Source organism: Epinephelus lanceolatus, chromosome 17 (assembly GCF_041903045.1).
Source record: "Epinephelus lanceolatus isolate andai-2023 chromosome 17, ASM4190304v1, whole genome shotgun sequence".
Taxonomy (NCBI): domain Eukaryota; kingdom Metazoa; phylum Chordata; class Actinopteri; order Perciformes; family Serranidae; genus Epinephelus; species Epinephelus lanceolatus.
This window is the reverse complement of record NC_135750.1, coordinates 42,843,072-42,987,250: the sequence shown is the minus strand read 5'-3', so window position 1 is coordinate 42,987,250 and position 144,179 is coordinate 42,843,072. Positions and strand designations below refer to the sequence as shown.

The 144,179-nt window shown below is 41.5% G+C and overlaps 1 protein-coding gene and 2 long non-coding RNA genes across 5 annotated transcripts; 1 reads left to right on the top strand and 2 right to left on the bottom strand.

Annotated features, from left to right (window-relative positions):
• Positions 1-10,478: 10,478 nt before the first annotated feature.
• LOC144458401 (uncharacterized) lies at positions 10,479-17,546 on the bottom strand. The gene is made up of 4 exons (XR_013487893.1): positions 17,362-17,546; positions 16,160-16,294; positions 15,686-15,728; positions 10,479-10,497 (listed from the first exon to the last, which is right to left on the bottom strand). It is a non-coding gene; the product is annotated as an uncharacterized LOC144458401 (long non-coding RNA).
• Positions 17,547-66,192: 48,646 nt separating this feature from the next.
• LOC144458364 (uncharacterized) lies at positions 66,193-77,992 on the top strand. The gene is made up of 2 exons (XR_013487858.1): positions 66,193-77,633; positions 77,717-77,992. It is a non-coding gene; the product is annotated as an uncharacterized LOC144458364 (long non-coding RNA).
• A 9,499-nt stretch (positions 77,993-87,491) lies between these two features.
• polr1c (RNA polymerase I and III subunit C) lies at positions 87,492-136,700 on the bottom strand. 3 transcript variants are annotated; one of them, XM_033613207.2, is made up of 9 exons: positions 136,548-136,700; positions 122,231-122,302; positions 107,225-107,332; positions 97,921-98,053; positions 94,198-94,329; positions 93,842-93,994; positions 91,670-91,819; positions 88,398-88,514; positions 87,492-87,879 (listed from the first exon to the last, which is right to left on the bottom strand). In XM_033613207.2, the coding sequence occupies exons 1-9, from the start codon at positions 136,617-136,619 to the stop codon at positions 87,755-87,757; spliced, it is 1,062 nt and encodes a 353-aa protein (XP_033469098.1). In that variant the 5' UTR covers positions 136,620-136,700; the 3' UTR covers positions 87,492-87,754. The 3 variants fall into 3 exon arrangements, with proteins under 3 accessions (XP_033469098.1, XP_033469099.1, XP_033469100.1); XM_033613208.2 differs by lacking the exon at positions 122,231-122,302 and having other exon boundaries at positions 136,548-136,690; XM_033613209.2 differs by lacking the exon at positions 94,198-94,329 and having other exon boundaries at positions 87,606-87,879.
• Between the last annotated feature and the right edge of the window lie 7,479 nt (positions 136,701-144,179).

Sequence of the window (144,179 nt, the reverse complement as noted above, 5' to 3'; positions counted from 1 at the left end):
CTGCATTTAATTCTCCTGTTTTGTCTTTCTGTCACAGAAGAGGTTTTAATTTTTATGAGGTTGTTATGCACAACTCCTCTTTGTTTAATTTTAGATTTAAATAATTTAAGTGGTCGGGGGACAAACACCGTTTGTATAAAACTATGAAAACTATGGCTGGGTAACTGAACTAGAAGCTCAGAGAGGCGTATAGGACTGCGTCTCCGAGTCCTGGTCTCAACTCTGGGTTGTCAGGGATTTGATGTACTAATAAAGTTTGCCAGGTTCCTAGAAATGAGAGCAGCTCCATCCAAAGTGGGATGAATGCCGTCCATCCAGCTCCATCCAAAGTGGGATGAATGCCGTCTCTCCTAAGACCAGGTTTTCCCCAGAAAGTTTGCCAATTATTAACAAAACCCACATCGTTTGCTGGACACCACCTGACAGCCAGCGATTAAATGATGACATGCGACTAAACATGTCATCACTGGTCAGATTTGGGAGGGGTCCAGAGAAAACTACGGAGTCCGACATCGTTTTTGCATATTCACACACCGAGGCAATATTAATTTTAGTGACCTCCGATTGGCATAACCGGGTGTCATTGCCGCCGACGTGAATAACAATCTTACTGAATCTACGTTTAGCTTTAGCCAGCAGTTTTAAATTTGACTCAATGTCGCCCGCTCTGGCCCCAGGGATACATTTGACTATGGCCGCTGGTGTTGCTAACTTCACGTTCCTCAGAATAGAGCTGCCAATAACCAGAGTTTTATCCTCAGCGGGTGTGTCGCTGAGTGGGGAAAAGCGGTTGGAAACGTGAACAGGCTGGTGGTGAGCCGTGGGCTTCGGCTTGGAGCTGCGCCTCTCACAAACAGTTACCCAGCCTCCCGGCTGAACGGGAGTTGCCGGAGGACAGTTAGCAGAGGCTAAGGCTATGCTATGTGGCTCCGCACCGGCTACAGGGGGCTGGCTAACTACCGCAGCTACTGAATGGTTTTCCATGGTGTGGAGCCGCGCTTCTAATTCACTAAGCCTCGCCTCCAACGCAGCAAATAAGCTACACTTATTACAATTACCACTGTCGCTAAAGGAGGCAGAGGCATAACTGACCATTTGGCACACCGAGCAAGAAAGAGCAGAAGGAGAAGCCATCGCTAACTGTAAAGCTAATGTAGCTACCAAGGCTAGTAACGTGCAAACAACAGCTAAGAGATTAGCGAGAAAGTCGTAGAAAGGAGGAGAGCTATAAGTGCTTAAACAGAACCACTGTGGGTTAAGACTTGAAGTAGATGTTAAAGCAACTGAAGTGAGAAAGCAGGCTAGCAGAATTCACCAGAGCAGTACAGAGATGCTGTCACAGAAACACCGGAAATGACACAACTCGCTTACCGCAATACGTCAGCACGTCAGGTCAGGGAGTGAGTTGTTGACGGTGACAACATCATGGAGAGGAAGTCTGCTATGCATGTTATAACTCCGCATTACTGTGTATTGATGTCCGCAGGGGAGAGAGGGAGGGAGAGAGAGAGAGAGAAAGAGAGAGAGAGATACAAAGATTTCCTGATAATTTTTTGTGTGATAGGTGCTTGTGTGGGAACTGCCAGCCCATGATCTCAGCTGTGGAGAGTATATGCTGCAGGGAGGTGGATGCCTTCTGGGCTCTGGTGGAGAATCTGACCCCCAGACCAGACATAACTATTTTCAAGATGGTGCCTCTAGTGCGGACACCTGTTACAGCAGCTCCTGCTCACCGCCGAGCTTTTTTCTCTATCTTTTTCTTTTTAACTTTCTTACTTTGAGTTTTTGTAAGTTTAGCTAGCTAGCACTTATGTTTTGCTTTGTTATGGAGACGAAGACCGCTCTCTATATAGCGGTCTTTCTCCCTTTTTGCTATGGATACGATCGTGTGCGGGGATCTGGCGCCCAGCCGTGCCTGCATTGTTTACACCCGGGACCAGCTGTTAGCGCTACAACACACCGCGGTGCGGCCCGAGGAGAGGCACGACATTCCCGGCGAGTTTGTGGAGAAGGAGACGGGGATGTCGCGCCGACACCGGAGGCGACGGTACAAACCCATCCTCCCGTCCGTCCTCATGGGGAACGTAAGATCGCTCCCCAACAAGATGGATGAGCTGTCGGCGCTGACTCGCCATCAGAGGGAGTACTGGCAGAGCATCGTGCTGGTGTTTACCGAGACACGGCTGAACGCGGAAGTACCAGACATGATCGCCGCGCTGGACAGATTCCAGCTCATCAGATACAACAGGACAGTGGTAAGAGGAAAGGAGGAGGGCTGGCTGTGTTTGTGAATGATAGATAGTGTAAATCTGGGCACATCACTATCAAGGAACAGCATTGCTGCAGGGACATTGAGCTGCTGGCTGTTGGCATGAGACCATTTTATCTACCCAGGGAGTTTTCTCATGTCATAATGGTAGCAGTGTATGTCCCCCCGTCTGCAAAGGCTGAGTGTGCTTGTGACATTCTCCACTTTGTTACAAGTAGGCTGCAGACACAGCACCCTCAGGCCCTCCTTCTGATCTCTGGGGACTTCAACCACGTCTGTCCATCCACCACCCTGCCCACCTTCACCCAGTATGTTTCCTGCCACACCAGAGACAATAGAACACTAGATTTATTTTATGCCAACACCAAGGAGGCATACCACTCATCCCCCCTGCCCCCCTCTGGGAAAAGCTGATCACAACCTGGTTCATCTTCTGCCTGTCTACAGACCTCTGGTGCAGAGGGAACCAGCAACCACCCGCACTGTGAAGAGGTGGTCTGATGAGGCCGAAGAGGCCCTGAAAGACTGCTTTGAGGCCACTGTGTGGGAGGTACTCAGTGATTCCCATGGGGACAACATTGACAGTATGACATCATGCATTACGGATTATATTAACTTCTATGTGGAAAGCACCATACCCACCGGGACTGTACGCTGCTTCTCCAACACCAAACCCTGGATTACTCGAGATATAAAAGCTCTCCTGAAGGAGAAGCAGAGAGCTTTTAACTCTGGAAATAAGCAGGAGCTGAAGGCCGTGCAGAAGGAGCTATGGAGAAACATCAGGCGGGGAAAAGAAGGATATAAAAAGAAGATGGAGGAACAGCTGCAGCACGTCAGCGGAGTCTGGAGAGGTCTGAAAACCATCTCAGGACACAAACAACCTGACTGCCAGGCCAGAGGCGACCAGAAGTGGGTGAATGATCTGAATCTGTTCTTTAATAGATTTGATCAGTCTGCCCCTCCCCTGGCCCAGACATCACGGCTGCAACCCCCCCCACCTCATCACCTCCACCCCCAAGCACACAGCCCCCCTGCTCCAGCTTGTCCTTCAATACCTGTCAGGTGAGAGATCAGCTGAGGAGGATAAAGACGAGGAAGGCTGTGGGTCCAGACGGCATCAGCTCCAGGCTCCTGAAGTCCTGTGCAGACCAACTGTGCGGGATAGTTGAAACCATCTTCAACCTGAGCCTGAGGCTGGGGAGAGTACCACAGCTGTGGAAGACATCCTGCGTGGTACCTGTGCCCAAGACTCCGCACCCCAAGGATTTCAGCAGCTTCAGACCGGTGGCATTAACATCACACCTCATGAAGACTCTGGAGCGCCTGGCCCTGTCTCGTCTCCGCCCAGCAGTAGGCCCTTCAATGGACCCGCTGCAGTTTGCCTACCAGCCTGGCATTGGGGTGGACGACGCCATCATCTTCCTCCTGCATAGAGCTCTTTCCCACCTGGAGAAGCCCAGAAGCTCTGTGAGAATCATGTTCTTTAATTTCTCCAGCGCTTTCAACACCATACAGCCTGCGCTTCTGAGGGACAAACTGGAGCACATAGGGGTGGCTAATCACCTCACATCCTGGATCCTGGACTACCTCACGGACCGGCAGCAGTATGTCAGGACCCAGAATTGTGTATCGGACTTGGTTGTCTGCAGTACGGGGGCCCCCGCAGGGGACGGTGCTGGCACCGTTCCTCTTCACCCTCTACACTGCAGACTTTTCATACCACACCCCCACCTGTCATCTGCAGAAGTTCTCTGATGACTCTGCCATCGTTGGCCTCATCACAGATGGGAACGACAGGGAGTACAGAGAACTGAACCAGGACTTTGTGGACTGGTGCCTGAGGAACCACCTTCAGATCAACGTGGGTATAACCAAAGAGCTGGTGGTGGATTTCCGCAGGCACAGACTCCTCCCCCCAACACCGGTGAACATCCAGAGAAAGGACATTGAGATGGTGACATCTTAAAAGTACCTCGGTGTTCATCTTAACAATAAACTGGACTGGACTAACCACATAACAGCACTGTACAGGAAAGGCCAAAGCAGACTCTACCTGCTGAGGTGGCTCAGGTCTTTTGGAGTGCAGGGGGCGCTCCTGAAGACCTTCTTTGACACTGTGGTGGCATCAGCCATCTTTTACAGAGTGGTCTGCTGGGGCAGCAGCGTCTCGGCTGCAGATAGGAAGAGACTGGACAAGCTGATCAAGAAGGCCAGCTCTGTCCTGGGATGCTCTCTGGACTCTGTGCAGGTGGTGGGAGAAAGGAGGATGACAGCCAAGCTGTCATCTCTGAGGACTAATGACTCCCATCCTCTGCAGGAGGAGATAAAAGCTCTGGAGAGCTCCTTCAGCGATAGACTGATTCACCCAAAGTGTGTGAAGGAATGCTATCACAGGTCCTTCCTGCCTGCTGCTATCAGGCTTCATAACCAGCACTGCTCACAGTAAACTGCACCATGGACACTTTAGGGACACTATAGACACTTTATGGACACAACTATAAGCATTGCTGTCCCCCATGTCGTTACTTGCACATTCAGTATTCACTTTATTAGTAAATCAAAACCCTGACAACCCAGAGTTGAGACCAGGACTCGGAGACGCAGTCCTATACGCCTCTCTGAGCTTCTAGTTCAGTTACCCAGCCATAGTTTTCATAGTTTTATACAAACGGTGTCTGTCCCCCGACCACCTAAATTATTTAAATCTAAAATTAAACAAAGAGGAGTTGTGCATAACAACCTCATAAAAATTAAAACCTCTTCTGTGACAGAAAGACAAAACAGGAGAATTAAATGCGGACTGTTAAATATCAGGTCTCTATCGTCTAAAGCAGTGTTAGTAAACGAATTAATATCAGATAATCATATTGATTTACTCAGTCTCACAGAAACCTGGCTGTGTCAAGATGAATATGTCAGTCTCAATGAATCCACTCCTCCCAGTCATAATAATACCCACATTCCTCGAGGCAGCGGCCGAGGAGGGGGAGTTGCAGCCATTTTTAACTCTAGTCTGTTAATCAGCCCGAAACCTAAACTAGATTATAATTCATTTGAAAGCCTCGTTCTTAGTCTTTTACATCCGACCTGGAAAACCTCGCAGCCACTTTTATTTGTTATAGTGTACCGTGCTCCTGGCCCGTATTCTGAATTTGTATCTGAATTCTCAGAGTTTTTATCCAGTTTAGTTCTTAAATCAGATAAAGTTATTATTGTAGGCGATTTTAACATTCATGTCGACGTTGATAATGACTCCCTGGCTACCGCGTTTATCTCATTATTAGACTCCATTGGCTTCAGTCAGGGTGTACATGAACCCACCCATTGTTTTAACCATATCCTCGATCTAATTCTGACGTATGGAATTGAAATTGATAACCTAAAAGTCTTTCCACAGAATCCCTCGCTATCGGATCATTATCTGATTACTTTTGATTTCTTTTTACTCGATTACACGCCACTCAGCAACAGTTACTATACTAGATGTTTATCAGATAGTGCTGTCGCAAAATTTAAGGAAAAGATTAGTCCGTCGTTAAATTCAATACCAAGTCCCTTAGTAACAGAGGTTTCCTGTACCGACTTTGATCATTTTGTCGATAGCGCCGTAGGCTCGCTGCGAACAACACTTGGCTCTGTAGCTCCTCTTAAAAAGAAGTTAAAAAAGCAAAGAAAGTTCGCTCCTTGGTATAACTCTCAAACCCGTAAGTTAAAACAAATATCGCGAAAATTTGAAAGGAATTGGCGATTGACCAAACTGGAAGAATCTCGTTTAATCTGGACAGACAGTCTCAAAACTTATAAGAGGGGCCTCCGCAATGCCAGAGCAAACTATTACTCAGCATTAATAGAAGAAAATAAGAACAACCCCAGGTTTCTTTTCAGCACTGTAGCCAGGCTGACTGAGAGTCAAAGCTCTATTGAGCCTTGTATTCCTTTAGCCCTTAGCAGTAATGATTTTATGAGCTTTTTTAATGACAAAATTCTAACTATTAGAGGCAAAATTCATGACCTCCTGTCCTCAGATAGTACCTATCTAACCTCAAACACAGCTGTAAGACCTAATATATATTATATATTTAGATTGCTTCTCCCCAATTTCTCTTCAAGAATTGACAGCAGTGATTTCTTCATCTAAATCATCAACGTGTCTCTTAGACCCCATCCCAACTAGGCTACTTAAGGAGGTCTTTCCTTTAGTTAACACTCATATATTAGATATGATCAATATATCCTTATTAACAGACTATGTACCACAGTCTTTTAAGGTAGCTGTAATTAAACCTCTACTAAAAAAGCCCACCCTGGATCCAGAGGTGTTAGCCAACTATAGACCAATATCTAATCTTCCCTTTATGTCAAAGATCCTTGAGAAAGTAGTCACAGACAAGCTGTGTGATTTTCTCCATGATAATAATTTATTTGAGGAATTTCAGTCAGGATTTAGAGTGCATCATAGCACTGAGACAGCACTAGTTAAAATTACAAATGACCTTCTGATTGCTTCAGACAAAGGACTTGTCTCTGTATTTGTTTTATTAGATCTTAGTGCGGCGTTTGACACAATTGACCATCAAATTCTACTGCAGAGACTGGAACACTTAATTGGCCTAAAAGGTTCTGCACTAAGCTGGTTTAAATCTTATTTATCTGATCGTTTTCAGTTTGTTGACGTTCATACTGAATCATCCTTACATACCAAAGTTTGTTTTGGAGTTCCGCAAGGTTCTGTGCTCGGACCAATCCTATTTACTCTATATATGCTTCCTTTAGGTAACATCATTAGAAATCACTCTATAAATTTCCATTGTTATGCGGATGATACTCAGTTGTATTTATCGATGAAGCCAGAAGAAAGTAATCAATTAACTAAACTCCATAACTGCCTTAAAGACATAAAAACTTGGATGAGCACCAATTTCCTGATGTTAAATTCAGACAAAACTGAAGTTATTGTTCTTGGCCCCAAACAACTCAGACTCTTTATCTGATGACATAGTTTCTCTAGATGGCATTGCTCTGGCCTCTAGCACTACCGTAAGAAACCTCGGAGTAATATTTGATTAAGGTTTGTCTTTTAATTCTCATTTAAAACAAACCTCACGGACTGCATTTTTTCATCTGCGTAATATTGCGAAAATTAGGCCTATCCTGACCTGAAAAGATGCAGAAAAATTGGTCCACGCTTTTGTTACCTCTAGGCTGGATTACTGTAACTCTCTATTATCAGGTAGCTCTAGTAAGTCCTTAAAAACTCTCCAGCTAATTCAGAATGCAGCAGCACGTGTACTAACAGGAACTAAGAAACGAGATCATATTTCTCCTGTTTTAGCTTCTCTGCACTGGCTCCCTGTAAAATCCAGAATTGAATTTAAAATCCTACTGTTAACTTATAAAGCTCTAAATGGTCACCCAGCTAACAAATTTTGGTTCCCTAAACATTCTGGGAACGTTTGTTTTAAGTTGTAGGAATGTTTTTTGAACGTTGCTACACAACGTAATATACTGGTATAAACGGCAAGTTTTCCTGACGTAACCAGAAGGTTATATTGATGTTCCCTGAACGTTCTTGGAAGGTTATTTGAACGTTTAAAGAAGATTACCAGAATGTTCTTCGTAAAACGTTCCCTGCGTGTTAAAACGGCAAGTTTTCCTGACGTAACCAGAAGGTTATATTGATGTTCCCTGAACGTTCTTGGAAGGTTAATTGAACGTTTAAAGAAGGTTACCAGAATGTTCTCCGTAAAACGTTCCCTGCAAGTTAAAACGGCAAGTTTTCCTGACGTAACCAGAAGGTTATATTGATGTTCCCTGAACGTTCTTGGAAGGTTAATTGAGCGTTATAAGAAGGTTACCAGAATGTTCTCCGTAAAACGTTCCCTGCATGTTAAAACGGCAAGTTTTCCTGACGTAACCAGAAGGTTATATTGATGTTCCCTGAACGTTCTTGGAAGGTTATTTGAACGTTTAAAGAAGGTTACCAGAATGTTCTCCGTAAAACGTTCCCTGCATGTTAAAACGGCAAGTTTTCCTGATGTAACCAGAAGATTATATTGATGTTCCCTGAATGTTCTTGGAAGGTTAATTGAACGTTTAAAGAAGGTTACCAGAATGTTCTCCGTAAAACGTTCCCTGCATGTTAAAACGGCAAGTTTTCCTGACGTAAGCAGAAGGTTATATTGATGTTCCCTGAACGTTCTTGGAAGGTTAATTGAGCATTATAAGAAGGTTACCAGAATGTTCTCCGTAAAATGTTCCCTGCATGTTAAAACAGCAAGTTTTCCTGACGTAAGCAGAAGGTTATATTGATGTTCCCTGAACGTTCTTGGAAGGTTAATTGTACGTTTAAAGAAGGTTACCAGAATGTTCTCCGTAAAACATTCCCTGCAAGTTAAAACGGCAAGTTTTCCTGACGTAACCAGAAGGTTATTTTGGTGTTCCCAGAATGTTCTTGGAAGGTTAACTGAGCGTTATAAGAAGGTTACCAAAACGTCTCCCCTCAAACGTTCCTTCCAAGTTAAAACGGCAAGTTTTCCTGATGTAACCAGAAGGTTATTTTGATGTTCCCTGAACGTTCTTGGAAGGTTAATTGAGCGTTACAAGAAGGTTACCAAAACGTCTTACCTCAAACGTTCCTTCCAAGTTAAAACGGCAAGTTTTCCTGACGTAACCAGAAGGTTATTTTGATGTTCCCTAACCATTCTTGGAAGGTTAATTGAACGTTATAAGAAGGTTACCAAAATTTCTCCCCTCAAACGTTCCTTCTAAGTTAAAACCGCAAGTTTTCCTGATGTTACCAGAAGGATATTTTGATGTTGCCTGAATGTTTTGGTAAGGTTAATTTAATGTTTTAAGAAAGTTACCAGAATGTTCTCCCTCGAATGTTCCTTCCAAGTTGAAACAGCAAGTTTTCCTAACATAACCAGAAGGTTATTTTGAAGTTCCCAGAATGTTCTGGGAAAGTAAGTTGAATATTATAGGATGGTTACCAAAATGTTTGAATGTTTTAAACACAATTATAAACAGCAAGTTTTCCTGACGTTCCCAAGGTTAATTGAACATTATAGGAAGGTTACCACAATGTTTTCAGTTTAATGTTCCCTTCATGAAAATTATAAAGCAAATGTGATTCTGTTCCTACTTCTAGGAAATTAAAACACTCAGTGAATGTTCCTAGAATTTTTTTAACAATACCATTTACATCAATACCAATACATTTAAAGTGTCACCATCACATACTCACTGAAAAACCAAAGAGAAAAAAATTCTGTCAACATTGACATTTGTCCGATTTATTGGAAACTATGAGAAAAAAAACGAAGAAAAAAAAAAGGAGAGCAAACAGGAACACTTTCTGCTAAGGAACATACAGAAACTTACAGGAAGTAACATAGATGGAGGAACACTGCAACAGGAACATACAGAAACATACAGGAAGTAACATAGATGGAGGAACACTGCAACAGGAACACACAGAAACATAGAGGAAGTAACATAGATGGAGGAACACAGGCCTAGTCCTGGCTTTCTGCAGTTTGGTCTGCTGCGTCACCCCCCTGTAAAATAGAAAAAAAGTCATGTTAGATAATCTTTTATTGCAACACACGTCACACTATCATACAAACAAACAAAAGTTTCTAAGACTTGGCTTTAAACAGCCAATGCAGGGTCTAAAATTATATTTTTGGCTCACCAGTCAAATGCCTGTGTAATTGCAATAATTCGTGGTGATCATGAAAAACACAGAGAGCTGTCCTTTGGGCGTTTATTTTCTTTGAAATAAATTATCAAGCATTCAGACCCTGGAACCCCAGCTCCCGGGCGAATGAGAGACAAATTGACATACAGAGTGGAAGTACTTATGCCAGAGAAACAGATAACGCCTTTGCGTACACAGAGAGAAACTACTTCACATATGCTGACCTTGTGGGCCAGATAAGGTTTAAGACATGGAGACAGACAGAAAAGGCCCAAACTGCATGCAATATGAAATAGGAATAGACTAAAGCCCTGTTCGGACGGGATTAGTTTTACATAGGGACGAGGGGTAAAGTAATAATTACCAAAGATTTTAGTCCCGTCCGAATGTGCCATGTCAGTAATCATCACCGCACGATGTCAGTAAAGATTACCGCGACTTTTACCTTCTGTAAAAGGGTCCAGGACAATTACCTCAGGTAATACTTATCCTGTGCGAATAGATCAACAGTAAACGTGTGTTAGGGCTGTCAAAAAAAAATCGAAGTTAGAAATATATTCAAATATATTTATTTTTTTATAAGTTTGAACCTAAATTGGATCATTCGAATATCATTAATAATTAATTAATACTATCAATAATGTTGTATATCACGGCAAATCCCGTTCGGGCGGAGATGGTTCGCGCACGAGCCGGGCCAGAGAGGGACGCAGCGGGAGGGAGAGGCGCCGACGGAGGAGTCCGCTGCACCAACACCACCCACTGCGCTGTCATTCAATACCAAGTCCTTCAATAACAGAGGTTTCCCATACCGACTTTAACCTCTCCCGAATTGATCATCTTGTCGATAGCGCCGTAGGCTCACTGCGAACAACACTTGACTCTGTAGCTCCTCTTAAAATGAAGTTAACAAAGCAAAGAAAGTTTGCTCCTTGGTATAACTCTCAAACCCGTAAGTTAAAACAAATATCGCGAAAATTTGAAAGGAACTGGCGATTAACCAAACTGGAAGAATCTTGTTTAATCTGGGCAGACAGTCTCAAAACTTATAAGAGGGGCCTCCACAATGCCAGAGCAAACTATTACTCAGCATTAATAGAAGAAAACAAGAATAACCCCAGGTTTCTTTTCAGCACTGTAGCCAGGCTGACTGAGAGTCACAGCTCTATTGAGCCTTGTATTCCTTTAGCCCTTAGCAGTAATGATTTTATGAGCTTTTTTAATGACAAAATTCTAACTATTAGAGGCAAAATTCATGACCTCCTGTCCTCAGATAGTACCTATCTAACCTCAAACACAGCTGTAAGACCTAATATATATTTAGACTGCTTCTCCCCAATTTCTCTTTAAGAATTGACCGCAGTGATTTCTTCATCTAAATCATCAACGCGTCTCTTAGACCCCATCCCAACTAGGCCACTTAAGGAGGTCTTACCTTTAGTTAACACTCATACATTAGATATGATCAATATATCCTTATTAACAGGCTATGTACCACAGTCTTTTTAGGTAGCTGTAATTAAACCTCTACTAAAAAAGCCCACCCTGGATCCAGAGGTGTTAGCCAACTATAGACCAATATCTAATCTTCCCTTTATGTCAAAGATCCTCAAGAAAGTAGTCGCAGACCAGCTGTGTGATTTTCTCCATGATAATAATTTATTTGAGGAATTTCAGTCAGGATTTAGAGTGCATCATAGCACTGAGACAGCACTAGTTAAAATTACAAATGACCTTCTGATTGCTTCAGACAAAGGACTCGTCTCTGTACTTGTTTTATTAGATCTTAGTGCGGCGTTTGACACAACTGACCATCAAATTCGTTCTCAGTTTGTTGACGTTCATAATGAATCATTTAAGCGTTTAAATTTAAAAACTTTGAAAATTCCTACCAAACCAACCGTATGTGCTACAGTTTTGCAACTTTCACCAAAATGTAGCCCCAATACTTTAGAAACTTTTGTACACTCAAACTCAGTACAAATTATGAAGTTCATTACTGTTTTTTTCAGAAACTGTAAAACGTATTAAACCTATCTCCTCCCACAATATTTGCTCAACTGACACCAAACTTGCTACAGAGCATCTTCACACTGCCCTCCACAAACGATCCACACAGATTTGTTGACTGTAAACAGTATTGTAAACATATACTTGCAAATTCTTGCTAAAAACATTTTCAATGTTCATTTAAAAAAATGACAAAATTTTGGAGTCATGGTAGATGATATATGGAAAATATCAGAATTTTATCTCAAAAACTGAATTTTTTACAGCATTTTGAATTTCACTCTCATGCGAACAACTGGAGTCAATGTAAGAATGGCATTTTTAAACATCAGATTTTCTCTTATGAAGCAAAACACTTATCGTTAAAAACAAATCACCAACATTTCCATGCTGTCAAGATGCAATTTATGTATTATCAGATTTTTGTTTTGATAACAGAATTTATGACATTTTGACAATTTTTGAAATCTGCCTTGACAACTGCTGCCTGGTTGGTGACTACCTGAGTCCATTTTTCAGACCACACACTAGGAGCCACTTCCAGCCAATTAGTTCAATGAGTTACGAGCTGATTCTTGGTGTTAGAGGTTGTGAGTTCAAGCCCCAGCTACGGTAGTCAATTCAAAAATGGTATTTTTAAACATCAGTTTTTCACTTATGGGGCCAATAAATCATTGTTAAAAACAAATTACCAACATCTCCATGCTGTCTAGATGCAATTGTGTATTTTTGTCTTAATAACTGAATTTTTTACAGCCGTTTGAACTTTGCCTTTACACACTAACAGCTGCTGTCTTGCACACAGGTGACTGGCTTAGTCAATTTGTGAAGCTACATGTGACATTTCCACTTGCCAATTAGCTCAGTGAGATAGGGGCTGCTTCTTGGTGTTGAAGATTGTGAGTTCAAGCCTCTGCTCGTTCAACATTTCCATGTGAGAAATCTACCCAAACTTTTCACAAAGGTCCAGTCTCATGCCAGATGTCCTCAACTGGAAACACGCAGGGTTTCTGCAGGTATCAGCAAATCTAATTTAATGCTTTTTAATGCCCTTTTTAATGCCACTTTAAACAAATTTAATGCCCATGTCAAACTGCAGATGGCCCACAAGACGGTTTATTTGCACATTTCAAAAAGAACAAAACCAGCCTGAAGAATGATGTGAAAAACTAACTCTAACCTGAAAAGGCCAGAGGCGGTCACTGTAGCGGCAGGTGTGGTGGTGGTAGCAGCAGCAGCTGCAGTTGTGGTGGCGAAAGCAAAAGTTGCGTTGCTGGTCACGGCAAAGAAATTCAGCACAGTTAACTGCTGCCTGCCTTTAATCACCAACTTGTGACTATCTGACAGCATGTGTGATTTCACTGCATTGACGGGCATTGTGTTTGAAGATCTTTTTGCACACGCTGCAAAACGCCACTCGTGGTTTATCGTCGACAGGCTTTAACCAGGTTCTGAATAGTTCCTCATCCAACCACTTCTGCTGAAACTTGCACAGTGTTCAACATAGCATTTTTTCCCCACTGGCCCCCTGGGCCAGTAGTTCAGAGTTTTACTGGCCCCTTGTATATTCTTACTGGCACAAGTAAAAAAAATAGAGAGAGAGAGAAAAAATGTCTATAAAACTTCATTTCATTTAACTTCATTTCATTTAACTCCATTATACCTCACCGTAGCGCGTGATGGTCTATATACAGCACAGCCTCTGTCCACTTCTTAGATGACCTCACAACAGGTTTACAGAGCTTTAACTTCTGCCTGTATGAGGGAATCAGGTGGACAGTGTTGTGGTCACAGTGGCCCAGTGCAGCACAGGGGATGGGGTGATAGGCTTTGTTAACAGTTGTCTAACAGTAATCTAGAATATTCTTCTCTCAGGTCGCTGTGCGCTGTGCCTCCTGCACGTTGGCCTGCAGTGGGATGTAAACACCGACCAGAATGAATGAAGCAAACTCACGGGGGGAGTAAAAAGGTTTGCAGTTGATGAAAAAAGATTCCAGATCAGGAGAACAGTGCTGCTGGATCACTGTCACGTCATTACACCAGCCGCTGTTAGTGTAAAAACAGATACCTCCACTTTTAGTTTTGCCGGAGAGTTCCGTGTTACGATCCGCTCTAAAGAGTTGGAAGCCTGCCAGCTGCAGCGCAGAGTCCGGTATCGATCCACACAGCCACGTCTCCGTGAAGCACAAAACTGCAGATGTAGAAAGTCTCCGTTTTTCACCATCAGTAGCTGAAGTTCATCCAGTTTACTGGTCAGTGAACGCATGTTGGAGAGAAATATACCTGCATCGCAGCGGTGTCCGCGTTGGCGAAGACGCACAAGCGCACCGGCACATTTCCCCCTCCTCCGGCGTTTCACTGCACGAGCAAAGGTGAGGGCACCTTTGGCCAAAAAGCCCAATAAATCCACTGAAGGCTCCAGAAAAGTGGGATAAAAATCCGCTGGAGTTGTTCCCCTGACAACAAAAGCCTTACAGTGTCACTGGCCCGAGCGGGCCTGTGACCTGTCAATCAACTTGCCCGACATACTATTTTATTGGCCCGGGCCATCGGGCCATGAGTTATGTCAGCTTTCCACTATTGCATTTTTCCGACATTTCGCTAATATTCCCTCCGCTCTTTCGCCACAGCATGAGCATGCTCACAGCACGTTGCATTCCAAGCATCAGGTGTTGTGACTTCGTGCACCGACCGTAAACAATAGCCAATTAAAGGGTTCTACCTGTCAATCATCACATTATACTTCCGATCAAAATTATTACATGTTTATATATAATCAAAATAAATCGTGAATAACAATGTTTTTTTCCATCAAGTGTATTTAATTTTTTAATGCCATCTAAGGCCTTAATTTTCGCAAAATCTATTTAATGACTTTTAATGCTTTTTAATGACCTACGGAAACCCTGAACACAAGACAATAGTCCTGATGGCGGCACTACAGCAAGCCTCTAAATTTCAAATTCATAACAAATCAACCATATGTGTCACAGCTTTGGAACTTTCACTTTCAAATTGCCTAATTTTGCCTAAAATTGCCCGGCCCCAACATTGCTGCGCAGCAGCTATAATTTATTTTGGTACTACAGACACCATTTTGTTTTCATTTGAATTTTAGTAATTTATTTTGGTGCTATTTATGTTGCTACAAAAATGCTATTTTATTTGAATTTTGTATGTCATGCCACTGTGACAGTTGTTTTGCAATAACCTTTTCAGATTTGGAATTTTATTTGTTTAATTTCAGATAGGCTACATTTTGAACATACATGAATATATCCATTAATTATAACCATATCATACCATACCACCATCAAAGGAGTTTAACACTTCAATTTAAGAAATAGAAGAATATAAGAAATAGAAAGAAATACATTTTTTAATTGGGGACCCATTGAATTTCCCAGGGACCCAATCAACATCACTGCTATTTTATTGCTTTTGTTACTGCAATATTTCAGAATCACATTTTTTCATCAGTCTGACACATCGGTCAGTGAGGGGGACAGCCAGCAATTAAAAACATATCTACTTTTGGGCGCAAATACACATAAAATACTTGCACTGTAGAGCCCTAAGAAGTCAATAGGATGGTGTCCGCAAATAGGATGGTGTCTGCAACATTAGAAAATTCTGCAGGAGTGTGCCATGAAAAGAGAGTATTGAGTGACACTTTTTTCTGTCGAAATAGAAAATATACTCACCACAGTGACCTTTCTCTCCAACTCTCCAATAGCCTGAAAGCAACTTAAAGAAAGAAAAAACTCATGTCTCATATTCTTTTTGTTTGTTTTTTAAATCACTGACACATAATGAGCATGATTAAATAGCAAATATTGAGAAAGATAATATTAAATATTAAATATAAAATTACTTACAGACTTACAGATCTTTGAATACAGACACTACATTTTATTAAAGAGGACACTCAACAGCCAGTTAAACTAACACATTAAACGTAAACATTAAGGAGAAAATTGAAGTCTAGTTTCACATTTTTCATTAGTTTTTTAGCTAGGGTGCGGCCATCTTGTCGGTCGACAGTCTTGTTTTGATGCCAAAATTTACATCGTGATCATGAACACAGCAAACACTATAAAAAAATTAAAATTAAAGAGTGTAGAAAAAGCACTGAGCACTGTGTCTGTCATTTATATCTTGCATATTTTGTGACTTACCGGTTTTGCTCTCCTCCATGTGCTCTAATGGCACGGTTGCATCCCCTGTCCCTGGCACCAATCAGCCATTTTGGCACTGCTTTTTCCCCATCTTTCCTTGTTATGTCTTTGGTGAGGTAATTTTTTTTTCAAACTCTCTGTAAGTGACATCCAGAAAGAGCATAAGAGTGAGGCTCGTTATTGTCTAAATTGAGGCACTTTGTCAAGGTGAACTTATCAGGTGATGGATCAGAAATGAAGATCAAGCTACTCAAAGCGGTCTTTGCTATTTTATCATTAAAAGTCAAAGCGGCACAAGATTATATTTAGGAGCGAGTGTTAAGTGTTCCCAATGCAGTTGCTTTATGACACTGATGATCAATGAACAGTGTGCTCAAAACAACACTGATGTTGTGTTGAGAATAAATAAATAGCATTAGAAATGTTCCGTGCACATATTCACTTCTCAGTAATTATTAAATGATCTAAGCCACAATGGTGTCAGTTTGTTATTAACTTGGATTTTTAGATATAGACACAATGGTGTCAGTTTGTTATTAACTTGGATTTTTAGATATAGACAGAAGACGGGGGAAACAATATAGGAAATGAAATGATGATGTTTATGGAATGTTTATTTGGAGATGGGTAAGTTTATGATGTTATTTACACTTCAGACTCCGCCATGTTGGACAGCCAGCGCAGTTGTTTCTGCCGTTGCCATGACAACGCACATCCATGAACCGGTCACCTGTTAACCCGAAACACCGGCCGGTCACGGCTTTTCACATGTCCGAAAACGTCGCAGCATATTTACAAACACGCGTTATTTGGATAAGCTAACCCCATATGGGGAATCTACATGGTTGCTTTCTCGCCTGAAAAAATGTTAAATCTTAATAATGTGACTCAACAGTCCCACTGTGAAAATTGCAGCTGCTTGTGAGTCTGCTAGTCTCCACTTTTTCATTTTCGGTTTTCCGTTTTGGTTTCAAGACGGAAAAACGGACCCATTTGCTTATTTTTCTGATTTTGCTTTGAAACAGAATAATGAAAGATCGAACCATACACGGATTAAACATACAGAGTTGCTCACTAACTGTCACGAAGTTAACGTTCGGTGTTATGACGGCATATCTACGTTGCTAACGCATGCATGGCACTGTGTTATAGTATGTGTTGTTCTATGTCTGTGTACATATAGCATAAGAAATCATACTCACTGTGCCATAAAATGCATTACGAATCGTCATGACGTTAGCCAACATGCGAGCCTCCTAGCGGAAACGGAAACACCGTTCGCGGGTAAACAAGAGTTTAGCCAATCACAGACCCCGCTGGTAGACGTTGGGATTATGGGTAATGTAGTACTTCTTCGTGACTACGTGAAAATTAATTGTTGTCAAACCTATATTTGGAAAAAAAAACCTCTAGATACGAGCGTCGATCATCTGACAGTTGTTCTAACATAATTAGTGAGTCTACATTGGCAAGTTAGGACATTACATGTTAAACTCATTTGAGTCATAGCATGCTAGCTAACGGACGTTTAGCCACCTAGCCAAGAACGTTGCTAAAGGGAAAAAAGTAGTTGAACAAACTTTTAGGTTTACACAGTGCTTTTTTCAGTTCTATAGTGTTGTTTGTTAGTCAGGACTTACCTTCAACACTGTTTGGCCCTACTCAAAACTCCTCTTCAACGGTTGAAATATTTTAGGCGCTGATCCTGAGCGGCAACTCCAGAATGAATGAGTCATCGTCGGTTATCGCGAGATTACTTTCTCTCATTTCCATGACAACCCCCGCCACACACACGCGCACACACACTGTTTATAAAAAAAATGCAATGGCTATTTTAAAGAGTAGATAGGCTATCTACGGCTGTGGTTGAGTTTATTCAGGTTTTTCTTTTTTATTTTTTTTTTACCTCACATTATAGTGGCTTAAATACCAAAACATTTTGATGACACCTTAAGTGTCAATAATACAGCAGTATATAACAATATTATTTTACCTAAAACAATTAAATTTACATGTCATTTCACAATAGGCTATGGCCCAGTTAGGACCCATCTAGTTCCCATATGTGCTGGCCAACTGGGATGCCCATCTCTCGCCCATGTATATTCTTCTGGGATGCCCACATGGGGCCCAACACCAACCCACTTAAAAGCCCACTCTGAGCCCATGCCCAGTTAAAGCCCATGTAACCCAAGTAAATCCCATGTGGGCCCCACTTGGACGTGTTGGCTGGGATGTATTTAATGAAATCACTGAACACTGCAATCTACAAACATACTATATATCCTACACAAGGACCCACTAGAAATCACACAGATGTGATTGCCAAAGAAGGCTATAACATCTGTGTTCCTCCATCACATTAGGAACCATTAGAGACTACTACACCCTGTAGTGACCACTGTATAGTGACCATTAGACTGGTATAGAAACACCTGTAGGAACCATTAGACTCCTGTAGGAATCATTAGTAGGGACCAGTTAAAGTCCTGTGTATTTGTGTTTGTATTTTGGCCGGGTTCGGACCGAGAATTAATGCTTGTCACTTGCATTAATTAGTCACTCCTCTCGCTCATAGACGGTAGAAAAATGTGAATGTAACCACGCCGTACCAGGCTGGCCCGCTGACCCACTGGCCCACCGGGAAAACTCCCGGTACTCCCGGTACCCCTGGACACCGCTCCTCATTCTCAAACATAAATCGCAAATACAAAACAGTCTGTTACACTAGCTTTAGCTTCACGTGTCCTGACAAAAGCCGACACAAGGAGACAGTGAAGTAATTCCCCGTGGCTTAGGCTAGCTTACACAGCTTAGCTAGCTTACACATGAACAATACTAGTTACCCAAATTTCAACCAAACAGGAACATCAAGGGGAACAGTATAGAAATTAATAATATATTAATAACTACAATAATTATTATTATTGTTATTATAACTTGAATTGAACATCAAGGAGAACAGTATAGAAATTAATAATATAATAATAACAACAACAAAATTATTATAACGGGGCGAAGTAGCCGGTTGATAGTGGGAAAACAGCAGTCTGGGTTGGTTTTGCTGGTTGCAAATGAGAGTGGAGTAGTGGTGTGTTTTGGCCTGGGAGAGAGCTTCTTTATAGGACCTCACATCCATAGGCCTCAAGGTTGACAGTGAGGCCATATTTTTTAAAGAACCTCTCCAGTTAGCGCCAGTGGCCTTCAAGGGGTGGAGTTCAGTGGTGAACCAGGGGGCAAGATGGGTATAGAAGACAGTCCTGATTTTGAGGTTGGCAAGAGAGTCAAGCCAGGAGGATAAGGCGGAGTGGCAGTGAGCAGCCAGCCCATCAAAAAGGGTGTTGGAATGAGCAGAGGCCAGGTGGGTTGTTATGAAATTGGTTAGGGCTGGTGTACTCACTGTCTTGATGTTCCTGTATGTGATAGTCCATTTTGTGAGCTGCCAGGGCAGGGAGACAAGAACAGTGAAGAGGATTGCATGGTGGTCAGACAGAGCAAGGTCCAAGCACTGAAGATGGGATGGGATTGTGCCAATGGAGTTCACAAGGTCCAGTGTGTGGCCTTTGGTGTGGGTGCACCCTTTTACATGCTGTGTGATATTGAAGCAGTCCAGTAGGCTAGTGAAAGGAATTCAGTGGCGAACAAGCAGTTGGTATTGTCCACATGACCCCCAATAATCATTATGTCAACATTTTGGGGATGTTATGATAAAGAAAATAATTTTTAAAAAGTCTTGATAGCAGACTGTTGCCATGTAACAGATCATTGCAAACAGTTCTGTGTCCATACGAACAAATGCAATTATTTTCATTCAGAGCAGTAATAAACTTATTTTTAACTCAATAAAATCATATGAAAAATGTAATAAGCAGGATAATACAGTGAGTTGATTATTATTGCAGAAAACCTCTTCAAGGGGGATTTGTATCAGGATACTGATCATCCTGTCAGGATTTTTATCCTCAAGAATGACCACCTCGCTGTGCATTATCCATTACATGGCAACCTGTCCATTGAAGCTAAAACACAAAACACGACCAGAGGGCTGGCAAAAATATTGTCATGCTGCCCCCATCCTCCCTCGTTCATTACAGCTGATGCATTGAGTAGAAGTTACATGTTGCCTGTAACTGTATACTGAATAGGTAACAATTCTCTTTTATTCCTTTTTCAATCAAACTGCTACATAGCCAGCAATGATGATGTGTGTGTGAGGTGGAGGGGCAGAGGAATTAATAGAATAGAATAGAATTTATTGATCCTCGAAGGGAGATTAAATTGCTTTGTAGCTCAACACAACAAACTATGTATTCTGATGGCAGTTTATATGAAATATTTCCAGAATCTCAGTTCTGCAACGTAGCTGGATCAGTCGATCTCTGCCTCATCCCTTCCATTCCACTGGCGCTATGAAGATGGTTTCTAACTTCCATTGTGTGTGCATTGCTTCACCACAGCCTCCAGTGAGTCTAATCTGATTCCTATCACAAAGCCAGCTCTTTTCACCAGTCTGTCAAGCTGTCGTTCATCTTTCTGTTTTATGTTGCCTTCCTAGCAGACGGCAGCATAGAACAGTACACTTGCCACTACAGATTGGTAAAAACATCTGCAGCATATTTCTGCAGATGTCTGGATCTGAGCCTCCATAAGAAAAAGAGCTGCTCTGTCCCTTTCTGTAGAGTGTATCTATGTTAGGGGACAAGTACAACTTGTTGTCCAGGTGAACTCCCAGATATTTGTAGGTTAGCATTACCTCAATGTCCACCCCACGGATGTTCACTGGCTGGTCCAGGAGCTTGGACTTTTGGAAATCCACTATCATTTCCTTTATCTTTGTGGTGTTCAGTTGGAGGCAATTGTAAATATGATTAGTTTTTGGGTGACCCTGCAGTTTATGTCATTTGGAGTTATTCTGTGTATGCCTGACCTCTCTTGGATGCCCATGATGAATTTCTCCTGACAGAGTCAATAAATACGAATCAATCAATCAATTAATGGGGATCTCAGGAGAACATTATAAAATTCACACACACAAATCATTTGTGCAACGTTTTTAGAACTATCCAGAATTCAATCAAATGGGAACCTCAGGGGAACATTATAAAATTACTCTCAAAAATCGTTAGAAGCATCTGGTTATTAGAATGTTTTATGAATGTTACATCAAAAACCAAATATGTGTAGAACTTTCTTAGAACATTGTGGGAAGGTTACCCAAAATGCAACCAAACAAGAACCTTAGGGGAACATTCTAAAAATTACTCCAAAAAACGTTACAGGCATCTGGTTATTAGAACGTTATAGGAATGTTACATTATATGTAGAACTTTCTTAGAACATTGTGGGAAGGTTACCCAAAATGCAACCAAATAGGAACCTTAGGAGAACATTCTAAAAATTACTCCAAAAAACGTTACAGGCATCTGGTTAGTAGAACGTTATAGGAATGTTACATTATATGTAGAACTTTCTTAGAACGTTGTGGGAAGGTTACCCAAAATGCAACCAAACGAGAACCTTAGGGGAACATTCTAAAAATTACTCCAAAAAAACATTACAAGCATCTGGTTACTAGAACGTTCTAGGAATGTTACATCAAAAACCAAATATTTGTAGAACTTTCTTAGAACGTTGTGGGAAGGTTACCCAAAATGCAACCAAACGGGAACCTCAGGGGAACATTCTATAAATTACTCCAAAAAAACGTTACAAGCATCTGATTAGTAGAACGTTATAGGAATGTTACATTATTTGTAGAACTTTCTTAGAACATTGTGGGAAGGTTACCCAAAATGCAACCAAACAGGAACCTTAGGGGAACATTCTAAAAATTACTCCAAAAAAACATTACAAGCATCTTGTTATTATAACGTTTTAGGAATGTTACATTATTTGTAGAACTTTCTTAGAACGTTGTGGAAAGGTTACCCAAAATGTGACCAAACGGGAACCTTGGGGGAATATTCTAAAAATTACTCCAAAAAAATGTTACAAGCATCTGGTTAGTAGAATGTTTTAAGAATGTTACATTAAAAACCAAATATTTGTAGAACTTTCTTAGAACGTTGTGGGAAGGTTACCCAAAATGCAACCAAACGGGAACCTTAGGGGAACATTCTATAAATTACTCCAAAAAAACGTTACAAGCATCTGGTTAGTAGAACGTTTTAAGAATGTTACATTAAAAACCAAATATTTGTAGAACTTTCTTAGAACATTGTGGGAAGATTACCCAAAATGCAACCAAACGGGAACCTCAGGGGAACATTCTATAAATTACTCCAAAAAAACGTTACAAGCATCTGATTATTAGAACGTTATAGGAATGTTACATTATTTGTAGAACTTTCTTAGAACATTGTGGGAAGGTTACCCAAAATGCAACCAAACAGGAACCTTAGGGGAACATTCTACAAATTATTCCAAAAAAACATTACAAGCATCTTGTTATTATAACATTTTAGGAATGTTACATTATTTGTAGAACTTTCTTAGAACGTTGTGGAAAGGTTACCCAAAATGCGACCAAATGGGAACCTTAGGGGAATATTCTAAAAATTACTCCAAAAAAAACGTTACAAGCATCTGATTATTAGAACGTTATAGGAATGTTACATTATTTGTAGAACTTTCTTAGAACATTGTGGGAAGGTTACCCAAAATGCAACCAAACGAGAACCTTAGGGGAACATTCTAAAAATTACTCCAAAAAAACATTACAGGCATCTGGTTATTAGAACATTATAGGAATGTTACATTATATGTAGAACTTTCTTAGAACGTTGTGGGAAGGTTACCCAAAATGCAACCAAACGAGAACCTTAGGGGAACATTCTAAAAATTACTCCAAAAAAACATTACAAGCATCTAGTTACTAGAACGTTCTACGAATGTTACATCAAAAACCAAATATTTGTAGAACTTTCTTAGAACGTTGTGGGAAGGTTACCCAAAATGCAACCAAACGAGAACCTTAGAGGAACATTCTAAAAATTACTCCAAAAAAACGTTACAGGCATCTGGTTATTAGAACGTTATAGGAATGTTACATTATATGTAGAACTTTCTTAGAACATTGTGGGAAGGTTACCCAAAATGCAACCAAACGAGAACCTTAGGGGAACATTCTAAAAATTACTCCAAAAAAACGTTAAAAGCATCTGGTTAGTAGAACGTTTTAAGAATGTTACATTAAAAACCAAATATTTGTAGAACTTTCTTAGAACATTGTGGGAAGGTTACCCAAAATGCAACCAAACAGGAACCTTAGGAGAACATTCTAAAAATTACTCCAAAAAACGTTACAGGCATCTGGTTAGTAGAACGTTATAGGAATGTTACATTATATGTAGAACTTTCTTAGAACGTTGTGGGAAGGTTACCCAAAATGCAACCAAACGAGAACCTTAGGGGAACATTCTAAAAATTACTCCAAAAAAACATTACAAGCATCTGGTTACTAGAACGTTCTACGAATGTTACATCAAAAACCAAATATTTGAAGAACTTTCTTAGAACGTTGTGGGAAGGTTACCCAAAATGCAATCAAACGAGAACCTTAGGGGAACATTCTAAAAATTACTCCAAAAAAACGTTACAGACATCTGGTTATTAGAACGTTATAAGAATGTTACATTATATGTAGAACTTTCTTAGAACGTTGTGGGAAGGTTACCCAAAATGCAACCAAACGAGAACCTTAGGGGAACATTCTAAAAATTACTCCAAAAAAAACGTTACAAGCATCTGGTTAGTAGAACGTTTTAAGAATGTTACATTAAAAACCAAATATTTGTAGAACTTTCTTAGAACATTGTGGGAAGGTTACCCAAAATGCAACCAAACAGGAACCTTAGGAGAACATTCTAAAAGTTACTCCAAAAAACGTTACAGGCATCTGGTTAGTAGAACGTTATAGGAATGTTACATTATATGTAGAACTTTCTTAGAACATTGTGGGAAGGTTACCCAAAATGCAACCAAACGAGAACCTTAGGGGAACATTCTAAAAATTACTCCAAAAAAACATTACAAGCATCTGGTTACTAGAACGTTCTACGAATGTTACATCAAAAACCAAATATTTTTAGAACTTTCTTAGAACGTTGTGGGAAGGTTACCCAAAATGCAATCAAACGAGAACCTTAGGGGAACATTCTAAAAATTACTCCAAAAAAACGTTACAGACATCTGGTTATTAGAACGTTATAAGAATGTTACATTATATGTAGAACTTTCTTAGAACGTTGTGGGAAGGTTACCCAAAATGCAACCAAACGGGAACCTTAGGGGAACATTCTAAAAATTACTCCAAAAAAACGTTACAAGCATCTGGTTAGTAGAACATTTTAAGAATGTTACATTAAAAACCAAATATTTGTAGAACTTTCTTAGAACGTTGTGGGAAGGTTACCCAAAATGCAACCAAACAGGAACCTTAGGGGAACATTCTAAAAATTACTCCAAAAAACGTTACAGGCAACTGGTTATTAGAACGTTATAGGAATGTTACATTATATGTAGAACTTTCTTAGAACGTTGTGGGAAGGTTACCCAAAATGCAACCAAACGAGAACCTTAGGGGAACATTCTAAAAATTACTCCAAAAAAACATTACAAGCATCTGGTTACTAGAACGTTCTACGAATGTTACATCAAAAACCAAATATTTGTAGAACTTTCTTAGAACATTGTGGGAAGGTTACCCAAAATGCAACCAAACGAGAACCTTAGGGGAACATTCTAAAAATTACTCCAAAAAAACGTTACAAGCATCTGGTTATTAGAACGTTATAAGAATGTTACATTATATGTAACTCCAGAGCCTTTGCGCTCCACTGTCTCTCAGATTAACTCATATCACAGCGGTGCCTGGACAGCGTGACGTGTGTGGTTGTGCTGCTGCCGTGGTCCTGCCACATGCCTCCTGCTGCTGCTGCCATCATTAGTCATTAGTCATACTTCTACTGTTATTATACACATATGACTATTGTCACACATGTATACTGCCAGATATTAATACATACTTTCAACATATTGTACCACAGTAGCCAGAACTATAACTATAATATTATTACTTTCAATAATGTTGTTGTAAGTTACTGTTATTACCTGCATCTCTCTCTCTGTCTCTCTCTCTGTCTCATTGTGTCATATGGATTACTGTTAATTTATTATGCTGATCTGTTCTGTACGACATCTATTGCACGTCTGTCCGTCCTGGAAGAGGGATCCCTCCTCAGTTGCTCTTCCTGAGGTTTCTACCGTTTTTTTTCCCCGTTAAAGGGGTTTTTTTGGGGAGTTTTTCCTTATCTGCTGCGAGGGTCATAAGGACAGAGGGATGTCGTATGCTGTAAAGCCCTGTGAGGCAAATTGTGATTTGTGATAATGGGCTTTATAAATAAAATTGATTGAAAATTGATTGATTGACTTGCACTAAATATGTTCACTTTAATCCATTGCTCACTTTTTTTATCCACTGCTCATTATTATTATTGTTATTATTTATTGCTGTTTCTTGTATCTTTTTCAATAAAGGTGTATCTTCTCTTATCTTATCTTATCTTATCTTATCTCTTATAACATGCCTCACACTGCCCATCAACCCTCACGCCGCCCGCTCCCGTCTCGAACACGGAGGCCTCCCTCTCTGCGGATACTACGACATCATGAGAGGGAGGCTCGAGCCTCGGGGGTATGTGCAAGGGCAGGTGGGCTCCACGGAGAGGGAGGCCTCTGTGTTTGAGATGGGAACGGGCGGCGTGAGGCTTGCGGCCTCGCACAACTGCGTTTTTGGTCACAGATGAAGCCGTGAAATTGCGCCTCTTCACCTGTACAAAACGCACCCAGGCACGAAAACTAACTCCACTCCTTTTTCTGTCCGGAAAACGGTGGACTCGATGTCCTGATGAGTTTGTGCAACCTGCACAAACACAATAATTTGGCATAATCACAAATGGTGAAATGCACTGAAAACAACCAAAAAAATACTAACTCACAAGTTTACTACCGCTCAGACTCACTACCACCTACACTGGACAGAGGCAGGGTCAAGGACGCAGAGTTCTTCTCGTGACTTAGTATCAGGCGATGTTGAAAAAGAAAGCATTTTTAGAAGAGGAGTTAAAAAGAGCCACTTTTTCCTCTGAATTTGTGCCCTTATGTCATGTAAACCAGGGGTGGAGCAGTGATTTTAAATGTGGGGCTGTTCCAGGGGTGGCACATGAGCACCACATCCTGCCTGCCTTTGGCTGTTTCCCTCTCCAAAATTAATGCTCCCAGACAGTATTCAGAGGTTCTTCCAACACAGAGTCGGTCATTATGAACTGAGAGTCATTCATTATGAACATGCATATTTATTAAAACAAATTTAATCTGTTATCAATTTTTAATATGAACATATACCAAACTATATCATTGTAGGCTACCTGAGAACTGAGACAAGACATCCACACATAAACATCTGCAACAATCAATCACAACCCCAAAATGACATATGTATGACTTTAGAGTGAACAGTGAATTAGGATTTATCATTCTCACATAAATGGAGCATGGAGTCATAACACAGTAGGTGTCATGTGAACACCTGACTGATTCATTGGATGAACTTGGTGAGGTCTACCTCCGTGTGTGGGTGCATTTACAATCTCTCTTCATCACATAGTTTGAATTAGGCCTACACAGTAAACATATAAGTGGTGTGGCGACGGCTTCAAGCGTCCCGCTCCTGCTCCTCAGACGGAGGCTGATTGTCCCACTGTGGGTGCAGCGGGGCACGCACGCGCACGCCGACGCCGGCAATCGCTCGCCCACGCCGAGCCTATCCGCTGTGTGCGAGGCTCCACAGGTGACACAGATCAGCAGATGAGTAATCACCTGAGCTGGGGAGCGAGGCAACGGACGCTTTATGGAGGACCGGGCAAGGAAAAGGACACTGCCGGTAAGCGTTTGGGAGTGATACCTGCCTCTATGGTTTCAAGACCTGGCAGTGTTTGAGCCTGTTAATTGAATTCTTTGTTCGCTGGGTCACTTGTTTAATTTAGTCATAGACCTTATGTGGCACGTGGCATAAAGTTTGCATCGCTAATTGTAATCTGTGACCCAGGTCCTATTAGCGTGCGTTGTATTAGCCTGCACTGTTAAAATATTACATTTAAAAGGATATATTAAAATAGATTATTAGTTAATTATTTGGTAAGCTGACAGAAATCAGGTACAAGTCTTTGAGTAAAAGTGTAAAATATCAATAAAACTGAACTGTAAAAACTGTTAAAACATGTAAATTAAAACATTTATTTTGGTTAAAAAATAGGAATACAAATAGGACTAATTAGTTAATCTATTTCATTTGAAGCTACTGCTAAAATCCTTTTTTGCTGACATGTGAAAGTTAAAGTAGCAAATGTGTCTATAGTTTTATATGTGCTATTTAGCAGTGCTGTGCTTTTGTGTGCTGTTATAGTGCATCCTAATTTTGGGTGTTTTCTGTGCTCATCATGCAGTAAAAGAAAGTTAAGTGCACTGACCGAGACGAGACCAGGTCTGGACAACAAGGGAATAAAGGAGCCGTATGTTACCCCAAGAAGTGCGCACCAACCAATATGGCTGACGTAAAGGCACTGGAGGAGCTGAGAGCAGAGAGGACAACTCGCCTTTTTTGTCACATTTCTCATTCAACATGCTTCAAAAATATAGAGGACCAATACAGTGGACCATCACTATGGAACAATTTGGAACAACTATGGAACAATTTACCTGTATTAAAATCAATAACTACACTGGCATTGTTCAAAAAACAACTGAAAACTTATCTTTCATTTTGTATGTCCAAAAAAACTAAAAATACAAATAAAATAACATCAGCCCTTAAAAACAATTATGGGTGAAAATGTCAAACTATTAACACAGAATTTAGTTGACAAGAATTGCCCACATTACCTAACCAAAAAGCCCAAAAGTGTTTTTCCTGCTTTCTCTGCGGGACACAAATTCTCTGGCAATTGCCTTCCTGTCCATTATGTCCAGTTTTTCTTTATGAATATGACACATGGCCACACTGTTCAGCCGTGTTTGTGTCATGGTGCTCCGGAGCCATGTCTTCAGCCTCCGTAGCCCACTGAACCCTCTCTCTGCCTCAGCTGACGACACTGGCACAACAATAAGCAGTCTGATGAGTGTCTCAACTTGATCAATGAGGCCACGGACCTCTGAACACATCCTCTGAAGGATACCAACAACATCACTTCTGGACTGGAAGTTGTACTTTGCTCTGAACATAGCAAGCTGTACCTTCAGGCTCTCTGCATTGAGCTCTGGATACTTTTGCACAGCATCATTTATCTCTCCAGTTAAGAGGACTTGCTCCAATTTCTTTATCATTTTCATCCCATCCTGCTCAAATCGTTCTCTGATCTGAACATCCACCACATCAAGAACTTTGTAGTACTCTGCTCGATAGTACTCAGTGGGAGATGAATGCACATGTGCAGGAACAGACCCAGTATAGCGCTGAGGTGGCTTATGGTGATGTGGGGCTGCAATTGGTGTTAGACTGAGTCTCTCACACATTCGTGATGCATTCCTGTGAACTGTTTGGAAACACTCTGGGGTTCTTTTTTTTATAAAGGTTTCTTTCACACAGGCAACAGCAGAAAGCATGCCATCTATAGTCTGTGTTCTGCGCTGGAGAGAAACATTGAGAGTCTCCAACTCTTCTGTTATCTCTAAGGCAAGCAAAAGGCCAAGAACAACATTTCCCTGCTGAAATTTTTCATATAAGCCCTGGGCCCTGTCTGCTGCATCTGAACAACCTGTTGCCATCTCACTCAAAGAATGCAATACATGCTCATACTGGCTCAGCACAGCATGTATGGCTCTTGTCCGAACTGTCCATCGTGTGGGACAAAGAGGTCTTATAGCCTGCTGTGGCCCCTCCTCCATTTTTGCGATGCCCTGGAAGATATCCTTAAGCTTGCCTGACTGGCCAAAAAAAACTCCCAACTCATGAACCCATTCCATGGAGTTACGAATCACAGCTGAGGCAGTACAGGCTTGCTGGGTGATGAGGTTCACACAATGTGCACCACAGTGCACATATGGAGCAAGTGATTGCTCTCTCTGAATGATGGCCTGTGCTCCTGAGTATTTACCAGCCATATTCGCTGCTCCATCGTATGCTTGGCCTGGTAAACCAGTGATGGACAAGTTGAGGCGCAACAACACGTCCTTCACCACCTTTGCCAGATTTTCTCCAGTGGTCAGTGAAACCTCATACAGGCCAATAAATTCTTCATGCGCAACCAAATCATGGTCAACATACCTCAAACATAATGCCTGTTGTTCTTTTCCAGACTGATCTCTTGTGCCATCCATCATTATGGAGAACTGCAAGGGTGGAACTGATTGAATCTTGTCAGATATCTTCCTGACAATGAAGGTGCTCATCAAGTTGAGGAACTCGTTTTGAATAGTTCCTGATGTGTAAACATCCTTTTTATTTCCCAGCCACCTGGAAAGGCATGGGTCTCCCTCTGCCTCAAATTTGAGTGGTTGATCAAGATTTCCATCGCTTGAATCATGGCCCCTGAGAGCTAAACCCTGTCTTGCCAACAACTGCACACCACCAATTATTTTTAAGAGGCATTCCCTTGCTTCTTCTTGTTTTGATGCAGCCACACTGGCTAGTTGGCACTGAACTGATCTGTTCTCATACAGATAGGTAGTTATTGCTGTCTTGTGGCAATCAGACTTTTCATGTTTACTGAATCTCTCAATGGCCTTTTTCCAGTTTTTGAAGCCTGCTGAAATAAATGCAGGTTCCGCATTCTTTGCCAGTGGTGAAGTATCTGTGTGAAATGCTTTGGAGCAGTAAAAACATAGCACACCTTCTACACGGGGACTAAAATGGAGCCATGGGAATCTGGTGTACCATTGTGTTTGAAATGTAAGAACATGTTTTCCAACAGACTGTTTAATGATATATTTTGTATCTGGTTGATTCGGTTTGGATGCAGAGATGTCCATCACCATTATTTCCTCTTCCTCACCATCTCCCTGTTCTTCTCCTGTGTTCGCAGCATTTCCCTCCTCTACATCTGCTAATGTGTTTTTTCCCTCTCCTTCTCTTCTGTTCTCTCCCTCTCTTTCTCCTCTGTTTTCTCGCTCTCCTTCCCCTCTGTTCTCTCCTTCTTCCTGTCCTCTGTTTTCTCCCTCTCCTTCTCCTCCGTTCTCTCCTTCTGTTTTCTCCCTCTCCTTCTCCTGTTTTCTTGCTCTCCTTCCCCTCTGTTCTCTCCTTCTTCCTGTCCTCTGTTTGCTCCCTCTCCTTCCCCTCTGTTCTCTCCTTCTTCCTCTCCTCTGTTTTCTCCTTCTCCTTCTTCCTGTCCTCTGTTTTCTCCCTCTCCTTCTCCTCCGTTCTCTCCCTCTTTGTCTCCATGCTCTTTTTTGTTCTCATGACTCCTGGACCTCCCTTTCTCTCTAACATCCTACATATAGAACTCAGTGTTAATATTCATGAACATGAAGTGTTGAAATCTCTTATGTAAACTTAGAATAAACCTGATTTTGATGAGGAATTGTTCCATTCTTTTGTTGGTCTTTTATCTGCTTTAGTTTAGTTTTTTACACACCCACTCACATGTCATAAACATTCAAACATATTTCATAACAGGTGGAAATAGGAACATACAGTTATTAAAATACTTCATACTTTTACAAAGTTAAAAATAATTTAGGTTTAAGATGAATGCTGACAGGACTGATTCCCTAGGATCCATTTTTTGACTTCACGGGAAAAAATGTTGAAGTCTGTGCAAAGTTTCAGATTGGTTGGGAGATTGTTCCATGATTTGACAGCTTTAAAAGAAAAAGCAGATTGAGCAAAGGCAGAGCTACGCTTAGGGATGTTACAATTTCCACTTGAGACAGATCTTGAGGCTCTGATATTGTGTTCAGAACGGAGTTTGACAAAACTTTTCATTGGGGGAGGAGCAACATTATGGATTATTTTGTGTACTAAATGGACATCAGAATACAACATTAAATTATCAAAGCTAAGCATTATATATTTGTTAAGTATTTCACAGTGGTGATACTGTCATGATTTTCTGTCTAAGATTTTCAGGGTTTGTTTGTGGAGTGTCCTGATGGGTTTCAAGACAGATGTACTTGCCTGAGACCAACATGACATGTAATAATTATAATAAGACAGAACCATGGCATTGAAATTTACATTACTTTACATTTACATATATTTTATTGCTCTTACTGTTTTAACTAATCTTTCATTGAAGATTTTAATATTTTCTTTGCAATTAAAACAAAATAAAATAAAACATCCTTCATCTAGATTTTTAACAACCAACAACACAGTGTGAAAAAGAGGATCTGCACACTTGGATCAATGCAAGTATCTTGGGCTTTATGCACAGCTCCACTATTTCCTGAACGTAAACCAGCTCCTTTATTTCCTGTCTTACATTATTGGACAAACTGATTAATCCAGGTGTGTCTGACCATTGCTGTGACTAGTACTGAGGTCAGACACACCTGGATTAATCAGTTTGTCCAATAATGTAAGACAGGAAATAAAGGAGCTGCCCTGCGTTCCAATACCCATACTACCATACTATTTAGTATGCCAGAAAAAGAATTAGTGTGTCCCAATACATAGTATGTCAGATGCAGTATGCCAAAAGTACCAGGATGTTCTACTACATCCGGCCATATTTTGCAGTATGCATGTCAGCATGCTTCTTTGGCCATTCTGACCCACAATCCTTTGCACAGCGGAAGTTACGTCACAGTTACTGAGCTGCGTGTACAACTAACGCCCACACTTCCTTTCATACATGGTTTATTTAATTTGAGATACTAATACACTACATATTAGGACTGCAATGATCTGATTATATACTGTCACATATCATACCGTTTTGCAAGAACACAGATACAACATTCAACTTTATTGTGATTATAGTATAATCAATGTTAGGGTTCAACTATGACTACAATATAGAAGATTCTACCAGTATAGGCAGTGGTGTAAGTGTGGTATAAATAATGAATGAATATGACTAAATATGAATACACTATGGGCCAGGTATGAGCAGTATAGACTAGTAAATATATAAATAGTAAAAGTCAAACACATATTAAGTAATGTAGTAAGAATGTGCAAGTACACTACAAATAAAAGTAATGTGACTGTAAGGCTGCTTCATGTGCAGACAGAATATAGTACCAGCAGCTGCATAGCTGTAAATATATTTAACATCAAACATCTGCCAGCAACAGAGAGCTATGTGTGAAGGGGGTTAATAAGCCTACTGGTGACTAGTTCAATAGACAGGTCACTAATAATAGGCTTGGGACTGTTTACGTGAACACGTCAGTTTATTAGAAACAACAACATACATTACGACATAACAGCAACAGAGCTCTCTGGCACCTCCAACGGTATGCACAGCTCTGGCGAGCTTGACGAGAGGAGATTTGCTGCATCTCCGAAGTACAACAACACAAAATATTCAAATGTGGCGCTACGGACGGCGGCGGAAGTGAGCAAGAGGGTCGGAGTTCAGGGAGCGATGTGATGGCGAATGTAGTGTGTCCCAATAGTATGCATACTGCATGCATACTGCATACTACACTACATACTTTTTAAGGGCAGCTGCAGTACATACTAAAAGTATATAGTAGAAGTATGTGATTTGGAACGCAAGGCTGGTTTAAGTTCAGGAAGTAGTGGAGCTGGGCATAAAGGCTAAGCTTTCGGTCTGAGGACCTTCGTCAGGGTAACAGTCTGCACCTGAGAAAAAGAACAGTCTTATGTGGTTAATCAAGGCGATCAGCAACACCTGTGCTGTGCCACTCCCACTTAGATGGGAGATGAAGTTCAAAAGCAGAGTGTGTAGTCCTCTCTGCACAGCAATAGATTTTGAGTACAGAAAATACTCCGCTCCCAACCCTTTATTTAGGGTATGCATAGATTCAATCTTCTATTTGTTATACTGTGTATATATGTATATATTTTTTTTCTCTGTTTTTTCTCTATTGTCTAGTTGTTATCTGCGCATGGTTCTTGTGGAATGTTTTCTGTACTCGAAATCTATTGCTGTGCAGAGAGGACTACAAATTTCCCATACATGTACACAACAAGCTTTATTATCTGCACACATCAGAAAACATGTGTAAGACTAATGACCAGTGTAAGAAAAGCCTCGATTTGCAGAGCTGGCATGAAATCTTAGGACATTGCAATTATGCAGATATAATGAAACTGAAAAATTTCCCATACATGTACACAACAAGCTTTATTATCTGCACACATCAGAAAACATTTGTAAGACTAATGACCAGTGTAAGAAAAGCCTCGATTTGCAGAGCTGGCATGAAATCTTAGGACATTGCAATTATGCAGATATAATGAAACTGAAAAATGTTGTAGATGGAATGGAAATTAAGAATGAAGGTAACAAACCTGTTTCACAGTGTGAAGTATGCACTCAGGGGAAGTTTGTCCAAACTAGGAACAGAGGGCCAGATGTGAGGGCTAAAGCACCTCTGGACATGGTACACACTGACCTAGCTGGTCCTATAGATCCAGTGTCTAAAGATGGTCATAAATATGCGCTTTCTTTCACAGATGATTACTCTAGTGCGGTTTTCGTTTACTTTTTGAAACACAAAAGTGACACTGTACAAGCTACAGAAAAATTCATTGCTGATGTGGCGCCCTATGGCAAAATAAAATGTATGCGATCTGACAATGGCACAGAGTACACATGCAAAGAGTACCAGGCATTAATGTGCAGGATGGGTATTAGGCATGAGACTTCCGCCCCATATTCTCCACACCAAAATGGTACAGCAGAACGCAATTGGAGAACCCTGTTTGAGATGGCCAGATGTATGCTAATAGAGAGCGAGCTGCCAAAGATGCTGTGGACCTATGCTGTCCAGACAGCTGCTGTGGTGAGGAATAGGTGCTTTAATAATCGCACAAAACAGACACCTTACTACATGTTAACGGGCAGGCAGCCAAACATTGCCAGAATGCAGAAATTTGGACAAGTGTGTTACGCTTACAAACAACAAAAAGGAAAGTTGGACTCTAAATGCGAAAGGGGCATCTTCATTGGATATGATAAAAATAGTCCTGCCTACATGGTGTACTATCCCAGCACCAGAAAAGTACAAAAACACAGACTTGTAGAGTTTGTAGTTAAAAAGAAGGAGAAGGTACTGGATGCAGAAGATGATTTTGACATTCAAAATGAGAGAAAATCTGTGACAATCCCACTAGCTAACCCACAAGTGATAGGGAGCCAGGAAGTGTTCACAAACAATGAGGCAGATGTGAAAGACGAGCAAAATGCTCAAACAGTGAAGTCAGAAAATGAAGTAGGTAGACAGGAAAAATACAAACCTGCTGAGAAACGTTATCCTGACAGGGAGAGAAGAAAGCCTGACTATTATGGTGATCATGCATGTGGTTTTGAGGAGGATATTACCAATATTGACTACTGTTACAGACTCCTGTGTAATGTTCCTCAAACATACACAGAAGCAATCACCTCAGTCAATGCGAAACAATGGGTTGATGCTATGGATGAAGAAATGCAGTCACTACAAGACAATGTAACTTTTACCTTGACCACTCTTCCCAAGGGCAAAGATGTAGTGGGGGGTAAATGGGTTTATGCAATGAAAAAGAACACTGATGGATCAGACAAATACAAAGCCCGATACGTAGCCAAAGGGTTTAGCCAAAAGAAAGGTGTAAACTACGATGAGACTTTCTCCCCTACAGCTAATATGACCAGTATCCGGGTATTAGCACAGAAAGCAGCACAAGAGAATCTAGTTGTCCACCAGATGGATGTAAAAACTGCTTATCTTCATGCACCAATCGAGTGTGAAATCTACATTGAACAACCTGAAGGTTACGAAGTTGCATCAAAAGAAGGTGACAAACTAGTGTGCAAACTAGAAAAATCCCTGTACGGTCTAAAACAGTCAGGACGCAACTGGAATAAGATGTTGCATGATTATTTGTGTGAGATGCAGTTCGTACAGAACCCGGCTGACCATTGTGTTTATAGCAAAATTACTGAACAAGAAAAAGTGCACATGATCATATGGGTCGATGATTTGATTATTGCTGCCAATGATGACGATGTCTTACAACGTGTTAAAGAAATGTTGAAATCCAAGTTCAGAATGAAAGACCTAGGTAAACTAACACATTTCCTGGGTATTGACTTTGAACAGTCTGCAGATTGTGTTAAGATGTCACAATGCAAATATGTACAGAAGTTACTGAAGAGATTTGACATGTCAAACTGTAAGGCCAGAGCTACCCCTTGTGAACAGAAACTTGACTACAGCGATGATGCTGAATTAATGGATGATGTGAAGAAATACAGAGAGGCAGTTGGGAGCTTAATATACCTAGCAACCTGTACAAGGCCAGACCTGAGTTTTATAGTGAGTAAACTATCTCAGTACTTCACTAGACTGACTACTGATCAATGGACAACGGTAAAGCATGTGTTGAGATACTTAAAAGGTACTCAAAACAAAGAACTTTGTTTCAAAAAGCACAAAGGTGAAAACATAATCCATGCTTATAGTGATGCCAACTGGGCCGCTGATATTGATCGAAAAAGCACGACAGGTTACTGTATCAGCCTGAACAAAAATGGGCCATTTGTTTCATGGAAAACTAAAAGACAACCTACAGTTGCACTCTCTACTTGTGAGGCTGAGTACATGGCTTTAGCTGCGACCATGCAGGAATGCCTGTACTTAAAACAGCTTCTGAAGTATTTTGATGAACAGGTATACAGGTGTTTAGTCTACGAGGACAACCAGGGCGCTATAGCTCTAGCCAAAAACCCTGTACATAGGCAAAGATGTAAGCATGTGGACATTAAATACCACTTTGTGAGATCGACTTTACAGACTGATGATGTGACAATGGAGTACTGTCCAACTAATGAAATGGTTGCAGACATCCTAACGAAACCAGCTAGTAAGCTGAAGTTAATGAACTTTGAGACCTTTATGTTTGGTGAATGAACCATGAACTATGAACAACTAATGAACTCTGAACTTATGATTATTGTGTGAGCATTGAAAAAAAAAAAAAAAAAAAAAACCTGTGAAGTTTGTGTTGACATGATTTCTGTAAAATGTGAGCAAGTGGGGGTGTTGATGTGCTCTCATTTCATTTTGTTTGTTTAAGATATGTTGTGATTTTTTTGTTCATTTTGGCGTTTCATGTCACGTGACCCTGATTAGGGAACTGCCCACAGGTATGCTGTCTCTAATCAATAAAACAGGTGAGCCCGTGCGTGCGGGTATTCGCTCAGCATTGAACAACTTGATCGTGTGTTATGTGCCACGTTTAACGTTGTGTAGAACTACTCTGTCAACATGTAGCCACGGAAGCCTACCTTGGCATTACATGCCATTACATTGGAGATGAATGGAACATGAAGTCAATCTGCCTTACGACCATACCACTAGAGGAAAGACATTCAGCATCCAACATTGCAGAATGGTTGGAAGAGGTAGTAGCCAGGTTTGAAATTCCCCCAAGCAAAATTATTGCTATTGTGCATGACAATGGTGCCAATATTGTGGCTGCAGCAAAAGTACTTGAGGAGAAGCATGGGTGGTCTTCAGTCCGCTGCGCTGGACACACTTGCAGCTGGTAAAAATTCTTCACTGAAGCACACAAACATTGAAAAAGCAGTTGGGGCTGCAAGATGTCTCGTGGAACACTTCAGAAAAAGTGAGCTAGCCTGCAACAAACTGAGACAAAAACAGCAACAAATGGGAACAACTCAGCACAAGCTTGTTCAGGATGTAAGCACTAGATGGAACAGCACATTTTATATGATTAGCCGACTGCTTGAGCAAAGGTGGCCTGTAACTGCCACGCTGTCCGACTCAACTGTTACACAGAGAGGCAAACGGTACCTTGACTTAAAAGCCAACCAGTGGAACCTACTTGAAGAGCTTTCCAGAGCCCTTAAACCCTTTGAATGTGCCACTGTGTTTATGAGTGGGGAAAAATACATGACAATCTCTGCAGTACCTCCACTTGTGAAGGGGCTAGTGAAGTCCACCCAGACTGTTGTCTTTGAGTGAGGAGCAGTGCAGGCTTTCCAAGTCACTGCTACAGAGCAGCTTCAACAGCGATGGAAGAAGGAGACTACATTCTCTGACACAGCACTGAACACGGTGATCCTCTCCTCCGCCCTGGACCCGAGGTTCAGAAAAGTGAAGTTTCTGACGCCTGAGCAGGTCTTTAAGGTGCAAGCCAAAGTGCAAACAGAGGCATTCGAAGTGAGAAGGGATCATCAGCAGCAGTGTGACAGTGTCCATGAGCAAACCAGTGTCACCTCCACCATTACTGTAGCTGCTCCTGCACCTACAACTCCTCTTTCTTTACTTGACTCACTCCTTGATTCTGAAACCAGCAGTGAAGAAGAGCATAGAGAGGAGGAAGGTGAGGATCCCAATAGCCAAGTGAGGAACGAAGTCCTCACATACTTTGGAGAGAAGCCCCTTCCCATGGAAGAAAATCCATTACATTGGTGGAAGGCTAATGAGAATAGATATCCCATCTTGGCCAGGTTAGCAAAGTCCTACTTATGCATTCCTGGCACCTCAACACGATCTGAGCACCTCTTCTCTGCAGCAGGCAACATCGCTTCCAAGAAAAGAGCCAGCCTTAGCCCAGAGCATGTGGACATGCTAACATTTTTGCATTGCAATGCACAGTTTCTTGTAAGTCAGTGAGAATGAGGATGTTCCTGCAGAACCATTCTTTCATACTCCAATTCTACCTCCATGGCCTGTTGTTAAAGAGCCATTTGGTAAAGCCTGTGAAACACTTGGTTTGTGGTATATGTTTTTCTTTGTTATTGAAACTGTTCTTCAGCTAAATCACCTCACTTTTTTAAACTGAAGACTTGAACAGGTTATTGTTTGAGAACGATTGGAAAGGCCTCCTATGTGAAATTTGTCAAAACATACATGTGTTTTTCTAACTGTTAAACGTTTAGCTACAAACAGAAGTGCACTTTATACATTTTATTATTATTTTTGTTATTTATTTTATAAGGTTTTTATTTAATTCATTTGGCTCCTTTTAAAAGGAAGACTTTAAAAGGTTTTTGTGTTGAGAACAAATGTAAATGTTATGTGCACTTTATCAAAAAACAATTTTTGTAACATTTGCTTTGTTTTATTTGGCAAGTTGTTTGAAAGAACATGGTACAAGAAGACCAGTATGCTGTTTTTTGAATAAAACACTGGAAAGGATAGAAATGTAGTTATTGTCTTTTTATCCAATTAATAATCGATTAATCGAAGTAATAATCAACAGATTAATCAATTATCAAATTAGTTGTTAGTTGCAGCCCTAATTAGCATTGTAAACTGTAGCCCGGCGGGCAGCCTGGCGGCTGTGTTTAGCTATTCCCCTGCCTACTTCAATGATGATGGTACCTGTAATAAATGTAATATATTTGCTGAAATGGAGGCGAGGCTCAGTGACTAGAAGAGCTGGTAGAAGCGCTCCATAGCGGCAAGCTACTCCAGTAGCCGTAGTAGCTCTAGTGCTAACTCTGAGAGCTAACGCTAACATTGCTCTCTTCTCCGTGAGCTGGGAGCCCATCTCACAGAGAAGAGTTGGAACGTTAGCATGGCAGCCAACTAGCGCTAACGCTAACATCCCCACGCTTAAGCAGGCTCCTGGAACGTTAGCATGGCAGCCGACTAGTGCCAACGCTAACGTCCCCACACTAGAGCTCGCTGGAGCCGAGAAGCAGGCTCCTGGAAAGTTAGCATGGCAGCCGACTAGTGCTAATGCTAACGTCCCCACGCTTCTCGGCTCCAACTCACTGAGCCTGGCGGAGAAGCGTAGGAACATTAGCACTAATCAGCTGCCATGCTAACGTTCCAACTCTTCTCCGTGAGACCGTGAGCCCGGCTCCCGGCTCAGTTGGAGTTGGAGCGTTAGCGTGGCAGCCAAGTAGTGCTAACGCTAACAGGAAAGCAGGGAAATAGCTAAACACAGCAGAGACCGAGAGTGAGTGAAAGACATCGCTAAACTAAGTTGGCTGTTTAGGTTTTATTTCCTCTCCCCTGTGGCGAGTGAATCTGCCTGCAGTGAAAGCGGGGGCTAACTGGTGCTTCCTCCTCATGCTGTTGTGCACTGCCTGTAGAGAAAAACAAAGTGTTTCTCTACAGGCAGTGCACAACAGCAAACCTAGCGGTGAAACAATTTCGCTTATTGCCCCTTTAAGGGTTTTTTGGGGGAGTTTTTTCCTTGTTTACTGTGAGGGTCCACAGACAGAGGGATGGTGTATGCTGTAAAGCCTTTTGATGGCAAATTGTGACTTGTGATATTGAACTGAAATTGAACTGAGCTGAATTTAACAAGGTCTGTGGATTATCTTGAGTAGTGTCATAATATCGATAAAGACACTGCTTTTGAGTTTTTTAAAAAAAAATTTCATTGCTTAGAGCACCACAAGCCGAGTGCCATCGAAATTCATTATGTTTGAGAGAAGGCAGACATTTCTATGGTCGATATATCCCACATTTGGCAACTCATACTAACAACCTAAACTGTTTAATAGCACAAGTAACAAGAAAAATATGCACTTCTGATTTTGGGTGGAATTGTCCTTTTAATGACTTGGCTTTATTAATAACTCAGCAACTACAGAAACTGTTCACAACCTGGCAACCCAAAAGTTGGGTTTTTTTGATAGCTTTTGATAACTAATCTATAAAGCATCGGTAAATAATTTCTTAAAATTAATTAAGCCATTGATGACACTTTTCACAGGGTGACTTATTAGAATGTAGCACCATAATGATGGCATCCAGCACTCTGTCAGTGTTACCTGGTCTAATGCAGACATCATGGTGAAAAAGCTGCTTTCTGAGAAGCCTGTAAAAGTGACCTGGGCCCGGATACATAAACAATGTGTATGAGCAGAAACCATGCATACGCCTTTCCCCACACATAAACTGGTATTTATAAAGGAAGAATGTGCGGTGAGAACATGTGCACCTCACACATTCTTCAGAACAGGTGCACACTCGGTTTTAGCTGAGATAGCTGCAGGTGAGATGATAAGGAGCAGATTACATATAAATTGAGAGGCAGAAAACATTGTTTTTAGATTGTTTGCCAATTTCACTGATTGTGTAATTTTTGCAAGCTGCATTGTTCTATAAAATTTCAATCAAAGGCGTGTTTATAAATTGTAAAAAAATTATGAGATGATTATGATTATGATTCATCATTATTTTTATTTGCATTCATCTCCCTATTAGTGATTGTGTAATATTATCCTGTAAACACTTTATAAAGTTGGTTTGAACATGTGTGCTGTGAATGAATCATTGATCAACCTTCTGGAGTTTAATAATAATGATCGGGATTGTACTGCAACAACGGGTTGCAGAAATGTGATGAATTAGTGGTGCGGACTCTACAAATCACCACAGTGCATAATTACAGTCACCCTGGCACCATTGGAGAACCTCGCCGATGCGACACAGTCAGGGGTGTCGTAGTGGGGGAAAAGTAGAAGGGATTTGTTTGCAATTGAATTAGTTCCATAACTAAGTTAGAATTGGCTAAATAAATTGGTTTAAAGACTGAAACTTGTATAGAAAATTGTGGAAGCTCTCCAAGGCTCCTCTCACTCCTTAAAGGTGCAAAATGATTTAATCTGTCCCTGGATTCCTCTCTTAACACAGCTAGAACCGAGTGAGTGACTGTTTATGCTGCTGGGGCACCAACGTACACTGTCGTGTCTTTCCCCAAAAAAGGGAAATCAATGTTCCAAAAAGAAAAGAAGGAAAGGAAATCGAACTGAAAGACTGTTTTCATCCATGAAAATTTCTCAGTCTACCTATAGAAACATAAACATGAGCAAGCAGGCAAGATACAAGGATCCTGAAATCAAAGCAGCTAAATGGAATTCAGCCATCAGTCATTTAATTATTTACACCTATGTTGTAACTACTGTGACATGTCAAAATGACTTCTGTAAAAAAGGCCTATCCAGAGCACCTACAACATGCTCAGTGGGTGACATGTCTGGTGAGTATGCAGGCCATGCAAGAACTGGGACGTTTTTAAGCTCCAGGAATTGTGCACAGACTCCTGCAACATGGGGCCATACATTATCATGCTGCAACATGAGGTTATGGTAGTGGATGAATGGCATTACAATGGGTCTCAGGATCTCGTCACAGTATTACTGCACATTCTAACTGCCATCAGTAAGATGTACCTGATGGCTAGTTGTCTGTAGCTTATGCAAGCCAATGCCATAATCCCACTATGGGCTGAAATATGTGCCAACAGAAACTGAATTTGAATCATTTATATTTGAATTTCTAAACTTGAATAATTGCATTGAAAAACTGAATTTGAATCACATAATTTGAAATTGAATCATTTATATTTGAATTTGAATTTATAAACTTGAATAATTGCATTGAAAAACTGAATTTTAATCACATAATTTGAAATTGTATTGTTTAATTTGAATAATTGCATTGAAAAACTGAATCTCAATAGTATAATTTGAAATTGAATTTATTTCTATATATCTTCACATTCAATTCTCACAATTCAAATTCAGTTCTCAAAATTCAATTTCAATTTACTGTGACAGACATCCGGGTAGTTTAAGGATGAAGGAAGAGCAATCGAGCGCAGATACACAGGACTCCTCTTCAGCCAATCAGCACCTACGTTTTTGAGCACGTAGGAAGAAGTGCTTGCCTTGATCCATAGACCATAGACAATAGGCTCATTCGAGATGAACTGCGCCTCGCCTGAAAAGTAGACGAGAGCAGGCGGCCGCAGCGGGGGGGTGGTGACAAAAAGCTGCAGTGAAGTCGAACAGTTTCCCGACAGTTTCCAGCAGCCATATAGGCTATCTGTTTGTCAGTTTGTTTTCAGTCTCCAGTTGTTTTAATTATACCCCACTGTAATGATAAGTGCTAACAAAGGTGTCACCAGTAGGTGGCAGTATGTCATCAGGAGGCCACATATAAAGTAAAATGTTGTAACAGGAAGTGTTGAAGTTACGTGGGAGTTATCCAGCGGGAGCAGAGAAATAAACAGCTAGCTGAAGCTAGCATAAAGTTCTAAATGATGTTTATTAATGTATAGACAAGAACTTTACATGGTACCAGGACTGGGGTAAAGAAAGAGAAGCAACACAACAAGATGGATGCAGTAAAACCGCCAGGTCCGTTGAAACTGACTGGAAACGTGGATGCAAATTGGAGGACTTTCAAACAGCATTTCCAGCTGTATATTGCGGCAGTCGGAGTGGATCAACGAGCAGAGGAAAGAAAAATAGCCATGCTGCTCACGGTCGCCGGCCCAGAAGCAATAGAAGTCTTCAACACGTTTGTGTTTGCTCAACCTGACGACAAAGGCAAGTTTGACGAAGTCGTGAAGAAATTTGATGAGCACTGCCTGTCAAAGAAAAATGAAACGTACGAGAGGTACGTCTTTCGCTCACGCTTACAGCACCAGGGTGAGTCATTTGATAATTTTCTCACCGACCTTAAGATTAAAGCACAGTCCTGTAATTTTGGCGATCTTAGAGACTCTATGATTAGAGATCAAATAGTTTTTGGGACTAATGAGAAAAAGCTCCGGGAGAAACTATTGAGGGAGACAGACCTCACGTTGGACAGTGCTATAAAAATATGTCACGCCAGTGAGCTTGCACGGCAACAGGTACTGACTTTCAGAGAGCCTGCGCAAGGAGCAGCATATCAAGAAAACGAGGCAGTGAACACCGTGTCGGTGAAAGCAAAACAACGAAAAAAAAGTAGAAACAACGACAATCGGAACAAAACTAGTGATAAAGAGATGTTCAACTGCAAGAGATGCGGTGAGAAACACGGACCTAGACAATGTCCTGCCTATGGAAAAATGTGTGCAAAATGTAAGGGACACAATCATTATGCCAAAATGTGTCTCTCAAAGAAGAAGGGACAGGGTGTGCACACAGTGCAGGAAGACACAGATGACAGTGATGATTTGAGTGAAACATTTTTCATAAAGATGGTGTCACACGATGAAGATGTTAACACACCGTCATCAAGAGCAGATGATACAGGCCAGGCTGTTAATTCAGTAACAGGAGATAAATGGACTGCTCCACTGTTAGTTAATGGGACTATTGTAACATTTAAGATTGACACAGGGGCCAAAGCTAATTTGATCAGTGAGGAAGATTTCAGGGCACTGACACAGAAGCCTAGAAAATTTACAGAAAAAGTCACACCCCTGAAGGCTTATAATAATCAGCCAATACAAACAAAAGGTGGATGCAGACTGAAGGTGACAGCTAAAGGCAAACAGCATAACCTGTTGTTCACCATTGTGCCTAATGGACATGAGTCACTCTTAGGAGACAGAGCATCTGAGGACCTAGGTCTAGTAAAGAGGATTTATCAGATAAATACAGACAACATGAAAATAGTCAAACAAGACAAAAGACTGGAACACCAACAGTGCCAGGGAACCACAGACATCGTGGAAAAGTTTCCTTCTGTTTTCAAAGGACATGGGACATTACCTTACACGTACAAAATTCAGCTCAAGGACGATGCCAAGCCTGTAGTGCATGCCCCAAGGAGAGTGCCAGCACCACTCAGAGCTGGCTTGAAAAAAGAGCTGCAAAGGATGACTCAAATGGGTGTCATTGAGAGAGTGGAAGAACCCACAGACTGGGTGAACTCCATCACATGTGTCAAGAAGAAGACTACAGGTGCCATAAGAGTCTGCCTTGATCCCAAAGATCTAAATGAAAACATTAAAAGAGAGCATTATCAGATCCCAAAACGAGAAGAGATAATGAGTGAAATGGCAGGTGCTAAGTTTTTTAGCAAATTAGATGCTTCACTTGGGTTCTGGCAGCTGAGGCTGGACCCAGAAAGCAGCAAATACACCACCTTTAACACGCCATTTGGACGTTACTGTTTCCTGAGGCTCCCATTTGGCATCAAATCAGCACCAGAGATCTTCCACAGAGCAATGGAGTCCATAATAGAGGGTCTGGAAGGCACCAGAGTCTATATAGATGACTTGGTTGTTTGGGGAACAACACAACAGCAACATGACGAGAGACTGGAGAAACTCTTACAGAGAATAAAAAAAAGTGGACTAAAACTAAACAGGGACAAGTGTCTCTTCAGTGTCACAGAGATGACCTTCTTGGGAGAAAAGGTCACAAGTGAAGGGGTGGAACCTGACCAGTCAAAAGTGCAAGCCATATTGGACATGCCTGACAAAAAGGGTGTCTTGCGAGCCATGGGAATGATCAACTTCCTGGGCAAGTTCATCCCTAATCTTTCTGCCAAGACAGCATGCCTCAGAGAGTTGCTACAGCACAACACAGTGTTTGAGTGGACAGCACGACATGAGAAAGAGTGGACAAAATTAAAGGAAACTGTAACCACTGAGCCAGTCCTCACATTCTTTGATCCATCAAAACCAACAAAAATCTCCACTGATGCCTCGAAAGATGGCTTGGGAGCCGTACTGCTCCAGATGCATGAAGATAAATGGCAGCCTGTGGCATATGCGTCTCGATCAATGACAGAGACTGAGCAACGCTATGCTCAAATTGAAAAAGAGACGTTGGGCTTAGTGTTTGGGTGTGGAAAGTTTCACAGTTATGTGTACGGACTGCCAACCTTTACAGCAGAGACTGACCACAAACCGCTTATCTCAATCAGAAAAAAAAACCTCAATGACATGTCACCCAGAATCCAGCGCATGATGATGGTGTTGCAGCGTTATGACTGTGACCTCATTTACACACCAGGAAAACACATTGTACTGGCAGACACTTTGTCACGAGCACCAGCACCAAGCAGTGACGTGCTGGTCAGCCCTGTGTCCGATGATGCTGAAACACACGTAAACATGGTGACTGCTTCTCTGCCAACATCAGATGTCATGCTGCAGCAAATTGTGCAGGAGACGGCAAAAGATCTACTGCTGCAAAAGGTGACCCACCATATCCAAAATGGATGGTCAAGAGGAGACTGCCCAGGGTTCTACCCTGTGCACGCAGATTTGTGTACAGCTAATGGACTGCTGCTGAGACAAAACAGAATTGTCATCCCACAATCCATGCGCCAAGATATGCTTCAGCGCATCCATGAGGGACATCTGGGAGTGGAGAAATGTAAAAGGAGAGCAAGAGAAACGGTTTATTGGCCAGGCATCAACAAAGACATAGAGGAAATGATACAGAAATGTGAAACATGCCTCAAGCTTCACTACAAACAAACAAAGGAGCCAATGCTTGTTGCAGAGCTACCCACTGCACCATGGCAAAAAGTAGGTACTGACTTATTTCATCTGCATGGCAAGGACTATCTTCTGGTGATTGACTATTATTCTAACTACCCAGAAGTTGCACAGCTTTCCAGTACATCAGCACAGTCTGTCATCACACACATGAAAGGGTTTTTCTCCAGACATGGAATTCCACAGTGTGTAGTCAGTGACAACGGTCCACAGTATGACTGTAGTGAATTTCATGAGTTTGCAAAGCAATATGGATTTAAACATGTCACCTCCAGTCCCTTGTATCCACAGGCAAATGGACAGGCGGAAAAGGGGGTCCAGATTGTAAAGAGACTGTTAAAAAAGGCAAGAGAGGGTAAAGCTGACCCTTACTTGGCTTTACTGAGCTACCGGGCTACACCTTTGGAGTGTGGAGCATCCCCTGCTGAGCTGCTCATGTGTCATAAGCTGCGCACCACACTTCCATGCATTCAAACAAACAATGACAACAAAACCAACGACGAGCTGACTGACAAAAGGATGAGACTCAAGCACAGACAAAAGATGAACTAGACAAAACGGCAAGGGATCTGGAACCTCTGCAGGAAAAGGATGCTGTGAGGATTGAAGGCCCTGAGATGTGGGACAGAAAAGCAACAGTCCTCAGTGAAGTAGGACCCAGGTCATTTGTTGTTACAACGGAGAATGGACAAATGTTAAGAAGAAACAGGAGGAGTCTGTTAAAGACTCAGGACATTGAGAGTCAGACAGAGGATACAGGGTCGGAACAAGAGGGTGTTACACCAGCTATGCACCACAGTGAGCCTCCTTCACCTCCCCCAGTGACTGTCACACTCAGAAGGTCTACCAGACAGAGGAAGCCTCCTGAGAGGCTCATAGAACAAGGATGAATTGTTCAACTGATAAACTGTGGAAGAAAGATGTTGATATTGTAGCACTGTTTAAAAAATAAAAAAAAAGAGTTAATACTTGTGCTGAATTTGATATATTGTGAGTTATTGATGTGTTATTGACTGCTGCAGGTGTGTAAAGTGTGAAGAGCTATTTAGTATTGCAGTGTTCGAGGCTCATTTGGTCTGACCAGGGAGATTTATGTAATTTTGAAATACATAGAAAAGCTAGAAGCAAGAATATATTTTATTTTGCACTGTGTTCATATGTTTGGTTACAGAGAAAAGCTTAGTGCTGAGAAGTGTAGTTTGTTGCGCTATTTGTGACATGTGAAGGTTAAGACTGTTGAGATTTACAGAATAACAGTACAGTACTTAAAGAGTCGTGATTGATGTTATTCTCACCTGTTTGGAAGGGGGATGTAATGATAAGTGCTAACAAAGGTGTCACCAGTAGGTGGCAGTATGTCATTAGGAGGCCACATATAAAGTAAAATGTTGTAACAGGAAGTGTTGAAGTTACGTGGGAGTTATCCAGCGGGAGCAGAGGAATAAACAGCTAGCTGAAGCTAGCATAAAGTTCTAAATGATGTTTATTAATGTATAGACAAGAACTTTACACCCACCTCCACCGTGAGGCACTTGAGGTATACTTCAGTTCAGTTCTGTTCAGTACGCATTTTTTACTTTTCACTGTGAAAAGTTGTGGATGGTACCAATAGAACTGTTCCTGCTCCTTCCCCATTTTTGGTCACCCTTCTGTTGGGGTACCTTGCACACAGATCTAGTACTAAAAGGTGGAGCTAGAAACACTGCAGTCTGTTGACTGGTCAACAGTGGAGGGTCACTTTGCACAGGGCTGAGTTGGGGCTGGTTTTGAAGCTATTTCACATATATTAACTACGTACATATATATATATATATATATATATATATATATTAAACTGTAACTATAAAATGAAAGGGTTGCTTTTCTGGCTCTTGCAGCAGCTGTAGACTGAGAAAAAAATTGCTTAATTTACTGGGCCAACTGCTTCTAATGTTACTCAATGCACAAGTTATTGACGTGAATCCATCAGCACAATTTAAATTTCAATACGACAACTTTGACTAGTCCATTAGTTTTAGTTGTCTCTCTTGGATGACATACACTTTTAGTAATGATTAGAACTTAAAGTGTTTAGAAATATATATTCATTTAAAAAAGATTATGTGAACTGCATATATTCTAATCCTCACTTGGGACAGAAAAAAAAAGCATCACAGAGCATTGTTCTCGTGGGCTCCAGCAACACTAAGACCCCTGCGCTTGCTTGAGAAGGACTACATGCACAAAGCCGCTATTTTTAAATCTCCCATCAAGAGAGACTCTCACTGCAATCTTCTGTGGGCGATAAAGGAAATGCAGACTTCCCTCTGTGTCACCGGTGATGAGGAAATACAGTGAGTGCCGGACAGTGCAGTGAGTGAAAACATCCTGGCCCACATCGCAGTGAAAACACTAAACGGACCCAGGGTCTAGGTACCATGTCTGAAGGGTTACTTTTGGTTCCAAAGGTACCATACTGAAAGTGTTTGGTGGAAACGGGGCTAATGTTGGTACCCTATGGTTGGTAGAGTTGGGAACGATTAACTGATACGACCGGATATCCGGTTTGACAAGCGAGAGATACGGCTACGTCGGTAGCAGCCACCTCAGTCGATATGAGTCAGCCATGAATCCTTAGATGAATCGATTGTAGAGTCATGGATTTGGGTATCGCGAGACTAGCAATCGGTTGACTGGCTTTAACAGTTTGCATCTCGAAAACAACGCGAGAGCGGGCCTGGCGGCATGCTCTGTAGCAGGCATTACTGACAATGATAATGGATGTAAACAGTGGCGCCGCCAGCCAGAATCCTGTACGCACTGTGCATACAATTTTTTTTGAAAGTGTGAAAAAAATAAATATTTTAAAGGTTTTTTTTTTTATTGTTTTTGGGGAAGGAATAATAAAGATGCTGGTTTGTAATAGGCTAAACATGCTGAGTCCACTTATTTTTTAAGTCATGCTGGTTTGTAATATGCTAAACATGCTGAGTCCACTTATTTTTTAAGCCAATTAATTGAAGCCTAACATAAAGGCCAATGATTGTCATTTACGTCATCTGTCACTAAGTGATTTTGAATTCTGGCGCTATCCACCTTATTTTCAAACACGGAAGTAAATAGTGATCAACTTCCGTTTTTTTGTGCGTGACTTCCGGTCAGCCGCTTTCCCTCATGCTTTCCCTTACCGGAGCTAACGGTGCAAGCTAATTTTTTTTCAATTTTCAGTTGTTTATGTTAGTCAATCAGTTAGTTAGTTAGTTAGTTAGTCTGTGTATTTTGTATAACGTTAGATAACTGTGCCCACGTTTCCGTTATAACGGAAATTTATTCCCTCTAAACGCGAATAAATCGCATGTCAATCATAAACTATGAAGCAAAAAAGCACAATCTATCCCGAGTGAGACAAACTGCTTGATCCCCGTCTCCAGTGTACCAGCAGAGAACCTGCAGAACCGAATCAGTGAAAAAACACACCGGGCTACACAGCCTCTCTACCTGAGCAGCTGAAGCTGCGGCTCGCACCCTCGACACACAGACACACAGACGGTGCTTCTGCATGCCAGCCAAACGTGTGCGCAACTGTGAGAAATAAATATGTGAGGTTTACGCTGCTTTTCTATCTTTTTTTTCCCTTTTCTTTCTTTATTTCTTTCTGTCAGCGACATACACTCCTAACACAGGACGGGTTGTTTTAATTGACTGAGTAGATCATTAAGCCATAGTGATGCGCGGATCGGCTCTGATAGCACCCGAATCAGCATGTACGCATCAACCATCCAGCCGTTACAACATGATTGAGCTAGCAAAGCAGTTTTGTGTTGCTATGTGTGGTATTTATTCCGTTTTGGGAAATCACGATGTCTAGAAAGCTGCAGCTGACAGGGACAGCTAACGTTAACACTAGCAGCAAAGCTAACATCATGATCGTCATCCGTTAAAAGCCTCCCGTTGTCGGATACGACATTAAACTACTCCAATTAGCTCAATCATGTTGTAACTAAGACATCTGCTGGAGAAAATATTTTTTCACGGGCCACTTTGTGAGTTTAGTGAGTTATTACAGACACGGCTAACGGCTAACAGCTAACAGTTAGCCCAGCTAATCTACGATAACCATGTTATTAATTACACACAGAGAAAATACTAATGTTTGTTCAGTCATTGTGTTTATAGACTTTACAAACATCAGATTAGTCTAAACGGTGATATAGTGACGTGAAAAATGTGATATATACATATATATATATATATATAGCTAGCTAAACTCAGCAAGGTAAACAACAAGGCGATTCCCATTTACACAGTGATAAGAGTACTGGACTGGAAGTGTCGCACAAAAAAACGGAAGCTGGCTGCGTTCTGTTTTGCCTCCGTGTTTCCGTGAAAAATAAGGTGGATATTCTTCTTCTACACTACGTAGCCTACCGCCTATGTGGTGATTACGGTTCGGTCGAAGTGAGAGACAGAGTATGCCTTGTACTACCACGTCTTAAAGCCCAGTACCTTCTCCCTGACAAATTGCCACTTTTGACAGACAATTTATGGATGGAGATAAAGGAGGAGTATGGTGCATTGATGCCCAGTGTTGACACTGCAGACATGGAGCTGAATCTATGGAGGCAGCACAACAGGCCGAAGGATGATACACCTGTCACCAGCGACATTCTCCAAGTTCTGAGACTAACCGCAGCCTTTTATCCCAACGTGCATACTGTCGTGAAGGTTCTAACAATGCCCGTGTCCACTGCCAGTGCTGAGCGTTCATTCAGCTGTTTACGTCGCTTGAAAACATAGCCTACCTCCGGAACACCATGACAGACAAGAGATTGAGTGGACTTGCCCTGATGAACATTTATCATGATATTCCTATCGATTCTGAGGCCATTCTGCGGGAGTTCGACGCGACGGGGAGGCGTAGACTTCATTTCAAATAAGAACATTATTAGCCTATTATTATTATTATTATAAAGTGTGTTTTTGTGTGTTTTTACCATGTGTCTCTGCCTGGTGCGCCGTCACCATAACGTTTTGCTGGGCTGTTTTCATCTGTGTTTCTGTACGCTGTCACCATCCTCTGCTGTAAAGCCTAACTGATCTGATCTTTTTCGTTGAGTAAAAATCTACTTTGAATTATGGAATTGATTAGAATAGTTTCTTGTTGATATTTTTTTTGTTTGGACTTTTAAACATCTGTAGGCTGTGTAATTTCTCTCTCCCTCTGCTTAGCGTAGGGGAGAGCGGGGACTTATGGATCACTTTATCATATTTTCCTCTCTGCACAGAGATGCATTTATTTATAGTAACAGCATTTTATAGTGAGCAGCATACATATGTCTTCTACAAATCCCGACCACGTTTGCAAAGTTTGGATGAAAACAAATGCTGGATCTGTGCATATTATGAAATTGAATCCTGGCGGCGCCACTGGATGTAAAGATGAGGAACAGAAGCTAATGCTGGTTGGATAAACCAGGGAGCAGCCAAGCCGCAGCAGAAACTAAAGGTGAATCCTGCCGGTTGTGGGTTGAACGCGGGGTCACAGACACAGACAGAAATACGTATTCCTGTCAAATACGGCAGCGCATGATAACAGCTTACTGGCCGGCGACCAAGAAGCACGGCTCCAGGTCCAAGAAGTCTTCGTCGGTGTCATGACTGCCCAAAAATACCAGCCAAGCCCTGCCAGCACACAGGTATGTGACGTGTCAGAGGAGAAATGAGCAGTTCACATTTCCACAAACCTCAGCGCACTTTAGGGACTGTTCTTTACTTGTCAGAGGAGGAGGGTAGCTGGTTGATTTTTATTTTATTTATTTATTTAATTTTAATCCCCCCTTATGTTAATCACTTATTGATGCTGTTTTTGAAGTATGAATAAGTTAATAAGTAATTTATTCCACTGAAATATCATTGATGTATTATAGAAAAGTGATTTATCTTTTTATAAATGACAGAGTGTAGCAAACACAGAGAAATAGTCTGACATGCTGTCAGTGATAAGCTGCTAGTCATCACAGTCCATGATATCAACGATTAACAGGAGATGTCAGATTCTGCCCCTACATTGCATGTCATTATTTTAATCTGCTTTATGTTTATATTGTACAGCGTTATAATAAACTTTATTCCAGACTCAAGTCCATATAAGATACATACAAAAACACAGACAATACCATAAAAACAACACAACAAGTAGGTTTAAAACACTTAAATTTTACTTAAAGTTCACTTCACTTAAAGTTTAAAACTTCTTTTTATATTAATCCCATCCAACAAAATGATGTTCATTCAGCAAGTCTTTTTTTGGTCCGTGTCTAAAAATAAATACATTTGACATGTGATTTTGTTGTTGTTGTTGTTTGTCTTTTTATTTTATTTTTGCCAGTGCCATACAGCAACAATGCTTGGGGATGTGGTCTTTTACAAATTTGAAAATACTGTAAGAATGTCACTTTTATAGAATTGGCTTCTTTATTTTATAATGTATGATTAATGTCTACATCAAAAAATGTTAACCATATAATCGTATCGTTCCTACACTGTATCGAATCGTATCGATTCGTTCTGTATTAAAAATATATCGTTTTTGAATCGTATCGTAACCTGTGTATCTAGATACGTATCGAATCGTCTATCACAGAGAGATTCCCAACCTAATGGTTGGCTTCGCAAACTGTTCACCATGGGAAGAAACTACAGCGCCTGGTTCTAAAAACTGCGGCCGCCTCAATCTTGAGATCATTGCTCAGGTGTGCACAATGTCAGAGCAAGTCGAGACCAAGTGCACACAAGCCTAAGCAGCAGTAGTCCAGCAGATATGTGAATGCATCATGCTTTTGATGATAAAAACATGAGCTTTGGCACCCTGTTAGAGCATGCCCTAAGGAAGATTTTTAGCTATAGGGCCATCACATATCTGTCCAATGGCGCCAATGGCGGCCATTTCCAAAATGGCAGCAACCAGTTGTTATTTTACCAGTAGCTTAGGTTCTAGACCACCTAGGATCTTAATTCTGGTGGCTAATCCTATATTTTCAAGGATGAGGAATGCAGTGGTACTATTTACAACATGCCAGAAACTACCTAACTATATGGATTTTTTTATGAGTATATTAAACAAACAAACAAACAAACAAAAAAACAGATTCTTTATTTATCCTGTATTTCTTTGTTGGAGTGGTGTAATTGCTATTTACTAGAATTATCCATTAGAGGGAGCTCTTGTCACTCGTGCCTCATCCAATATTCTCCACAGCAAGACTTGTCTGCACAGATTTGATTGTAGCAATAAAGGTACTGTATATATGCACTTCCACACATATATTTTTTTTCAATACTCAATAATAAACGTGAACATTTTAAATTAAATGTGGTTATTCTACCAACATGTTTATCAATCTTTATTACCAACTGAGCTAGCTAGCTAGCATATTTGGCTAACTTTAGAAAGCTAGCTGGCTAGCAAGCCTTTATGAGGCAGCAGTGAAAATGTTGTATTTTTTGACAAAATAATGGTCAAAACATCGGTAATCTGTTGGCTAAAACCTATTTATATGCTTTCAGCTGAGGGACAACAGCAATACTTTTCAAGGTGGTGAATCACATTCTCGGAACCCCCGATTTTTTGGCATTCCGGTTTAATTTGGGCGGAGGAGGCGAATTTCCGTTTCTGACTTCCGTTTATATACAAGTAAATATGCTGAACCATTGCGATGGATTCAGAGTTTGCGGTGACAGCAATTATGTTCTGCCTCGTTAGTTCACCACACAGACCGTTTAACCTGGCAACAACTGCAGCCGGCTCAAACGTGATTAGTCAATATCACGCAGACTACAAACAGCCTACACCCGGAAACCAGGGCTCTTCCGCTGTTCTTCCGGAGGCAAGATCTCCGGGGTTTGCCTACAGACTCTACATTCACTGAATGTAGAGTCTGTAGCCTACAGTATATAGAGACTAGGTGAATCCTAATGCCAGAAACATCAGATACACAGCGCCTGGCCACAAACTGGAACAAATGTGTTCTGTGTCAGGAAGACACAGATAAGTTGTCCATCTAATTCAGCACATGGCACAGATGGTGCAGGATACAAGACCATGGCTGAGCATGCTACATCTTGTAGCATTCGACAAGATCGGTTACCTGCCAACGACTCCTGCAGACTGCAGTACAACAAAACAAAACGGTAACACTTTACAATAAGGTACACAAAATTAAAGTAGTTACTGAGGAACTAATGAGGAACTAATGAGTAGTTACTGAGGAACTATGGTACACAAAATTAGAGTAATTACTGATGAACTAATGAGGAACGAATGAGGAACTGAAACTGAGGACTGAAACAGTCTTACAGACTGACATACGACTTGCTAACGTATTACGGTAAGCGAGTTGTGTCATTTCCGGTGTTTCTGTGACAGCGTCTCTGTACTGCTCTGGTGGATTCTACTAGCCTGCTTTCTCACTTCAGTTGCTTTAACGTTGCTTTAACGTCTACTTCAAGTGTTAACCCACACTGGTTTTGTTTAAGCACTTATAGCTCTCCTCCTTTCTACGACTTTCTCGCTAATCTCTTAGCTGTTGTTTGCACGTTACTAGCCTTGGTAGCTACATTAGCTTGGCAGTTAGCGATGGCTTCTCCCTCTGCTCTTTCTTGCTCGGTGTGCCAAATATTCAGTTATGCCTCTGCCTCCTTTAGCGGCAATGGTAATTGTAATAAGTGTAGCTTATTTGCTGCGTTGGAGGTGAGGCTTAGTGAATTAGAAGCGCGGCTCCGCACCATGGAAAACCATTCAGTAGCTGCGGTAGTTAGCCAGCCCCCTGTAGCCGGTGCGGAGCCACATAGCATAGCCTTAGCCTCTGCTAATTGTCCTCCAGTAACTCCCGTTCAGCCGGGTGGTTGGGTTACGGTTCGCCAGAAGCACAGCTCCAAGCCGAAGCCCACGGCTCACCACCAGCCTGTTCACGTTTCCAACCGCTTTTCCCCACTCAGCGACACACCCGCTGAGGATAAAACTCTGGTTATTGGCAGCTCTATTCTGAGAAACGTGAAGTTAGCAACACCAGCGGCCATAGTCAAATGTATCCCTGGGGCCAGAGCGGGCGACATTGAAACAAATTTATAACTGCTGGCTAAAGCTAAACGTAGATTCAGTAAGATTGTTATTCATGTTGGCGGCAATGACACCCGGTTACGCCAATTGGAGGTCACTAAAATTAATATTGCCTTGGTGTGTGAATATGCAAAAACGATGTCGGACTCCGTAGTTTTCTCTGGACCCCTCCCAAATCTGACCAGTGATGACATGTTTAGCCGCATGTCATCATTTAATCGCTGGCTGTCCAGGTGGTGTCCAGCAAACGATGTGGGTTTCGTTAATAATTGGCAAACTTTCTGGGGAAAACCTGGTCTTATTAGGAGAGACGGCATTCATCCCACTTTGGATGGAGCTGCTCTCATTTCTAGGAACCTGGCAAACTTTATTAGTAATTTAAATCCCTGACAACCCAGAGTTGAGATCAGGACTCAGAGTCGCAGTCCTATACGCCTCTCTGAGCTTCTAGTTCAGTTACCCAGCCATAGTTTTCATAGTTTTATACAAACAGTGTCTGTCCCCCGACCACCTAAATTATTTAAATCTAAAATTAAACAAAGAGGAGTTGTGCATAACAACCTCATAAAAATTAAAACCTCTTCTGTGACAGAAAGACAAAACAGGAGAATTAAATGCGGACTGTTAAATATCAGGTCTCTATCGCCTAAAGCAGTGTTAGTAAACAAATTAATATCAGATAATCATATTGATTTACTCAGTCTCACTGAAACCTGGCTGTGTCCAGATGAATATGTTAGTCTGAATGAGTCCACTCCTCCCAGTCATAATAATACCCACATTCCTCGAGGCAGCGGCTGAGGAGGGGGAGTTGCAGCCATTTTTAACTCTAGTCTGTTAATCAGCCCTAAACCTAAACTAGATTATAATTCATTTGAAAGCCTCGTTCTTAGTCTTTTACATCCGACCTGGAAAACCTCGCAGCCACTTTTATTTGTTAAAGTGTACCATGCTACTGGCCCGTATTCTGAATTTGTATCTGAATTCTCAGAGTTTTTATCCAGTTTAGTTCTTAAATCAGATAAAGTTATTATTGTAGGCGATTTTAACATTCATGTCAACGTTGATAATGACTCCCTGGCTACCGCGTTGATCTCATTATTAGACTCCGTTGGCTTCACTCAGGGTGTACATGAACCCACTCATTGTTTTAACCATACCCTCGATCTAGTTCTGACGAATGAAATTGAAATTGATAACCTAAAAGTCTTTCCACAGAATCCCTCGCTATCGGATCATTATCTGATTACTTTTGATTTCTTTTTACTTGATTACACGCCACACAGCAACAGTTACTATACTAGATGTTTATCAGATAGTGCTGTCGCAAAATTTAAGGAAAAGATTACTCCGTTGTTAAATTCAATACCAAGTCCCTCAGTAACAGAGGTTTCCTGTACCGACTTTAACCTCTCCTGAATTGATCATTTTGTCGATAGCGCCGTAGGCTCTCTGCGAACAACACTTGACTCTGTAGCTCCTCTTAAAAAGAAGTTAAAAAAGCAAAGAAAGTTCACTCCTTGGTATAACTCTCAAACCCGTAAGTTAAAACAAATATCGGGAAAATTTGAAAGGAATTGGCGATTAACCAAACTGGAAGAATCTCGTTTAATCTGGACAGACAGTCTCAAAATTTATAAGAGGGGCCTCCACAATGCCAGAGCAAACTATTACTCAGCATTAATAGAAGACAATAAGAACAACCCCAGGTTTCTTTTCAGCACTGTAGCCAGGCTGACTGAGAGTCACAGCTCTATTGAGCCTTGTATTCCTTTAGCCCTTAGCAGTAATGATTTTATGAGCTTTTTTAATGACAAAATTCTAATTATTAGAGGCAAAATTCATGACCTCCTGTCCTCAGATAGTACCTATCTAACCTCAAACACAGCTGTAAAACCTAATATATATTTAGATTGCTTCTCCCCAATTTCTCTTCAAGAATTGACTGCAGTGATTTCTTCATCTAAATCATCAACGTGTCTCTTAGACCCCATCCCAACTAGGCTACTTAAGGAGGTCTTTCCTTTAGTTAACACTCATATATTAGATATGATCAATCTATCCTTATTAACAGGCTATGTACCACAGTCTTTTAAGGTAGCTGTAATTAAAACCTCTACTAAAAAAGCCCACCCTGGATCCAGAGGTGTTAGCCAACTATAGACCAATATCTAATCTTCCCTTTATGTCAAAGATCCTTGAGAAAGTAGTCGCAGACCAGCTGTGTGATTTTCTCCATGATAATAATTTATTTGAGGAATTTCAGTCAGGATTTAGAGTGCATCATAGCACTGAGGCAGCACTAGTTAAAATTACAAATGACCTTCTGATTGCTTCAGACAAAGGACTTGTCTCTGTACTTGTTTTATTAGATCTTAGTGTGGCGTTTGACACAATTGACCATCAAATTCTACTGCAGAGACTGGAACACTTAATTTGCCTAAAAGGTTCTGCACTGAGCTGGTTTAAATCTTATTTATCTGATCGTTTTCAGTTTGTTGACGTTCATAATGAATCATCCTTAGGTACCAAAGTTTGTTTTGGAGTTCCGCAAGGTTCTGTGCTGGGACCAATCCTATTTACTCTATATGCTTCCTTTAGGTAACATCATTAGAAATCACTCTGTAAATTTCCATTGTTATGCGGATGATACACAATTGTATTTATCTATGAAGCCAGAAGAAAGTAATCAATTAACTAAACTTCATAATTGCCTTAAAGACATAAAAACCTGGGTGAGCACCAATTTCCTGATGTTAAATTCAGACAAAACTGAAGTTATTGTTCTTGGCCCCAAACAACTCAGAGACTCTCTATCTGATGACATAGTTTCTCTAGATGGCACTGTTCTGGCCACTAGCACTACCGTAAGAAACCTCGGAGTAACATTTGATCAAGATTTGTCTTTTAATTCTCATTTAAAACAAACCTCACAGACTGCATTTTTTCATCTGCGTAATATTGCGAAAATTAGGCCTATCCTGACCCGAAAAGATGCAGAAAAATTGGTCCACACTTTTGTTACCTCAAGGCTGGATTACTGTAACTCTCTATTATCAGGTAGCTCTAGTAAGTCCTTAAAAACTCTCCAGCTAATTCAGAATGCAGCAGCACGTGTACTAACAGGAACTAAGAAACGAGATCATATTTCTCCTGTTTTAGCTTCTCTGCACTGGCTCCCTGTAAAATCCAGAATTGAATTTAAAATCCTACTGTTAACTTATAAAGCTCTAAATGGTCAAGCTTCGTCATATCTTAGAGAGCTCATAGTGCCATATTATCCCACCAGAACACTGCGCTCTGAGAACACAGGGTTACTCGTGGTCCCTAAAGTCTCCAAAAGTAGATCAGGAGCCAGAGCCTTCAGCTATCAGGCTCCTCTCCTGTGGAATCATCTTCCTGTTACGGTCCGGGAGGCAGACACCATCTCCACATTTAAGACTAGACTTAAGACTTTCCTCTTTGATAAGGCTTATAGTTAGGGCTGGCTCAGGCTTGCCCTGTACCAGCCCCTAGTTAGGCTGACTTAGGCCTAGTCTGCCAGAGGACCCCCCTATAATACACCGGGCACCTTCTCTCCTTCTCTCTCTCTTTCTCTCTCTCTCTCTCTCTCGTGTTCTATTACTGCATCTTGCTAACTCGGCCATTCTGGATGTCACTAACTCGGCTTCTTCTCCGGAGCCTTTGTGCTCCACTGTCTCTCAGATTAACTCATATCGCAGCGGTGCCTGGACAGCGTGACGTGTGTGGTTGTGCTGCTGCCGTGGTCCTGCCAGATGCTTCCTGCTGCTGCTGCTGCCATCATTAGTCATTAGTCATACTTCTACTGTTATTATACACATATGACTATTGTCACACATGTATACTGCCAGATATTAATACATACTTTCAACATATTGTACCACAGTAGCCAGAACTATAACTATAATATTATTACTTTCAGTAATGTTGTTGTAAACTACTGTCATTACCTGCATCTCTCTTTCTCTCTCTCTCTCTCTCTCTCTCTGTCTCATTGTGTCATACGGATTACTGTTAATTTATTATGCTGATCTGTTCTGTACGACATCTATTGCATGTCTGTCCGTCCTGGAAGAGGGATCCCTCCTCAGTTGCTCTTCCTGAGGTTTCTACCGTTTTTTTTCCCTGTTAAAGGGTTTTTTTTGGGGGAGTTTTTCCTCATCCGCTGCGAGGGTCATAAGGATAGAGGGATGTCGTATGCTGTAAAGCCCTGTGAGGCAAATTGTGATTTGTGATATTGGGCTTTATAAATAAAATTGATTAAAAATTGAAATTGATTGAACTAATGAGGAACTAATGAGTAGTTACTGAGGAACTACGGTACACAAAATTAGAGTAGTTACTGATGAACTAATGAGGAACGAATGAGTAACTAATGAGGAACTAATGAGGAACTAATGAGTAGTTACTGAGGAACTATGGTACACAAAATTAGAGTAGTTACTGATGAACTAATGAGGAACTAATGAGTAACTAATGAGGAACTAATGAGTAGTTACTGAGGAACTACGGTACACAAAATTAGAGTAGTTACTGATGAACTAATGAGTAACTAATGAGGAACAAATGAGTAACTAATGAGAAACTAATGAGGAACGAAAGAGTAGTTACTGAGGAACTAAGCTACACAAAATAAGAGTAGTTACTGAGGAACGAATGAGGAACGAATCATGAACTAATGAGTAGTTACTGAGGAACTAAGGTACATAAAATTAGAGTCATTACTGAGGAACTAATGAGGAACCAATGATGAACTAACTATTAGTTAATGGTCAGTTCTTCATTAACTCATGATCAAATTTCAGAGGAGTAGTTAATGAGGAACTAACTATTAGTTAATGGTCAGTTCTTCAGTAAGCCCTGATCAAATTTCAGGAGTAGCTACCGAGGAACTAATGAGGAACTAACTATTAGTTAATGGTCAGGTCTTCAGTAAGCCATGATCAAATTTCAGAGGAGTAGTTAATGAGGAACTAACTATTAGTTAATGGTCAGTTCTTCAGTAAGCCCTGATCAAATTTCAGAGTAGTTAATGAGGAACTAACTATTAGTTAATGGTCAGTTCTTCAGTAAGCCCTGATCAAATTTCAGAGGAGTAGCTACTGAGGAACTAATGAGAAACTAACTATTGGTTAATGGTTCTTCATTAACTCATGATCAAATTTCACAGAGGGGTTAATCACGACTTAATAATTAGTGAACTAGTTACTTCATCAGTACAGAATCATTACTCAATAACCCGTCCATTAGTTAACCTTTTTATGTCCTAAAGTAAAGTGACACATAATAAGTAGTCTTTCATTACTTTATCATCATCTTTACAATTAGTTCCTTAACAAATAAAATCACAGACAGCAAGATTCTTGAGAAGAGTTTAATTAATTATTTTCAGACCACATACACATTAATATGATCATCCATGTTATTCTGTACAAGGTGCTGACACACCATACTGACATCAAAGAACTAGCGGCAATGAAAGCCAACTGTTGCATCGTCTACGTCGCCTCACGTCACCCTGTGTCAGTTGCATTTGAACACACCACAAAGACTACACCCAACGCTTGAAACTGTTACTCATTTATTTTGGCACTGCCCCATTGTCAAAAGACTCTGGAGTGATATTTGTAATTTTATTGCGAACAATATTAAAAAATAATTTAAGCTGTTTTGCAGGGATGTGCTGTTTGGACTTTTTGACTTTAACAGAAATACGGCAAAACCCATTTAAAGATTTATTATTAATCTCATCTTACTTTTGGCAAGATTTCACATTCACAAATGTAAGTTTACACATAGAAAACATTTTATATTTTTAATATTTTCTTGTAAACTCTTATCCCCCCTGGCATATGTGATATATGACATATACAGTACAGGCCAAAAGTTTGGACACACCTTCTCATTCAATGCGTTTTCTTTATTTTCATGACTATTTACATTGTAGATTCTCACTGAAGGCATCAAAACTATGAATGAACACATGTGGAGTTATGTACTTAACAAAAAAAGGTGAAATAACTGAAAACATGTTTTATATTCTAGTTTCTTCAAAATAGCCACCCTTTGCTCTGATTACTGCTTTGCACACTCTTGGCATTCTCTCCATGAGCTTCAAGAGGTAGTCACCTGAAATGGTTTTCCAACAGTCTTGAAGGAGTTCCCAGAGGTGTTTAGCACTTGTTGGCCCCTTTGCCTTCACTCTGCGGTCCAGCTCACCCCAAACCATCTCGATTGAGTTCAGGTCCAGTGACTGTGGAGGCCAGGTCATCTGCCGCAGCACTCCATCACTCTCCTTCTTGGTGAAATAGCCCTTACACAGCCTGGAGGTGTGTTTGGGGTCATTGTCCTGTTGAAAAATAAATGATCGTCCAACTAAACGCAAACTGGATGGGATGGCATGTCGCTGCAGGATGCTGTGGTAGCCATGCTGGTTCAGTGTGCCTTCAATTTTGAATAAATCCCCAACAGTGTCACCAGCAAAACACCCCCACACCATCACACCTCCTCCTCCATGCTTCACAGTGGGAACCAGGCATGTGGAATCCATCCGTTCACCTTTTCTGCGTCTCACAAAGACACGGCGGTTGGAACCAAAGATCTCAAATTTGGACTCATCAGACCAAAGCACAGATTTCCACTGGTCTAATGTCCATTCCTTGTGTTTCTTGAACCAAACAAATCTCTTCTGCTTGTTGCCTCTCCTTAGCAGTGGTTTCCTAGCAGCTATTTGACCATGAAGGCCTGATTGGCGCAGTCTCCTCTTAACAGTTGTTCTAGAGATGGGTCTGCTGCTAGAACTCTGTGTGGCATTCATCTGGTCTCTGATCTGAGCTGCTGTTAACTTGCCATTTCTGAGGCTGGTGACTCGGATGAACTTATCCTCAGAAGCAGAGGTGACTCTTGGTCTTCCTTTCCTGGGTCGGTCCTCATGTGTGCCAGTTTCGTTGTAGCGCTTGATGGTTTTTGCGACTCCACTTGGGGACACATTTAAAGTTTTTGCAATTTTCCGGACTGACTGACCTTCATTTCTTAAAGTAATGATGGCCACTCGTTTTTCTTTAGTTAGCTGATTGGTTCTTGCCATAATATGAATTTTAACAGTTGTCCAATAGGGCTGTCGGCTGTGTATTAACCTGACTTCTGCACAACACAACTGATGGTCCCAACCCCATTGATAAAGCAAGAAATTCCACTAATTAACCCTGATAAGGCACACCTGTGAAGTGGAAACCATTTCAGGTGACTACCTCTTGAAGCTCATGGAGAGAATGCCAAGAGTGTGCAAAGCAGTAATCAGAGCAAAGGGTGGCTATTTTGAAGAAACTAGAATATAAAACATGTTTTCAGTTATTTCACCTTTTTTTGTTAAGTACATAACTCCACATGTGTTCATTCATAGTTTTGATGCCTTCAGTGAGAATCTACAATGTAAATAGTCATGAAAATAAAGAAAACGCATTGAATGAGAAGGTGTGTCCAAACTTTTGGCCTGTACTGTATGTGTAATGTTGAAGATCTGCATTCTGTAAACTTCCTGTCTTAAATAAAGTTGTGGGGGAAAAAAAGAAGACTACGGGTCTGTTCAAAACCGCATACTTACCTACTACTTATACTAACTCTCTGAGTATGTAGTGTGTTTACACTGCGCAGCATGCGATTTTGAGTATGCGAGAAGTTCCCGGATGCATACTAGATTCGCCAGAAATGTTGAGTATACATCATGAGCTTACTACTCACACTCAAATTACCCAAGATGCAATGTAACGTGACGTCATCGATCGTCACTACCTTGCCACGAACAGGACAAAAGAAAAAAGAATTTATTTATTTATTTATATCTATTACTACTGTATATTATAACTTATGAAACTTTATGAAATCATTCAATTCACAACGACGTTCAATAATGTACATTTTCCCTCCAATTTTCAGGCTGTGAGGTATGTTATATTGCGTTGTATATTATGATTAGATTTATAGTTGATTAAAAAGGAAACTTACATCTGAGAACAATCCCAAGTCGATTGCGAGCATGATGTACTGAAGACGGCGGGCCGATCTTCGTCTCAGAGCTGACAAGACTCTCCAGTGAGGCATTTTGAACGGTCAAATTCCGTTAACGGGACGAGATCGGTCAAAACGGCGGTTTCAAGCTAGCTACATCAAGGGTAGGTTCGCCTCTCGTTTTCAAAGTAAAAGCACAAATTTTATCGTTATGGTTTTCTGTATAAGAAAGGGCAACGGGTGTTTTATTTTGTGAAAATAACCGGAAGTGCCTTGCTCACTACGGCTAGCTTGAGTAGCGCCGAAATCTCCGAAATCGTCCGAACAAAATTGTAAACAGCTGGTATTTGGTCAGATTTTCAACACGGTGTGGATCTAAACGGCTACTTTCTTGCCTAAAAATGTTTCAAATGTTGCTAAAGTTATATATTTACAGAGTTTAGAGCTTAAGTGAAATCAGCTTAAGGCCGGCTGATTTCGGCTCGAGCAGGAGCGAAATGCATTGTGGGTTATCATGTAGTATGCTACAGAGTAAACGGTCTGCATACTGTCTGTTGATTGAGTATGTAGTATGTAGTATGGCAGTATGTAGTATGTAGTATGCAGTTTCGAACACAACATACATCCGACGGCCAAGTAGCACGTACGTTCTGCGCCTGCGTGAAAGGAAATAACGCAAAAAGGGAAACCGGAAGTCCGTTGAACGCATGAGATCAACAAAGTAGCGCGGAGTGACAGAGTGATGCATCCTGTCAGCCGAGGGGTTTCCTATCTGTGCAGCCGAGCACCGCAGCACCTCCACGGACTATTACATCCAGACGCTCCCGGTGTTTCCTCCGCAGGCTCCACTTCACTCAACTTCACTCAGCTGCCCGACAAACCCGCTGCTTCTTCCCACTTTAACCTGAATAACAAACCAGGGCTCGGTGCCCCGGGGCTAACGTTAGCTGGGAAGCTAGCGGAGGCTAACTGGCTGCTTCCCTCCGGTCATGCTGCGGCTAACGATCCGCTAGCCGCTCCCAGCTAGCTCCGGTTTGTTATTGAGGTTAAAGTGGGAAGAAGCAGCGGATCTGCCGGGTAGCTGAGTGAAGTGGAGCCTGAGGAGGAAGCACCGGTTAGCCCCGGCTTCACTACAGGCAGATTCGCCTGCTACAGGGAAGAGGATATAACACCTGAACAGCCAGTCAGAGGGATCTCTCTCACCGACAAGCTCCGCTGCCGACTCAACATGCTCAATCGACCGAAAATTTGGAATGAATGATGAACTAACTATTAGTTCTTCAGTAAATCCTGATCAACCCAGAAGTCCAGGTAAAAAAGTTCATGGTGACGGCCCTCAAGATCCCGACGGAGACTGTCAACAACATCACCTTTCACCGCGTCCACAGACTCGGACCCCAAGGAGGTCAGCGTCCTCGTCCGATCATCGCCAAATTCGAACATTATCAGCAGAAAATGCTCGTTAAGAGTAAAGGACGAGAGCTAAAAGGCACTTCATTCGGTATGAACGATCAGTTCCCCAGGAAAATCAACGAGAGGCGGAAAGGTGTTATATCCCATTTTAAAAGAGCACAGGCAGAGGGGAAATAGGACCTCTCTTGTGGTCGACAAATTATACATAGATGGGCAGCTGTTCCGCCACTCTACCACCACCCCATGGCTCTTCTAAGTGAGATAAGTGCCCCTAAAACCACAAAACAAAGTAGAACCATAGCTTAATTGTATTATAAAAGGAATAAAAAAAAAAGACCAAAAGACGTGTGTATGCATGTGTGTGTATATATATATATATATATATATATATATATATATATGTATATATATATATATATATATATATATTGGGGCTGCACTATTCTTGAAATAAATAAATATATATATATGTATATTTCATTCAAAATGGTACTCTGATACATTTCTCCTGCAACAGATAATTAAGCATTCCTGCGATTGCAATGCAATTAATCATGCAGCCCTAATATATATGTATGTATGTATGTATATATGCAGATGTATAGGTATGTACATGTGGATATATGGATATATACAGTACAGGCCAAAAGTTTGAACACACCTTCTCATTCAATGCGTTTTCTTTATTTTCATGACTATTTACATTGTAGATTCTCACTGAAGGCATCAAAACTATGAATGAACACGTGGAGTTATGTACTTAACAAAAAAAGGTGAAATAACTGAAAACATGTTTTATATTCTAGTTTCTTCAAAATAGCCACCCTTTGCTCTGATTACTGCTTTGCACACTCTTGGCATTCTCTCCATGAGCTTCAAGAGGTAGTCACCTGAAATGGTTTCCACTTCACAGGTGTGCCTTATCAGGGTTAATTAATGGAATTTCTTGCTTTATCAATGGGGTTGGGACCATCAGTTGTGTTGTGCAGAAGTCAGGTTAATACACAGCCAACAGCCCTATTGGACAACTGTTAAAATTCATATTATGGCAAGAACCAATCAGCTAACTAAAGAAAAACGAGTGGCCATCATTACTTTAAGAAATGAAGGTCAGTCAGTCCGGAAAATTGCAAAAACTTTAAATGTGTCCCCAAGTGGAGTCGCAAAAACTATCAAGCGCTACAATGAAACTGGCACACATGAGGACCGACCCAGGAAAGGAAGACCAAGAGTCACCTCTGCTTCTGAGGATAAGTTCATCCGAGTCACCAGCCTCAGAAATGGCAAGTTAACAGCAGCTCAGATCAGAGACCAGATGAATGCCACACAGAGTTCTAGCAGCAGACCCATCTCTAGAACAACTGTTAAGAGGAGACTGCGCCAATCAGGCCTTCATGGTCAAATAGCTGCTAGGAAACCACTGCTAAGGAGAGGCAACAAGCAGAAGAGATTTGTTTGGTTCAAGAAACACAAGGAATGGACATTAGACCAGTGAAATCTGTGCTTTGGTCTGATGAGTCCAAATTTGAGATCTTTGGTTCCAACCGCCGTGTCTTTGTGAGACACAGAAAAGGTGAACGGATGGATTCCACATGCCTGGTTCCCACTGTGAAGCATGGAGGAGGAGGTGTGATGGTGTGGGGGTGTTTTGCTGGTGACACTGTTGGGGATTTATTCAAATTGAAGGCACACTGAACCAGCATGGCTACCACAGCATCCTGCAGCGACATGCCACCCCATCCGGTTTGCGTTTAGTTGGACGATCATTTATTTTTCAACAGGACAATGACCCCAAACACACCTCCAGGCTGTGTAAGGGCTATTTGACCAAGAAGGAGAGTGATGGAGTGCTGCGGCGGATGACCTGGCCTCCACAGTCACCGGACCTGAACCCAATCGAGATGGTTTGGGGTGAGCTGGACCGCAGAGTGAAGGCAAAGGGGCCAACAAGTGCTAAACACCTTATGAAAAGGAAAAAAAGGAAAAAAAAAATCTCACAGGGTGTGAATGTACACTTCACATACTCCACCCAATATTCTCCCTTTCCTTCTCTATTTTTTTCCCTCCTTCATGCACCCCCCCCCCCCCCCCCCCCCCCCCCCCGCCCCACAGGCGCTTCTGGTTGTTGAACATGCTTGTATATATTCTAATGCTCTGCTCCATATCTGCGATGCTTCATCCTTAACACATCGGTTGACTGTAATACATACACTTAATAATTACATATACTCATGCAAAATCCACGCAGATAGAAACTCACATAGAAAGACACACAGATCATTCTCCATACCCACACACAGTATGATAAAACCCCCACTTTGTCAATGTCACACCTAAACTTGGTTTCCTGGAATGTACATGGCATCCGCTCACAGGCGAAAAAAATTAAAGTGATGGACTTTGTCACAAAATTGAAAACAGATATTTTTCTCCTACAAGAAACCCACTTGCTAAAGTCAGAAGAAAAATCTCTTAAAGATCCAAATTTTAATCAAATTTTTTCATCCTGCTATAACATCAGACAAAGAGGTGTCTCTATCATGGTCCACAAGAGACTACCATTTACTTTAAACAGCATGGTAACAGACCCAGAAGGCCGCTACATCATTATTCAGGCAACAGTCTTTAACAAATTATATACAATCGTTAATCTGTATGCCCCTAATAATGATGATCCAGCCTTCTTTCACACAATCTTCTCTCTACTATCTAACCTATCAGACAGCTCGACAACTATAATTGGAGGAGACTTTAACACAGTCCTAAATGCTTCATTAGACTGATCTAGTAACTCAGTACACACAAAGCAATCACAATCGGCTAAGATAATACAGGAATATATGGATGATTTTGGGCTTGGCGATGGCTGGAGACTCAAATACCCATCGAAGAGGGAATATATTTTCTTCTCTCCTGTGCATCGCTCATTTTCAAGAATTGACTTTTTTCTCTTAAATAACTCCATCTCACAAAAAATTACCACAAAAATACACCCAATCATTATCAGCGACCATGCACCAATATCACTCAATCTGCAAATAGAAACCATCCATAAACGGCCCCCAACATGGCGCTTTAATATCTCTTTACTTAAAGACCCAGACTTTGACAAAATGGTGAGACGGGAGTGGGCAAACTTTCTTGAAGACAATGACTCTCTAACTTTATTTCCATCTTTAATATGGGAAACTGGGAAGGCAGTAATCAGAGGAAAAATTATATCATACTCCTCCTACAAGAAGAAAAAGGAATTGCAAGCAGAAAAAAACATTGAGGAAAAAATTAAACAACTAACACAGGAATATGTAAACAATCCAAGTGATCAAGTATGGACCCAATTACAGTGTACAAAATCGCAACTGGACAATATTCTATACAAGAAAACTGAATTTATCATACAGCAACTAAGATATAATAATTTTGAACACAGTAACAAATCAGGAAAATTTTTGGCTAATCAGCTCCAATGCAATAAAGAAAAATCTCTGATACCAACAATCCAGGGGCTGTCCGGAAATTACACACAATCTCCTCAGGAGATCAATCAGATTTTCTATTCTTTCTACCATAACTTATATTCAACAGTAAATAATCCAAACCCAGAAGATACTGGGACACTTTTCATCAGGACAGTGACAGAGATCAAAAAGAACGGAGGTATAAGACCTCACATGAATACAGCAGCAATCAAATTATTACTAAAGCCAGACAAAGACCCCACACTTCCTTCTAGCTACCGTCCTCTATCACCAATCAACAGTGATATCAAAATTATCTCAAAGGCACTTGCTTCTAGACTGGAGAAAATAATCGCATCAATAATTCATAATGATCAAACGGGCTTCATTAATGGCAGACACTCAAGTAATAATGTCAGAAGAGTTCTTAATCTGATAAGTAAAGTACAACGCGTTAATACAAAAGCAATTATTCTGTCACTTGATGCAGAAAAAGCCTTCGACAAGGTCAACTGGTCCTTCCTATTTGCCACCCTGAGTGGATTTGGCTTTGGAGAGTAATTTATCCAGTGGGTATCAGCCTTATATAATTCCCCTAAGGCCACAGTCACCACCAACGGGATCACATCTCAAAGCTTCATTTTGCAGAGAGGAACAAGACAAGGGTGCCCACTCTCACCTCTACTGTTTGCAATATTCGAACCATTGGCTATGGCAGTCCATCAGAACAGCAAGATCATACGTATCCATTCCGCCAATTCAGAGCATAAAATTAATCTATATGCCGATGACATTTTACTTTATCTACAAGAACCGAAATCGTCTTTACATGAAGTATTTAATCTCATAACAAATTTTTCTAAACTTTAGGACTACTCCATCAACTGGTCCAAATCGACAATACTGCCAATAACGGAGAACTTTTGGAATCCTGCAGACCAAAAATTTTTTCTCCCTGTGGGCAACATAAGATATCTTGGCATAAATATTTCACCCAAACTATCAGACCTGGTCCACCTGAACTTTAGCCCGCTGCTAGATAAGATCTGTGGTGACCTGAAGCGCTGGAATAATCTTCCCATCTCCCTCCTGGGACGAATAGCCACAGTTAAAATGAAAATTCTACCCCAAATTAATTATTTTTTTTCCATGATTCCATTCACACCCCCATCGAAATGGTTCCTGTCATTAGATTCTGCAATTATAAAATTCTACTCAAAGAACAAAACAGCAAAAATTAGCCTAAGCACCCTTCAGAAAAACAAATTGGAAGGGGGATTGGACGCTCCTAACTTTAAACATTACTATTTAGCTAACCAGCTAAATACCTATTGAAATGGTTATATCCTAACGAAGACTACAACTCCTGGCTCGAACTAGAACAGGCGGACTGCAACAATATAAAACTCTCTGACCTCCCGTTTATCACCACTACACTCAGATGTCATAACTGTTTTAAGAACCCAATGATTGCTTCCACCTTATCAGCCTGGTGGAAAACACTAGAAATCACAAACTCTCCGATAGAACCTTGCTTGCTCTCTCCAATTTGGCACAACCCGGATATTGAAATTAACAAAAGACCTCTCCATTTTAGCACATGGGAGATGAAGGGAGTAACTCATCTCCATCACCTTTTCCAAGACAATATACTTATGACATACACAAACTTATTTCAAACTTTTGAAATAAGAAATGGGAATTTTCTACAATATTCACAATTGATAAAAACAATCAAGAGGAGAATTCCAGCGCCTCAGGACACTTTGCAGCCACCAGAATTTGCCAAACATATTACAAAGCTTTCTCCGAGTAATAAGAAGAACCTTTCTAAGATTTATAAATTACTGTCAAAGACCAGTTCTATACATTTACCATTATTAAAATGGGAAAAAGAGCTGGGTGTATCACCGGACCCTGACTTCTGGACTCAGATATGCAAAAATACATTTAAGATGACAAGACACACTAATATACAACTTATCCAATTTAAAGTACTCCACAGAACACACATCACCCAACAAAAGATGAATAGAATGGGCTTTAGTCAATCTGACACATGCACTCAGTGTACTCAGAACACTGCAGACACCTACTTTCATGCACTCTGGTTATGTTCACCCGTCCAGCACTTCTGGTCAACAGTCACTCAAAAACTCTCCTCCATTTTGGACTGCAAGATCCCATTATCTCCCAACATGTGTTTAATTGGTGACCTGATGACAATTGACCTCCCAAACAGCCACTGCAACTCTCTTCTTGTAGCTCTCGCCATTGCCAAGAAAACAATCCTAGTCAATTGGAAAGATAAACAGACCCTCAACATCAACCATCAACCAGAAAATATCTGCTGGCCACAGAAACCAATTAACATACTTTACAGAAAAATGGTCACCATTTATTCACTCACTAAACGTGTCTGTATAGTGCCACTCAGCCTGTGAGCATATGCCACCTGTACATATAAATATTACAACTCAAGAAAGACTGTTGTGTAATATGTAACGTGTTTCTGTTAATGATGTAACCCCTAATCCCTCTATCTCTCTCACCACAATATACCACAGTGGTTCATCAGAACTCAAGGTCTTAAGCATGTGTTAGGTGCACCTTCTTCCCCTTGAATCCGGGGCTGCTCCCTGGCTCTGTGGGGGATCGCGGGGCCGGGCGGTTTCCCCTGGGGGCGGGTGTGCCTGGACTGCTCGCCCTGTGTGCCGGGGGGGGGGGGGGGGGGGTCTCCTCGTGCTCCCTGGGCTTGGGGCAGCGTGGCCGGGCCCCCCCTGGGCTGTGAGACATCAAAATGAGTAGGTAATGAGTACTGAATCACTACCTACTCATTTTGATGTCTCACTTTACTTTACGATAGGCTACACAAAAAGAGTAACTAATGAGTAGCTAATGATTCAGTACTCATTACCTACTCATTTTGATGTCTCACTTTACTTTAGGGTACACAAAAAGAGTAACTAATGAGTAGGTAATGATTCAGTACTCATTACCTACTTATTTTGATGTCTCACTTTACTTTAGGGTACACAAAAAGAGTAACTAATGAGTAGGTAATGATTCAGTAATCATTATCTAATCATTTTGATGTCTCACTTTAGGGTACACAAAAAGAGTAACTAATGAGTAGGTAATGATTCAGTAATTATTACCTAATCATTTTGATGTCTCACTTTACTTTAGGGTACACAAAAAGAGTAACTAATGATTAGGTAATGATTCAGTAATCATTACCTAATCATTTTGATGTCTCACTTTACTTTAGGCTACACAAAAAGAGTAACTAATGATTAGGTAATGATTCAGTACTCATTACCTACTCATTTTGATGTCTCACTTTACTTTAGGGTACACAAAAAGAGTAACTAATGAGTAGGTAATGATTCAGTGCTCATTACCTACTCATTTTAAAGTGAGACATCAAAATGAGTAGGTAATGAGTACTGAATCATTACCTACTCATTTTGATGTCTCACTTTACTTTAGGGTACACAAAAAGAGTAACTAATGAGTAGGTAATGATTCAGTAATCATTACCATTATCATTACTTTACTTTAGGGTACACAAAAAGGGTAGGTAATGATTACGTAATAGTTAGTTCCTCATTAATTCCTCAGTAACTACTGAAATTTGATCAGGAGTTACTGAAGAACTGACTATTAACTAATAGTTAGTTCCTCATTCATTCCAAATTTGTTTCGTAGTAACTACTTTAAATTTTGTGCACCTCAAACAACTGTACTGTGAACAACGGTGTGATCAGTATACAGTACTTTACACGCAGCCCCCATGATAAATTCTTTAAGCTTAACCTACCTAAAATGTGACACACTATCATATTTATTTCTAAGGCATCATCGTACAGAATAACATGGATGGTCATATTAATGTGTATGTGGTCTGAAAATAATGACTAAAACTCTTCTCATGAATCCTGCTGTCTGATTATTTTTGTTAAGGAATTAATTGTAAAGATAATGATGAAGTAATGAAAGACTACTCATTATGTGTCACTTTACTTTAGGACATAAAAAGGTTAACTAATGGACAGGTTATTGAGTAATGATTCTGCACTGATGAAGTAACTAGTTCACTAATTATTAAGTCGTGATTAACCCCTCTATGAAATTTGATCATGAGTTAATGAAGAACTGACCATTAACTAATAGTTAGTTCATCATTAGTTCCTCATTCGTTCCTCATTCGTTCCTCATTAGTTCCTCATTCGTTCCTCAGTAACTACTCTAATTTTGTGTACCTTAGGTCCTCAGTAACTACTCAATAGTTCCTCATTAGTTCCTCAGTAACTACTCCTCTGAAATTTGATCGTGAGTTAATGAAGAACTGACCATTAACTAATAGTTAGTTCCTCATTCGTTCCTCATTAGTTCCTCAGTAACTACTCTAATTTTGTGTACCTTATTGTAAAGTGTTACCAACAAAACTTCAGAGGGCTGAAAAGAGGAAAATGCCCCACGAAGATGATTCAGAAACCCACGAGTTCACCCGTCATAGCAGTGGACATGAGTATCATTCAACAGAGGTATGCTTCTTCTGTAGCAAACCAGGATGATTTGCATAACGCATCAACATTCCAACTTGGTTGCGATTACAATATAATTAAAAAAAAATGTTACCATGAGTCTTTTTGCTTGATTCAGTGTTACCCCTACATTATATTAGGGGGGCACTGACCTGACCTGACATAGTTATTGTTATTGACAGTGTGTAAAATGACCATCAACAGACTGAGCACAGTCAAACGCTGCTCACACAGCAGCACAGCACTGCACTGTACCTACAGCAGTGTGAGCCTGTGTTGCATTCAAGCGTTGTCACGTAAATGAAAATTTCCAGCACGCCATAGCACAACACAGCAGCATGTCAAGTGGGCCGAAACCGAGCAAAATTGCTCAGTTTTTCATTTGTTATTTTATAGTTTGTTATGGAGTCCATGATTTCCCCGTGACACTTACAAATGTATGCATAACTGTGCTTGGATGTTGTTTTATGAGGCTGTGGCGGCTTTCAGTTGTCTCATTGTCTTTAACGTTACACGGCTTGGCTTTCTCTTGCATGCATCTTTCGTACTTGTCCCTGTGCTGTCTCAAGTGCTGATGTAGATTGGTCGTGTTGCCTCGGGACATGGCGACTTTAACTTTTAAACTTTTACACAGCACGTCTTTCTGTTCAACATTGCTGTACCTGAATCCAAAGTATCGCCATATAATAGACGTTTTTTTCGCCACCAACTCAGCCTGTTCATGATCGTGCTCACGCTCTTCTTCAGCGTCTATGTTGGTCACTGCTGCACTCCGGGTGGTCACCTGACCATACGTGCTGCACACACCAGGATAGCTTGTGGGTGTAATGTCAACAAACTCTGCACGCTACAGGAGAGGTAGTTATGTTCATAGGCACACATGTTAACATTTATTTACATTAAATCGCAAATCGCAGCCTTTTATGTGGTTATGTAAACGTGACATCGCAATTGCGATTGCGATTACATTAATCGTGCAGCACTACTTGGAACACATGTGATGGGGCGTGTACACTCCACCAAACTCAAGAACAGAATACTGAGTTACTTCCGAGACATGGATGCTCACAAGCAAGGTTGTGATGTGGTGTGCAATGAGGATGTTGGTGCTGCATTGGGGAAAGCATGTGAGCATGATGCTGACAACAAGGCAGTTCATCTAGCCAGAGCTGCTAACGTAGTGAGGAAAGACATGCTCAAGATGAAGCAAAACGTAAGTGGCTCATTTGATGCCCACTGCCAGGAGGAGTCAGTGCCAGTTTCACTCTTGGCACTAGTATCCATGGTGTTGTATGGCCTAAACATAACAGCCCAGACCAGCCCTGCGTTCCAAATCGCATACTTCTACTATATACTTTTAGTATGTACTGCAGCTGCCCTTAAAAAGTATGTAGTGTAGTATGCAGTATGCATGCAGTATGCATACTATTGGGACACACTACATTCGCCATCACATCGCTCCCTGAACTCCGACCCTCTTGCTCACTTCCGCCGCCGTCCGTAGCGCCACATTTGAGTATTTTGTGTTGTTGTACTTCGGAGATGCAGCAAATCTCCTCTCGTCAAGCTCGCCAGAGCTGTGCATACCGTTGGAGGTGCCAGAGAGCTCTGTTGCTGTTATGTCGTAATGTATGTTGTTTTCTAATAAACTGACGTGTTCACGTAAACAGTCCCAAGCCTATTATTAGTGACCTGTCTATTGAACTAGTCACCAGTAGGCTTATTAACCCCCTTCACACATAGCTCTCTGTTGCTGGCAGATGTTTGATGTTAAATATATTTACAGCTATGCAGCTGCTGGCACTATATTCTGTCTGCACATGAAGCAGCCTTACAGTCACATTACTTTTATTTGTAGTGTAACATACTTGCACATTCTTACTACATTACTTAATATGTATTTGACTTTTACTATTTATATATTTACTAGTCTATACTGCTCATACCTGGCCCATAGTGTATTCATATTTAGTCATATTCATTCATTATTTATACCACACTTACACCACTGCCTATACTGGTAGAATCTTCTATATTGTAGTCATAGTTGAACCCTAACATTGATTATACTATAATCACAATAAAGTTGAATGTTGTATCTGTGTTCTTGGAAAACGGTATGATATGTGACAGTATATAATCAGATCATTGCAGTCCTAATATGTAGTGTATTAGTATCTCAAATTAAATAAACCATGTATGAAAGGAAGTGTGGGCGTTAGTTGTACACGCAGCTCAGTAACTGTGATGTAACTTCCGCTGTGCAAAGGATTGTGGGTCAGAATGGCCAAAGAAGCATGATGACATGCATACTGCAAAATATGGCCGGATGTAGTAGAACATCCTGGTACTTTTGGCATACTGCATCTGACATACTATGTATTGGGACACACTAATTCTTTTTCTGGCATACTAAATAGTATGGTAGTATGGGTATTGGAACGCAGGGGGGCTCTGCATTTATGCCTCAACCAGCCCTCACTCTCTCACAGCTACTCATGTACAACAGTTTGGTACACTAGAGGGAGGTTGCCACCACAAGTAGGCCTACCACTAGGCATGTAGGAAAAATCAAGCACTCTCAAAATAAATACACTTGTAAGGTGCATGGCCAAAAACAGTGAAAAAGGGAAAAACGCCAGCACTCTCAAATGTCCTTTTGGTAAGTTTAATAAACCAGCTTGGATGGCAGTACCAGTACACAGACGTTGACAGAAAGTCTTCCTCAGTGTGTAGCTATGGTTACAGAAGTGGCGTTTAAGTACGCTCGAAGCAATCAGAGCAGGTGTGTGAAAAACACTTAACATTTCCACCATAAAATGTAGTACCAACTCATAGGCAAAGAATAAACAAAAAACAATCTTAAGAAAGTATGTCACGGCTAATAGCAGTAGATGCACAGAAAACAGATAAACATATGCATAATATACTCTGTTCATACAAAAAGGCACTGTGAACAACAGTACAGAAGTGTCTTTGGATAACTCAGTAAGAGCTTGTTTTTCTTGGGGACTAATGTTGGAGTACAGTTTTACTTTGACTTTTTCTTGAACTTGAGAGGACACCTCCTGTTCCACAAGCCTGCAAAATGTGGCTACTGAAGGGTTAAGGGCAGGTGGGACAAATGTGCTCCTTGTTCTCAGTCTATAAGGCCCCGTGGCTTCAGTGAGTTCAGGCTCCACATCAAAAGTCTGTTGTGAGAGAGATGGCAGGTCATCACTACATTAGTCCCCAAGAAAAACAAGCTCTTATTGAGTTATCCAAAGACACTTCTGTTTTCTCCATGATAATAATTTATTTGAGGAATTTCAGTCAGGATTTAGAGTGCATCATAACACTGAGACAGCACTAGTTAAAATTACAAATGACCTTTTGATTGCTTCAGACAAAGGACTTGTCTCTGTACTTGTTTTATTAGATCTTAGTGTGGCGTTTGACACAGTTGACCATCAAATTCTGCTACAGAGACTGGAACACTTAATTGGCCTAAAAGGTTCTGCACTAAGCTGGTTTAAATCTTATTTATCTGATCGTTTTCAGTTTGTTGACGTTCATAATGAATCATCCTTACGTACTAAAGTTTGTTTTGGAGTTCCGCAAGGTTCTGTGCTCGGACCAATCCTATTTACTCTATATATGCTTCCTTTAGGTAACATCATTAGAAATCACTCTGTAAATTTCCATTGTTATGCGGATGATACACAATTGTATTTATCTACGAAGCCAGAAGAAAGTAATCAATTAACTAAACTTCATAATTGCCTTAAAGACATAAAAACCTGGGTGAGCACCAATTTCCTGATGTTAAATTCAGACAAAACTGAAGTTATTGTTCTTGGCCCCAAACAACTCAGAGACTCTTTATCTGATGACATAGTTTCTCTAGATGGCATTGCTCTGGCCTCTAGCACTACCGTAAGAAACCTTGGAGTAACATTTGCTCAAGATTTGTCTTTTAATTCTCATTTAAAACAAACCTCACGGACTGCATTTTTTCATCTGCGTAATATTGCGAAATTAGGCCTATCCTGACCCGAAAAGATGCAGAAAAATTGGTCCACGCTTTTGTTACCTCAAGGCTGGATTACTGTAACTCTCTATTATCAGGTAGCTCTAGTAAGTCCTTAACAACTCTCCAGCTAATTCAGAATGCAGCAGCACGTGTACTAACAGGAACTAAGAAACAAGATCATATTTCTCCTGTTTTAGCTTCTCTGCACTGGCTCCCTGTAAAATCCAGAACTGAATTTAAAATCCTACTGTTAACTTATAAAGCTCTAAATGGTCAAGCTCCGTCATATCTTAAAGAGCTCATAGTGCCATATTATCCCACCAGAACACTGCGCTCTGAGAACGCAGGGTTACTCGTGGTCCCTAAAGTCTCCAAAAGTAGATCAGGAGCCAGAGCCTTCAGCTATCAGGCTCCTCTCCTGTGGAATCATCTTCCTGTTACGGTCCGGGAGGCAGACACCGTCTCCACATTTAAGACTAGACTTAAGACTTTCCTCTTTGATAAAGCTTATAGTTAGGGCTGGCTCAGGCTTGCCTTGTACCAGCCCCTAGTTAGGCTGATTTAGGCCTAGTCTGCCGGAGGACCCTCTATAATACACCGGCCACCTTCTCTCCTTCTCTCTCTCCTTCTCTCTCTCTCTCTCTCTCTCTCTCTCTCTCTCTCTCTCTCTCTCACGTCCTATTACTGCATCTTGCTAATTCGGCCATTCTGGATGTCACTAACTTGGCTTCTTCTCCGGAGCCTTTGTGCTCCACTGTCTCTCAGGTTAACTCGTATTGCAGCGGTGCCTGGATAGTGTGACGTGTGTGGTTGTGCTGCTGCCGTGGTCCTGCCAGATGCCTCCTTCTACTGCTGTTATCATTAGTCATACTTCTACTGTTATTATACACATATGATTATTGTCACATATGTATACTATCAGATATTAATATATACTTTCAACATATTGTACCACAGTAACCAGAACTATAATTATAATATTGTTACTTTCATTAATGTTGTTGTAAGCTACTGTCATTACCGTCTGTCCTGCATCTCTGTCTCTGTCTCTCTCTCTGTCTCTCTTTCTGTCTCATTGTGTCATACGGATTACTGTTAATTTATTATGTTGATCTGTTTTGTACGACATCTATTGCACGTCTGTCCGTTCTGGAAGAGAGATTCCGCTCTTCCTGAGGTTTCTACCGTTTTTTTTCCCTGTTAAAGGGGTTTTTTTTGGGGGGAGTTTTTCCTTATCCGCTGTGAGGGTCCTAAGGACAGAGGGATGTTGTATGCTGTAAAGCCCTGTGAGGCCAATTGTGATTTGTGATATTGGGCTTGTTGGGAATAGAATGATTTCATGTGTTTTACTATAAGTTGTGTTTCACTATATAAGTTTTAGATGTGTGAACAATGAGAATACTGAGATGATTTCAGCTGATCTGAATGTGTTTGCTTTGCAGAAGTGGAGAAGTACAGGAGAGGAAGAGACATGAAGTCTGAGGAGCACATACCGCAATGCTTTGATAATTAGTTTAATATATGGTAAAAAGAATAGAAAGTGATGAACAGATAGTAAGGTACAGCACGTGTAGGGAGTTATGTTGTTCTCTTGTCTTTCAAAATAGGAACCACGCCCCCACCGCCAGTGGGAAGGAGTCAGATTAACAGGAGGCAGGGGCGTGGTGTGGTGAAGGAGGAAGTGGAACTGCCAATAAGAAGAGGACAACGCCTTGCGTGCACAATGACACTCTGTTACGCTCAAATATACTGGGTCAGGGAAAGGACAGGAGGTCAGACTTCGTGAACTGACACACCTTTGTTGTTCGTCAGGGACGTGAAGTTGAGACCCAGAGCTCTGTAATTTTATTCCTTTACTGCTTAATAAACTACATTAACTGAGACCGAATATCTTCTCCTATTGCTTCATTAAAGAACACGCAGGACTGAGCTCACACATAGCACATTGGAGAGTAGGATGAGACTCTTAGTCCAACAGGCTTTATAAATAAAATTGATTGAAATTGATTGATTGATTGTTATTTGCAAAGCTGATAAAGGAGGAGTTACTGTCCTACAAAGTAAAGAAGCATATAGAGAAGAAATTTTGAGACAACTTGACAATAGACAATTTTATACTCCTCTGACCTATAACCCCACTGCGAAATTTCTTGGAGAAGTGGACTCTTTCTTAAGCAATGCTTTAAATGACTCTCTTATCTCTCAAGATGAATATAATTTCCTGTTTCATAGACATCCAGTACGCCCTATTTTTTATACACTCCCTAAGATTCATAAGAGTTGTGTGGAACCTGTGCCTGGACGTCCTATAGTAGCTGGTACACAATCTTTGACTGAACCTATATCTCAATATATTGATCTGCACATTCAAACACTAGTTTTTCAACTTCCTTCGTTTCTTAAAGACACTACTGATTTCTTGAACAAAATGGACTCTGTGCAAAGACAATGAAGACAATGACTTTCTTTGCACTATGGATGTCACTAGTCTATATACTAATGTGCCACATACTGAGGGTTTAGATGCTCTGGCTTATTATCTTAGTCAAAAGAAAGTCCTCACTCCCCCTATTGATTTTTTGTTAAAGATGTCTGAACTCATTTTGAGTAAAAACTACTTTAAGTTCGAAGATTCTTTTTATTTACAATGTCAAGGTGTTAGCATGGGCAGTTCCTGCTCTCCTAATTATGCAAACCTATTCATGGGTAAATCTGAAGAGGACTTTGTTTACCATAACAACCCGTTTCTTCCTTTCTTGAAGTGTTGGTACCGCTACATTGATGATGTGTTTTTTATTTTTTCTGGTACACTAGAACAACTTGAATGTTTCAAAAAACATGTTAACTCCAGGATGCCTTCTATCAAATTCTCTTTGGAGTATAGTTATGCCTCTGTCTCCTTCTTGGATGTTTGTGTTAGCAAAGGGGGATGCCTGGAGACCAAAGTTTATAGAAAGAAAAGAGACCAACAGTTTCCTTGATTTTTCCAGTTACCATCCTCCGGGGCTCAAGAAAGGCTTACCTTATAGCCAGTTACTTAGGGTTAGGAGAATCTGTAGTACTGAAGCTGCCTTTGAAGAGCAGGCTGTTGAGATAAATCTGAGATGCAAAAGATTCAAATCAAACCACTTTACTTCACTTCAAACCCTCCACAACTACAACTAACTACAAGTCCCATAATGCAATGCAGAGCAGAGCAGAACAGGCTGCTCATCACTGAAAGTGAGGACCTGTGAGACAAGCAGCACTCACCCTGCACTGGGAATGGAGAAACATCTCAACAGAAGAAGGCAATTCAACTTGTGGTTTCTCCCAAAGACTCGTCTCTGGTATCATTAAAAGACACTGAATTTATGATATTTGATGTTGATTATGATGATGTTAGAAATATTTGTGTTAATACTGAAATTACTGGCACAGTTGTTAGGCAAACAGTGACTGCATGGATCTAAGTTTGGGTTTTGATTGTGGGGGTAATGTGCAGCTCTTTAAGTTAAAAGTTAAAAAGTTAAAGTGAAAAATAGTTGTTTAAGCACAAATTCTTTAAAATTTTTGTGGGTAAATCCATGTTGTATAAATCCAGTCAAGTCAATATTAAAACAGGTATTAAATGTAAAATATTTGTGACTATAAAATGGTAGAAGTTAAGTTAAAACAATTAAATTGTTGAAACAGTTAATATAGTCGATCATTGATTTATATCATAGATTTATATCTTTCATTTTGATTTATGCACTGTAAAAACATTCCACTAAGGAAATTGGTCGGAGAATAATTTTATTTATGGGTTTGTATAACCTGTACCTAATTTGTTGTTTCTTTTATGTCTTGAAGGTTTTCAACCTGATGAAATCCAACCAACCTATCACCAAAACAAGAAAATAAAATGAATGTTGAGTTGGAATGAAAGAGTTGTCCTAGCGTCCTTTGGGGTTTATGGAGCCAGGCCATTTCAAGTTGGGCAGAAGTTGAAAGAAAAAGCTAATAACTTGACACAGGCTGTTGAATTATGTGCCCGCTTTAGTGCTAAAGGCTATGATAAAAACATTCTTGACAACTGTCTCCAGAGAGTGAGAAAAATTGATAGGAAAACTTTATTAACACTTAAACCATCCTTCTCTAAGACCTCAAACTTGGTCTGCGCGTTGACTTTTTCCGATATTTCCTATGATGTTAAAAATTGTATTAAGAGACACTGGCATATTCTGGCTAGCGATCTCAATGTAGGCCATATTTTTAAAAACATATTTTCGCTCAGAAGCGTGCCGCGAATTTGAGAGATCAATTAGTCAGAGCTGATTGTTATGTTCGGCCCCAACACTTCTTGTCTCTGTTACCTGTCGGTAATTTTCCTTGCCACAGTTGCATTCAGTGTAACGCTATGATTAAAGGTGATACGTTTACACATCCCCATTCAGGTAAAAAGTTTAAGGTTAAAGGTAGAATTTCTTGTAAGACCAAGTTTGTGGTGTATCTGTTGAAATGCCCTTGCGGCTTATGCTATGTCGGTAAGACAAAAAGAGAGCTTAAGACCCGTATCTCTGAACACAAAAGCTGCATTAGAACCAAAGATGAAAAATCATCTGTAGCAAGACATTTCACTGCAGCAGGTCATGATGTTTGTTCTTTAGGATTTCAGGGAATAGAAGAAGTCAAACCACTAAAAAGAGGGGGAGACAGAGAGAGAGCTATTTTACAGAGAGAGGCTTTTTGGATCCATAGATTACAAACAGAATCTCCTAAAGGTATGAATGAAGAGTTACTGTTGAGTTGTTTTCTGTGACTATTATAGACTGACTCATGGTATCTTCTATTATATTTGCCTTGGCAGAGTGGCCACGTCGTATAGGTGATATACCGTATTTTCTTATTGGTCGCATTGCATGTCTTGTGGGGACACTACATACGGTGTTCTGTACCCGTTGAATTTTTTGTTACTGACGGTGCATACATGGATGACTTGTTAGTGGAACCTATAATAACTCAGTGACTTTTTGCACTATATGTTTTCACTGTGCTCTTATGATCTGAATGTTAACTGAGGTGTGAATACTTCTGTGAAGTCCCTTTTTTCTGTATTTCTTTCCTGACTGTTTTTTATGGGATAAAGACGCAGATCTGTTGTACTTTATTTATTTTACTGTGCACTCATGATCTGATTAAGTAAGGGACAGTGGCCGAATGTCTTTGTACACTTTGTCTATTTCTATTGTATATTTACAATTGTCTCTTAAACGAGGGACAGTTACTCAGAGTGTCTTTATGCACTTTATTTATCCTACTATACACTCATGATCTGATTGTTAATTGAGGGACAGCGACTCAGCGACTTTTTTGTACTTTATTCTTCTTACTGTACACTTGTGATCTGATTGTTAATTGAGGGAAAGTTAATCAGTGACTTTATGCAATTTTTATCCTGTGCATTTATGATCTGATTGTTAATTGAGAATTTGGTACTTTCTCTGCCCCCTTATACACATATTTTTTACTGTTTACTGTGTCTTTCTTTGTGTATACTTGTGATCTGATTGTTAATTGAGGGACAGTTACTCAGTGACTTTATGCAATTCTTTTCCTGTGCATTTATGATCTGATTGTTAATTGAGAATTTGGGACTTACTCTGCCCCCTTATGCACATTGTTCACAGTGCCTTTTTGTATGAACAGAGTATATTATGCATATGTTTATCTGTTTTCTGTGCATCTACTGCTATTAGACGTGACATAATTTCTTAAGATTGTTTTTTGTTTATTCTTTGCCTGTGAGTTGGTACTACATTTTATGGCGGAAGTGTTAAGTGTTTTTCACACACCTGCTCTGATTGCTTTGAGCATACTTAAACGCCACTTCCGTAACCATAGCTACACACTGAGGAAGACTTTCTGTCGAAACGTCTGTGTACTGGTACAGCCATCCAAGCTGGTTTATTAAACTTACCAAAAGGACATTTGAGAGTGCTGGCGTTTTTCCCTTTTTCACTGTTTTTGGCCGTGCACCTTACAAGTGTATTTATTTTGAGTGCTTGATTTTTCCTACATGCCTAGTGGTAGGCCTACTTGTGGTGGCAACCTCCCTCTGGTGTACCAAACTGTTGTACATGAGTAGCTGTGAGAGAGTGAGGGCTGGGTGAGGCATAAATGCAGAGCTGGTCTGGGCTGTTATGTTTAGGCCATATAACACCATGGATACTAGTGCCAAGAGTGAAACTGGCACTGACTCCTCCTGGCAGTGGGCATCAAATGAGCCACTTACGTTTTGCTTCATCTTGAGCATGTCTTTCCTCACTACGTTAGCAGCTCTGGCTAGATGAACTGCCTTGTTGTCAGCATCATGCTCACATGCTTTCCCCAATGCAGCACCAACATCCTCATTGCACACTACATCACAACCTTGCTTGTGAGCATCCATGTCTTGGAAGTAACTCAGTATTCTGTTCTTGAGTTTGGTGGAGTGTACACGCCCCATCACATGTGTTCCAAGTAGTGCTGCACGATTAATCTAATCGCAATCGCAATTGCGATGTCACGTTTACATAACCACATAAAAGGCTGCGATTTGCGATTTAATGTAAATAAATGTGTACATGTGTGCCTATGAACATAACTACCTCTCCTGTAGTGTGTGGAGTTTGTTGACATTACGCCCACAAGCTATCCTGGTGTGTGCAGAACGTATGGTCAGGTGACCACCCGGAGTGCAGCAGTGACCAACATAGACGCTGAAGAAGAGCGTGAGCACGACCATGAACAGGCTGAGTTGGTGGCGAAAAACTCGCAATGTCTATTATATGGCAATACTTTGGATTCAGGTACAGCGATGTTGAACAGAAAAACGTGCTGTGTAAAAGTTTAAAAGTTAAAGTCGCCATGTCCTGTGGCAACACGACCAATCTACATCAGCACTTGAGACAGCACAGGGACAAGTACGAAAGATGCATGTGAGAGAAAGCCAAGCTGTGTAATGTTAAACACAATGAGACAACTGAAAGCTGCCACAGCCTCATAAAACAACATCCAAGCACAGTTATGCATACATTTGTAAGTGTCACGGGGAAATCATGGACTCCACATAACAAACTAAATAATAACAAATGAAAAATTGAGCAATGTGTCTAATAAAATCTACCTTTTTCTTTTCTCTGGTTCGCTGCCCTATTCTTCAAGACGACAGACTCTGACCTGGTGCTCCAGTGATGATGTCACTTTCAAGATCCCGCGAATAACGTCAATTCCAATAGGAGTAGGGATGCACTGAAATGAAAATTTGTGGCCGAAGCCGAATAATATTAAACTCTTGGCCGAATACCGAATGCCATTTTTTAGTTTTTCATTAGTTTTTGCAGATGAACCCCCTCCAGATTAGGGTTGTCACGGTACCAAAATTGGGACCCACGGTACGATATCAGTGAAAGTATCACGGTTCTGAGTAGTATCAGGATACCGCAGCAAAAATGAGGCAGATGTGCCTTTTGTCATTTATAAAAAGATAAATCACTTTTCTATAATACATCAATGATATTTCAATGGAATAAATTACTTACTGACTTATTCATACTTCAAAAACAGCATCAATAAGTGATTAACATAGGGGGGATCAAAATAAAATAAATAAATGAAATAAAAATCAACCAGCCACCCTCCTCCCCTGACAAGTTCCTTCATAAGTAAAGAACAGTCCCTTAAGTGCGGTGAGGTTTGTGGGCCGTTACCTGCCACAAAGAGAGAAGTGTGAACGGCTCGTTTCTCCTCTGATACGCCACATACTATGTGCCGCCATGGCTCGGCTGTTCAGGTACTTTTGGGCAGTCATGACAACAAGTTATTCACCTGGAGCCGGACTTCTCCGTCGCCGGTAAGCTGTTATCATGCGCCGCCGTATTTGACAGGAATACGTATACCTGTCCGTGTCTGTGACCCCCGTCCAACCCACAACCGGCGGGATTCGCCGTTTCATTTCTGCTGCTGGTTGAAATCTGTACTCACATAGCGTGCTGAATGATTTATTTTGCCCGCACAAAACTATTTTTAGTCGCAAATGCGAGTGCGGTGACGGACGGAGTAAAATATCGCCACGCTGCAGACATTTTACTCTGTCCGTCACTGCACGCTGTTTGATTGCATTATCAAAACACGCGGCTATTATTCAGCCTTGCTTTTCACTTATTCCACCGAATACCGAATGTGGTTTTTTTTTTGCAATTTTCAGCCGAATATATTCAGTGCATCCCTAAATAGGAGCCTTCCCCCACTCCCCCTTCCCCTCACCGCTGCTCTCCTCACTACACCCTGCCGTGCCGCTGCTGCTAAATGAATGTAGCGGAAACACTGCTCTTTGACCTAGGACTGTGCATTTCATATGATCGGGTGCTCGACATCTCCAAAGAACTTGGAAATAAGATCTGTCATCACTATGAGGTAGAAAAAACTTTGTCCTCCTCAGCTCAAGGGCCTGTTTTCAACTGCTGCAGTGTACAATATTGAGCACAATCCCAATTGTACTAGTGCACATGACTCGTTCCATGGAACTGGGATCTCCCTCTTCCAACATCCAAGCGATGCTTTCACTGGGGTGCAGCAAAATGTTGCTACCAATCCAGACAACACTCAAAGAGATCCCAAGAGAAAGGCAGCTCAACTGCCAGACATGTACACCACTGTGCCCCCTGTTGCTCTGCTCAGACAGGATCCTCTTGTACCAAAGGTCATAGGACCCGACAAAGCAGACTGTCAGCTGATGCCTCAAGCCATGCAGAAAGAGTGCCAGCATGTAACTGTATATTAACAATGCTTGCGCCAGTTAAACACAATGACTACTATCACACAAATTAAACTAGTACCACGCTAATGAATTAATACAGCATCTCTATCTGCACTTTGTGTTTCATAGGTGGCTTGAGCAAATGCAGACTGTGCTGGCTGCTGACACCCTCCAAGGGGATGAAACCATCTCGTGGGCTGCACACCATGCTAGCCTCCAACCACCAAATGCAATACCAGAAAGCAGTGTCACACTCACTTCTAAACTTCTCCTTTTCTACGATGAGACAAAATCTGTTGCTATGATTCACCATTCCATTGATGTAGTGAAGCAGGCAGTGGAGATTCTGAATCCTGGTCAGGTACCAATCATCACTCAGGATCAACCTCTGTACACAGTGGCAAAACAAATCCAGTGGAGCTGGCCAGCAACTCACGATGAGGATCACTTGTGATGATTGGTGGGTTTCACATTGAGATGGCAGCGCTCAAGGTACTTGGCAACCTCCTGGAGGGTAGCGGGTGGACAGGATGGAGGGTAGCGGGTGGACAGGAGCACTTGTACAAGCTGGAGTTGCTACTCCTGGAACAGCAGATTCCTTTCTGAAAGCCTCTCATGTGACAAGTACCCGACATGCTCATCAGGTCACAGCCAGCTGCCTATATCTTCTCCTACAGAAGGCCTACACTGAGTACAGCAATGACCTGGAGAAGCAAGCAGCACTAATTCAGCACACAGAGGGCTGCCTACCAAGCTGGTTATTGCTGGGGACAGATGATGGGTGCAGCCCCTGAACTCCCATCCTAAAATGACTGGGGGTGGAAGAGGAAGGCCACAGGTGGATGGGAAGTTCACTGGACCACACTACCAGAGGCGACCCAGGCCTGTTGCGAACTCCTCCACTGTGGAAGTTGGAAAACGGTGCAGTGCAGTGCAAATGTATCTAGGCAGCACTTCACTGCACTGCCCTTTGCCACTGTGATGGACTGTGTTTTCAGAAGTAACATTACTATTACCATGGAACAGGTATAACTTCAATAATAATTATGTTGATCATTTAAACCACTGTTTACTGTTATTTCATTCACTGAATGCCAGATACATGTAGTTAGGTAGTTGCTAGTATGTTGTAAATAATACCACTGCATTCCTCATTGGGTTGTGCTCTAAAATAGATACATACAGATAAACATATGAGGTCTGCACACAACTGATTCTGTAATTCAGGAAAATATGTGTAACTCCGCTAATATTTGATGGTTTTACTATTAATTAGTTCCATGTGTGGAGCCCACAGTAATGTTAACATATTTATGGACACTAGACACCCCCCATACCCCTTTTATTATTTTTATTATTGTGTGTTATAATTTTGTACACTCATGAGCTGATGTATACTTTCACTGGTAATATCAACTTTAATGCTTTGGTAGATTAACTTGTGGTTATAGTGAGTAAAGCTCATACAGGCACTTGGGGCAGCCTGGAGGTCCTTTATGTAGGATACAAGGAGATACCCGAGTTGTTCAGTATCCCTAGCCTGCAGCACGCCCCCACGTTATTCATTTGTGCTTGTGTTTGTGTATTTTCAGAGGAAGAATAAAAGGCATTCTTTTAACCGTATGCATGCCTGGAAGTCCGCTCTGTCCAAGTGTGCAACACATGAATGCCAGATGCATGTAGAAAGGTAGTTTCTAGCATGTTGTAAATAGTACCACTGCATTCCTCATCCTTGAAAATGTAGGATTAGCCACCAGAATCAAGATCCTAGGTGGTCACGAACCTAAGCTACTAGTAAAATAACAACAGGTGGCGGCCATTTTGGAAATGGCTGCCATTGGACAGATACAGTATCTCACATAAGTGAGTACACCCCTCCCATTTTTGCAAATATTTCATTATATCTTTTCATGGGACAACTCTATAGAAATGACACTTTGATATAACTTAAAGTAGTCAGTGTACAGCTTGCATAGTAGTATAGATTTACCTTCCTCTGAAAATTACTCAAAGCATAGCCATCAACATCTAAACAGCTGGCAACATAAGTGAGTACACCCCACGGTGAACATGTCCAAATTGTGCCTAAAGTGTCAATATTTTGTGTGCCAACCATTATTATCTAGCACTGCCTTAACCCTTTTGGGCATGGAATTCACCAGAGCTCACAGGTTGCTTCAGGAATCCTCTCCCACTCCTCCATGATGACATCACGGAGCAGATGGATGTGAAGACACCTTGTGCTCCTCCACCTTCAGCTTGAGGATGCCCCACAGGTGCACAGGTGAGTTTAGGGCTGGATACATACTTGGCCAGTCCATCACCTTTATTATATCAAAGTGTCATTTCTATAGTGTTGTCCCATGACAAGATATAATGAAATATTTGCAAAAATGGGAGGGGTGTACTCACTTATGTGAGATACTGTATGCGATGGCCCTATAGCCAAAAATCTTCCTTAGGGGATGCTCTAAAAGGGTGCCAAAGCTCATGTTTTTAATCATCAAAAGCACAATTCCATCAGATATTTCACATTTCTGCTGGACTACATGTATTGTGCGGTGATGGATTGTGTGAAGGCCTGCCTCATCACCAATAATAATAACCAATAATTAATGATGTTTTTAGAAGCTTCGGCATGTTTATTTAGGGAAAATAAAGAGTGGCATACATAATAGAGTGTACACACAGAGACAGCAGTTCCACACACACTAATGAGCAAGTCTAACCACTATCTGCTTTTTGAAACTTCACTATAGGTTTTAATAATACAGCCTTGAGAGCCATTGAGAGCTCAGTATCAACAATATATGCCCTGATAGACTGTGGCATATCTAAATATCAGATCCTGTGGTTGTTCTGAGCATGCTCCGTCTTTACTTCTTTACTTTACTTCCATGTCGGTAGAGTCCAGTTCATTAAGAAACCTCTGACACTTGGCCATGAGGACTTTGATGGCTTCTGTGACTAGGACATCTGGAGGCAGGATGCCAGTCGACTCCACAGTAACTGTATGAAAGGAAGAGATCCATGAGCAGATATACAGAAGAACTACAGTAATATACAGTCAAAGACATTCCCAATTTCCCACAACAGATATTTTTTACAACAATGATCAAGAGAGTGACATGAAAACATTAATACTGGTGATTTACACCCCTAGCGGCTACCCAGCACCCATCAGGAGCCAGATTTGATCCGTGGGCTGTAAGTCGAGTATCACTGGGTTAAACAAACAACATGCAACATGTTGATTAGTGAGCTTTAGAGGTACTGGGAAACAGATATTTTAACTTCAGGCAGAGCCAGGCTGGCTGCTTCCCTATTTCCAGTCTCTATGCTAAACTGTCTCTCAGTGGTAGCTTCATATTTACCACGCGCATAGAGTGTTAGTAATCTCATATCACTCTTGGTGAGAAAGAAATTGATTGCTCTTCTCAAAATATCAAACTGTTTATTTAAGGTGATCCCTGACATGGTAAAAACAGTCTGGATTGCATGTACATGAACAAGGTATATGAACGTACAGATGAAATGGTCTCGCAGTCTTCCCAGCTTCACGACATTCTTCAGGTCATTATGTCGGAGGACTTCCCTGCTGCACGTATCCAAGCGGCTGTTTACTACTTTGGCGACCTTTTTCCCTGAGGCACACAACACAAGAAGACAGATGATTACATTTACAGACTTAAAGCAACACAATGGAGGATTGCTCGTTTTACCTGTCTGTTACAACTGTCGCAAAAACCTTTCTGCTTGTGCACTTGTTGACAAGCCAACGATACAGGTGAAGTTCCTGAAGCTGGCCGTGTAATGCATGATCATCATGTCTTCAGAACAGGTAATGTAGCCTTATAGCATTTTGTACATACATGATTAGGCCGATTGCTTTATTTATTTATTCATTCATTTTCAAAACTCAGAAATGAGTTGCTCTCTGCATGTCAGGGCTGACCTCCTCCGCACAGAGCGCGCGTGCACACACACAAACTCAACAGAGTGAAGTCAGACAACAGCAGAGAGGCCGCGTTGCAGATGAAGGGAATATAACTTCAAGATTACTCTAGTTAACGACAACTACGCTTGTTACTGTAAGTAAGTGCAATAAAACCTCTGCCAGCCAAGCCAATACTTTATCAATACATGTAATCAGCATGTAGAAAGCCATATTTCAATCTGCTCCGTCCGCAGTCTCTCATTCACCGCTATTATGATTTACAATCGCGGTCGACACAAGCACATCACGCTCGCGGTGCTAACAGCAAACTTTTACAGACAAACTAAAATGAAAGCTGTCTGTATGTAGGCTAACACTTTATCTGAACATGTACCTGAGGCAGCCGACCTGCAGACAGCGAGTCTCCTCAGTAGAGGAGGGACAAAGAGCAGGATGAATGACTGATACTGATGTTTGTCTTCAAGCTGAGATAATGTGACTTTCTTCACTCAGTATTGTGATGAAGGAGGAATATTTATATTCCAGTCAGATATTATTGTTATTGTTGTTTATTATTATTGTTATTATTATTTGTTGTTGTAAACATGACTGTTGCTGCCATGGACTGTATAAAACTCTATCCTGTGTAACTGACCTGTAAGGAAAGCATCAGGAGGTGAGGTGTGTCCATGTGTGTGTGTGGAGGAGAGAGGGACATGCTGGTAGAGAGATGGTGTGTGTTATTAGATACTGTTAATGTCACTTATTATGCTTCTGTGCATTGATAGCTCTTTTTTTAGTCTGTTTCTGCATTATGTTGAGGAGGGCCATGCCTATGTATATATATGTTATATTGTTTGTTAGCTATCTAACAACATATCAAAAATAATTGTAAGCCAGTCTTGTTCAGTGAATCAGTTTATCATGTACACTCAAAAAATATTTAGGCCTAATATTTAAGATTGTTTGCTTATAAATACATGAACCTGGTTGTTCTATATTTAAAACACACTGGGTTTATTAGTACTATTAAATAGATTACATTATTACTTATTATACTCATTATTATTACTTGAGCTCGTTTTATTTATTCATTTCACAGATAGTTATACATCCTTAGTCCTTAAATTAAATTCATTATGGACGTGGACTTAAAATCATTGTTTTATTTTATGGCCTTGCTGCCCTGGCTTTTTGCCTTTGTGTCCTCAAAAAATTGACAACACGAAAGACCAAGTGGCCTTGCCCCTAAAATGATAAAATTCCAGGCCTGCTACAGACTGATAAACAAGTTAACTCCTCAGAAATCCTAACATCTTTCCATTCTGGCTTGGGGCCATGTTAGACTATATGAAAGAGACAGGAGAAATCACTGTCATTTAAACAATCAAACTGATGAGAATGTAGGGGCAGGGGGGGAACTTGATACAGCATAGTATCGCAATATTTTGCGTGGCAATATTGTATCAATACACAAATGCCAAGTATCAATTTTACCATTGGCTTTTTTTGGCTGATTGAGCATGCTGAAAAAGTGTCGGTGACGATGGAGCCCATCAGTGAATAAAATTAATCTGATTCGCAGTTGAGCTCAGCGAACGAGAAGAGAAACGGAAGTGAGGAAAGTCAACAAAGAGCTTAAGTCATGAGGGAGTGAGACCAAAACAAACATGTTACATAAGGTAAGATTATTTTTCTTTATCCATTGAGCTCTTTGGCAAAAACATTTTACTGATGGTTTGTGTTATTGGTGCACAATAAATTTGCTCTGTTCTTTCAACATTGGATTGTGTTGTTAACGTGCTAGCTGGCTAACTAGTCTTAGAAGACAGGCATTCTGGTTCCTTTTTGAATGACGATTACAGACAACCACTGTCTGCTGGTGTGGAGACTTATTTCCTCTCACACAGGCACAGAACATACATGCTGGTTGGCTGTCAGCTGTGGTCTTTGCGGTATGTTGCAACTTTTTTGGCCAAGACACAAGAATGTCTGGCAATACAGCAGGGGGCTTTTGTCTCCGCGTTCTCTGAAGTCGGTTTGGTGTGCCTGGGCCTTTAAGTATTGTGGTAACATGGTATTGTGGCGTCTCTGGTGATTCCAACCCCTGTAAGAATGGATCATTTTTACTGTAAGATCATTCCAATTTTTCTATATTTTGCCGAACTCTTCCTTAAGGGGAATTACACCAATCTTCAAAATTCATACATGTTATTCCTATGGTCTAAGACATTTCAAATATTAGATAAAATGAACAACTCTCTCCCAAATCCCAAAACTCAAGCGCTAAAAGGCAAATCTGTGATGTCATAAGATATAAAGTGTGGAGCTGCTCCACAGACAATGAATGGTGGAAGATGTTGTAGATGACACTGAGAGCAGCCTGGGGAATGTTCTGAGCATATGGGGACATTTTCTGTTTCACAACTGAGAAAACTACTATAGAACAAAACTCATCTGGGTATAAAAAAGACAACACCTGTGGGTCCAGAAAATGAGATTCCCATTCATTGTCTATGGAGCAGCTCCACACTTTATACCTTATCATATCATAAGTTTGAGACTTAGTTTTTTGTTTTATGGCTTTGAGAGAATAGCTCATATTCACACATACTGATTGATCTTTCCTGTGCCATGAAAATGACATCTGAATTTAGGTGGTGTACCCCTTTAATATACTGGACATCTGTTATATTAAGCCTCTGCTTAGATAAATCTCCTAGCTGGTGAAGTGGAAATGTGCTGCATGCTTGCAGAGTACTGCCCTCAGGCTTATGGTTCATGTATTTAGTTGTTTCATTATGCCCTCTGAAGAGTTAGTTTTTATTTGGTTTCTTATGAGTGAAGTTAGCTCTTTCTTACCATTAACATCTTCTATGTCTATAACTCCTCGTGAAAAGCAGCATTTTAGGCGCTCTGCCTTCTCTCCCTCCACCGGCTCCAGCAGGGTGATGTCTGGGAGGAGGCGGTAACTGGCTGTGGCCACTGGAGAGAACTTAGCATGGTCCTTACCTGAACAAAGAAAACACTTCAGTACCAGGGAGCATACAGTAGCAGACAGATAACATGATCCAAGTGCATATTAGTACATAATATATGAGGATTATGAATGTGTAAGGTGTGCTGGATAACTTTCAGATACTTAAATATTAGAAACAAAAATGTCAAAATACTTTATCACTGACAAATTACACCAAAGTAATCTATATTTTTGTACACGTTTTTGTTGAAGGCTCTAGAAGAAACCATGTGTTAAGATTAGTTTGTCACTCTGAGACCTCCAGTCAAGAATGAACTTTCATGCAAGTACTTTTCAGATTTGGAAACACATGTAGGCTAGTAATATAAACTTCATACTAATTTATAATGTAAACTAGAATTACCACCCCGCGGTTGTATGCCTACGCACACAGTGCAGTCAAGTTTCTCTTACAATTTACATCCATGTCTGTGAAAACATGGATGCGTCACACACATCTTCCCCCCAACAGCATGGCAGATCTATACAATCAGCACAGTTTCAAGGAGGACACCCAAGATTAGTCTCACCAATTCAGTATCTGACCAAATGTCTCCCCTTTTGTTACTGAGATATGATGTTGGCTAATGGCCAGAAAATGTTTTCTGCAAAATATTATGACGTCAAAGTGAAGTTGACCTTTTGGATATAAAATGTCATCACTTCATTGTCATAATTTTTGACATTTGTGTGAAGTTTTGTCATAATTAGCACATGAATTCTTGAGATATGGCCAAAGACATATTGTGTGAGGTCATACTGACCTTGACTTTTGAAAACCAAAATCCAATCAGTTCATTCAGTGTTTCCCCTACCATTATATCAGCCTCCCAACGGCACCCCGCAACCCCCCTTGAAGGTCATGTCAATTTTATTTAATTTTATTTTCTATATAGCGCCAGATCACAACAGAAGTTATTTAAGGTTACCTTTCCTATAGAACAGGTCTATCCCTTGTCCTTTTATTAAACAAACTAAATAGCCTTTTGTTATTTATCTTATTTACACAATGGCATGTCATTTCTGTCTCTACATGCCTACAATTCTCCTCTACTCTCTGTGTGTGTGCGTGCGCGCGCGAGCGCGCGCGCACACACACACACACACACACACACACACACACACACACACACACACACACACACACACACACACACACAGGTGAGCACACTCCCACCAGCTGACAGAGAGCGTGCGTCGGAAAATATGTTGCGTCAACCATCTGAAAAGCAGACAAACATATCTGCGCCTTTTTAATGCTACCAGGGTGGTGAAGAAGAAATGTTATGATGTTGAGTCCAATGTACAGTTCAAATACTTTTTCAGTTGTTATATTGACTGCTGTGATTAAAAGAAATACATGAACACCATGATTCCTTTAAGTGTTTGTATCGGTGTCCGTCTGACCCCCCCCCCCCACCCCCCCAAAAGCTGGAAACCTAGGGGAAACACTGTCATTGTTCGGTCCAAGTGAACAATTGTGCCAAATTTGAAGAAATTTCTTCAAGCTGTTCTTGAGATATTGTGTTCATGAGAATGAGATGGATGCAAGGTCACAGCGACCTTGACCTTTGACCCTTACCACCAAAATCTGATCCGTTTCTTTCTCTAGTCCAACTCAACATTTGTGAAATGAAATGAAGTGAAAAATGAAATTTAAAGAAATTCCCATATGGAGTTCTTGAGATACCGTGTTCACAAGAATGAGACAAACAAGGTCACAGTGACCTTGACCATTGACCTACAACCACCAAAAACTTCTCAGCTCATCGCTGAGTCAAACTGGACATTGGTGCCAAATTTGAATGAATTCCCTTGAGGTGTACTTGAGATATTGCGTTCACATGCATGGGATGGACGGACAGACGTAGGAACAGATGTACATAAAACATGAAAGCATAATGCCTCTGGTTGTGGCTATTGCCTGCACGGAGGCATAATAAAAGGGCCCTTGTTTTATCCCATATCTGCAGTGAGCTGGCTAGTCTCTCATCTAGACACTAAGAAGCTCTTACCGATTCCTTTGACACAGTGCATGATGATGTCCAGCTCCTGTCCTGGTCGGAGCTGAGCAATCAGGATGTCATCATGTACTGGTCCAATGATGGAGTCTGCAAACACGTCTGCCTGGTTCCCAATCGGGACCCACTTTATGTCCCTGGAATAAACTGAGACGAGACAGCATGGAACAGGGGATATTTACACAGGGATATTCTTTCTTAATTAGGTATCAGTGCCGTGGAGCATTTCCCTCCCCAAAGGGCTTATTTTCAGCAATCACTCGTTTTTTTGTCACAGCTATTGTATCCAAGTCTGCATCTGCAAACACTACCAGCAAATCTTTGATCACTTAGTGTCTCCTGAAACCTACCCATGTGGTTCAAATACAGCTCTTGTGGGTCAGAGGAGTCTTTACTGGCTCTGGGATTCCTGCTGCATTTAACCTTCAGCTGCAGTTGTATTGTATCTATTTCTGAACCTTCTTCTTCTGCAGACTCTTCACCTGAAATAAACAAAGCAGAACCAAATATGTTCGACTCTACTGGGTTCCCTGGTGTGTCCATCTTATAAATGTATGTTCCTACCTGAGGACAAGCCGGGAGGTAGAGCTAATAGAGTGCCCACTGTGTATGTATGTGGAAGTATCCTTGGGCAAGATACTGAACTCTTAAATTGTGTGTGAATCTTTACCGAGACGCACCTTGTATGGTAACCTCAGCCAACAGTGTACGGTGTGAAAGTGACATGTAGTGTAACAGTGCTTTGGTTGTTCACAAGACTAGAAAGGTGCTGTACCATTCACCCATGTAATGTAAGGCAAAATTAGTTCCTAACTACATCACATATTTGCTATGATAGATAAATTATCAAACTGGTTCTGGTCAAACATTTGATAAGATTTGGGGACCATTTTAAGTGGTCTGGATACACATATAAATGCTAAACCAAAGAAATGCAGCAAAAGTACTATGACTTTCCTGCATCTTATATTTACCTCACTTAAAACAAAAATGTAAGAAAAAACATAAAAATACATACTTTGATCAAGTTTTTTCAAACCTTGACAGCTGAGAATTTGGTATTAAATATTTGTGTAATGTTCCTTAAATCTAAGCTTAATAACAGCTGTGTGGTATAGACAGAAAATGGAATCAACTGTCTGATCCAAAAGACAGTTGATTCCATTTTGTGTCTATACCAACCACTGTTCAAGAGAAAAGGATGTACCACTCCCTATCATCACTGCGCAAGCATGAGTATACTATGAGCCTTCTCTGATAAAACCATCAGCAGATCACATTTTTATTGATATCATAGTCATATAAGGTAAGCTATCAACTCATCAACTTTAAATCAATGCCTCCCGAACCTGGAGCAAGTAACTGGTAAAAAATTGGGTGTAAAAGTCACAGCTGTTATTTCATTGTGCCTTAAGCAGGATTTATATTTCTGCATCGAATCAACAGCAACACCATAGCCTGATGTGCACCTCCCCAGAAATGTAATTACACATCGCAGCGATGCAGATCTGTCTATTTTTGTAAGCTGAAAACCATTTCCCTCAGAGTAAACAAAGCTTTATTTACTTTTATTTCACAGATAAGAAACAACAAATTGTGAAGACAATAAAAGTATCCACAAAATTGTATTTTAAGTCTTGTGTGTGATTTATCCTGGCTTCATGTGATCAGAGGAAATCTCCGCTTGTCACTAGGCTAATTTATACAATGTAAAATACCACAGGCTTGTGCTAATAATGTTAGCATGTTGTATTTGTTGGGAAAACATGTTTAGTACAGGGTTTTCCCTGGGTTTTTTTGAGACCAAGGTGGCAAAGGCCTGTGGCAGGGGGCATCTTGATAGCTGTACTTTTAGATACGGTCCCCCCCTCTATTAAATATGAAAGGAGGCCCTGACATGCTTGAGCTTTACACTGCTGACTTGTATGATCAGAACAGACATGTCCTGTGATTTTCAGCCTTCTATGATCAGGGGTGGAAATCCTGGGGGGGACAGGGGGGACATGACTCCCCCTTCAGTAAAGCTGTCCCCCCCTAGAATAATTTGAGACACAATTAATAATTTTTGAACAATGCAGTAGTATTTATTGAAAGCACAATGTAAGCGGTGCTCATTATAATTGCGCAATAATGTGCTATTTAAATCTTAAAAGATTTAGTCCCCCCCTCCCATTCCTAGTAGTGGTATATCCCATGCTCTTTCCAACGGGCGGGGCTGCTTGGCAGCAGTAGCAGCGTGTGGCTGGACCCGCTGCTCACATCGCGCATCGCAGGGTAAGATCGATGTACACTCACACAGTTTAACTTACGCAAGTTACAACACATCCCATTTACTGTTACAACAAGCCCCAGGCCCAGGCTGATAATATAAACTGTCTGCAACATTTCTCCTGCATTGTTCAAAAGCCTACTCAATTATGAATGCTGCTAAGCTAAACGCTAATGATTAAGCTCAGAGTTTAGTGATAGTCAGAGAGGACAGGAGAGAAAGAAGAGGGAGAGGACAGGACAAGAGCAGTCAGTGGCAGAGCGGCTCGTAGCTAATGGGTACCTGTCTGTAGGCTCTCCACCTGTCAGTGAGACAAACATGAGAGACGTGCAGTTTAACCGACGAGGAGCAGTCATTACGTGCGACTATTACGCACGGTTGTGACGGAGCGACTCATAGCTAATGGGTACCTGTCTGTTGGCTCTCCACCTGTCAGTGAGACAAACATGAAAGACGTGCAGTTTAACCGACGAGGAGCGGGCATTACGCGTGACTATTACACATGGTTGTGAGGTGCGCAGCGGCAGATCTCACAGCACACAGTTTATAAACCAGTTTACCAGTTTAATTGCAGGAAACATTTAGTTGTTAAGCCATTTCTCATAAGTATAGACATTCACTCTGCCTGTTGGAGAGATAGAGAGAAGATTAAAGCGTCAAATTGCGGTAAAAGATGCTGTATAAAAGACAGGCTACAACTTTTTTTCCTTGTCCCCCCCTGGAATTATTCTCTAAAATTTTACTGTTTATTGTCCCCCCCAGCTATGAAATGGGATTTTCGCCCCTGTCTATGATTATATTTACCCTTTACAGCAGGCACATCCTGACAGCTGAGAATATTACTGTCAGGTATTTTCCCCCCTCTATTAAAAATAAAAGGAGGCTGAAAATCACAGGACATGTCTGTTCTGATCATACAAGTCAGCGGTCCTGAAATGTGTGTTTTCTCTTCTATAATACAGATTCTACATCTCAGAGGCAACATCTTTCCACCGACGGGCTTCCTTCACCTTTCAAACGGGGCAGAGCTCCATGGAAAACACAACACCAGAGGAAGAAGCAGGTCCGTAAAGCTGTGCGCCGGACGAAAAACAAGTGCATCGCACTGAATGCGCGCCGCTATGGCGTTGCTTTGGGTTGTGAGCACGCATGATGCACACCTACATTAAAAGTAATGGGTTTGTGCGCGCAAAAGATGCTACATCTGAACACCCCCCATGATCACCCATGATCGCCTTTGTCTTAGATAGGCAGGGAAAACCCTGTAGTATAAAACTGTTGTTTTGTTGGTGAACGTTATTAAATATTCTTGTTGTCCCTTTATATGAGTACAGAAAATCCCCGCTAGCCCCTAGACTAATTTATACAATGTAAAATGCCTTAGGCTTGTGCAAATAACATTAGCATGTTGTATCTGTGGTGAAAAAGTTTTGCGCAAAAGACAAGTGCTTTGTCTTTGAATCCTGCGCGTGATAATGAAGCCAATTTGTGTAATTGTGATTGAAACTGTTGCTATAAAGCCATATTAAATGTGTGCTTTGAATCAACTAAACTTTACAGCACTTCACAGAAACCCCACCGCCGACTGGAGTTAAACCTAACCTAAAATGCAAAACCTAATGCGTTTCCAGGCTAATTAGAAAGATTTACATTGATAAGTAGTATCAATATTGGATGACTGAACAAAATGCTGTCCAAGCCCAAACCTACACATACGCCTTTCAGGAAAACAACTGCAGCAGAGTAACATGGGAGTACTGTGGTAAACTGTCATATGTGTGAGTGGTTCACTGTGTTGTTTTACCAGTATTCCTGTACTCAAACAGGCGAGGGTCAGCTTTGATGGGGATGAGGCCTAATCTGTGGGCCAGGACTTCATCCTGGACGATGGATGTGTTGTTATAGATAAATACCTTCTCTACAGCCATAGCAGGCACCTGCAAACAAGAATAATGCAAAATTCTCACAGATGCACAAAATATATATCATGATATATGATTTGATAACGTTGCCAGTAGGGATGGGTACCAAACCCGGTATTAAACAAGCCCCAGGGCTAAATGATCAAAGACTGTAGTATTGAAAAGCTCTGATATTATTGGTTCTTTCATCAGTACTGTTAAAGATTTTGGTTTAATTCATTATCATCCTGCAGCCTCTGCAGTAAAATAAAAACCTTAATAACTTTGCAAACATGGCTTGATTTAGAATATAATTTGTGATAAAATAATTAAGGGATGGACGATACATAGCGGGCTTTTAGATTATCGGCCAATAATGCTAAATTTGTATTATTATTTATTATTCAAATAATAAAATGACAGCCGATAAACAGAGCAGATAATACAAAGCCAACTTGCTTTTACTGACTTAACTGGCACAGCATCTATACTATTAATAAACACAGAGAAGAAGAAGAAGAAGAAGAGGCACTGGGTATCATGCTAACTAGAGAGCCAGATGTGTTGTTGCCAGCGTACATGTTTTTCATAGTTGTAGAGGTAGACAGCATGATTATGCCAGGGGTCTGATCCCTTTCTGTCGCTGCCATGACACTGGTTAGACGCAGCACTGAAGGACCGTCCAGGACGGAACGACCATCCAGGTTACACAGTTAGCTCGAGCTAGCACAGCAGCAGCAAACATCCAACACCGAGCTGTTAAACTGTCCCAACAAACCACACTGACTCGACTCGTTAAACCCGTTAATAACTGTAAGGTATCATTAGCTGTGTGATGCTAACAGTTTGCCCTATCACTGTGTGACTAAAGGAGGTGTTACTGTCTCATGATGAACAGAGAAGGAGAGAGAGCGAATCAATACGCTGTGTGCAGCTCTAAAATAAGATAGGCGTTTACCCATTTTAAATAGTAAAAAAAAAAAAAAGGAAAATCTAAATTTGGCAGGTCAGTGTTGATACTGCTCTGGTGAATTCTACTAGCCTGCTTTCTCACTTCAGTTGCTTTAACATTGCTTTAACGTCTACTTCAAGTCTTAACCCACACTGGTTCTGTTTAAGCACTTATAGCTCTCCTCCTTTCTACGACTTTCTCGCTAAGCTCTTAGCTGTTGTTTGCATGTTACTAGCCTTGGTAGCTACATTAGCTTTACAGTTAGCGATGGCTTCTCCCTCTGCTCTCTTTTGCTCTGTGTGCCAAATGTTCAGTTATGCCTCTGCCTCCTTTAGCGACAGTGGTAATTATAATAAGTGTAGCTTATTTGCTGCGTTGGAGGCGAGGCTTAGTGAATTAGAAGCGCGGCTCCGCACCATGGAAAACCATTCAGTAGCTGCGGTAGTTAGCCAGTCCCCTGTAGCTGGTGCGGAGCCACATAGCATAGCCTTAGCCTCTGCTAATTGTCCTCCGGTAACTCCCGTTCAGCCGGGTGGTTGGGTTACGGTTCGCCAGAAGCACAGCTCCAAGCCGAAGCCCACGGCTCACCACCAGCCTGTTTCATGTTTCACCCGCTGAGGATAAAACTCTGGTTATTGGCAGCTCTATTCTGAGGAATGTGAAGTTAGCAACACCAGCGGCCATATTCAAATGTATCCCTGGTGCCAGAGCGGGCGACAATGACTCAAATTTATAACTGCTGGCTAAAGCTAAACGTAGATTCAGTAAGACTGTTATTCACGTTGGCAGCAATGACACCCGGTTACGCCAATCGGAGGTCACTAAAATTAATATTGCCTCGGTGTGCGAATATGCAAAAACGATGTCGGACTCCGTAGTTTTCTCTGGACCCCTCCCAAATCTGACCAGTGATGACATGTTTAGCCGCATGTCATCATTTAATCGCTGGCTGTCCAGGTGGTGTCCAGCAAACGATGTGGGTTTCGTTAATAATTGGCAAACTATCTGGGGAAAACCTGGTCTTATTAGGAGAGACGGCATTCATCCCACTTTGGATGGAGCTGCTCTCATTTCTAGGAACCTGGCAAACTTTATTAGTAATTTAAATCCCTGACAACCCAGAGTTGAGATCAGGACTCAGAGATGTAGTCCTATACGCCTCTCTGAGCTTCTAGTTCAGTTACCCAGCCATAGCTTTCATAGTTTTATACAAACGGTGTCTGTCCCCCGACCACCTAAATTATTTAAATCTAAAATTAAACAAAGAGGAGTTGTGCATAACAACCTCATAAAAATTAAAACCTCTTCTGTGACAGAAAGACAAAACAGGAGAATTAAATGCGGACTGTTAAATATCAGGTCTCTATCGCCTAAAGCAGTGTTAGTAAACAAATTAATATCAGATAATCATATTGATTTACTCAGTCTCACTGAAACCTGGCTGTGTCCAGATGAATATGTTAGTCTGAATGAGTCCACTCCTCCCAGTCATAATAATACCCACATTCCTCGAGGCAGTGGCCGAGGAGGGGGAGTTGCAGCCATTTTTAACTCTAGTCTGTTAATCAGCCCGAAACCTAAACTAGATTATAATTCATTTGAAAGCCTCGTTCTTAGTCTTTTACATCCGACCTGGAAAACCTTGCAGCCACTTTTATTTGTTATAGTGTACCGTGCTCCTGGCCCGTATTCTGAATTTGTATCTGAATTCTCAGAGTTTTTATCCAGTTTAGTTCTTAAATCAGATAAAGTTATTATTGTAGGCGAGTTTAACATTCATGTCGACGTTGATAATGACTCCCTGGCTACCACGTTTATCTCATTATTAGACTCCATTGGCTTCAGTCAGGGTGTACATGAACCCACTTATTGTTTTAACCATACCCTCGATCTAGTTCTGACGTATGGAATTGAAATTGATAACCTAAAAGTCTTTCCACAGAATCCCTCGCTATCGGATCATTATCTGATTACTTTTGATTTCTTTTTACTCGATTACACGCCACTCAGCAACAGTTACTATACTAGATGTTTATCAGATAGTGCTGTCGCAAAATTTAAGGAAAAGATTACTCCGTCGTTAAATTCAATACCAAGTCCCTCAGTAACAGAGGTTTCCTGTACCGACTTTGATCATTTTGTCGATAGCGCCGTAGGCTCGCTGCGAACAACATTTGACTCTGTAGCTCCTCTTAAAATGAAGTTAAAAAAGCAAAGAAAGTTCGCTCCTTGGTATAACTCTCAAACCTGTAAGTTAAAACAAATATCGCGAAAATTTGAAAGGAATTGGCGATTAACCAAACTGGAAGAATCTCGTTTAATCTGGACAGACAGTCTCAAAACTTATAAGAGGGGCCTCCGCAATGCCAGAGCAAACTATTACTCAGCATTAATAGAAGAAAATAAGAACAATCCCAGGTTTTTTTTCAGCACTGTAGCCAGGCTGACTAAGAGTCAAAGCTCTATTGAGCCTTGTATTCCTTTAGCCCTTAGCAGTAATGATTTTATGAGCTTTTTTAATGACAAAATTCTAACTATTAGAGGCAAAATTCATGACCTCCTGTCCTCAGATAGTACCTATCTAACCTCAAACACAGCTTTAAGACCTAATATATATTTAGATTGCTTCTCCCCAATTTCTCTTCAAGAATTGACCGCAGTGATTTCTTCATCTAAATCATCAACGTGTCTCTTAGACCCCATCCCAACTAGGCTACTTAAGGAGGTCTTTCCTTTAGTTAACACTCATATATTAGATATGATCAATCTATCCTTATTAACAGGCTATGTACCACAGTCTTTTAAGGTAGCTGTAATTAAACCTCTACTAAAAAAGCCCACCCTGGATCCAGAGGTGTTAGCCAACTATAGACCAATATCTAATCTTCCCTTTATGTCAAAGATTCTTGAGAAAGTAGTCGCAGACCAGCTGTGTGATTTTCTCCATGATAATAATTTATTTGAGGAATTTCAGTCAGGATTTAGAGTGCATCATAGCACTGAGACAGCACTAGTTAAAATTACAAATGACCTTCTGATTGCTTCAGACAAAGGAATTGTCTCTGTACTTGTTTTATTAGATCTTAGTGCGGCGTTTGACACAATTGACCATCAAATTCTAATGCTGAGACTGGATCACTTAATTGGCCTAAAAGGTTCTGCACTGAGCTGGTTTAAATCTTATTTATCTGATCGTTTTCAGTTTGTTGACGTTCATAATGAATCATCCTTACGTACCAAAGTTTGTTTTGGAGTTCTGCAAGGTTCTGTGCTCTGACCAGTCCTATTTACTCTATATATGCTTCCTTTAGGTAACATCATTAAAAATCACTCTGTAAATTTCCATTGTTATGCGGATGATACTCAGTTGTATTTATTGATGAAGCCAGAAGAAAGTAATCAATTAACTAAACTCCATAACTGCCTTAAAGACATAAAAACTTGGATGAGCACCAATTTCCTGATGTTAAATTCAGACAAAACTGAAGTATTTGTTCTTGGCCCCAAACAACTCAGAGACTCTTTATCTGATGACATAGTTTCTCTAGATGGCATTGCTCTGGCCTCTAGCACTACCGTAAGAAACCTCAGAGTAATATTTGATCAAGATTTGTCTTTTAATTCTCATTTAAAACAAACCTCACGGACTGCATTTTTTCATCTGCGTAATATTGCGAAAATTAGGCCTATCCTGACCCGAAAAGATGCAGAAAAATTGGTCCACACTTTTGTTACCTCAAGGCTGGATTACTGTAACTCTCTATTATCAGGTAGCTCTAGTAAGTCCTTAAAAACTCTCCAGCCAATTCAGAATGCAGCAGCACGTGTACTAACAGGAACTAAGAAACGAGATCATATTTCTCCTGTTTTAGCTTCGCTGCACTGGCTCCCTGTAAAATCCAGAATTGAATTTAAAATCCTACTGTTAACTTATAAAGCTCTAAATGGTCAAGCTCCGTCATATCTTAGAGAGCTCATAGTGCCATATTATCCCACCAGAACACTGCGCTCTGAGAACGCAGGGTTACTTGTGGTCCCTAAAGTCTCCAAAAGTAGATCAGGAGCCAGAGCCTTCAGCTATCAGGCTCCTCTCCTGTGGAATCATCTTCCTGTTACGGTCCGGGAGGCAGACACCGTCTCCACATTTAAGATTAGACTTAAGACTTTCCTCTTTGATAAAGCTTATAGTTAGGGCTGGCTCAGGCTTGCCCTGTACCAGCCCCTAGTTAGGCTGACTTAGGCCTAGTCTGCCGGAGGACCCCCCTATAATACACCGGGCACCTTCTCTCCTTCTCTCTCTCTCTTTCTCTCGTATTCTATTACTGCATCTTGCTAACTCCGCTATTCTGGATGTCACTAACTCGGCTTCTTCTCCGGAGCCTTTGTGCTCCACTGTCTCTCAGGTTAACTCGTATTGCAGCGGTGCCTGGATAGTGTGACATGTGTGGTTGTGCTGCTGCCGTGGTCCTGCCAGATGCCTCCTTCTACTGCTGTTATCATTAGTCATACTTCTACTGTTATTATACACATATGACTATTGTCACACATGTATACTGCCAGATATTAATACATACTTTCAACATATTGTACCACAGTAACCAGAACTATAACTATAATATTATTACTTTCAATAATGTTGTTGTAAGCTACTGTCATTACCTGCATCTCTCTGTCTCTCTCTCTCTCTCTCTCTCTCTCATTGTGTCATGCGGATTACTGTTAATTTATTATGCTGATCTGTTCTGTACGACATCTATTGCACGTCTGTCCGTCCTGGAAGAGGGATCCCTCCTCAGTTGCTCTTCCTGAGGTTTCTACCGTTTTTTTTCCCGTTAAAGGGTTTTTTTTTGGGGAGTTTTTCCTTAACCGCTGCGAGGGTCATAAGGACAGAGGGATGTCGTATGCTGTAAAGCCCTGTGAGGCAAATTGTGATTTGTGATATTGGGCTTTATAAATAAAATTGAATTGAATTGAATATTGTGCCTCACATGTAGATCAATGTATGGGAAACACAAAGCCTTTATTTTTGTATTGATGGATCAATCAATCAATCAATCAATTTTATTTATAAAGCCCAATATCACAAATCACAATTTGCCTCACAAACAAACAACACTGTAGGTGTCATTGAGGTTGGGGGACGCCGAGCAAACTGAATACAATACCCCTGGGTCATGGTTGAAACCACCCAGGGGCTCGTATTCATTGACTCCCAGGCTGCCACTCGAGCCTGGGCTTGCTGGAGGCAGACTGAATGTGATCTGGCATCAGGAAGAAGACGGAGGCTTATGCTTGCCTTCGCCTCTGCCCACTTGCACCGACGTGACCGTGGTGAGCATCAAGAGTAGCCCTCAGGTCACCAGGCCCTCAGCCTGATCCAAGTGCCTGTGTGGGGCCCTCGACCCTCTTACCCCCAGCCTGACCAGACCACCTGGGCTTGGCCGTGGGGGTCAGTGCACTGGAGACCTCCTTAGCACAGCGGCAGGCCTCCTGTGCCTGTTGCAAAAGAGTAGTGCCACCAGGCCTAAACATGGCTGTCGGTACAACCGGCAACTTCAGGAGGGCCCCTATGTCCTCTGACTGCAACTTAGATCTGGACAAATACAGCTGGCGCCTGGTAACCCAGAATGACGACATGCCCTTCCCAGTGGTCAGCGTCATCAGTGATGACAACATAGATGAAACAAGCTGTATCTCAGAAATAAGACGGGCATCAGCCCCAGTGCTCAGCTGACGTACCAACTTCCGCTGGTACAGCACTAAGATGGACCCGGTATTCGCCAGTTGAGTCTGAACTGCCATAGACCTGTGTAGTCTGGCCAGTGAGGCATCCAGAATTTTGCAGTCCCCTGACGGGGTAGCTGGCCCTAACATGGAGCTGGCCAGAAATAAGAGGGCAGAAACCGACTGGTCTAGCTGAGGCAAAGAACCACAGCCCACCTTCTCCTTATGCTGCATGGCAGACATCCGTCTGGTGGTAGCAGTAAGGGAAAGCTTAGCCGTGGGATTCTCCAATGCCTTGTGCATCAGGTCTTCCACATCTGGCAGGAGAGGCACTGCAAAAGGCACCTCCGTATCAGGGAGATCATCATCCTCATCAAAGCATGAGGGGGTAGGAGCTTGACCTAATACTGGTCCAAGCCCCAGAGCCTGAGGAGCCCTCTCAATCAAGCTTCTGAATTGCTGGCGCTTACTTTCTTTGGTCTCACTCTCCTCAATCATCCCCTCAGCAGCTGCATCATCCGATAACCCCAACACATCAACTTCCTCCTCCACATCCTCCTGGTCATCAGCCTCGGGACTCAGATTCTGATTCTGTCACCAGGCAAGAAGGACCTGGGAGGGAACTTAGGGCGGGAATCTACAAAGGAGCTGCCTCCAAAATCCCCCATCTTGAGGCCCAGACTGCTGGGGCACTGCAGATGGTGTAAACTCTCTTCGCCCCCACCTACGCTTCACCCTAAACACACAAAGCCAAGCCTCTAAGGATCGTGCTGGCAAAATAGAACAATCCATACAGAAGGATGGATTGTCGCCTGCCGCAGCAGCATGTTCCTCCCCCAAACATTGCACACACATCATGCCCATCCTCAATGGGCAATTGAACTCCACACACCACACAAAACTGGCTTATTGACACCATTTCTCCAAATCTCGCGATAACCCCACCCTTGCGGGATCACCTCCCAGCATGGCTGCTGCCAAACTTTTACCGGCAAAACTGTGGGATTGTGGAAGGTATTGTGTGTAAATGTTGCAATGTACAAACAAAGGGACAGGCAGCAACCTTAATAACCCACGAACTCCTTCTCAACGCCCCAGTGGACAAAGAAGAGAGTTCTGTGTCTGTAACGTGAAGAAAATCCCTGCACGGGAACAACACGCTTGACACTGGATCTGACAGAAGCCCCCCACTATCAACAAACTCACAGATCCTTCTCCCCTCGCCCAAACGGGACCGGGATAAAGACCCTAGTGTTATCCGGCACGGAAGCCTCTCCACAGAGACAATATGCCAACACCGAGAGTGCGACAGCAAGGACGGTATTTGCAAAGCACAACACAGCCACTGTGAGAGGTGATCACCCTCTCTCAAACCCCCGTGAGGTAAGCGGCACGGACTGTGTATTTGTTAGCCTTGCTAAACAAAAGTTTTCTTTTTGTAGAAAGATAGAAGATAGAATTGTCTCAAAGAAGCACAGCGACACACGCCACGCTGCTCCAAGTGGAATCAGAAAAATCACTGGGGGCGTGGTTGACAGGGGTTTATATAGGCTGTCAGCCATGACCACAAGTGGATTGTCTTATAGAAATTATCCACGTCACCTGACCCAAGAGTTCAGGTCTCCAATAGAGATATATCTCTGGGTGGAGGGGAAGCCTTGATTGAGAACTGTTGTTTGTTTTGTAGTGATGTCAGTTAGATTTGGTTCAGTCAGATCTATGGAATATTAAATCATCCACCTTTGCTTGCTACAACCTAGCCTTTCTTACTCTCAGGTGTGCAGAAACTACTAATTATGAACTTCTTTTAGAAAATACAAAAATTTGAAATTATCGGTTATCTTATCGGAGTCGGCCATGAGAAGTAGGTAATTATAGGTTATCAGTATCGGCTGGAAAAAATACATATAGCACATCCCTAAAAATTACATCTTGAATAACGTCTAAACGTAAACATTTAACTTTGCAAACGTGATTTATCTGCCTTACAAAATACAATATATCATCTCTTGTAACATACTAAAATAATGGTGTGGTCACTGGGATGGGACCATTCTAAATTCATAGAACCTATGTTATATCTGAAACTTTCACTTTGTCACATTTCCTGTTTTAACTGGCAATGACTGACTGCATACTTTGCGGACTGCCTTAATCTGTGCTTTGCTGCTTTTGACTTCCATATAATGGACATGGTGTTAGCAGCAGGTTACTGCAGGCAGAATGGCCAAAAATAACGCTTTCCAGTTTGTATTCTGCTCGTTCAACATGTGTTTGACAAATTGATTATCCTGTCTCCTTTGTGTGGGCTCTGCGCTAAAGTGGCAGCACAGTGACTGGCTGTTGTCTCGTTTATTTCTGCTGTGTGCTAGGCTGTTATATCTATTCATATCGAGGAAAATGTCCAAAGTTTATCATTGTTATCAACATACATGTTATTGCGATTCCTTTATTGAGATTGTTTTATTGCCCAGCCCTATTTATGACAACATTACATGGCTGTATGGATATAAGACGAATGCAAATCCTACCTCTGCTAGTAAGATCCTTCTGAAGGCATTGGCGATGGCTGCATCTATCCCCACCATGTCAAACTCCATACTGTTCTCATCCAGATGCACTATGTCAATTCTGAAGTTCTGCAAACAGATAGGACATACTCATTAAACAGGAGTGTTACAGCAATATATTGCCTTGAAGGTATACCATGGTATGAAAATTACAGGTTATCATACCATGTGCACTGAAAAAAAAAAAAAGGAATTGGAAGGAGAATCTTACCTTCTGTGAGGAAGCACAAACTCCCTCACTAACTTTTGCTAAACCCTATTTGTTAGGAAAGGTGGACAGACTCTCACACACAATTTTCTTTGTTTAATTTATGGTTTCAGTATTAACTGAGAAACTCAAACAATAGTACTAAGCATTAGAATTTTTAGATGCAAGTTTTTGTTAAGAATGTACTAAAGATATGCAATGATCTAAGCCATAACCTGTCCGGCTTTGGGTCCTTTGTGGAGGCCATCTTGTGCTGGTGCTTAAAGAGGAAGCACACCTCAACAATAGCCCTTTTATATGATGTAGGATTAGGCGGGTTCTCTGATTTGATCAGTCAAATGATGTGTGATGAAAATGACAGCTAATTAAGATAAATACTGACTGATGTACAAAACGATTTGCTTACTTTGAATTAGTGCTGCACGATTTGATAAAAATGTGTGATTGCGATTTTGATGGACAATATCGCGATTTGCGATTGCAATTACAATATAATAAATAAATGGCATCATGAGTCCTCTTGCTTGATTCAGTGTTTCCCCTGCATTATATTAGGGGGGCACTGACCTGACCTGACATAGTTATTGTTATGGACAGTGTGTAAATGACCATCAACAGACTGCTGTTACGCACAGTCAAACATGGCTCTTGCACAGCAGCGCAGCACGGCATTGTACACACACTCAGCCTGTGTTGCGTTCAGGCATTGTCACGTAAATGACAAATTCCAGCATGTGAATAGGCCATTGCACAACACAGCAGCATGTCAAGTCGGCTGAGCAAAATTGCTCAATTTTTAATTTGTTATTATAGTTTGTTATGGATTCTGTGATTTCCCTGTATCTCTTTGAGGTCTTGTCGTATGGTGTAACACTTACAGAAGCAGTTGAGACAGTGAGGAAACGTCTGCTACAAGACAGCTCCTTTCCAGACAGGACCAACTTCACCCCAGACCACATTTGTGACCTGCTGGACCTTTGTTTGACCACTACCTACTTCAAGTTTAGCGAGGGTTTCTGCCGACAAAAGCACGGCTGTGCTATAATGGGCTGACCGGTGTCTCCTATAGTGGCAAACCTTTACAGGAACAGCTCCTAGCCACTGGTTCAGGATGACACCTGGGTCAAAATCAAAACTAAAGAAGTGGAAACCTTTATGGAACACATTAATGCAGTGGATCCCAACATTAAATTCACATGGAAGGATGTCAGAGGAGACAGTCTACCCTTCTTAGACTGTGAAGTGCACATTGAACAGGACAGGAAGTCCTGGGAGTTGGCAGTTGTCAGGACACTGAATCATCGGGCTGAAAACATGGCCACTAGGACAGAGGGTAAAGCGAAGGAACAGAAACACATCAGGGAAGCACTTCGAACCTGTGGCTATCCCAACTGGGCCTCTGCAAAAACCTCTAAAAGACCCAGAGCAGACAGAGAGGAAGAGACACAAAAATGTAACACAGGGCTTAAAGTGAAAAATTTTCCTGAGCCTGAAACCTGAAACCTGGAGAGTGGGGGGGGGGCGCGACATCTTTTGCACAGCGACAATCTTTGTCAATCGTCCTCGGAAGAGGTCTGTCTGTAATTTTGCGCCCTCCTCCAGCCATGCCCACCTCCATTTATTTTTCACCCCTCTCTCCAGTTCTGCTGTATTAACACCAGGTTTAATATATTTTGCTTCCATCTCTCTGCCCTCCTCTACTCTACTTCAACGCTACTTACCTCTCTCTCTCTACTCTACCGGTAGACTACTGCATCCACCTGTTGCACAAAACGCACACGGCAGTGTTTCCCCTAGGATGGAGTTGTAGCAGCGGAGGTGAAGCACACGCATGAAATTTTTTTTTCACGTATGCTTGCAAAGCACAGCCTGCTGGGATGTTTCTATGTATCTACTGGCACCAGAACGGCTCTTTAGGACTAAATACATACAGTACATTTGTGCTAGGGATGGAACGGTTCATGAAAAAAACCCGAACCGTTCGGTTCTACTGTTTCGGTTCAGAGTGTGTGTGTCATTCGGTTCATGAGCATGCGCAACTTTTTCTTTTTTTTCATACGGAGGTGCAGGGTAGTAGTAGCAGTGACACTCCTGCCCAGAAGGGGGCGGAATGCACCATATAGTTGCTGGCCAACCGCCATAAGAAGAAGGAGTGTAGCATGCATGTTGTGGAGGCGTATTTGTGGACATGGCAAGCGGAGAAAACCGTAACGTTAATGACTCAGAGATAGAAGATGCACCAGCAGGAGTGTGTCGGTCTGCAGTATGGGAGCATTTTGGATTTAGTGTGTCCTATGATGGCGGTGAGAAAGTCGTGGATAAAAGTGCAACTGTGTGCAAGCACTGTGCAACGCGTGTTGTTTATGCTGCCGGCAACACGTCCAACATGTCAGCTCATATACGGAGACGTCATCCCGTCACTCAACAGCAGCTCAAAGAGGGGAGTGTCGGGTACGGAACAACTTCTACTCCCCGCGGCTTTTAAACAGCTGTTAAATGAAAAGTCAGACAAAGCAAAAGCCATAACTGAAGCATTGGGGTAGTTCATAGCCAAAGATATGCAGCCTTATGCCATGGTGGAGGGTGTTGGATTTCAGCGTATGTTAAAAGCAGTTGAGCCACCATATAAAGTCCCCTCCCACAAACACTTAAGCGACACAATAATTCACGCACTTTATGAAGAGACACGAAGAGAAATTGTGAAAGAGTTGTCTGACACAGCCTATGTAGCTCTTACTACTGATGGATGGACTTCTAGGGCTACTGAAAGTTTCCTGACTGTAACTGTCCATCACATCAACTCAGAGTGGGAGATGAAAAGCTCCGTTTTACAGACCCGCCCCCTGTATGAGAGCCATACAAGCCAGCATCTCTCTGAAGCACTGACAGAAACAGTGACAGAATGGAAGTTGGCGAGGGGCAGCAGCACAATTCCTGTTACTATAGACAATGCAAAAAATATTGTGAATGCAGTCAATGCAACAGTTGGACTGGGGCCACACATTGGCTGCTTTGCACATACTGTTAATCTTGCAGCCAAGAATGCAGTCGCAGTAAATCAGGTATCCCGACTCCTCGGAAAAATCAGAAAGGTGGTAACATTTTTCCATTGGAGTACAACAGCCAGCTATGCCCTAAAAAACAAACAGGTGATACTGGAATTGCCAGTTCACAAGCTAATACATGATGTCACCACACGTTGGAACACAACGTATGACATGCTGAAGTGTTATGTGGAACAACAGGCTGCCATCTATTCTGCCCTGATGGACAAGGATGTTAAGAAGAATGTCAAGAGGCCTGTTTCCACCACAGGAACTTCGGGGCAATTTTACGGGGCCGGGGCCGTTGGTGCGTGTCTCCACCGCAGGAACCACCCCCGAAGGACAAAGTTACGGAACTTTTACAGGGGCTAAACAAGTCCCTGCCTCGGGGTAGGTACTCAGAACGGCCCTGAAAGACTCCTGGGTGGGGCTTGGGGTTTACTTGGTGCTGATTGGATATACTCAAGGAGGGATGTGACGACAACAGAAAGCAACAAAATAGCCGGCATTTTTAAAACTCAGCAGACGAGGGTTAGCTCGTTCATATAGCTTCCGCCACCATCTAAAAAAAACTCACTAAATGGCCCGTGAAAAAAATATTTTTTCCAGCGGATATCTTAGTTACAACATGATTGAGCTAGTAAAGCAGTTTTGTGTTGATATGTGTGGTATTTATTCAGTTATGGGAAATCACGATGTCTAGAAAGCATCAGCTAACAGCAGCATCAAAGCTAACATCAGGACGTCATCTGTTAAAAGCCTCCCGTTGTTGGATATGACATGAAACTACTCCATTTAGCTCAATCATGTTGTATGAAAGCGTTTGTTGTTATCAATACTTTTAAAACAACTGTGCTATTTGTCATTTTATCATGCAGGGTCAACCCAGAGAATCCCAGATGGCCAGCTAATCCTCATCTTGAGAGCCACAGGCATCAGGGATGTCATCTCCTCCCCAGAAAAAATCTGCCATAGCAGAGCTTTTTGGAGAGCTCTTTACAACAGAGGAGAGAACCACCAAGCCTTTGTCCCACATCATTCAGGAGGAAGTCTCAACATACAAGGTCACAGGCTGCATTTCCGTGGATGCAGATCCACTTGCTTGGTGGAAAAGCAACGAGCATAAGTATCCTCACATTGCTAAGTTAGCACGACGCTACCTTGCAGTCCCAGGTACATCTGTACCAAGTGAGCGAGTTTTTTCAACCGCAGGGGACATCGTCACTGCAAGTAGATTTCGTCTCTTGGCAGAGAATGTGGACAAATTGATCTTCTTGCAAAAGAACATAATGATAAAATGAGCAGAGCAGTGTTGAACAGTGCAGTGCATGTGTTAGTTTTGGTGTACGCTGCATTTTATATTGATGACCTGATAATTTGGGATTATTTATTTTGTTATTTTAGATAGCACAGTGACACTAAGTTTGATAAGAAATCCAGCCTTATTTCTTTGATTGTATTTCAAACACTGCACTTTAATTTCAAGTGGAAAATTGATCTTTCCATTAAGAACTGATAATCAGGGAGTTGAAACATGCTGACATTGTTTTTGTGTTGATTGCAAACTAAGTCTACTAGTGTTGATAAAGCTTATGCTTCACTTTATGTTGATGGTATAATGTGGTTATAAAAATGGTCAAGTTAAATTCTTTTCTTTGCAGACTGTGCAGTAATTGATCAGAGCTTTAGGAGCCATTTTTACTTTTTATTTTATAAAATATTTTTGTAAGAACCACAGTTAATAAATGTGGATTTTATATTTCAGTCAGTTCAGTAGTTGGGCCCAATATGCACAAAAAGTGACAGTGGATAAGCGTTTGTTAAAGATAACGTTCTTTGGCAAATAAATGAAAGGCATGTTGAAACTTTCCTCTCTTGCATGCCAGAATCTTACCTAGCTTTAACCTAAGACTGTCACAATGATGTATCAAATGTCAGACTGCCTCATTCTTTCAGTTTTTACATGAAAGACATAATTGATTTTTTGTTAACTGCAAATGGTGGATTATTGGGCTTCATGGTGTTAAAAACAACTATGTGAACCGAACCGAACCGAAAACCGTGACCACAAAATCGTGATCTGAACCGAACCGTGGATTTTGTGAACCGTTCCACCCCTAATTTGTACACAGTAATGAGCAGGTGAAATGTCTGTCTAGCTCACGTATGAGGTGTCTCAAGATTTAGGAAAAAACAATTTTATTGAACATAATAAAAGTAAAAAGTCACTTGACATGCTGCTGTTTTGTGCTATGACCTATTTAAGTGCTGACAGTTATTTACGTGACAACGCCTGAACGCAACACAAGCTCAGCACTAAATGAATGTTGTGCTGCGCTGCTGTGCAAGCAGTGTGTTTCTCTGTGCGTAACAGCAGTCCTTTGATGGTTATTTACACACTGTCCATAACAATAACTTTGTCAGGTAACAAACTGCGCCGGGCTCGGGGTCAGGTTTGTTCAGGAAAATGTGTCCTGAGTCGCACTCTAGCGTGCTCACCTGTGTGTGTGTGGCGGAACTCCGCCATGTGCGATACAGAGAGCAGAGGAGCATTGTTAACGCGTGACCATGTAGAGACAGAAATTACACGATGGCATCACATGATAAATAGTATATTTTTATGTTATTATATGAAGCGTCCGTTGCGCAAAATAATCTAACTGAAAGTGAAAACTACGAACTCGCACAAGTTTTCCGCAGAACCGGACACAAAACAAGTCTTGCGTTCTTCTTTTTCTACGTTTTCTGGCGGTTGGCAACCAGCTTATAAATGCATTACCAACTTCCCGACCCGGAGTGTGGATATCACCATGGAGAGAGGTGCGCTACGTCAGACTTAATTTGAACATAACTGTTTCTATCCCCCGTTTTGTGAATCAACATTTTTTCGAATCAACCAAAACCCGGCTAAAGCGAGCATATTTTAGTTTCTGTGAATCAGGGGATTTTAATGTGAATTTTGGCGTTTCCATCATAATTTTCCAATGCGATACTTCTAGATGTGCATCTAAACAGGCTATTGTCCGATAGCTGGCGGTCAAGCTAACACAAGCTAATCATTCAAACGCAGTTCAGTTGTCCATTTCTGTTGCACATTCACCCACACTCATTTGGATATCAGGCTGTGATGGACACCTAAAGAATAGTGTTGTGTCGTTCACGAACGAATTGTTCAAAAGAATTAATCTGTTGAGTGAACATACTGAACTGATTCGTTCATTTCTCAGTTCAGCTGAGCTCAGCGGAGAGCATGCAGGCCGGGAGTGGAACTGCCGATTCGGTCCGTGCGTACGATGAATCACTCGCGAGTCGCGAGGCAGCCAGGGTGCAGGGAGGGACTGCTTACCGCATGACGAATCACTCGGTGAACGAGTCACTCGGTGAATGAATCACTCAGTGAACGACGTAACCTCGATTCCTGAGTGATTCAAATCATTTCTTCTCAGCGATATACTTTTATAGGGACTGTTTTCTCCAAGCTAACGGCGAATGTAGCCAGGAGTCAAGCCACATGAACACAATCACACACCTCCCCATTGTTTTAACAGACTTAGTTTCCAGTTAAACAAACTAAAAACGTTAGACTGGCCAGTAATGAGACTCACCAGTGCAGGGCAGAGCAGCAGCAGCAACGGTGAGAGACTGAGTTGAACTACGCAGTACACAGTCAGGGCTCCTCCCGCCAAGCACTGAACGATTCGGTGAATGAATCTTTTTAACGAATCTTTTGAACGTCTCGTCTCGTCGTCCTCCGCTTATCCGGGTCCGGGACGCGGGGGCAGCAGCCTCAGCAAAGAAGCCCAGACAGTCCTCTCCCCAGCCACCTCCATCAGCTCTTCCGAGGGAAACCCAAGGCGTTCCCAGGCCAGCCGGGCGATGTAATCCCTCCAGCGTGTCCTGGGGCGGCCCTGAGGTCTCCTCCCAGTTGGACATGCCCGAAATACCTCCCAAGGGAGGCATCTGGAAGGCATCCTTACCAGGTGCCTGAACCACCTCAACTGGCTCCTCTCGATGGGGAGGAGCAGCGGCTCTACTCCGAGTCCCTCCCGGATGTCCGAGCTCCTCACCCTATCTCTAAGGCTGAGCCCAGCCACCCTGCAGAGGAAACTCATTTCAGCCGCTTGTACTCGCGATCTCGTTCTTTAGGTCACTACCCAAAGCTCGTGACCATAGGTGAGGGTTGGAACGTAGATCAACCGGTAAATCGAGAGCTTTGCTTTCTGGCTAAGCTCCCTTTTCACCACAACGGACTGGTTAAGCGTCCGCATCACTGCTGACACTGCCCCAATCTACCTGTCAATCTCCCGCTCCATCCTACCCTCACTCGTGAACAAGATCCCGAGATACTTAAACTCCTCCACCTGATGCAGGACCTCCCCCCAACCTGGAGTGGGCAATCCACCCTTTTCCAGCTGGAGGTGCTGATTCTCATCCCAGCTGCTTCACACTCGGCTGCGAACCGTCCCAGCGAGAGCTGGAGATCACTGTTCAATGGAGCTAGGAGGACCACGTCATCCGCAAATAGCAGGGACGAGATCCTCCCATCACCGAACCTGACACCCTCCACCACTCGGCTGCGCCTAGAAATTCTGTCCATTAAAGTTATGAACAGAACCGGTGACAAAGGGCAGCCCTGGCGGAGTCCAACCCTCTCCAGGAACAGGTCCGACTTACTGCCAGCCACGCGAACCAGACTCGTGCTCCTTCGGTAAAGGGACTGGATGGCCCTTAGCAGAGGGCCACCAACCCCATACTCCCGGAGCACCCCCCACAGGATGCCCCTGGGGACACGGTCGTAAGCCTTCTCCAAATCCACAAAACACATGTGGACTGGTTGGGCGAACTCCCATGCCCCCTCCAGCACCCTGGCGAGGGTAAAGAGCTGGTCCACGGTTCCACGTCCGGGACGAAAACCACATTGCTCCTCCTCAATCCGAGGTTCAACTATCGACCGGACCCTGTTCTCCAGTACCCTGGCGTAGACCTTACCGGGTAGGCTGAGGAGTGTGATCCCCCTGTAGTTGGAGCACACCCTCTGGTCCCCTTTCTTGAAGATGGGGACCACCACCCCGGTCTGCCACTCCAGAGGTACTGCCCCCGATGTCCACGCAATGTTGCAGAGGCGTGTCAGCCAGGACATCCCTACAACATCCAGAGCCTTGAGATATCCAGGGCGAATCTTGTCCACCCCCGGGGCCCCGCCGCCGCGTAGTTCCTTCACTACCTCGGCGACTTCTGCTCCCGAAATTGGACAACCCGGCCCTGAGACCCCCGGCTCTGTTTCCTCACTGGAATACGTGTTGGGACTGAGGAGCTCCTCAAAGTATTCCTTCCACCGCCTGACAATGTCCCCAGTTGACGTCAGCAGCTCCCCGTCCCCACTGTAAACAGTGTGAGAAAGTTGGCGCCTCCCCCCCGAGGCGCCGGACGGTTTGCCAGAACCTCTTTGGAGCCGATCGATAGTCTTTCTCCATGGCCTCACCAAACTCCTCCCACGCCCGAGTTTTTGCCTCCGCGTCTGCCGCTGCTGCGCTCCACTTCGCCCACCGCTTGGGAACGTATGGCGGAAGAACCTGTCAAGATGATCTTCAACTCCCACCTCCGGGAGAGCTTCGACCGCGTCCCGAGGGCGGAGAGGGACACTGAGTCCGAATGGGCCTTGTTCTGCTCTGCCATTATCGACGTGGCTGTTGCGAGCTGTGGCCGCAAGGTCGCGGGGGCCAGTCGTGGCGGTAACCCCCGTACCTGCTGGTGGACACCAGAGGTGAGGGGAGCCGTCAGGCTGAAGAAGGAGGCCTACAGGGCATGGTTGGTCTGTGGGTCTCCAGAAGCAGCTGACGGGTATCTTTTGAACGAATCTTTTCAATGAACTGATTCTAGTGATTCAGTAACATCTAAAGAACTGCTTTGCCCATCACTACTAAACAACATGTGCTTGGAAGTAGTGTGTGTTGAAACTCTGTCCGTGTGTGTGTGTGTGTGTGTATGTGTGTGTGTGTATGTGTACATGCTGTTTTAAGACCCTCCTCACTCAGCTCTTTTTGGCCAGCTGAGTTTGGTAACACTATACTATTGGTGGAACTACCCATGTGCTTCGCTGAAAATCAGAAAATGATTCGTTAAATGCTAACTTATGCCAAGTTGTTGCCACGAAAAAAAAAAAATACTAGAAATGTCCGTCAAGCTGGAAATCTAGTACTTTAAGCCCTGCGTAACAACATTGTCATTCCTTATGTCACAGGAGTGTCTGAGAAACTCAGGAGGATTTTCAACAAACACCACTTTAAACCCAGTAACACACTGAGACAGAAACTTGTCCACCCCAAGGACAAAACACCCAGACATAAGTAGAGAAAGGGATATGGCCTTAGGCCGATTATACCGATGCTGATATTGAGAGAGCGCAGGGCGGCCGATGGCCGATATAAGGCCGATATCACTTTTTTCTCCCCCATCTGATAAAATACAATATTTTGTCATTACGGGTCTCCTATCCCTCACCTCAAGCCCAGACTTCACCTGCTCTCTGCCTCCTGAATTGTGCTTTTGGATCTAGGACTGAATATGATAACAAATGACACAATACTGTTTAACCTAAATGTTAAAGAGGCAACAGATAGGATTCAGGTTTTTTTTAGCTTGGCGCCACCTAGCGTCAGCGGTGTTGCTCGCACTGTCGCAAAGACCAAATTGACCGTGAGGATCAGAGATAATCAAAATGTAGGCTGTAAAGCCACCAGTATACCTCTATGTATATGTAGAATGAGAAGGTGTGTAGACACTATACTAAATAAATGAGTAAAGAGACTGAGCAACAATTATCAGATTTATCTGAAGAAAAAACAAATAGTAATGCAAATAATTATAGCAGAATGCACAGTACTAGTACAAACAGCTCACAGTAAATGATACCAATATGTACAGTATCAGTTCAAACAACAGTAGACACGTAAGGGATAATGTATAGTGAGCCTGTATATGTTGAAAAATAACTCCCGACAGGGGAACGGAACCCCGACGCGCAGCGGAGTTATTTTTCAACAGTCATCGGCTCACTATACATTCTCACACACACACTACTAAAACATTCAAATGTTACAACTGGCATCAATATTATTAAATTGCTGGCAGAGTGTAATGACAGAGGAGAGGTGTTCACCAGACAAACGGGAGCGGAGGAGAGGATTTTACTCCACTTCTCCCGGTCGGAGATGCTGGGTGCCCAGTAGCGGCGGTGGCGTTGGCAGGGTGCCGGGGGGGTAATCACTGTCCGAGGGCTGCCGTAGAATGGCAACGAGGATGTTAGCCGACCAACACTCCCTACCTGGTCCCTGGTTGCGGCGATTTGCGATGCTGGCCAGCTAGGAATGAACTAGCAGCCAGTACAGTACAGTCCTCTCTCGGCTAGCTAACATTTAGCCGTGTTACTTACTGATCCATTAGGAAGAAAGCTAGCTGGTCACCGGTGTTGAAGCCTCTTTGGTCATGGAGCTCCTTCCATCTCTTGAACGCCTGACTGAGGTTTACTCTTGTTCTTCCTCTTCTTTTATCACTCTCCTTTTTGTGCATCCTCGCCTCCTCAGACAGAGGGGCTCGTTTTCTTTTGGGAGGCCGTTTTTCACTTATCTCCAAACTTTGTCCGATTGCCATTGTGCTCCTCATTCAACTATCTCATGCCCCGGCCAGTTCCTCCTAAGGACCAGCTCCAGTCCCTGATTGGCTGACCGACCAGTTTGGCAATACATGACGCATTTCCTGCCGTAAAGCAGATTTTTTTCCGCGAAAATTCGTCCCCGGTGGCAGAAGCTTATTGCAAAGTCACTAAGTAACCTATGTAAACGCTGATAGTCTGATTTTACTGTGTATACTACCCTGTGCAACCCACATTATTTTGATAATGATATATATAGGCAAAAATGCTGTCTGTTGCTTCTTTAACATTTATTGAATGTTCTTGTAATTGACTAAAAACAACACTTAGTGTTTTAGCGCACTTATTAACAGCAGCATCATTGAGAAAACATTTACAGAAATTACTGTATAAACTTGGTTAAAAAAAATAACCCACCCTCTCCCTCCCACCCTCTCTCCCTCCCACCCTCTTTCTCTCCCCTTTCTCCCTCCCACCCTCTTTCTCTCCCCCTCTCTCCCTCCCACCCTCTTTCTCTCCCCTTTCTCCCTCCCACCCTCTTTCTCTCCCCCTCTCTCCCTCCCACCCTTTCTCTCTCTCCCTCCCTCTCTCATTACATGAGCATGCTTGTGTTGCAGTTACCAAATTAGTTAAATGGGTTTTTGGTAATCACTGGGAATGGGAACTGGGAAACTTATAAATACCTATTGCAGAGTAATTATGTTCACTATTTCGTTACTGTGCCAATATGTTCTCCATTGTTCTGATGCTAAAACTTGCACAGGGTTAATGTTCACTCACTACTCTGTTGTTACTGCCGCTAATATTTGCACTGATTCTGTCTTATACACTACTACTGCTACACGATGTGTGCTGACCAGAAGAGAAACCTTAAAACAGTGTTAAACTGTTGCACAATATTGGTGTTCTTGAACGTGCCCTTAACACTGACATCAGCATCTTGTTTGGCTCAAAGAGGGGAGGCTACACACAGGTGCAGCAGAGCAGACTGTTTCTCCATCTCTCATCTCTCCGTTATTCACGTGTAGTGCTGGTGCTGCGATCATAAACAGACTGGAATACCGAGCAACACACGCCAGTCAAATGCAACTGAAGGCTGTATGTATCTCCAAAATGTAGACAAGGTATTTCAGCCCCTTTATGATGACTACATTGCCAGTTCTACACGTGAATAACAGAGAACTCCTAGCACTGGTGTTTATATTTTTATTCAGTATAGGCAATTAGAAAATGCACTGGAGACAGTGAATGCACATTTCAAAGCAACTCAAACTCGTTATACGAGTACCCGCAGTGCTTCTCTGATTAGCAAACGTTAGCCCCACACCTGTCACGGGCACTTGTTGCATGTTGCTTTCACTGTCTCCAGTGCATTTTCTAATACAATGCAAACACCAGTGGTACTTGTCAACATGTCGCACAGCCTTCAGTTATGTTTGACTGGCGTGAGTTCAGTATTCCAGTCTGTTACTAGGCTCGTTCGGGATGAACTGTGCCTCGCCTGGAAAGTAGACGAGAGCAGGCGGCCGCAGCGGGGGGCGGTGACAAAAAGCTGCGGTGAAGTCGGACAGTTTCCAGCAGCCTTCAGTCCGTACAGGAAGTCATTAAAAAAGTGATCAGACCCATATATCAGTTTGTTTTCAGTCTCCAGTTGTTTTAATTATGATAGATTAATTTATTAAAATGCTTTACAGGTGATCTGTAGTTTATGTTCATGGTTTATCCTCCATTTGATATGAATTCTCCTGTAAATCAGCATCATATCAGTTTGACCTGTCCCCTCAACTACAAGGGCTAAATAAACAGTGCTTGACTATAAGGTTAATACTTTCAGAGGAAAAAAAATACAAGACAACAGCTTTCTTTAAGGCTCAGTCAGATACAGTCAGGGCTTCACATCTGATGTTATTTTAAGAATCCTCACATCCCACTGACCACAAGTCTCTGTGTTGCTAAATACTTCAATAATTAAAAAGTCCAGTATTAATATACAGTAGACTCTGTATCTAAAACATCATCTTGTTGAGTTGACATCTAAACCAATCAGCTGTTAGATCAGGTGAGAGCCAGGCGGTGCAGTCGGTGGAGAGCAACTGCAGCGCCTGGCTCTAAAAACTGCGGCCACCTTGCTCTCGCGGTTTTATCGCTGTCCACTTTTTTTTTTTTACGTCAGAGCAAGTCGGGATGAAGTCGGACACAAAACTAACCGGCATGCATTGTGCGCCGATCGCCGGTGATCGAATCTGCGCAGGCTTGACTCATCTCGAACACACCTAATTTCATTGGCCCAGCTGTGTAGTTCCACCGGCGAATTCTGCGGGGGGGGGGGGTCTGTCTGGGCGGAAACTTTTTTCACCGCACGAAAGTTCCGCCCCGGTGTGCAAACTTCCATAAGAACCCATGAAATCAACTTTTATATTTTTCCGCGAGAATAATTCACGCAGATATTCGCCCTCAGTGAGAATGGACACTCTAAATACATTTTAGGATCACCCCCCCCTCCCAAGCTGATGGCACAGTGGATTGTCTTAAGGACAGATTGTCAAATATGTGATTGGTTGTACAAGGGACTCTTGTGCCTTTTCAAAAAAATTGTGTCAAGGCCATAGATATCCATAGCCTTAAAATGTTTTAATGCACAGATGGCATTCGCTACTTCTGTTTCAGTTATTTGTTCTAAAAGGAAAACCAGCTGTGCATAATTTATGGAGCAAGGAGGGTAGTTGGGTGAATTAAAAAGTTGAGTTATTTCATGAACAGAGTCTAGAAAAAAAGGTGTTTAATTCTGTAGCTATGGTTTTTGGATCTGTGACTAATTCAGAATTAATTTTCAGCTCTAATTCTTTATTGTTGTGATTCTGTTTTCTGCCAACCAGCTTGTTGATGTTTTGCTAGATTTTTTTTACCATTCCCTCTTGCCTCTTCAATAGTATTGATGAAGAAGTTGGCTTTAGCTTGCCTTATATTCGTCATCACTTTGTTTCTCATTGAAGTAAATTTTTGTCAGTCTGTCGTAAGACCTGGTTTTAAGGGACGTTTCAACACTTGATCTCTTTCTTTCATAAGTTTCCTACATTCTTCATTAAGCCAGGGCAGTGTGTCCCTGCATTTCTTTTGGCTCCACTTTTTCTTTCTTTCTTTGATTCAGCATAATGCTAAAAATGAGTTATAAGTTATAAGTTAGCCACTTTTACAACCTGATTCTTAATTCCATTAAACTTAACTGAAGAATAAATATAGTTAGACCATCTACCATTCTCCAAACAACTTGGCTGGCCACATAACCTCTTTCTCTAAAGTAAAGGGTGTGAATTTTATATACTTTATTAATCCCAGAGGGGAATGCTGCTCCATATATAGACAGAGGAGCAGAAAGGAGAGGGCAAGAGCAGGGCAAGCAGGGAAATAAGAGAAATTGGAATTATGGATGCAAAAAGCAAATATCGGCTGATGTTCAGCCAATATTCGCTTTTATCGCCGTCAGCCTAAGGGCAAATAAGACGACGTTGACCAATGGCAGTGGCCAATGTTTTTCTGATGTGTCACATCAGTTTTTCACAGGCTAAAGACCAGGGCTGGAGGCCAACAGCCACAAACTGAAATTAATGAGCAGGTACAACAGGAACAAAAAGAGCGTTTGGCAAATGGGCTCTGTGATCTAACTGTTGTGTACATATAGTAAAAGGGCTTCTAAAGCAGTTTTTTTATGTTTTTCATGTGAAAGGTATATAACCTTTCACAGGCACAGAAAAGGCACAGAAGGGAGAAAACTAACACCAAAAACAAAATAAAGAACAATATAAAAACATTGGTATCGACTAATTTGTTATTTCTTAACATCGGTATTGGCCCAGAATTTTGCATCCCAAAGTGGAGTTCTTTGACGTTTAGAAAATAGTCTATCAGGCCATTCAAACAAAGGCAAATACATAATTTCCTAAAGTGCATGGGAGGCATTTTCAATAAAAAAAAAAGTAAGAGGCAAATCTTCCTCTACAGACAGATCCACACACTTCAGCTATTACCAGCAGCCACTTTTCAGGGCTTCCATAATGGAAATGTACCTTTTGAAAATTTTGCATATCCCATGCATCATCATAGCCAGGGTAGTTGCCAGGGAAATCTGATGTATGAACCTGAAAGCAACAAACAATCATCCAATTAGCAAAAGAAAGGACTTGGCTGCAAACATGAAGGCATCTTTGAAAACCACAGAACTTTTCAGCTGAGGGATGGGATTAATGATATTATTAGGGATGCATGATGATATCTGCATGTCATCGATATCAGCCAATATCGGCTTTAGAATGAAGAATCAGCCAACATGCTTTTTCTTATTTTACACAATAAATGAATAACGAGCCCTGTTTCCACCAAACACTTTCAGTGTAATACTTTTGAAACCAAAAGTAACCCTTCAGACATGGTACCTAGACCCTACGTCTGTTTGGCATTTCACAAACCACTCTTAAAGGGATAGTGCACCCAAAAAAACAAATTCAGCCATTATCTACTCACCCTCATGCTGAGGAAGGCTCTGGTGAAGTTTTAGAGTCCTCACATCCCTTGCGAAGATCGCCAGGGGGAGCGACTAGCACACCTAATGGCTGACGGCGCCCCAGACTAACGTCCAAGAACACAAAACTGAAACCACAAAATATCTCCAACATGTTCATCCGTAGTGATCCAAGTGTCCTGAAGCCCCGACATGAAGAGTTGTTTCGAAAAACGTCATATGAACTCTGTTTTTAGCCTCACTGTAGCCTGTAGCTCTGACTGCTTCTCTGTGCTCTGCGCTCACGTGTGTGCTCTTGCGCGAGACCAGCGAAAGCATGAGCTTTGCTTATTACCCGTGTTTACATCACGTGAAACGTGCACCACAGGGGGAGACAACGGTGACCACAGTAGCTAAAAGATAATTTGCACTACGGTCTTTTAGCAAAGGACAGTCCAACATGTCTGAAGACTTTGAAATTGAGGAGGAACAGTTTTGTTGAGCCGTATTTGTTTGAGCCCGAGTATACGGACACGGAACTCAGGCTACTGGATGAAGCAGCCGCTGCAGCTCATGAGCCTAACCCTCAGCCAGCCGCAGAATACCGGAGTCAAGCACTGGAAACCTGGTGGTGTAGTTGTTTCAAATGCAAAGCAATGCCAACGGATGAGTAAAGTCTTTGCTGCTCAGACTGGGAATTGGCAATGCCTGCACTTGAGAATCTGGACATCAGTACTGACGACACTGCTGCTCTTCAGAGACCGTGCATCACCGATCATCCTGAGCACACACAGGTGAGCGCGGTACACAGAGAAGCAGTCAGAGCTACAGGCTACAGTGAGGCTAAAAAGAGTTCAAATGACGTTTTTCTAAACAACTTTTTATGTCGGGACTTCAGGACACTTGGATCACTACAGATGAGCATGTTGGAGATATTTTGTGGTTTCAATTTTGTGTTATTGGACGTTAGTCTGGGGCGCCGTCAGCCATTAGGTGATCTCCGCAAGACATGTGAGGACTCTAAAACTTCACCAGAGCCTTCCTCAGCATGAGGGTGAGTAGATAATGGCTGAATTTTCATTTTTGGGTGCACTATCCCTTTAAATGTGGGCAGGTTTATTGTCACTCACTCCTCCTTCAAGCACTCACTGTATTTCCTCCTTTATCAGTCTGCACCTCATTTATTGACCACAGAACATGGTTGCACATCGACATTTTCAGAACAAAATAGAACAGGCTTCAGTGAGAGTCTCTCTTGATGAGATATTTAAAAATAGCAGGTTTGCGCATTTAGTCCTTCTCAGGCAAGCGCAGGGGTTTAGTGTTGCGAGAGCCCACAGGAACGATGCTCTGTGACGCGCTTTTTTTTCTCTGAGTGAGGATTGGGATATATGCAGTTCACATAATCCAGTCGAAATTAATACAGATTTTTAAACGCTTGAAAATCCACTCATTGCTCAAAGTGCATGACATCCAAGAGAGACAATAATTGAAATTGAAAATAATGATTGAACTTTGTCCTCCAAACTGCTCCTTCTCCTGTGCCCGCGGACCTCGGGCCGTGGATGGGGGCTAGCCATAGTCCACAGAGACTTTTTTACAACCCGCAAGTTGAGCACTGGTTCTTTTTCGTCATTTCAAGCTCTGACATCCAAAATTGGTTGCTCCAACTACTTATCTGCTGTGTTATCTATTGCCCCCCAGGCATAAATGGTGCTTTTCGGTCTGATTTTAGCAAGTTTTTATCATCCGTCATTCATTACGAAAGAATCCTCCTGGCTGGTGACTTTAATATACACATAAATGATAACATTAACAGCTTCGCTGCAAACTTTTTAAGGATTACAGAGTCATTTAACCTGAACCAGCATATATCTGGCCCCACACACATCAAGGGAAACACTCTAGTTCTGGTTTTCAGTCTTGGGTTAAATGTCATGGATGTTAGCATTGAAGACTTGCCAGTAACTGACCAAAAAAGTGTTTTATTCAACATATCATTCGATGCTGACGTCACTCCAGGGAAGCAAGTAAAAAATTCACCCATCCTTAACAGTCTCTCAGCAGAAAAATTTTCTGCCGCATTTGACTGCAGTACAGCCCATGCTCCGTCACCTCAAGCTGACGCAGAGTCTCTAGTTCATGTTTTCAACTCCCACTGCTCCACAATTTTAGATGAAATAGCCCCCATATTTACTCGTGTAAATAACCAGATCTGCAGCCACAAACGCAAATGTCGAAAAATAGAACAGCTTTGGAAATCCACCAAACTCCAGGTCCACCGTCTCTATCTCAAAGATCTATTAACAGAGCTCAATGTGCTGATTAAGAATGCAAGGGCTGCTTATTTTGCAAACCTGATCACATCCAGCAGGTGAAACACCAGAGTCTTATTCCAGACTATAAACAACATCATCAGTCCTCCACTCCCCTCAGTCCCTGTTTCCTCCAATCAGGATTGTAACCATTTTCTGTCCTTTTTTTGTGAACAAGGTTGCTGATGTCAGGGCTAGTATCACCCCCTCCAATGCCTCCCCTCCAACCTGTCCACCCAGGCAGGTTTCTCTAAGCAGTTTCTCCTCTGTCTCTCTGCAGGATTTGACTGAGCTAATAGGCGCCATGAAATCCTCCTCCAGTCAACTAGACATCTTACCAACATCCTTGCTGAAAGAGGTTTTTAGATCTGTGGGCCCCAGCTTGGTCTCCATCATTAACACCTCCCTGGAATCAGCCTGTGTTCCTTCATTTTTCAAAACAGGCTACTGTGCAGCCATTGCTCAAAAAGCCAAGCCTAGACCCCTCCATACCCAAAAATTACAGACCCATCTCCAAACTGCCGTTTATATCTAAAATCCTTGAGAAAGTAGTAGCAAACCAACTTACCTCCTTCCTGACCATCCATGTTGTTAGATAATGTTAGATAATTTCCAGTCTGGCTTCCCGCAGCAGCACTCAACAGAAACAGCCCTTCTCAGAGTGTCTAATGATATCATGATGGCTGCTGATGCAGGCAAATGCTCCGTACTGGTGCTATTAGACCTAAGTGCAGCATTTGATACTGTAGACCACCATATCATGCTAGATAGGCTCAGTAAGTGGGTGGGTGTCTCTGGGAGTGCTTTGAAGTGGTTTCGCCTCCTACCTCAGTGAGAGAATTTTCTCAGTAGCTGTTGGCCCTTTTGTGTCTGACCCTGCTCTCCTGTCATGTGGCCTGCCTCAGGGTTCTGTTCTGGCTCCTTTACTGTTCTCTCTGTACATGCTTCCCCTTGGCCATATCATTAGTAATTTCAAAGGCGTTTCCTATCACTGTTATGCAGATGACATTCAACTATACCTGTCATTTAAACTGGATAACTTTAAAGAAATCAACTCACTCCATGAATGTCTGTCTGCTATCAAGAACTGGATGGCCAACAACTTCCTCCAACTAAATGCAGACAAGACCGAGGTTCTGATCACTGCGGATAACTCAATGGTCTCGAAGGTGATCGACCACATCGGGTCACTATCACAAAACATCAGATCTAACCTAAGGAACCTTGGAGTCATTTTTGACCAAAACATACTGTTTGACAAATATGTCAATTCCCTGTCCCACTCATGCTTCTTCCACCTCAAAAACCTTGCAAAACTGAGGTCCATCATCTCACACTCAGAACTGGAAATGGCTATCCATGCATTTATTTCATCCCAGCTTGATTATTGCAATTCACTGTTCACCTGCCTCAGTAAATCATCCCTGGACCGTCTACAACTTGTCCAAAATGCCGCTGCCAGATTACCCACTCGGTCACACAAGTCCTGCCATATCACCCCCATCCTAGCATCCCTGCTCTGGCTTCCTGTTCATTTCAGATCCCGGTCCTAACTTACAGAGCTCTCTACAATACAGCCCGTTTACATCTGCAAGCTCCTCAAACCCTACATCCCCAGCCGGTCACTTAGGTCTTCTGACCAGATGCTCCTGGTCGTGCCACGATCGAGACTAAAAACCTGCGGTGACCAAGCCTTCCAAACCATGGCCCCAAAGCTCTGGAACTCCCTGCCCCTGGATCTGAGATCCTCACCCTCTGTCCAGATTTTTAAGGTGCAATTAACCCTTTAAAACCGGCGGGAGTGCCCACGATCCCATTTGCATATTGATTTTTAAATGCCAGTAGATTTGCAACCAAATAAGATAAAGCAATAATTCTTTTTGCATTTAAAACTGGAGGAGTTACTCTAACTTACCATGCATTCATCATGTCACAGAGTGCTGTTTCCTTGCACTGACAGGTTTGTAGAAAAACAGTAAAAAGCGCTAAGAACAAAAACATTATAATCCTGATCACCGGTATTCACAGCACTTCCTATGTTGGACTAAACGTCATCACGTTGTGAGCATGAACTGTCACGTTATTTTCTTGCGTGTCTTTCTCTCGACACTACCCGCGGCAACAAGGAGTGACGTCATTTCCCGGGAAATTCCTCTCTTTCTTCTGCGGTAAATATTTCTCTCAGCTTGCAGTCACACACTCGCTCTCGTTTTGTATTTTACTCTTTCACAACAACACTTAGACACACACACAGACACACAGACACACACACACACACACCAGACACTCACCACACACTCGCACACATATATTTATGGAACCGCAACAACCCGGACCCGCGAAACGACTTTTCTCCCGGCGCGAAGCTTTCAAGCTAATTACAGTGTCGGATGAAGATTCACTCCACTCATCTGGTCCGGATTCTGCCGACAGTGCTGACCTCATCCAAGGGAGAGATCCTTCCTATGACATGTATGTATATATTCATGAAATATTGTTTGTTTATGAGTTAGAGTAAAGTAAAGAAAATATATATGTAACACAACTGAAAGCATTTTGCACTAAATACGCACCATTATTGTATTACTCTCATGTTGAACACATCTAACATCCTGTGTAACATCTGTGTGCAGAGTTGACAATGATGAGGAGGAGGAAGTGGGGGGGTCTCCTCGCCCTGCACCCCGGAGGGAGGCAGAGGGGGAGGAAGGAGTCGGTCTCCAGCAAACAAAGGCTCCAGGTCAGAGACACTCCCTGGTGATGCAGCTGGCTGGAGAACCGAAAAGGAGCCTGACATCTTGCCACATCCCCTACCACATTTTCTGCCCAAAAGGAGGCCAGGTGTACAGCCACCTCTATCAAAGTATGTGGACAATCCCTCTCCATCTGAGCTGTTCAGGATGTACTTTCACCGGGTTGCCATCGAAACACTGTGTGCCAACACCAATAAAAATGCAGCAAAAATATTGCTCATCGTGGACAGGAACTGTCACAAGAGCTATCACAGCTCCCCTGGTGCTATTGAAAAGTAATGTTTGACTTTGAACTTTGGTTGTTCTATTGTAAATAGTTTATTTTGATGTACATGTTGTATTTTTGCTAATTGTGCACAATGTGCATTTAACTTTCGTTTTTGTCACATTTTATAAAAATGAGTGTATCTCAAAAATTAAGTTATGAAAACACTCAAAATAAATTTTCTGTGGTTTGAAAGGATTTTGTGCAACTTTTTTACATATACAAATTTGAGGGATACTGCCATGATATTTCTGTATTTATTTCATTAGTATGGACATATGTCCACACATATTATTAAAATTTGGGATTTAAGGGTTGTATTGATGTATAGCATATTAAAATACTCCAAAAAATGGCAGGTAAAATTGTAAAGATATGCTCTGGCGAACTTGTTCTATGGTAGGTCATAAAGGGTTAAAGACACACCTTTTCAGGCAGGCTTTTGGACATCTGTAAACAAGTATGTAGTATGTTGTAAATAGATTGCTGTTTATGTTGCTCTGTATTGTATTGCACTGTTTTATGTTTTTATATTTTGTATTTTTTTTTTTTATTGTGAAGCACTTTGTGACCTCAGAGCTGTGAAAGGTGCTATATAAACAAAGATTTACTTACTTACTTACTTACAATAAAAACCAATGGAATGGTCAAAGTTGTCATATTATAATTTAAGGTGTGCTCATGGATTCATGTTGTTAACTCTAGGGCTGTAGTCAACCAAAGAAAATCTTGGTCGACTGAAGTCATACATAATCTTCAACTAATTGATTAGTCGCGGGAAGAAAAAAAAATCTGCACGTTATTTTTACTCCTGCGGTGGTGTGTCTGTGTTTCTCTACAGTTACACCTCCAAAACGCTAGTCAGTGGTGGAGGACTCTGTTAAGTGCTGCTTAATAGAGACAATTTCAAACACAAGTACGCAAATTGGCTTAACTATAAATTGCAGCATTGACAGACAAACACTTGTCTTTATCTGGACACATTTCCCCCGTCAATACAACATGCTGACGTAATTAGCACAAATCTATGGCATTTTATATTGTATAAATTAGCCTAGCAGCTAGTGATCTTTTCATTCCTTCACACAACATTCACCATCAAAACAACTGTCACACTAAACATATTTTCCAAACAAATACAACATGCTGACGTTATTAGCACCAGCCTATGGCATTTTACATTGTATAAATTAGCCTAGAAACGAGCAGAGATTTACTCTGTTCATATGAAGCCAGGATAAATCCCTAAAGGACATATCACACACGAGACTTAAAATGCTATTTTAGTGGAGGCTTTTCTGTCTTCACAATTTATTGTTTCTTATCCGTGAAATACAAGTACAAGCTGCGTTTCCACTGAGGGAAAAGGTGTCAGTATACACTGAGACTAGTGTTGTGTTGTTCGCCAACGAATCGTTCAAAAGAACGAATCTGTTGAGTGAACGTACTGAACTGAATCACTTCCAGAACTGATTCGTTCATTTCTCAGTTCAGTTGAGCTCAGCAGCGAGCATGCAGGCCAGGAGTGGAACTACCCATTCGGTCTGTGCGTACGATGAATCACTCGCGAGTCGCGAGGCAGCCAGGGTGGGACTGCCTACCGTGTGACAAAAAAATCAAATCATGAACAAATGTTGAACGGTGAATTAATCTCTTTGGGAACGACGCAACCCTGATCCCTGTGTGATTCAAATCATTTCTTCTCAGCGATACACTTTCATAGGGACCGTTTTCTCCAAGCTAACAGCTAATGTAGCCAGGAGTCAAGCCACATGAACATAATCACACACCTCCCCATTGTTTTAACAGACTTAGTTTCCAGATAAACAAACTTAAAATGTTAGGCTGGCCAGTAATGAGACTCACCAGTGCAGGGCAGACACAGCAGCAGCTCAGCCGTGTATCAGTTCAGTGAGTTGGACTACGCACTACACAGTCAGGGCTCCTCCCGCCAAGCACTGAACAACTCAGTGAACGAATCTCTTGAATGAATTTTTTTAATGAACTGATTCTAGTGATTCAGTAAGATCTAAAGAACTGCTTTGCCCATCACTGACATTGACAGACAGGAGGTCTGCGTCACCGCGACGCTGAACGTTACGGTGGGCAAGTACAATGTTGTGTAAACAACGGGGATGTTTTGAAAACTCCCCCATTTACACTGGTAAGTTAGCCTGTCCCTCCCACCGCAGGAAATAATAGATTAATCCTGGAAAGCCATTGATGTAGCACTTTTCTCCTTATGAAAGTAACACGGCGAGTATTCGACTAATGAGAATTTGGTCGGACGAGAGCATATCGCCCAGGAGACTACAGCCCTAGTCAACTCATACCCTTCAGATGTAACGGTATGAAAATTTCATATCACAGTTATTGTGACCAAAATTATCACGGTTATCATTATCACAGTATTGTTGAAATGTGCTCAAAATGTTCAAAAAGTACTTAAACACACACTGAAATCATTTAACCAAGTTTTATTTCGAAAAACAAATAAAATAAAGAGCACAATGTACTTTCTGTCTAACAGAAAGTCTAGCATGTTTGATTTTCTTTTTGTCATTCACGATTACTCCCATTACAGCTGTCACTTTGACCAATAGAGTGCCGAAGTCACGCCCCTTCCGGTATAGCTCATGGGACCTTAGATCGGAAAAAATATGAATGGCAGTGAATGGGGAGAGCAATATTATTTTTTGTTCCCGTTTGAGTTGCGACATGAAATCTAAATATGTTGTTAATGAATTTAAACCATAAATTTTAAGGTCAAGAAAGTCATACTTTGTGGTAAAACTGTTGAGATATAAGCTTTTTAATTAGAAAGACTCAAGAGTACACAGGAGGAGGTCACATATGACGTCATAGCTTTCGCTCGCTTCCTGCAGCTTGGCCTCCCCGCTGAAATTCCACTGTTTTATGATTAATCGATTTATGATTGAAGATGTCTGTGTGTTTTGTGCCAGGTTGCAGTCACTCCAAGCTGCAGGAGGCAAGCTAAAGCTATGACGTCACATACGCGACCGCCTCCTGTGTAGTTTTTCTAATTACGTTTTTTTCAAAAGCTTATATTTCAACAGTTTTACCACAAAGTATGACTTTCTTGACCTTAAAATTTATGTTTTAAATTCATTAACGACATATTTGGATTTCATGTCACAACTCAAACGGAACCAAGAGATAATATTTCTCTCCTCATTCACTGCCATTCATATTTTTTCCGATCTAAGGTCCCATGAGCTTCACCGAAAGGGGCGTGAGTTCGGCACTCTATAGAAACACAGAGTTAGCTCCTGCCATAGACAACTGTGGGACAACAACACCCCAGCCTTTTTAATATTTCCTCTAGGGACGTTACCACACAGAGTAAAAGGGGAAAATGATGGGGTGAAACAGCAGAGGCACTTTGTCAACCCGCTGAGTACTGCCATTAGCATAAAGCATCAATCATAATGGAGACTGGCATTAAGTAAGAAATTTAAAAAATAGTGTCTTTTACTTTCCACAATTGCAGAGGCTACCAGCTTCATTTGAAACAGACTACATTATAGACGGTCCGTTATTTATTAATCCCTCCCATCCCTTGTCTTTGTAGCACAGGCCACAAAGTCTGTAGCACCTGTCACGATAACAAATTTTGCTGGGCGATTAAATGCATCAGAAATTACGGCGATAAGCGATAATATTGCGTAATATTGTGCTTTAAGAATGATTAATGATGCAAGTACATCCTTTTAAAGAGAAATAAACATTTATTTAACAAGAATATTTATGAATGCAAAAAAGAAACATTAAATATAACAATAATGTTGATGTAAGCTACTGTCATTACCTGCATATCTCTCTCTCTCTCTCTCTCTCTCTCTCTCTCTCGTCATACGGATTACTGTTAATTTATTATGCTGATCTGTTCTGTACGACATCTATTGCACGTCTGTCCGTCCTGGAAGAGGGATCCCTCCTCAGTTGCTCTTCCTGAGGTTTCTACCGTTTTTTTCCCCCGTTAAAGGGGTTTTTTTGGGGAGTTTTTCCTTATCCGCTGCGAGGGTCATAAGGACAGAGGGATGTCGTATGCTGTAAAGCCCTGTGAGGCAAATTGTGATTTGTGATATTGGGCTTTATAAATAAAACTGATTGATTGATTGATTGATTGAAATATCCGAAATAACATGTTAAAATACCCAAACAAATAGATAAAGACCTTATGAAAAAATAGACTGTCAGTCTCTCACTCTCAGGTGTGTAGTTAAGTTGGTCATATTCGCTCTTTTTGCTGAGATGGTTTTAGAACAAACCCAGCACACCGGCCTGTCTAAATTACTGGGCTCCCCTCTGTGGTTTAAATCCAAAATACTCCCATACAGGGGCCATGGCATTTAGCCTGGTTCCAGACCATAGACCCCGCCCACTCAACTGAGTAAGCTTGCATTACTGGTCTGGCATACTTCAATGAATTTGCGATTTATCTCGTCCAAACGATGGACGGACCAATGAACGCCGGGGGTCTAGCGATTAGCCAATCAGCGCCACGCTGATGTCAAGCTGTACGCTGGTGGGTAACTGGTGAGGATAGCAACAATGGCGACCGCTACAGATCCTACAGACCACATTAACGACGCTATCGAGGTATTTTGCCACTACTCGCGTTAATGGAGGACCAAATTAAGGAAGCTGCTAAACTGGATTTAACGGCGATGCAACTGGGCGTGCATGACGATGGAGACATTTTAAACAGGCAATGCTCGCTTGTTTTCGGCACCCCCGAGGCATGGATACTAATGACGTCAGATTCTGGGTGAGTCGTTGATCTCTACTGATTGGTTAGGGAAAAATCGAATTCCCTCCTCCTTGTAAATCGCCTTCAATGGAAGCCATGTCAGACTGAAGGTTCTGGGAGCTTCAGTCTGACACTCAGGCTACATGGCATTTGGTTTAGGAGCAAGTTCCCTGTCTTTCTCTTATGCTCAACTCTCTGTTTTTTTTTCTCCGCCTCGTCTCCCCCTCGCGAAGATCGCACTGTGTCTGTGTGTGTAGCCCATGGCCCCGCCTTCCCCACAGAGACAAAAACACTCGGTGACAAGAGCTTTCCCTCCGTTCATTACACTAATGAACCAATTCACCTGGCTGCCAGACGATGCACGGCAGTGAACGCTCTTGTCGTCGAATTAAAAAAACAAGAAAAAAAACAGACCACACACACACACACACACACACACACACACACATACACACACGCAGCTTGCAAGCAGTCTGTCGCAACGTGTACTACTAGGCAAATAAATTCATCGCACAAACATTTTTTTCCATCGCATGTGTGATATGTCGCACTGTACAGCCCTGTTTTTACTTTTTATCCGCTCATAAAAGTTAATGCATCATGCCATCATTTCAAGCTCAACACTTCCTGAATTTGTTTTAAATTAAAAGCCTCTTATAACCTCGGGTGAGAGAATCCCTCAATTTTCTAAATAGGCTTTTATTGTGAAACATTTGTAGGAACTTGTTGTGGAGGATTCAGTAACCTGAATGTTTGTGGTACGGTACTTGTGGTACGGTACTTCAAATGTAGTTCCTGCCATCTGCTGGCACTTTTTATGTTACTACAATAATATTACGGCTGGCACATGAACAGACACAGTGACTGAAATAATAGTAAAAGTAATAAAAATAGGACAAGTATAACCCAATGACATCACACACGTCGTGAAAGACGACTGAGTATAATTGGTGTGTACTAGTGCTGCACGATTAATCTAATCACAATCGCAATGTCAGGCTGTGCGATTACATAACCGCATAAAAGGCTGCAATTTGCGATTTAATGTAAATAAATGTTAACGTGTGTGCCTGTGAACGTGACTACCTCTGCTGTAGTGTGTGGAGTTTGTTGACATTACACCCACAAGCTATCCTGGTGTGGGCAGCACGTATGGTCAGGTGACCACCCGGCGTGCAGCAGTGACCAACATAGACTGTGAAGAAGAACATGAGCACGACCATGAACAGGCTGAGTTGGTGGCGAAAAAGACGTGCTGTGTAAAAGTTAAAGTCGCCACGTCCCGCGGCAACACGACCAATCTATATCAGCACTTGAGACAGCACAGAGAAAAGTAGGAGGAATGCATGCGAGAGAAAGCCAAGCCGTGTAACGTTAAAGACAATGAGACAACTGAAAGCCGCCAGAGCCTCATAAAACAACATCCAAGCACAGTTACGCATACATTTGTAAGTGTCACTGGGAAATCATGGACTCCATAACAAACTATATAATAACAAATGAAAAACTGAGCAATTTTGCTCGGTTTTGGCCCACTTGACATGCTGCTGTGTTGTGCTATGACGTGCTGGAATTTGTCATTTACGTGACAACGCCTGAACGCAACACAGGCTCGCTCTGCTGTAGGTACAGTGCCGTGCTGCGCTGCTGTGTGAGCAGCTGTTTGACTGTGCTCAGTCTGTTGATGGTCATTTACACACTGTCCATAACAATAATTATGTCGGGTTAGGTCAGTGCCCCCCTAATATAATATAGGGGAAACACTGAATCAAGCAAGAAGACTAATGATACCTTTTTTTTTTTTCATTATATTGTAATCGCAATCACGATATTGTCCACCATAACCGCAATCGCACATTTTTATCAAATCATGCAGCACTAGTGTGTACCATCGTGTAGTGTGTCATGTCTATCGGCCAAGTCACGGCACGAAAAATCTCCGGAGCACTATCCGTGCAGGTGCCTTCGGTTCCTTCCACCATGTTTTCAGAGGCCAAACATTGCAAACTACGCATGCACGCCTGTGTCTGAGGGACTGATGCTGCTTTTCCAGGCAATGAGCAGTATCACCGTGAGTTTTTCAACGTGCGGTAATCAAACACGGTTTTAATGATTATTAAAATTTGAAACGGTAATACTAACCGTCGGGAATTTTACCACGGTTTATCATTTTACCGGTAATCGTTACATTCCTATCATACACTGAGTAACATTACAAGTAAATCTTAAAAGTTGCCAGTAGTCAGTCCAGTGAATTAAGTTATCTTTTTCTCAGTCTACTACGAGAGGCAGCAAAACATCCTTTCATTTTATAGTTATAGTTTACTAATGTATGTAAAACTCGGGAAACTATGTACAATACTGCTTGGTGGAAACTGGGCATTACACATTGAAAAGCATTATATTTCATGCCTCCATCTGCTGGTGGGCCATCAGGGTAACAGTATGCATGCATAATATGGTGTTAATTCCACTACAGAAGACACTTGATAATCACTAAAATTAGCTGTGGGGAAAGAGTGGATACATTGATAGTGGTATCAGTTCTCGGTTAAATGAGTTGATGTATACTGGCATATTGGCTATCTGCGAAAAATCCATTATCGTGCATCCCTGGACATCATTCATAAATTCAAACTGTAGTCAAATTGTTGACAGTGGGGTTGTTTTTCTAATGCTGATTTATCAGTCAAATCTTTGATAAACTCAGATCCACTGTGTGTGCTCTCCTTGGTATGAAGTGATGTTGATGCTGTTTGGCAGATGATGTGGATTACTGTCCATGTCTGTGACATTTCTCAGTGGTAAACCAGTAGGCTATTAAAGGCAAGTAAGAGAGGGCTGGCTGACGTAATGATGGGTGTTTTATGAATATTCTGTGAGTAGCAGACAGATCTCTGTCCTGTTATCGCGTATTAAATTTTTCATTTCAATATCAAAACATAGCCATGATACTGTAATGAAAAACTGAATGAAGAAGCGTTCGTGAGGACAGCTACGTGTTCTTTTCCTGGTTGAAAACAGCTGCTGTCACCACGACAGGGTCATCCCTATGTTTCCAGGGTTCTATGTTCCCCGCTTACCACCCAAAAAGGTTCTATGTTTCCCGGGTTCTATGTTCCCTGCTCAACCAAAAAGGGTTCTATGTTTCCCGCTTGGTTGAGCGGGGAACATAGAACCCAGGAAACATAGAACCTTTTTTGTGTAAGCGGGGAACATAGAACCTTTTTGCAGGGTTAAGTGGGGAACATAGAACCCGGGAAACATAGATACACTCCCCAGATTCCTATCATACAGCCTATTGCCTTATTATACAGATATCGTAGGAGAGGAATAATCCAATCACTGCTCAGTGACCACAAAATAATGTCTGTTGTTATTATTATTATATGATAAATTAATACCAATAGTCATACTGCCAATACAACTGCGTAAAATCACAGGTTACTGTATTGAAGTGATATTAGAAACCACATGCTAGAACTAAGTTAGTTCAGCAGTGCAGTATTTTATGCTCGCTTTAAGTTATTCAACTATAAAATGAGACTGAGAAGGCAAAACACAGTGGACAGATATTATTCATTCCTATGTCACGACAGTGTCATAAAGACAATGAAATGGCTTCAGGTATACTTTGATAGTCTGACGTTATCTAAACCTACTGTTATCTGCTGAGCTCTTTACATACACATGCGGCTCAGTGCAGCAGCTCAGAGGACACTGACCGCTGCAGCTGGCGGATGATGGTGCTATTAAACCATTTTAAAGAACCAACTTACATTTTTTACTCCAAATTCACCCAGTATTACTCGGTTGCGGATTTCTTCCACGTTCTTTATGGTCGCGGCCATTTTGCCATGTAGTGTTCTTCTTCTTCGTTTTCTTCTTTTTCTTCTTCTTCCTCTTCTTATTCTGCTTCTTCTTCTTTTCTGGGGTTTAATGGTAGCTCGCATCCTTAGCGTTGCATTACCGCCATCTTCTGGAGTTATTTGACTCATCCAGTGCCTCATATTCTCCATATCAGTCTAGTTCTTTTTAGAAAGCATATCAGACACTCTGCCTTTCCCAGTCTCACCACACGCCAGTATGTCCTTTAAACTTGATCCTGTGAGTCCTTCTCTCGTCATCTCCTCCAGCATTTCCTTCAGTTCCTCTCTGTATTTGTTGCAGTTAGTAATCACATGTTCCACTGTTTCTGGTGTCTGACAATAGTCACATATCGGGAATGTGAAGTGTCCCATTCAAGTTGCTATGTCCAATTCTAAGTCTTGTCAGCACTGTCTCCTCTCTCCTGTTTCCTCCCCTGCTTCTCCCAGTGCCCACTCTCTTCTGTAGTGCATATAGATGTCTCCCTCACCTCCTGCTTCCAGTGCCATTTTTCATTAGTTTTCTTCCATACTATACTCTTTCCTTCCAGTTTTGATAACTTGATCATGATATCTATATTTTCTTTTTTAACTGCTTGCTTGGCTATAAAATCAACTTTCTCATTACCCACAATGCCCATATGTGCTGGAACCCAAATAAATTTGACTACTATACCTTGTCTTATTATTCTTGAATGCATTTTCAGTATTTCATACAATATGTCTTGTCGATTTGTGGAAGTACCTCGCTTTAAACTACACAAAGCAGATGCTGAGTCACTACATTTGCCATGTAGTCCGTTTTGCTCTTCACCTTTGAGTTTAAGAATAAGAATAACTTTATTCATCCCCACGGGGAATTTCAATTATCTGTCAGCTCATCTATTATATGTCAAAGAATTATAAAGCCTGATGGCTGTTGGTATATAGGATCTTCTGCATCTCTCTGTCCTGCATCAAAGAGAGCCGTCCACCACAGTTTTTTTGGTCCATCAAGGTGTTGTGGAGTGGATGATCTGGGTTGTTCATGATGGCCTCGGACATCTTCAGTGTGCATCTCTCCACCACCTCCTCCAGTGTGTCCAACCTGACTCCAATCACAGAGCCAGCTCTTTTGACTAGTTTGTCCAGCCACCTTGCAACTTTGTGTCTGATGCTTCCTCCCCAGCAGACTGCAACATAAAACACACTTGCCACCACAGACTGATAAAACATCTGCAGCATCTTACTACAGATGTCAAGAGATCTGAGCTTCCTCAAGAAAAAGAGGCGGCTCTGCCCCTTTTTGTAGAGAGCATCTGTGTTTAGGGACCAGTCCAACTTATTATCCAGGTGTACACCTAGATACTTATAACTTATGGCGGTTGGCAAACCAGCTTTCAGGTACATAACCGCCACTTACTGGACTGGAGTGTGGAGCAGTACATTGGCAGAAAACAAAAATGAAAAAAAATCTCTTTTATTTCTGTTACTCTTAAATAATGAAATAGAGACTTACGAACATTCCTTGATGTCTTTCCTGTTAGATTCCCTTATGTGATACTGTGCTTTTCTTCAGTTACTCCTGTTATTAACCCCCTTCTTTCTTTAGCTTTTGAGTCATTCTGTAATTAGGGGTACCTTTCATGTCCATGGGTAATATTTATCAAATTTTATAAAATATTCACTTTAAGCAATGATTAATTTATATTGTGGCACAGTTCTCTTTTATGTAATACAAATATTTCAACAGGTCCCATCCTATATTTAGCAGAAAATGCATATGCTATACTGGAATTTGCTGTTTTTGTGCTGTCCACTTTGCTCAATGTCAGGTTCTGCTCTTCCAAGTAACACTAAAATACACATTTTTGTATATAACTTTCATCATTATTTGTTTAAAATAATCATTAGAACATGAAAATGACTTGTAAAAAAATATTTGGATCATTCATGTACATTATAACATCAATTTTGTGTGTGTCCAAGAAATCTCTGTCAACTGTTACTCATTGGGAAAAAAAACCCCTATAAAACAGCAATGGTTTGCTCCAAAGTCACATGCTCAACATCACAATGATGTCACTTCCTTTTGGAGGGAATTTTAAAGACAGTGTGGTAAGTTTCTACTCCCTCAATACTATTGTTTACCCATAGAGTAGATTAATTGACTGTCAACTGTGTTATTAACATATTCTTATGAACTTGTTTTAGATATTATTTTTACAAATATGTAGAGAAAGTGTACAAAGATATGAGTTGATCAAGGGCAAGGAGTGACAGGTCCAAGGTTAGCAGTTAGCACTAAAATGGCCGAAATGTCAACTGGGTTACCCATCAAGTGTAACACAGTTGACATGGCCTAACACAGTTGACAATGTTGGCAGTTAGTTGCCATAATTCATGCTTATATTGAGTGTTCTTAATTTAAAAAAAAACATACATAAACTATTGTTATTACACATACATTACATTGTAATTGTATAGTAATTGCCTAAAACATGATTCAAATTAGAATAGATTGACCTAGTCTATCTAAACAGTACATAGTATAAGGATTTCATGGAATATGCATGATTTTGATATGATTCAGTTGTTTCAAATGATCATTACATTGTAATTGCATTGTAATTGCCTTAAAACACGATTCAAATTAGAAGAGATTAACCTAGTCTATCTAAACAGTATATAGTATAATGATTTCATGGAATATGCATGATTTTGATATGATCCAGTTGTTTCAAATGATCAATACACTGTACATAGTAATTGCCTTAAAAACATGATTCAAATTAGAAGAGATTAACCTAGTCTATCTAAACAGTACATAGTATAATGATTTCATGGAATATGCATGATTTTGATATGATTCAGTGGTTTTAAATGATCGTTAGGCCTACATAATATTAAAAAGAGTGATTTGTGTTTTAGGGAGATGAAGTTATCTGCAGCTGAGAAACAGCGTCAGTACAGGACTCGACGAAATGCTGATCTTGAGAGAAGGGCCACGTATTAGGAGAAATTAAATTGGCAGAGAAGGGGATCGCTGTAAAAGGAAAAGGCTTTCCTCTTTCAAAAGATTTTTTAAAGCATTATGTTTCTGTTAAGACCTATTGATTAAAGATGTTCAAGTTATGTTTGAGCTTTTGAAGTTTTAATGGTTTTTAAATAGGCTAATATTCAATGAATTTATTCCTATCAGCTTAACTGTGTCTGACAGGATTTGTTAAAGCATTTTATGTTTCTGTTAAGAACTATTGATTACATATGTTCAAGTTATGTTTGAGCTTTTAAAATTTTTTAATGATTTTTAAATAATATTCAATGAATTTGATCCCATCAGCAAGTTTTTTTCCATCTTCAAGACAGGTTTCTCTTTTTCTCCCAACGCGTCCTGTCAACTGTGTTACATTGTCTGTCAACTGTGTTACTTACTAGGTTATTTGTTATAAATCTATTAAATGTTGACTAAACTGTAACAAAAATGGTTATGGGGTATCACTATTAAGGGAAGTCTTGCATAAGGATGTTGAATAATTCTAAATTCACGGTAATGTGGATTTATGTTGAAAAAATACTCATCCATGATGATAGTATCCTATAGAATGTCCATTATCCAGCTCAAAATTCATATTGAAAGAAGTTAGACAGAAAACCTTTAAGCCCCTGGTGAATAAACTCTAGAACTTTCAAACAAATTACTTCATTCATGTTTTGTATGACACAACATTTGTCCGTAACACAGTTGACAAATTCATTAATCAACAGTTTATTTTCATTAAAATATTTAAAAAGTAATTTGAGATTAAGCATGGCAATTAATGAATTTAGCACATTCAGGGGATATATTATGGAAACAACAACATTGTTTATCAAAAAAGTATAGTGATTTCTTCACCTTTTGGTTCATGTGAAATGTACCCCTAATTATAGAATGACTCTTTTATGTCTGTTACAATCTGTTTGTAGCCTACATGTTTGACTGTTTCCAGTTTGTTACAGTGTGTACATAGTCCAGTTGAATGCTTTCCTATTCTGAGAGTTTCATTTAATCCTGTATGTCCTATTCTCGGACAGGTAATGACTATCTCCACTCTTGGGCTTCCACTCCATAATTTACCAACACCTACATGGTTTTGAAACTATAAAGATGTCTTCCTCTGTCACTTAAGTCCCAGAATTCCTACCATGTTTTTTTGCATACAGTCCTTTATGATAGTTGTAACCTCTGCTTTACTTAATGTTACTTGCATGTCAGTTAGATAATTAAAATAAAATGTCCACCAGGGCCACCACAAGTCATTTTTGCAATGGCTCCATTTCTGAAAATGTTCAGGGCCCCAGATTGTACAGATGTATCAAGTGTCATGCTTTTATGAGAAAGTGAGCGTTATTTTTAGCATATCACCTGGACTAGTAACTGAATAATCGCAACTATGGCCAAATAAGTGTTTGCAGTTTATAGCATAACCAGGCATGACATTTAGCTTATTAGCCTATAGCCAATACTATAGTATTGTTTCAGATGCGTATCTGTGATTGGTATGTCTAAAATCCCGGTTTATATTTGGAAACAAGGCTGTTATTAACATGATTTACAGATGCGTTATAAAATAAATAAACCCTTTTGCAATTATCTATATGACAATTCATTTTTGAACATGCTTTGCTGCTTAGATTAAACCAGTCTTTTTCTTTTTTCTTTTTTTTTTTTACCAGTTTAAATATCTTTAAAGCAGCAATAGGCCTTGTTAGAAAGACCGTTTAGTGGCTGGATATAACAGAACACTGAGATGACAGGTGGAGGCAGGTTGTTTATTGGAACCACAGTGGCAGACAGATATGGGATGTTTCTCAAAGTCAAGGATCCTCCTCCCAAGGAAGGATCCTGCAGAGGCAAGGCAAGAGTCCTCCCTAGTATTTAGTGAACACACATTGGAACAGACTAAGTGTCCCCACGTGATCATCATTAACCCTCAGCAGACTGAGGAGGTTTCAGTTACTGTGATCATTGTAACATTCTCCAATGTTGTTGGACAGTTGGACATTCTTTTAGATTATGCAGGTACAGTTCCCCTTTGGTCAGGTGTTATGCTGAAACATCTTGGCAAAAACAAGAGACAGTAATGCCATAGTTGAAAATTGGTTCCGCACAACAAAAAATGTCGTTCTGGCATCAAAGCTACATAGAAGAGCAGGAGATTTTCTGAAGCTCCAGCATGAGTTTGTTGTGGGAAGAATAAAAGGAACGTTAGTCAAAAAACAGGTACCACAGATGAAACAGCCAAGCAACAATGAAGATGGAGAGGAAATTGATGGTCTAGACTCTCTTCCCCTGTCACAACAGGAGAAATGGAAGAAGCGAACTACTCGAAAGAGAAAATCCAAGTACTTCAACTCCCTTCCTCCAACGAAAAAGCGTCTTGTGGCAAAATCTGCAACATCTGCCAGCCAAAAACATCCAAAGACAAAGAGTCACATCAAAGCTGCAGCAGTACACCCACCATCACAAAAAAGACAGGGATGCTGTCCATATTGGGGAGGAGAAGGGTTGATAGAGGAGCAAACAGTGTCAATGACAAATACATGTACAGTGGACAACCTCCTGTATATGCTTCATATGGCTATTAAGAGGAGACCTGGGATTAAAACTGACCTTAATGCAAATTCCAATAATTGGATTTCCACCCTACTACAAGTCCACAAACTTTTTGAAAAGAAGGAGTGGTCCCAGGGGAAATTATTGTGGCTAAGCACCATTGGGCGATTTAAAGGGACTTCATGGGATGCTTATGGGACAGAGGAAGACATGGTTGCATGTCGTCTTGAGTATCTCATGACAACAGAAATCATGCAAAAGTGCAAGAATGCAGCTTGTTCTGTTGTGAGAAGGCGAGTCAACAGTATTGATATCTTGTAAGGATTATTTAATTCTGTCAAATAAAAATCAGTGCATGTTTTTTGTTAATCAAATGACTTTACTTGCGAGAAATAGTATAATTTATTCTAAAACTACAAATATTGGTTCACTTAAGTTAACAAAGATAGAGACTGGTCATATGTATGTTAATCTACATATCTTACATGTGATTTATTTATTTATTTTAAGGTGTGAAGACTTCAGTACTTTACAGAAAGATGTTGACAGGTGGATGAATGCGTCCCTTACAGCTCCATGCAAAAGGTAAGTATACAGTATGCAAACAGTTGTTTGAATCATACAGACCATTCTCTTGAATGCAGTTACACAGCTCTCCTGCCTAGTTGTCGGTTTAGTCTGACATTTTCATAGTTCTATAATATTTTTCTAACTTTTATCTCAACAGAGTTCCTGCCCCATGCACTGACAGTGAGCAGACACTGCAGTGTGTCTTCATGAATGGACAGCCATGTGTGTTACTGGTCTCAGTGATACACAAAGCCAATTTCAGTCACAAGCTGCATCCTACAGCCTTGCCACACCTGGTGACAATTCTTGGTGGGAAGTAAGTAAAGACTTAACACTTCACTGTGTCACACTTGTACATGTTATTGTCACTGATTTTATTTGTTTACATTGCTATTCTAATGTAGTTTGAATTAATTTGTGAGTGGTCATCACATTTTTCTGCTATACTGTCAACACCCACAAAGGTACGAGCCAGCTGCAGTGACGTACCACCTGGGCACAAACAATCACTTGGCATTCCACAAAGTGGGCGCTGACAAAGGCTGGCATTTTTATGATGGCCTTGAGGAACTGCTCAACCCTGGCAAGGGTGATGTTGTCATCACTGACACATTAATGAAAAAGAAACTTAAGGCTAAGTGTAAAGTTAGCCTCATTGTCATGGTCAGGGTAAGTATGGATATTAATTATGGCATAACACTGCCTTGACCTCTAAAACTAGTTTTTCCTTTGTATATGACATTTCAACAGATAACAACAATATTCATGTCTTTTGGTTCACAAACAAGAAATTGAAATTAATCACAGTAATAACTAATAGTGTTGATCAGACTTACTTATCTTATATTTCACATTCAGGTGACAATCATTTATGGAGAAATGTGGTGATAGTCCTCTTACATAATCTCATAATAAAAAATTATTTGTTTTCCTCTTGCTTTAGGACAAAGCAGCAGAAGCTGTTGAAGCCAGGCGGCAGGAAAATGAACAGCTTGTTACATTCATTGTGGACCACAATGGAGCTGATGGAAAGCTGAGGGTAAGTCTAACATGTCATTACTTTCCCATATGGAACAATTTTACTAAAAACAACTATGAAATTACAGAGCAACACCTAACCTGATTCATTTATAATGTATCACCCTGTTATAAAATGTGATATATTAAACACCCATTAACCAATTACTAACTTTATGGAGAAAGTGCAATTAGTTCAGTGAGGAAACAGCTGTAACTGCTTATGGCTTGTTCACTTCTGCCAAGAACACCATCCTCCTTACATGGACTGCACTAGACCTCAACAAAATTGTGGAATTGTGGGGCTTTGCAAATATGTTTGGAATAGCGCTGTATCAGATAACGTGTATTGTAATTATTACCGTCAACAATTTATACCA

Excerpts from the sequence above, each read along its gene's own strand:
- polr1c (XM_033613207.2), bottom strand. The coding sequence starts at position 136,619 with ATGGCCGCGACCATAAAGAACGTGGAAGAAATCCGCAACCGAGTAATA. Across the intron at positions 122,303-136,547 it reads GTGAATTTGGAGTAAAAAAT|GTTCATACATCAGATTTCCC; the intron begins GTAAGTTGGTTC and ends TGTTGCTTTCAG. Across the intron at positions 88,515-91,669 it reads AGACATAGAAGATGTTAATG|GGAAAAAGGTCGCCAAAGTA; the intron begins GTAAGAAAGAGC and ends TGTGTGCCTCAG.